The sequence below is a fragment of the Orcinus orca genome, chromosome 2, assembly GCF_937001465.1.
Source record: "Orcinus orca chromosome 2, mOrcOrc1.1, whole genome shotgun sequence".
NCBI lineage: Eukaryota > Metazoa > Chordata > Mammalia > Artiodactyla > Delphinidae > Orcinus > Orcinus orca.
Genome location: NC_064560.1, coordinates 125109866 through 125250606, shown reverse-complemented (window position 1 = coordinate 125250606; position 140741 = coordinate 125109866). Strand labels below are relative to the sequence as shown.

General features: G+C 43.9%; 6 protein-coding genes, 2 long non-coding RNA genes, 14 other non-coding genes and 1 pseudogene across 32 annotated transcripts in view; 12 read left to right on the top strand and 11 right to left on the bottom strand.

Moving 5' to 3' along the window:
• LOC125963406 (uncharacterized) overlaps nt 1–8884 on the top strand; it is a 14518-nt gene extending 5634 nt beyond the window's left edge. Inside the window, exon 3 of one of the 2 annotated variants that reach the window (XR_007475353.1) lies at nt 8829–8884. This is a non-coding gene — a long non-coding RNA (uncharacterized LOC125963406). Of the gene's footprint in view, nt 1–8800 lie in introns of both variants that reach the window. The other variant, XR_007475352.1, reaches the window with a different exon arrangement.
• RNASE1 (ribonuclease A family member 1, pancreatic) lies at nt 8873–11004 on the top strand. 3 transcript variants are annotated; one of them, XM_049705507.1, is made up of 2 exons: nt 8873–8978; nt 10249–11004. In XM_049705507.1, exon 2 carries the CDS (start codon nt 10279–10281, stop codon nt 10732–10734), a length of 456 nt encoding a protein of 151 aa, XP_049561464.1. In that variant the 5' UTR covers nt 8873–8978; nt 10249–10278; the 3' UTR covers nt 10735–11004. The 3 variants fall into 3 exon arrangements, with proteins under 3 accessions (XP_049561464.1, XP_033291801.1, XP_049561465.1); XM_033435910.2 differs by lacking the exon at nt 8873–8978 and adding an exon at nt 9376–9520; XM_049705508.1 differs by lacking the exon at nt 8873–8978 and adding an exon at nt 9947–9966.
• Nucleotides 11005–22527: 11523 nt separating this feature from the next.
• Nucleotides 22528–23933, bottom strand: RNASE6 (ribonuclease A family member k6). Its single transcript, XM_004274068.4, has 2 exons — nt 23694–23933; nt 22528–23308 (listed from the first exon to the last, which is right to left on the bottom strand). Exon 2 carries the CDS (start codon nt 23301–23303, stop codon nt 22842–22844), a length of 462 nt encoding a protein of 153 aa, XP_004274116.1. The 5' UTR covers nt 23304–23308; nt 23694–23933; the 3' UTR covers nt 22528–22841.
• Nucleotides 23934–32245: 8312 nt separating this feature from the next.
• EDDM3B (epididymal protein 3B) lies at nt 32246–35502 on the bottom strand. The gene has a single exon (XM_004274067.3). It carries the CDS (start codon nt 33021–33023, stop codon nt 32583–32585), a length of 441 nt encoding a protein of 146 aa, XP_004274115.1. The 5' UTR covers nt 33024–35502; the 3' UTR covers nt 32246–32582.
• A 2927-nt stretch (nt 35503–38429) lies between these two features.
• Nucleotides 38430–52977, bottom strand: RNASE4 (ribonuclease A family member 4). Of its 2 annotated transcripts, none has more exons than XM_004274066.4 (2): nt 52846–52977; nt 38430–39698 (listed from the first exon to the last, which is right to left on the bottom strand). In XM_004274066.4, exon 2 carries the CDS (start codon nt 39679–39681, stop codon nt 39238–39240), a length of 444 nt encoding a protein of 147 aa, XP_004274114.1. In that variant the 5' UTR covers nt 39682–39698; nt 52846–52977; the 3' UTR covers nt 38430–39237. The 2 variants fall into 2 exon arrangements, with proteins under 2 accessions (XP_004274114.1, XP_033291800.1); XM_033435909.2 differs by lacking the exon at nt 52846–52977 and adding an exon at nt 48645–48771.
• ANG (angiogenin) lies at nt 43196–52967 on the bottom strand. Of its 2 annotated transcripts, XM_004274127.4 has the most exons (4): nt 52846–52929; nt 48912–49035; nt 48645–48803; nt 43196–43818 (listed from the first exon to the last, which is right to left on the bottom strand). In XM_004274127.4, exons 3-4 carry the CDS (start codon nt 48777–48779, stop codon nt 43354–43356), a joined length of 600 nt encoding a protein of 199 aa, XP_004274175.3. In that variant the 5' UTR covers nt 48780–48803; nt 48912–49035; nt 52846–52929; the 3' UTR covers nt 43196–43353. The 2 variants fall into 2 exon arrangements, with proteins under 2 accessions (XP_004274175.3, XP_012389974.2); XM_012534520.3 differs by lacking the exons at nt 48645–48803; nt 48912–49035 and having other exon boundaries at nt 52846–52967.
• A 407-nt stretch (nt 52978–53384) lies between the features above and the next one.
• Nucleotides 53385–53456, bottom strand: TRNAP-UGG (transfer RNA proline (anticodon UGG)). The gene has a single exon. It is a non-coding gene; the product is annotated as a tRNA-Pro (tRNA).
• An 8-nt stretch (nt 53457–53464) lies between these two features.
• On the top strand, nt 53465–72395 carry LOC117202922 (uncharacterized). Of its 6 annotated transcripts, none has more exons than XR_007475341.1 (5): nt 53465–55841; nt 64425–64598; nt 65340–65894; nt 70675–70836; nt 72173–72395. It is a non-coding gene; the product is annotated as an uncharacterized LOC117202922 (long non-coding RNA). The 6 variants fall into 6 exon arrangements; XR_007475342.1 differs by lacking the exon at nt 72173–72395 and having other exon boundaries at nt 53465–54887; nt 55582–55841; nt 70675–72144; XR_007475344.1 differs by lacking the exon at nt 72173–72395 and having other exon boundaries at nt 65340–65441; nt 65809–65894; nt 70675–72144.
• TRNAY-GUA (transfer RNA tyrosine (anticodon GUA)) lies at nt 54621–54710 on the bottom strand. Its single transcript is given in 2 exon segments — nt 54621–54656; nt 54674–54710. It is a non-coding gene; the product is annotated as a tRNA-Tyr (tRNA).
• TRNAT-UGU (transfer RNA threonine (anticodon UGU)) lies at nt 55886–55958 on the bottom strand. Its single transcript has one exon. It is a non-coding gene; the product is annotated as a tRNA-Thr (tRNA).
• Nucleotides 70117–70198, top strand: TRNAL-UAG (transfer RNA leucine (anticodon UAG)). Its single transcript has one exon. It is a non-coding gene; the product is annotated as a tRNA-Leu (tRNA).
• Nucleotides 72396–74891: 2496 nt separating the features above from the next.
• LOC101270391 (apoptosis-enhancing nuclease-like) lies at nt 74892–78043 on the bottom strand (annotated as a pseudogene).
• Nucleotides 78044–85845: 7802 nt separating this feature from the next.
• Nucleotides 85846–85935, top strand: TRNAY-GUA (transfer RNA tyrosine (anticodon GUA)). The gene is given in 2 exon segments: nt 85846–85882; nt 85900–85935. It is a non-coding gene; the product is annotated as a tRNA-Tyr (tRNA).
• A 2716-nt stretch (nt 85936–88651) lies between these two features.
• TRNAY-GUA (transfer RNA tyrosine (anticodon GUA)) lies at nt 88652–88742 on the top strand. Its single transcript is given in 2 exon segments — nt 88652–88688; nt 88707–88742. It is a non-coding gene; the product is annotated as a tRNA-Tyr (tRNA).
• Nucleotides 88743–90496: 1754 nt separating this feature from the next.
• TRNAY-GUA (transfer RNA tyrosine (anticodon GUA)) lies at nt 90497–90586 on the top strand. The gene is given in 2 exon segments: nt 90497–90533; nt 90551–90586. It is a non-coding gene; the product is annotated as a tRNA-Tyr (tRNA).
• A 14860-nt stretch (nt 90587–105446) lies between these two features.
• TRNAP-UGG (transfer RNA proline (anticodon UGG)) lies at nt 105447–105518 on the bottom strand. The gene has a single exon. It is a non-coding gene; the product is annotated as a tRNA-Pro (tRNA).
• A 2418-nt stretch (nt 105519–107936) lies between these two features.
• On the top strand, nt 107937–108028 carry TRNAY-GUA (transfer RNA tyrosine (anticodon GUA)). Its single transcript is given in 2 exon segments — nt 107937–107973; nt 107993–108028. It is a non-coding gene; the product is annotated as a tRNA-Tyr (tRNA).
• A 2822-nt stretch (nt 108029–110850) lies between these two features.
• On the bottom strand, nt 110851–110932 carry TRNAL-UAG (transfer RNA leucine (anticodon UAG)). Its single transcript has one exon. It is a non-coding gene; the product is annotated as a tRNA-Leu (tRNA).
• A 1590-nt stretch (nt 110933–112522) lies between these two features.
• Nucleotides 112523–137547, top strand: RNASE12 (ribonuclease A family member 12 (inactive)). The gene is made up of 6 exons (XM_033435986.1): nt 112523–112532; nt 124158–124245; nt 125384–125528; nt 134582–134742; nt 136931–136944; nt 137072–137547. The coding sequence occupies exons 1-6, from the start codon at nt 112523–112525 to the stop codon at nt 137545–137547; spliced, it is 894 nt and encodes a 297-aa protein (XP_033291877.1).
• TRNAT-UGU (transfer RNA threonine (anticodon UGU)) lies at nt 120039–120111 on the top strand. The gene has a single exon. It is a non-coding gene; the product is annotated as a tRNA-Thr (tRNA).
• TRNAP-AGG (transfer RNA proline (anticodon AGG)) lies at nt 120440–120511 on the top strand. The gene has a single exon. It is a non-coding gene; the product is annotated as a tRNA-Pro (tRNA).
• On the bottom strand, nt 123924–124005 carry TRNAL-AAG (transfer RNA leucine (anticodon AAG)). Its single transcript has one exon. It is a non-coding gene; the product is annotated as a tRNA-Leu (tRNA).
• Nucleotides 124916–124987, top strand: TRNAP-AGG (transfer RNA proline (anticodon AGG)). The gene has a single exon. It is a non-coding gene; the product is annotated as a tRNA-Pro (tRNA).
• Nucleotides 137548–140741: the final 3194 nt, after the last annotated feature.

Sequence of the window (140741 nt, the reverse complement as noted above, 5' to 3'; positions counted from 1 at the left end):
GTATAGCACATGAGTCCCTCGCAGTATTTTGTCTTGTCTGTGTGTGGTCGGGACGAGTCTAGAATTGGAGGTGAAATTCCAAATGCACATGCCTTCCAGTTATCAATTCACAGGGGGATAACCTATGTATTCCTGAGAGAGTAGCCTGTAGAGCCATAGGATAGTGGGTGGGAGCAGCTGTGACAAGAGAGCTCAAGCATTTCCGAAAATATTGCTAATTTTTTTTTTTGGCTGCATCACACCACTTGCGGGATCTCAGTTCCCCAATCAGGGATTGAACAAGCTCCACCTCAGTGAAAGCGCTGAATCCTAACCCCTGGACGGCCAGGGAATTCCCAATATTGCTGATTTTATTTATTTATTTTTATTTATTTTTTTATTTTTTGCAGTACGCGGGCCTCTCACTGTTGTGGCCTCTCCTGTTGCGGAGCACAGGCTCCGGACGCGCAGACTCAGCGGCCATGGCTCACGGGCCCAGCCGCTCCGTGGCATGTGGGATCTTCCCGGACCGGGGCATGAACCCGTGTCCCCTGCATCGGCAGGCGGACCCCCAACCACTGCGCCACCAGGGAAGCCCCTTATTTATTTATTTAAAAAAAAATTTTATTGGAGTAGAGCTGATTTACAATGTTGTGTTAGTTTCAGGTGTACAGCAAAGTGAATCAGTTATACATATCCACTCTTTTTTAGATTCTTTTCCCATATAGGCCATTACAGAATATTGAGTAGGGTTCCCTGTGTTATACAGTAGGTCCTTATTAGTTACCTATTTTATATAGAGTAGTGTGTATATGTCATCCCAATCTTCCAATTTATCCGTCACCCACCTTACTCCCTGATAACCATGTTTGTTTTCTAAGTCTGTTACTGTTTTATAAATAAGTTTTTTTCTTTTTTTTTTTTTTGGCTGCATCGTGTCTTGTTGCGACATGGGGGATCTTTCGTTGCTCCGCGCGGGCTTCTCTCTAGTTGAGGCGCGCAGGCTGCAGAGAGCATGGGCTCTGTAGTTTGACGCACGCAGGCTCTCTAGTTGAGCCACGTGGGTGGCCCTAGGGCTTAGTTGCCCCGTGGCATGTGGGATCTTAGTTCCCTGACCATGGATCAAACCCGCGCTCCCTGCATTGGAAGGCGGATTCTTAACCACTGGACCACCAGGGAAGTCCCTGTACCCTTTTTTAGATTCCACATATAAGCGATATCATATGATATTTGTCTTTTGCTGTCTGACTTATTTTACTCAGTATGACAATCTCTAGGTCCATCCAACAATATTGCTAATTTTAATTTAAGGATGCTATTAGTCCTTTCAGCATTTCCAGAGGATTGTGAGTGGAAAGGACAGCTTTCCTTTGTTTTTCTGAGGGTTTGTTTGTTTTTGTTTTTCTGTTATTTGTTTGTTTGCTCTAATTGCCTGCAGTTTTTGAGTAAGAAGTAACGCTATAGGGAGTTCTTTTATAATGGCTACCAGAAAGCTTGTGCCTCAATCACTTGATATAAAAGTTGGGATGCCCCGGGTGGAAGACACTAAATCAGCAGCTTTTTAGTGACTGTAAAGGCTGTAGCTCTTTGGCAAAGAAATGCTACAACTCATCCTGAAAATTGATATACAATAACTGAAACATATTTAAATTCCATGAAGGGTGGAAGCTAGGTAAGTGTCTAAAGGTATCCAAGAGGCTCTTGAGGCTTTGGTTCATGGCCATGTCCCACCTTTACAATTTTTCCAGAATTGTGTCGTTGACTCATAATAGGTGACCCTGTTAGGGCTCAGGGCAGGCCGGTGCAAAATAGGCTGAAGTGGCATATTGATTATTTTGAATTAAATTTACTTAAGAAACAGCCAGTGCAAAAAGGACGCTCTGATCCTCCCCCTTTGTCTCCCTGAAAGCAGTAAATAAATCTCCCATGTGAAAGGTACCCTGTCTGTACTAGGAGGTAGAAAGAGACACCCTTATCACCAGAGATTGGGAAATCTGGGCCAGGAAGGTTGTATAGACTAACCTTGTTATTTCTTTACTAATTTACTACCCCAACCCCAAACTCTGTTTAGATTCTTCGCCGATTAAGCACGCAAGACTAAGTTTCTTTGCTCTGTCAATTCCTCAGCAATTTATTGTTTCTTTGTCTAAAAAGTATAAAAGCTACCTGCCCTGGATACTTCTTAGGTCCCACTTCTGTGAGACCTCTGTATATACGAATTAAATTTGTTTTTTCCCCCTCCTGTTAAGGATGTCCCCATCCCTGACATCCCTAACAGTTGGCATAGTTAGCATGATGCTGCCTGGACCCCTCTTTCCCCCAAGGCTGCTGCAGCTGAGAGATCCTGGGACATCTGATAGGCTAGCAGAAGGTGAGCTTTCTTACCACATCAGCCTCCTGGATATCTGCCGGCAGGATTCAGTGGAAGGGAAAGTTGTGAGAGTCCCTTTTCTCTCTTTCTAAATTTAAATTAGAAGGAAAAAGTATTTTCAGAATTAGTTTCCTGGACTTAGTGACTCTGGTATTGCTCCTTTTCCTCTCAGAGATGGTCACTGTGTTTCTTTGTCTTTGCCATTTGTCATAAGGAGGAAAACCCATGGGGCAGAACACAGGCGTAGACCCCATAAGCCTGCTGTTCAAGCTGGCCTCACAGACTGGTGAGTTAATGGTTCTCACCAGACTGGCATCTGTTTGGGCAAACTTTGCTGTGGGTACCCTATGTAAAGAAAAGATGAGGTTTTTCCTTTTGTCTTGTTCTATATCCTGATAGCTTGGCTTTGTAACCAACGAGAATATTCACTTTGGTCTCCGCTATCCAGAGGGTGCACTTACCCAGGTGCAACTTGGTGGCCAGTCTAATAACCAGCTAGCTCTCAGGGGAATTTGTCAGAAGGAGTCTCAGTTCCTAAGGGGCCTTTGTCATCTCAATTTTTGTTGCTTTTTCAGTGTTCAAAAAATTCCATTCCGGGCTTCCCTGGTGGCACAATGGTTGAGCGTCCGCTTGCCGATGCAGGGGACGCGGATTCGTGCCCCGGTCTGGGAAGATCCCACGTGCCGCGGAGTGGCTGGGCCCATGAGCCATGGCCGCTGCGCCTGCGCGTCCGGAGCCTGTGCTCCACAACGGAAGAGGCCACAACAGTGAGAGGCCCGCGTACCGCAAAAAAAAAATTCCATTCCAGTAGCACCTACCTGGTGTCACAGATCAGCGAGTCTGTAACTGGAGGCATCCCACGTTCTCCTGGGAAACTGGAGACACCATTTTCACCGCGTATAGCAATGAAGGCTTTAACTTTCTTAGACCAATGCTAGGTGTGAACTTTCTGGATCTGCATACTCTTTTTTGAGATGACTCATGTCTTTGGTAAGCCATGGAAAGGCTTATTGGTTTGAGTCGCTATTTGAGATGAATATAAGATCCTACTCACTGATGGCCAGATGATGGATGCTTTGAACTGACTATATTTAAGAGAAAAAATGTTTAGCAAACTCTTATTCTAAAACCAAATTTTAAAAGTAGATGAAGCAAACAAAGAAAAAATGTACACAGGCATATCTTGAAGATATTATGGCTTTGGTTCCAGATTACTGCAATAAAGTGAACATCGCAATAAACCCAGTCCTATGAATTTTTTCTGTTTCCCAGTGCACGTAAGAGTTATGTTTACACTATACTGTAGTCTACTAAGTGTGTGAAGCATTATTTCTAAAAAAAGTATATACATTAATAAAAATACTTCATTGCTAAAAGATGCTAACCATCATTTGAGCCTTTAGCAAGTCATAATCTTCTTGCTGGTGGAGGGTCTTGCCTTGATGTTGATAGCTGATTAGGGTGGTGGTTGCCGAACACTGGGATGGCTGTGGCAGTTCGTTAAAATAAGACAACAGTGAAGTTTGCTGCATCAGTTAACTTGTCATTTAAAAACAATTTCTCTAGCATGCAATGCTGTTTGATAGCACTTTACCCACAGTAGAACTTCTTTCAAAATTGGAGTCAATCCTCTCAAACTGCTACTTTATCAACTAAGTTGATGTCATAGTCTGAATCCTTTGTTGTCATTTCAATAATCTTCACAGTACCCTCACCAGGAGTAGATTCCATCTCAAGAAACCACTTCCTTTGCTCACCCATCAGAAGTAACTCCTCATTTGTTAAAATTTTCTCATGAGACTGCAACAATTAAGTTACATCTTCAGGCTCTGCTTCTAATTCTGGTTCTGCTCTCAGGTGGCCTCAGCCCGGCAGCAGCTTGAAGCAAGATCTCAGTTCCCTCACCAGAGATGGAAGCCAGGCCACAGCAGTGAGAGCACTGAATCCTAACCATTAGACGACGAGGGTCAGTGGCTAGTGACAAGGCCCTGGCTTGTCTGCTTTGGAGAAATGAATTTCAACAAAGAGACAGAAAGTAGTGAAACAAGTGAAGTGTTTATTAGAAGGGGAAAAAGAAATTACTTGTGAATAGACACACAGGGGCGGGCTGAGAGAGAGAGTCGCGCCCCAGTGGTAGCTTGAATCACTTATATGGGGCATTTCTTCCAGGTTCCCTCTGGCCAATCATCTTGCTTTGCCTGGCTCTGAGTCTGTATTTGTTATAACTCAGAGTCTCCCTTGTGTGTGCACGCATCTCTTAGCCAAGGTGGATTCCAGCGAAGAGGACTGTGGGAAGGTTGACACCACCTATTATGGGGTGGTGCCCCCTTCCTTTTTGGCCCCTGAGGAGCCTTTCTGCACATGTGTAGTTGGGAAGGTCTCCTGGACCTCAAGAATGAGAAATATGTGGTCTCTTCATCTCTTATCTGGGCAGGACTCAGCTCCTCCTTGTTCCTGCCATTATCTTTATCTTGGAGTATCTGTCCACAGGGGACATATTTCAGCTGCTTAGCCGGGGCCCATCTATCTCCTGCCTCAGTTCTTTTGCTATTTCCATCACATCTGCAGTGACTTCCTCCACTGAAGTCTTGATTCCCTTAAAGTCATCCATGAAGATTGGAATCAACTTCCAAACTCCTATTAATTTGATATTTTGACCTCTTTCCATGAATTATAAATGTTCTTAATGGCACCTAGAATGGTGGCTCATTTCCAGAAGGTTTTCAATTTACTTTGCCCAGATCCATCAGAGGAATCACTATCTATGGCAGTTATAGCCTTACAAAATGTAATTCTTGAATAATGAGACTTGAAATTAAAAATTACTCCTTGATCCATAGGCTGCAGAATGGATGTTGTGTTAGCAGGCATGAAATCAACATGAGTCTCATTGTACATCTCCATCAGAGCTCTTGGGTGACCAGGTACATTGTCAAAGACCAGTAATATTTTGAAAGGAATCTTCTTTTCTGAGAAATTGATCTCAACAGTGGACTTAAAATATTTAGTAAACCATGTTGTAAGCCGATGTGCTTACAACACGGTTTGTTGCTCCATTTATAGAGCAGAGGCAGGATTTGTTGCTCCATTTATAGAGCACAGGCAGAGTAGATTTAGCATAATTCTTAAGGGCCCTAGGATTTTCAGAATGGGAATGAGCACTGGCTTCATCTTAAAGTCACCAGCTGCATTAACCTCTTAACAAGAGTCAGCCTGTCCTTTGAAGCTTTGAAGCCAGGTATTGACTTCTCCTTTCTAGCTATGAAAGTCACCAAGCAGCTGTCTTGAGAGCATCAGGGATTATTTAAGTGAAGAGTACAACCAGAATTTTTTCATTCTTCTTTTTCAAAAATCAGGGGCTAAATTTTCATATTTTATAAGGACCTTGTTGAATCCTTCCAGAGATTTATTCTTTGAGGGCTTAGATAAAATCATAATCTTGGTTAAAGCAGCTTCTTTGGCATAATGATCTGCTAGAGCAATCCTTTACCTTCCATATCATCTCTTTTAATGTGGGCCTCAATCTTTAGAATAACCACTCTCTAAGAAGTAGGAATGCATCTAAAATTTCCTTGACTTGTTGTCCATTTTGATGCTTGTTTCTAAAGCATTCCCAAATCACATACTACTCCAAAAGCATACCTGCTGTCTGTATGTTTACTCGCTGGTCTTTGGCTAGTTGACAAGCTCTATTTTGAAGAGTTTAGTTAGTGATACTATATCCTACTTGATAACCTCCAGTTTCAGTTTTGAGGTATGATTCATCAACAAATAAAATTAGGTCAGTGAGAGCACTGAATAGGAGTGTCAACTGGAGTCTATAATAAATCTGAGTGAGATACAGAAAGTTCCCTGCCAACGTAAGATGATCATGAGGCTCCCCTTCTTCTGGTAGCAGCAGGAGAATGGAAGGATTCAGGGTGCTTCTGTGGTGAACAGTATGTGAGATGGAGAGAGTAATAGAACCTTACAAGGAGTTAGTGGACTGGCTGGAAAGTGTTGTGTGTTCTGTCAGTGGTAATGTCTCACTGCATGAGGAGCCATGAATCACAGGGAGCCTGGAACTAGTTTAGCAGAAGCATCAACTTTTGCAACTGTAGCTCTTGCCCTAAGGCAAGAAGGCCAAGGGTAAGGCTATAGCAAGGATGGGTTTTTGATTGTTTCCATGAAGTTGAATTAAAACCTCAAGGCTGGGAATTCCCTGGCAGTTCAGTGGTTAGGACTTGACGCTTTCACTGCAGGGGGAGCGTGGGAGGAGGGGCCCAGGTGTGAGCTTGGGGAACTGGGATCCCCCAAGCCACACGGCACAGCCCAAAGAAAGAAACAAACAAAAACAACCCCAAGGGTTTGTCCAGATTGCCATGCACAAACAGGCAAAATGACTTCTTATAAGGCTTCCCTGGTGGCGCAGTGGTTGAGAGTCCACCTGCCGATGCAGGTGCTCCGGTCCGGGAAGATCCTACATGCCGCGGAGCGGCTGGGCCCGTAAGCCATGGCCGCTGAGCCTGCGCATCCGGAGCCTGTGCTCCACAACGGGAGAGGCCACAACAGTGAGACGCCCGCGTATTGCAAATAAAAATGACTTCTTATAGTTTGGGATGCTCTGGGGTAGGCTATTGAAGAAACTTATTTGGGTTACAGAAAACTTATTCATATTTGAACTGTGACTCTGAAATTTTCTTGTTGAACCAACTCCCTGAAATTCTTCTGGCATGGGAAAGGTGCCAAATGAATGACTGTTTTCGTGCAGCCATGCCCAACACCTTGGTGGGACTCACCTGATGAATACAAACTATCCTATCAGGTACCTTTAGGGCAGACCCTGCAACTTATTTCTGTATTCCCACTGTTGAATGAATAAATGAACAAATTCTAAATTTGTTACTGTGGGTACCGTCTCAGATCTGCAGAGTTAATATGAAGGTTGTTTTAAACTGAAGATATTTGAAACCCAGCAGATGCAGAAAGAAGCTTTTTTGGAGCTTCCCTCATCTGAATAAAGGCAGAGTCTTCAGAGAGTAAAGCTGCTATAAATCCCCTTAGGGGAGTTTTGCAGCCAGGACGAAGACACACTACTCACACTTGCAAAGACAAACATCACAAATTATTTTACGTCCCATTTATTCCCCCAAAAGCTCATTTATCTTTCTTTTAAAAAAAAAAACCCATTTATTTCCTTAAGAGTCCCTATTTGCTCCCCTCCCCGCCCCCATTAAGTTGATGTATAAACCTTTATCCCTAGCTGTTCAGGGAACTACTTCTTTTGTGTTCCTCCATATGCAGATGAATAAACTTGGTCAATTCTTCTGTTAATCTGTCTTTTGTCAGTTAATTCACAGGCCTCCATAGCAGAACATAAATAGGTAGAGGAAAAGTTTTCCTTCCAACACCACTCAAGATGGTATGAGTATGATCCAAAGACTAAGAAGCAAAGAAACCCTGGGTGGTAGGTAAACTACAAAAACATGAGACTAAAAGCTCATGCCCCACCACGTCCTCCTTGACCCCACTTCCACTTCCAAATTTATACACACTAGAAAATAATGCTGACTTTACCAAAAATTTCTTGGATTTCATGTGGCGAAACAATTTAAAAATCTCCCCTTAAAGAATTCTGTTCTTCCCTCAAGTTTCCTCTCCTCTCTCTCCCCCCTTCCCTTTTACTCCCCAGGGCTTTGAAACTGCCTGCTATTTTCAGCTCTGGATTTTAGCAAAACAAAAGTTTTGCCAGGCAGTTACTTGACTCCACCTCCTGTGGAAAGCAAATCGGAGATCACCCAGTATTGTTTAAACAGACTCCTTGTGGGAGGTCTTAACCTCCTCCCAACATGAACCATCATTGGCTTCCTAAGCACTGTTCTAAACCCTCTGCATCTTACCTTATTTTGTCTTAATAGCAAATCTAAAAGGAACATGTTATTATCATCCCCATTTTAGAGATGAGGAAACTTGCCCAGGGCTTAAGGTGCTAAACCAGAATTTGGACTAAGGTAGTGTAAACCTAGAGCATGGAGAGATATTTTGATAATTCTCACTCCAAAGGGATTAAAATTGTCCTCCGTTTTATCTGGCTGAATCAATTTGCTGTACACCTAAAACTAACACAATACTGCAAATCAACTATACTTTAAAAATAAATAAAGGGCTTCCCTGGTGGCGCAGTGGTTGAGAGTCCGCCTGCCGATGCAGGGGACGCGACTTCGTGCCCCGGTCTGGGAAGATCCCACATGCCGCGGAGCGGCTGGGCCCATGAGCCATGGCTGCTGAGCCTGCGCGTCCGGAGCCTGTGCTCCACAACGGGAGAAGCCACAACAGTGAGAGGTCCGCATACCGCAAAAAAAATAATAATAAATAAATAAAAATAAAATTGTCTTCCAGCAAATGCACGTCTCTTTCTAGGATGAAATTTTACTGCTAAGAAATATGATGTTCTCTATTTCTTCTCTAAAGGGGATTTTGCATTTTGGCTCATCCCTAGTTCCTCTCCTCCACTCTGGCCTATGGGATGAGAGGTCACTATAGATAAGAATGGCCACACACCCTCCTTCAACAGCCCAGGAGTGTTGAAGTGGCCACAACTGGGTGAGGTCACACCGAACGAAGCTGCTTTCTACTCCTCCGTGTTCAGGTACTCTCCCCCTTCTTCTCCAGATCTGGGAAGCCTTCCAGCTGGGGCAGCTGGCCACTTCTCCCTGCTCCCCCAGCAGAGGAGCTGGTGGGAGATGTGGAATTCTGGCCAAAGCAGCTACAGGACTCCCAGGGCAAGAGAGGACCTCCCTTTCCCTCCCCTTCCCGTGATCACATGTTATGTGCATTTTGCTAACCTCCAAGGGCTATTTGGTGAAAACGGCTTGCAAAGAGACAAGAAGGACTTGGTTGGGGTTCGAGCAACAGTGCTATAGTGGCTTTCTCTGCTGCTTATAGAAAGAAAGGTTCTTATAGGCAAAGGCTCGCTCTCCCCAGCAGCCCTGAAAAAAGGGTGGCCTGGGCAATTCCCCACCCCTTCCTCATATGACCTTGTTTTCCTGGGGACTGTGACCAAGATGCTCCTCCCACCGGTCTTTTCCTGGAAGCCAAGCCTCCTTTTAATCTGTATAAAGTCGACACCCCAGGGATAGAGTGATTGCAGAAACTGCCTTTTCTCTCTCAGAGACCAAGCTAGAGACTCAGGTAAGCAGCCCAAGAGGCACACAGGAGCTGTTTCTGCTCGAGGGTTGGAGCGTGGGGAGCCAGGGTGGGTGAGGCTAGCCTGAGAATCGGGCCAGGCAGATGTGGGCAGGGGGCAGAGCTGGGGTCAGGAATGGATAACGTAGGCTGCAGAGAGCCCATGGGGCTGGAGAAGGAGCAGCCCCCAGGTTGGGGGAGGAGAGCATCTCTCTTTGGAACACAATGGCATCCCTTTATGGTGGCAGTGTAAAACACTGGGGCCGAGTTTCCCTTGTGTTGTAGGACAACAGGGCTCTGTCCACCGTGATCCTGGATGAATACTCGGTGATTATCTCAGGGATACAATTTGGCTTATTCAAAATTTGGATTATTTATTTAATGGTTTATTCAAAAGCATCTTCTAATGAGCCGTGTGAGCGCTGGGTACGGAGGTGTTTTATGTTTCAAAGGTATTTCGTATCAAAAATATTTCTGTATTCAAAGACAGGGCTGCTAGGATTTTAGGTCATTTCTAGGGTCACCACCCAGAGGGGAGGACGGCCTCTCTGTAGGGAGTGGGAATCAAATGTTTGTGGAGAAGAGTATATGTGATTGTCTTGTTACTTGGAAAAGCTCGCAGGGAGAGGGACATCTTTCTGGTTGACCTGGAGACCGTAAGCCAGGGAGGCTACAGGTGGGAGCTGGGGTTCTCTTTCTAAGGCGATGTTATTCCTCCTCTCCCCCTTTTCCAGAGGAGGCTCCTCCAGGGCAGTGAGACCACCATGGCTTGGAAGTCCCTGGTCCTGCTGCCATGGCTGGTCCTGGTGCTGCTGGTGCTGGGGTGGGTCCAGCCTTCCCTGGGCAAGGAATCGCCGGCCATGAAGTTCCAGCGGCAGCACATGGACTCCGGCAGCTCCCCAGGCAACAACTCCAACTACTGCAACCAAATGATGATGCGCCGAAAAATGACCCAGGGACGGTGCAAGCCGGTGAACACCTTTGTGCACGAGTCCCTGGAAGATGTCAAGGCCGTCTGCTTCCAGAAAAACATCCACTGCAAGAATGGGAAGACCAACTGCTATGAGAGCAACTCCACCATGTACATCACAGAGTGCCGCGAGACGGGCAGCTCCAAGTACCCCAACTGTGCCTACAAGACCAGCCAGAAGGAGAAACACATCATCGTGGCCTGTGAGGGGGACCCATACGTGCCAGTCCACTTTGACGGTTCTGTGTAGGTATCTACCTGAAGCCAGAGATGCCCCACCTCATCGCCTCTCCCCCTCTCGCTTCCTTGCCCTGCAGGCAAGAACTCAAGTTAGTTAGGGCTCTCATCTACCCCCGCGCGCACACACACACACACACACACACACACACACACACACACACACGTGCTCCCCTGGCCTGAGGCTGGCCCCTGCGTGGCTTGGGGGGTGAGGAGTGGGTTGTGAGATGGAGCCTATGTTGACCACTTCACTGCTTCTTGCAATAAAACACAGTTGCAACCACTTGAATTCCTGATGCTGTCCCCATCCAGGTGCTGTTTGTGTGCTCGCTCTCCTGACAGGGGAGGGAACCGTGAGTCTGGTTAGCTTTGGTGAGTGGCGAATGGAATCCTCAGATGCCACCTCTTCTGACTTTTGATTTTCACTGACCTGAGATGATTCCTCTCTTTGTAGGTTCCTTGATGCCCAATACAGTTTTAAAGTGTGGGCTATTTTAGATAAAAAGGAGCTACGGTCTGGGACAGTGTCATGCTGGGCGAGCTGACAGAGGGTGAAGCTCAGATACAAAAATCTCTGGCACAGAAGGAAGGACAGCGTGACCCTGGGAAGACCCTGCTCGGCCTCAGGCGGGGAGGAGAAGTGTATGAAATTATGACCCTAAATTTCCATCTTCCTTTTCTTGAGGGAGCTATTGCTAAATCAGAAAGCTGGCTCTCTCTTCCTTACAAAGTTGGAACCCTCCATTCAGGAACTAGGAAGGACTTCAGCGATCGTCAAGTGGGGGGAGGATGAGTAGATTTCAGCTTGTGGACCAACTCTAATTGGAAGTGCCTGCCTAGAATGCTGTAGAAAAATACCTAAACAGTGAAGTGATGGAACAGTGGCCTCTACCGAAGGCTCGAGAGAGGTGAGGGTGTGTGTGCCACCCACTGGCCATCCCTGACCTAATGTAACCCCCGCCTTTTACAGAGGGGCAACCTGAATCTCGGAAAGGTTAAGCGACCTGCTCACGGCTCGTTAGTGTCCGACTGAGACTAGACCTTGGGTCTCCTGGCTTCCCTGTCATTGCTCTCTCTGCTATTGGAGTTTCCTCAAGAAGGAAACTCCCCAGTCTCCCTCCTTCACCGAGTGCTGTGGAGTCACGGCTTTCTCAGCCTCTGCTTGCTGGGGGCTCTCACAGGTTCCCTGCTCACTTCTTGGCAACCCTTTCTTACATCCATTGAAAAGCCTAAACATGGCTTCTGTCATCACTTAATCATTTCATATGACCCCCTGTTTACACCTGCATCAAGCTCTAGACAAGGTCATAGAACTAGAGAAAGGTCCTACTGCCAATCGGTTTGGCCAGTTCTGTCATTGTCTTTGTGTACTACCTTTATAAATGTTGGAAGTGGTTGTGTGTTTTTTAGGTAAAGTGAGTGCTTAGCTCTGGGGCCTCTGTAAGAGGAAGAAGGCCTTTGGGTCAGAGGGGTGGCCAGCTATTTTGTTGGTAGTGGGGATCTCACTCCTTACAAACAGTGAGGATGGAGGAGGGAGAAAAGGGAAACTTTAAGTTTCTAGTTCTGTTTTCTTTAGATAGAATTTTTCTTAAGTTCATCTCACTCTTGTTTCCAAACCCAAAGCTCCTCATTTTCCCTCCTGCTAGTGCTAAGAGAATACTTTAGGAGATCTTTTTTGAACACTCACTTGGAGCTTTGCTGCATCTATTCTGCACAATCACCAGCTCTGGCTACTGGTTCCATGCACCTTCCTGGCCATGGGACCACCCGGGGAATAAAGTGATAGGTGCTAGCGGATGGTCCGGGTGCAGACCTGCACAGCCAGGGAAACGGGGGTGAGGTGGGGCGGAAAGCCCTGAATAGGAGGACTCTGGGCAGGGGAAGATCAAGTCTTGTCCTAGAGCCATCAGGCAGAGTCAAGGAGAGAAACACCAGTCGTCGGGAGACAAATCAGAGGTCTCTGTTCTGTGGGGCGACTATTGCTATCCCACAAATAAAGGAGTATTAACCTCTTCTAGGAGACTGACCCAGGCAGATTCATCTTAAAATTGAGGTGCTAACATGTGAAGATGGGTACCTGCTTAAAGACAGAAATGACCATATCCAGTGATTCTTCTAAGAAGGATAATGTTAATTTTCAGAAGAGTCTTCAAACAAAACAAGCTTCAGGAATTCTGCATTCTCGGTGGACAGGTAAATGCATCCTAGCGTCCACCTTACTCCTGCAATTTTACCTGTACCGACAAAATCAGAGTGTCTTCTGCCTCTTCTGACATGCTGATTTTCTCCTGTCTCTCTCTGGTAAATTCCCCTTCAATTCCAGCAGCCAATAGTCTTCCAGCCTGAAACAGATCGGTCACCCATACCTTCAATGAACGGAGTAAAGGGCGTCAGGTTCTTTCTTTCCAAGTGCTGCCTCATTTGCACTTTGTGCTTCCTGTCTAACTGGAAAATGAAAGGCTGCTCCCAATCGCCACTCTTGCCTCCTGAGACTGATTCAGCCCTCACAGAGTAAGTGGGAGCACTAAAGGGCTTTGAATCTACCTGCCCGTGGCAGAAGGCGCCTCAATATTGGTTTGGGAAATTGATCACGAATGTGGGGCGGCCCTCCATGTGCATGATTCATGATGCATGATGGAGGTCCTGCAGAGAAGTTTCAGAATGAAAGTGTTACCTCCTGAAGACTAAACCGCGGCATACCTGGAAGCGTCTCAAAACTGTCTCCCAGGAGCCACTTTCTAGGGGACTAATCTCAAACACCTCTGCAAATCATTCAGTAAATTCCCATATACTTTAGGTTTCTTTGTGGCTTGCAGCAAGTGTAGGTGGGATGGTTTCATCTCAGCTTCCTCCCTCCGGCGCTTATCTCCCTTCCCATTCCCTTATTGTCTTCTTACTTAACAATAGAGAAGGAGTTGTTCATCTGGATGGACAGAGTCTCAGTAGGCCTGTTTTACTAGCCAGTGTGGTGACTGTACTTTAAAGCTCATCACTACTGTATGTCATCCTCTGGTTTCTTCTCGCTACAAGCCTGAGCAGGGCCTGTATTCAGGGTCAGTTTCCTTCCTTTTCCACCTTCCCTCAGTCTGCAGCTGGATGGATAATTGGGCCAGGGCACCTAATGTAGTCCTTGCCCTACTATCAGCTCCCTGTGCTGTGCCCCTAAGGCACTCTGTAGCCCTCTCTGGACCACAGTTGTCTAATCTGTAAAACCCAGGGCTTGGGTTTGGTTATCTCAAAGTCCCCTTACGCTTAGGTCTTCTACTCCCTATCTTTTGTGTGTGTGTGTGTGTGTGTGTGTGTGTGTGTGTGTGTGTGTGTGTGTGAGTTAGTTCCCCGACCAGGGATTGAACCCGTGCCCCCTCCAGTGGAAGTGGGGAGTCTTAACCACTGGACCACCAGGGAGGCGCTTAGGACTTTCTAGCTGAACATCCATGTCTAGCAGTGAGTGCTGAGCCCTGGCATGCAGTTTCTGGCTCTTTGTGGGTAGGCATCTCTAGAAGAGTCACATCATTGAGATCTGGTTTGGTTCAGAGCTCTTCTCAGTGCAAAGCCATGTTCAGAGGTCTAGGTCATCCCAGTGGACTTCAAACATGCTTCTAGGGCAGAGTTTCCTCTCAGGCGACTTTAGGCAGCCTCTGAGAGTCAAGGCTGGCAGCTAGCCTCTGCTAGGCGTTGTTAGGCTTCCTGGGACCTGAGAGCCCATGGAGGTTTTTAGCTTGGCTCAGATCCGCAGACGGGAGAGAGTAATGTGGCGGCGAGATCAAGGCAACAACAAGAGAATGCGGGAGTGGGACCAGGAATTTCCTGAGTTTCTTGGAAACATTCCTCATAGAGGCTGGGAGCTGGCCCTGCTTCAGGCCAACATGTTCGGCAGCTTCTCTTCGCCACCTCCCTCAAGCTCCCCCTTCCTCTCCCATAAATACTGCCAGACAATTATTTAAGGGAAAGGCTCTGGGATAAGGAGAGCTTGGGCTGTTGTAACATAGAGACAAAACCTGTTTGCATGGGACCATGAGTGTGTGTGCCCACGCCTAATATGAATGTGATCATGTTTGTAGATCTGTGGAATTAAGGAACATCAGGGCAGGGAAGGTCTTTTGTAATCTGGCTCTAAAACTTTCACCTTAAAAACAAAGAGGGACTTCCCTGGTGGTCCAGTGGGTAAGAGTCTATGCTTCCAATGCAGGGGACCGGGGTTTGATCCCTGGTCAGGGAACTAGATCCCACATGCCGCAACTAAAAGCCTGCATGCTGCAACTAAGACCTGGTGGAACCAAAATAAATAATAAAATAAATAAATAAATATTTTTTAAAAAAGAGAAACTGAGGCATGAAGCCAAGTATGGACTGATGAAAACCAGGTCTGCTGACTCCCAGAGTGTGTGCTTTTATGCCTTGCTTCCACATTTTCCTTCTTTTTCTGTTTTGATTTTTTTCTTTTTTAAAAAATATCATATGGGAAAATTGATCTTTTTGGTATACAAGTCTATGAATTTTTAACTTGTATAAATGAATTGCACACTACCAGGACACAGAACAGTTCCACCACCCCCCAAATCCCCTTGTGCTATCTCTTTATAGTCATACACTCCCCTCACCCCAACACCTGCCAACCACTGATCTATTCTCTGTCACTATAGTTTTGTCTTTTCAAAATATCATACAAATAGGATTGCACAGTATGTAACCTTCCAAGACTGGCTTCTTTTACTCACTATAATGCCTATGAAATTTATCCAAGTTGTATGGATCAGTGGTTCGTTCCTTTTTATTGTTGAGTAGCATTTTAGTGCGTGGATGTTTCATGGTTTATTTATCCATTCACCTGTTGAAGGACGTTTGCATTGTTTCCATTCCGGGTGATTATGAAGATAGCTGCTTTAAACATCTGTGTACATATTTTTGTGTGCATTGGTGGAAGAATAGACACATAGATCAACGGAGCTGCATAGAGAGCCCAGAGCATACCCACACAAATACTGTCAAATGATTTTTGACAAAAGTGCAAAGCAATTCTAGGAAGAAAGGATAAGCTTTTCAACAAATTGTGATTGAACATCCACATGCAACAACAAACAAAAACAAAAGCCCCCTAACTTCAAAACCTTAAACCTTCCTCCCTCTGCCCTCTCTTTTCCGCAGAGGAAGCTCTGTATTGGTGGAGAGACCTATGATATGCTTCTAAGTCCTGGAACCACCAACAGGATCTGTTCTCAGTCAGACCCTGGGTAGGTGGGAGCCTTGAGGTTGGGACAGAACAGGCAATGAAGAAGGCACAGGAGTATAGAAGTAAGACAGAGGGATTACAAATACGGTGTCAGGAAGTAAGTATGGATGAGACTTAGAGGTAGAAAGGGATGAGAAAACAAGATCAGAAGGGTTGGCATAGATGGTTCTGTTGACTACCTGGAAGGTTATAACTAATCAGGTCACTTAGGAGTAGGAGGAAAATCTGTTTTTCTTTTTGGTTTTTTTCTCACAGGAAATGTAGCTCTGCATTCCCAGCATTCCACCTTCTTCTCTTGGGCTTTTGGGAATGGTGTGGGCCCCCTCTATGGCAAGCCTTGCTATTTCACTTAAGCTCAGTAGTGTGACGCCCAGTACTTACTGCTTTTCCAGCCTCCATGTACTCTCGCAATTCCTTCAGTCAACCAGGACAATGGGAGATATAAAAAAACATCAGTTCTTTCCTCAGTACCTTTCCTTCCAAGCTGCTGTCTGTGAAATCCCCACAACCACTGGTAGGCCCCAAATAACCGTTGTCATAAGAGCAGGGAACAGCTCTTATTCTTATTGTATCCTCTCCTCGGAAATGTTGCCAAACTACAATTAAAGACCTAAATGTAGGGATGCCTCCCACCATCGCTTAGGGCCTTGGGGCTCTTATGAAACTTCTCTTTATAATCACTGTTATAAGCTGAATTGTGTTCTCCCAAAATTTATATGTTCAAACTTTAACTTCTCAGAAATGTAAGATGTAAGTCAGAATGTATTTGAAGCTAAGGCCTTTAAAGAAGTGATTAAGTTAAAATGAGGCCTTAGGTGGGCCCTAATGCAGTCTGACTGGTGTCCTTATAAGAAGAGGAAATTTGAACACAGAGAGACACCAGGGCTGCCATCACCGTCCCAGGGGGAAAGACAGGAAGTTGGGAGCTGGCTAGAAAGGGGGCTATCTGAGGATGTCTTTTTTAGAGAACTAAAAGTACTTTCCTTGAAGCTTGTAATCATCCAAAGGGGAGATGGAACTACTTGGATGAGGTACCAGGAATTTCATTAAGCCCCTTTTATATGTATGTTTAAATCTGTATTAGGTCATTCAGGTCTTGAAACCACCCTGAGAACGAACACTAGTCACTCTTCGTTAAACATTCCAGTTTTCTTGGTTGTTTTTCCCACTCAGCTGAAAGCTACCAGTGATCCGGTCTTTTTCATTTTTCTGTGGCTGGTGATTCGCAGGGTGCCCGACACAGTAGAGTTTGGTAGATTCTATAAATGAACGTGAGTAGGTAAAATATCTTCTTAGTAAATGAGGCAACTGATTATCTGCAAAGATAGGTAATTTGCACAAGTAGTAAATGACCATGCTGAATTTTTTTTTTTAATTTATTTATTTATTGTCTGTCTTGGGTCTTCGTTGCGGTGCGCGCATTTCTCACCGCGGTGGCCTCTCCCGCTGCGGAGTACGGGCTCCAGGCACGCGGGCTCAGCAGTTGTGGCTCGTGGGCTCTAGAGCGCAGGCTCAGCAGCCGTGGTGCACGGGCCCAGCTGCTCCGTGGCACGTGGGATCCTCCCGGACCGGGGCCCGAACCCGCATCCCCTGCATTGGCAGGCGGACTCCCAACCACTGCACCACCAAGGAAGCCCCTGAAAATATTTTTAAACTTTTCATTTTGAAATAATTTCAGATATACAGAACAGTTTCAAAAATGATACAAAGAATTCCTGTACATCATTTGTCTAGATTCTCTAAACATTAACATTTTTCCTATTTGCTTTATTAGTCACATATTTATGTACAGATACATAAATTTTTTTCTGAATGTGTGAGAGTAAGTTATGGACATGTTGCCCTTTTTCCTAAATACTTCACTATGCATTTCCTAAAAACAAGAACATTCTTTTTACAAGGGTTTAAAGTAAGTATACTTATCAAAATCAGGAAATTTGCATTGAAACTATTCAGTTATCTAATCCACAGACTGTATTCAACTTTCATCAACTGCCTCACTCTAGAGCCCGAGAGCCACAACTACTGAGCTCTTGTGCCACAACTACTGAAGCCCGTGTGCCCTAGAGCCCATGCTCTGCAACAAGAGAAGCCACCGCAATGAGAAGCCCATGCACCGCAACGAAGAGGAGTAGGGGCTCGCCCCAACTAGAGAAAGCTCACATGCAGCAACAAAGACCCAACGCAGCCATAAATAAATAAATAAATAAAAGATTAAAAAAAATAATAAAAAGAAACCCACGAGTGTCTGGGACTTCCCTGGTGATGCAATGGTTAAGAATCTGCCTGCCAATGCAGGGGAACTGTGTTCAAGCCCTGGTCTGGTAAGATCCCACATGCCACAGAGTAACTAAGCCCACAAGCCACAAGTACTGAGTCTGCGTGCCACAACTACTGAAGCCCGCACACCTAGAAGCCGTGCTCTGCAACAAAAGAAGCCACCACAATGAGAAACCCACCCACTGCTGCGAAGAGTAGCCCCCGCTCGCCACAAGAGAAAGCCTGCGCGCAGGAACGAAGACCCAACACAGCCATAAATAAATAAATAAAATAAAATGAAAAGAAACCCACTAGTGTCGGGCATTGTACTAGGAACCAAGGATCTAAAGATGCAAATAGCATCTTTTTTTTTGCCTACATGACAATGTTGTCCTATTTCATACTCATCAGGTTGCCAAAAATGCAGGAGCATGATACTCTCATGTTTTGCCAGAGACAGGACACTGAGATGCAAAAACTCACATACCATAGTTTCTGGCAATATTATACAATCAATGCTTCAGTTAGTCTATCTGTGTAACAAATTACCCCCAAACTTGGTGGCACAAAACAATAATTTATTATGCTCCCAGTGGGTCAAGAGTTCAGATAGGACACAGTGGGGACAGCTTGTTTCTGTTCCAATGTCTGAGGCTGCAGCTGGAAGACTCAGAGGTTGGGAGCTGGAATCATCTGAAGGCTCATTCACCCACATGTTGAATGGTTGATGTTGGCTGATACCTTAGCTGGGCCTGTTGGCTGGAATATCTATACAAGGCCTCTCCACGTGGCACCATCTTCCTCACAGCATGATGATTGGGTCCAAGTGTGGGTGTCCTACAAGAGAGAGGGAAAGCCAGGCAGAAGCTGTATCACCTTTTAGGACCTGGCTTTGGAAGTCATACAGTGTGACTTTCATCCCATTCTATGCATTAGAAGGGAGTTTCTAAGACTAACCCGTACTCAAGGAAAGGGAACATAGACCCTTCTGATAGAGAAGAGTCAATATCACACTATAAGAAGAGCATGTAGAATGGGATATGTTGATATGGACATCTCTGAAAAATACAATCTGCTACATTCAGTTTGTGAACAAAGAAGAACAAAGAACATCACTCATTACCCAGTTATACAAGGATTAAGTCGCCACCCACTGCAGTCCACCACTGACAGGGCACCCTGCAGGGAACTGAGAATGAAAAACAGGATGAGGTACTCTGTGCTTTGGAAAAACAGGTTCCTGGATAGTTAGACGTGTATCTCAAGAATAATTTCAAAGACCCCTGATTGTTGCACCTTCCCAAACATAAAAAGTTCTAGTCCTCAGTAAGACCATGGATACAACTGAAACTCGCAATTCTTATGCTGAGTGTCTTCCTGTAAGTTGACAATTTCTTTGTACAGAGAAATGTACAAAGATATCATTGCAATGCTGCTTGTTAGGGTGGAAATTTGGGAATATCCCAAATATTCAACCATAGATGACTGGTAAATAAATGATGGTTTATTAATACAAAGGAACAAACAATACACCAGTAAAAATAAAAGAACAACAAAGATACATTTTAACATCGATGAGTCTTAAAAACATTGTTGAGTGAACAAAAAAAGCAAGTTGCAGAATGATTTGTACTATATGATAGTATTTATATAAATTTCTTTTTAAATTGCACATGGAAACCCTATGTTTTGTTTATGAAGATATTATACATGAAATATAAGTATAAAAATAGGACTGGAAACACTTTAAATTTATAATTTCATCTGAGAAAAGTTAAGAGGAATGGGAATGGAGAGAGGAATAAAATGGACACCAATGTTTTTATGTATATATATATATATATATTTTAGATAGTAAGTAAACGAAAAACAATATTTATTTTGTGTGTTATATATTGGTTTGTATTTATCTACGTTGTTTAATTTTTTAAAAAATATTTATTTATTTGGTTGCACCAGGTCTTAGTTGTAGTAGGCGGACTCCTTAGTTGTGGTTCCAGGGCTCCTTAGTTACAGCTCCAGGGCTCCTTAGTTGCAGCACATGGGCTCCTTAGTTTCAGCAAGCTGGCTCCTTAGTTGTGGCATGCAAACTCTTAGTTGCGGCATGCACATGGGATCTAGTTCCCCGACCAGGGATCGAACCCGGGCCGCCTGCATTGGGAAAGCAAAGTCCTAGCCACTGCGCCACCAGGGAAGTATCTACATTGTTTAATTTTTGAAAAGTAATTCATCACGTTAAAAATGAAATTAGCCCATGAGAGAGGGCAAGAGAAGGACTTTATAAAATCCATCAAGTTACTTCCCTGGCAGTCCAGTGGTTAAGACTCTGTGTTTCCAATGCAGGGGGTAAGTGTTTGATCAGGGAACTAAGATCCCACATGCTGTGTGGTGCGGTCAAAATAAGTAAATAAATAAAATAAAATCCATCAAGAAGTGTGAAGAGGGACTTCCCTCGTGGTGCAGTGGTTAAGAATCCGGCTGCCAACGCAGGGACATGGGTTCGAGCCCTGGTCCGGGAAGATCCCACATACTGCAGAGCAACTAAGCCAGTGTGCCACAACTACTGAGCCTGGGCTATAGCCTGTGAGCCACAACTACTGAAGCCCACTCAACTAGAGCCCTTTCTCCACAACAAGAGAAGCCACTGAAATGAGAAGCCGGCACACTGCAACGAAGAAGAATTCCCCTCCTCATGAGCGTATGGTTCCCCCTTCCTGTGAGGCTGTTTGGCCTTGCTTTTGCCACCCCATATGTGGGTTTTCCTCTGTAGGCTTGCCTCATACGTGGACATCAGGTTTTCTGTTTCTATTAGCCCTGTCTAGATAGTATGGCATCTTCCAAAAAAACCAAAGAAGCCAAACAGAAAAACACAAACGGAAAAGAAAGATAAGAATAATAAAAGAGAGAAAAAGGAAAAAAAAAAAAAAAGAAAAACACAAACCGTTATAAATTAAAAAGGTGACTTAAAGAATATTCACAGTATTGAATTTATCAATGAAACAGTTTTCGATTGTATACTTTTTTACCCCAACGGAACTAGTTAAAGTATCCATCTAAGGCAGTAAGTAAAGCAGTAAGAGGGGCATAATATTTTACTGGCTCCACATCCTCTAGTCAATATAAATTTTTTCAAAAGTACAGTGTCGGGCTTCCCTGGTGGCGCAGCGGCTGAGAGTCCGCCTGCCGATGCAGGGGACACGGGTTCGTGCCCCGGTCCGGGAAGATCCCACATGCCGCAGAGCGGCTGGGCCCGTGAGCCATGGCCACTGAGCCTGCGCGTCCGGAGCCTGTGTTCCGCAACGGGAGAGGCCACAGCAGTGAGAGGCCCGCATACAGCAAAAAAAAAAAAAAAAGTACAGTGTCCTCTGACCTGATACTCAAATTCTATTTCCACACCCTGTGAGTAAGAGATATGTATTGAATTGTCTACTTAGCTCATTTTCCCTGGGAACTTTGGCATCTCTAAGCCAGAGCTAATCCTCCTGGCACCAGGCTTGGCCCCAGGATGCCATTATAAACATGGACCCTGAAGCTCCTCAGGGCTTCCTGTGTCTTTTGAGTCTCATATCTTTGTAGCGCTCCCATATGTACATATGTAACTAAAATTGTTTTTTTCCTGTTGATCTATCTTTTTATTACAGGGGGTATCTCAACCAAAAACCTAGAAGGGTTTATGAAAAATTATTTTTCCTCCCCTACACATAGGACCTAAATTCTTAATCCCAGTCCTTCGATCTCTAAATCAGATACCTGTTCCAAAGCCCCAATGTTTCTGTGATATTTCACTATTTGAGTAGGGCAAGAATGTTTTTAGTGTCCCAGTGCTTTTTTTTTACCCCCCTTGATCTATGCTTTCTCTTTGTCCATTCCAATAGACAACAGGAGAATTGACTCTAAGGCTACAGTGGATTATTATCCCTACTACTATTTATATTTAAAACATTATCTGATTAATTATAGAGGCAAATAGTTAAGATCTAGGATGCCTCAGTTACCAGCGTTAGAATCTGTGAAAATACCATCAACATTGAGTATCAGTGCCACCTCCAAACAACCATAGACAATGGTTTCAAGGGAAATATGTAAAGCCATGAGCAGAGTTTGAAGGGATGGAGAACTTTCTTGCTCCAAAGTCCCAGAGACACAGGGGTGAGGGAGTGGCAGAGGCCCCAGGTTGCCAAATAACTTCAAAGGTTGCCTAGGGCCAAAATCGTTCTCCTTGGAATGCTGGTAAATGCAGGCCTAGATAGCTCCAGGCTGGCAATGATGTGAAAGGGAACACGCTTCCAAACACACTTATACACACACTCATTAGAATGCAGCAGAACATGGTTTTATTTCTGTGAACACAATACAACAAAAGTTGGCCGAAGTTCTAAGGCTGAAAATATGGAGACCTGGACCCTTCTTTGCCCTCTTCTCTACTATCTTCCTTCAAAACCTAGAGCTCCAAAGCAGAAAAGAATCCTACATATTTTTTGTCCCAACTCTGGTCTATCCTCATCACTCTAATTTTTCCAATACCCTCCTTTTTCCTTCTATGGGAACCAGGAAAATCAACAAAAGAAAAGAAAAATCAGAAGAGATCGTAAGAGAATTTGTGCCAAGTGAGAGGGAAAATGATGGAAACTTTAAACAATCTTGTCTAAGTGTACAGGAACCAAATGATAAGGAGGGTCGCTCTTCTGAGGGGGGTCACAGGCAACAATGAAGAGCTTGTATTGGGTGTCATCTCGGTAGCGGCAGTCAGGATACTTCCCCGCAGTGAGACTGCACTGAGTCAGGTTAACAGGCTTTGGACTCTGGTGGCAGTTGTGCCGCCCATTCTTACAGACGATGTGGGGCAAATCACAGACAGCAGCCACGTCCTGGAAGGAGTTGTGCAGAAAGGTGTTTTGAGGCTTACAGTGCTGAGTATAATTATTGACACTGCTCATTGCCTTGTTGCACTGGAGAAGCCTTGGCTGTATATGCTGAATTTCAAACCAGCGAGCCTTGGTGAGATGCTTAGGCAAAGCACAAAGTGGACACACTGACCACCATAGTCCCAGCAGCAATAGGAGAGGAAAGCATCCCAGAAGACCTGGCCCCATCTTTTCTGTGTAAGGAGAGAGAAAATAATGGTAGTAGCAAAAACAATAAGAGCAAAATTATCACTCATAACCATTTAGATTTTTATTCTGCCTTTTAAGATTTCATAGCTCTTTTTTGTTTGTTTGTTTTTAACCATCTCCTTTCTCACTTGAGTCTCACAATTCTAAAGAAACTAAAGCCCAGTGAGGAGGAATTTGAGGTAAGACGATCTTTTCTCTGACTGGTAGATCTCGTTCTTCTCTTTGTCCTGCACTCATGCGTTTGATGGTCCCCATGTCAGAAACCTTGTCTCTTCCCTCCTGAAATATTTACCCGCCATCTATCTGACCTGGATCTCCCAGCCATCTTCACTGGCCACTCTCCCCAGCCCTGGGGGCTTCTGCTCTTACCAAGTCTCCGCGCTGGGGCTCCCGCTGAGAACAGCAGCAGTAGTTAGTCCCAGGCTCAGAGCTTTCGTCTGTTGTTCTTCTCCCAGGTGTGCAAGGCTGCCTGCGTGTGGCAGGGGAAGGGTCCTGAGCCCTAGGAAAGAGAAGACTGGGGCTTGGAAGATGAACTTGTTGACAGTGTGGATGAGACTCTTAGACTTTCAAACTTGCTGTTTAATGAGTGTCAATAACACTGTAACTGCAGGGAGAGAAAGCTTACTTAAAGAAACAGTGAGACTCAAAACACAGTTTTGAGGAACTGATCACTTCCTGATATGAGTTGGTGCTTCCTCCCTGACTTGAAGCTTCAGTTTTTTGAAGTTTTATGGTTTCATTTCCTTAGGAGAAAATACACATGAAAATCTGATATAATAACTGCCATGTACTTGGTATGTGAGCTTCAAACATAGACTTGAATGAATTATTCCTTTATGTGTATGTTTATTGGGCCAGATACTGGGCTACTCTGATTCGGGAGCTTGTGATCTAATGAAAGAGACAGTCAGGTAAATGGACCAATGTACAATATATTAACAAATATAAATAGCACTTACAGCTGTGATCAAGGAAACTACAGGTAACTGTGTGGATACAGTAGAGAGGAGGTATTTTTGGAGGGCACAACACCGGCACTGAGTTTTGAAGATTAATTAGAAATTAGGTGAAGAAGATGGTAAGGGCAGCCCAAAGAGGAAACTGTGTGAAGAGACCCATACATATGAAGAAGGGCACATTTAGGGTATTTGCCTCTTAAATCTGTTCTTGCCTTTCCATTGGTGCTGCAATATCCTTATTCAGAACCTTATTGTCTCATAGAGGACTCACATAAAAGTTTCCTACATGGACTCCCTGCCTCTAGTCTCTTTTCCTTCCAATCCATTCTACATATTAATACTTCCAGATTAGTATTTCTTGAGCATAAATATAACAGTGAAACACTCTTGCCCAGTACTTTTAATGGCTCCAATAATCTTTAGGATAAAAAGTATTTCTTTTTATAGCAAAGTTGCAAGATACAAGGTTAATATACGAAAATTGCTTTCTTATATACCAGCAATGAACAACTGGAATTTGAAATTAAAAAAAAAAAAGAAACTAACATTTATATTAGCACCAAATAAAAATGAAATACTTAGGTATAAATCTCATAAAATATGTACAAGATCAATATGAGGAAAACTATAAAACTCTGATGAAATAAATCAAAAGAAGATCTAAATAAATGGAGAGATATTCCATGTTCATGCTGAAGGAAATCAGAATATGTAACCCCCCAAAAATGGCTCTTTGACATAAAAATTATTTTGCACTGAAGGCAATTAAGAATCATGAAGTGCAGAAAAAGCTCCCCGCTTTTTGTCCAAAGCCAGAAAATAAATTCTCTTTTTACTGGAGATAGACCCTCAACCTCCCAGAGAGGGCACCAGAGGAATCTGCGAAAGAATCTTGAAACTAACCCTTATCTTTCTAGTTACTTCTTCACCATTTACTAACCATACACCAAACCCCTTTGTCTTGTCTTGTCTCCAATTCTTTACAAATATCTTGTTTCTTGGGCTAAAAGGTACAAAAGCTTCCTGCTCTTCTCACGTATTTGGATTTTTCATTCTCTTGTGAATGCTCCCATGTACATGTAAATATTTAATAAAATTTGTATGCTTTTCTCCTATTGATCTGTCTTTGTCAGTTGAATTTTCAGACCCAGCCAGAGACCCTAAGAGTGTTGAGGAAAACGTTCTTCCCATACAATGACATTATGCACTTGTCAAAACGTGTACAACATGAAGAACGAATCCTAGTGTAAATTGTGGACTTTATTAATACTGGTTCATCAAATATAACAAAAGTACCACAGTAAAATAAGATATTAATAATAAGAAAATTGTGAACAGTGTGGTTAGGAGAGGAGGGAGGGAAGAGAGGCATATGGGAGCTCTTTGTACTTTCTACTCAATTTTTCTGTAAATCTAAAATTGCTCTGAACAAATAAGTCCATCACTTAAAGAAAAAAAAATTTTTAAGATGTCTGTTCACAATATTGTAAAGCAACAATACTCCAATAAAAATTAATAAAAAAGGAGTAAAAAAATAAGTCTTTTTGCCTAGTGCTCATATATCTTATTCTACATCCTATGTATTAGAACAGTCCTCCTTCTCTCTGCAGTTCCACAACTTGATTGTACACCAAACCCACTACAGAGGAAAACAATACCGAGTTACCCACGTCCTTAAGTAGGGGTCTCCTAACCCTGGCCTCACATCAGAATTGCCTATGAAAAGTTTTAAAATGCCAAGATCCTAGGCCTACTGAATCAGGATCTTGGGGATGGATGTCTTTGCATATCTATATTTGATTAACTCCACAGTGATTCTGTTACCCATTCTTTGTAGAGAACCATTTTTCTTGACTGACATTGATTTTCACCCAATGTCCAAGTTCTTAAGACTGGTCTTAAGCTTGATTCTGAGATAAAGTCCTCCTGAGTGCTACTTCCTCCTCAAGGGATATACATAACAACGTATCTTTGAATTCTTCTACAGGAACTAAGGCTCCCACCCAGGTGGAGGATGGTAGCTTCAAGCTGAGCACAAGTTCTGGAGCACCACCCTGTTGCCTCACCACCAACCAATCAGAAGAAAGTCCCACACCCTGCAGCCCTCACCCCAAATTTTGCCTTTAAAAATTCCTCCCTGAAAACCATCAGAGATTTCCGGTCTTTTGAGCATGAGCCACCCCTTTCTCCTTGCTTGGCCCTGCAATAAACCTTTCTCTGCTCCAAACTTTGATGTTTCAGGTTGTTTGACATCACGGTGTATCAGGCACAACAACTTGGGTTTGACAACACGCTGGGCTAAAGAAAGTGAGTATTTCCTGTAGGATAGGCACTAGTATGCATGGCAGAAGGCATGATGAGGATCACAAAGGTTGCAGATAGAGTTTATCCTTTAGGTTTATTTTGTTTGCAAGCAACACAAATTTGAGCTAATTTGAGAGGGAAATTTTTAAGTGATAGTGAAACTGCACAACCCAGGTTGGGACTTGAACCCACTGCCTTTTTTAAAAAAAAAAAATTTATTTATTTATTTTGGCTGCCCTGGGTCTTAGTTGTGGCATGTAGGATCTTTGTCATGGCATGCAGACTCTTAGTTGCAGCATGCATGGAGGATCTAGGTCCTCGACCAGGGATTGAACCCGGGCCCCCTGCATTGGGAACACAGATGAAGTCTTCCCCACTGGACCACGAGGGAAGTCCCATGAACCCACTGTCTTTTAGTTGAGATCACACACTTGGTCTCAGGACTTAATGAAGCTCAGTTTCTTTATGACTCAAGGCAGAAAGAATTCAGTGAGAAAAAAAAGAGATGGGTAAGAAGTGGATCTATTTAGAGAGATACACATTCCAGAGACACAACGTGGTCTGTCTCAAAAGGCGAGAACAGCCTTGGGAGAAACACACTCCACAGACAGAGTGTGGGCCATCTCAGAAGAGGGCAAGAGGCCCCCAGATATGGGGTGGTTAGTTTTTATGGGCTGGGAAATTTCACAGGCTAATGAGTGGGAGGATTATGCCAACCATTTTGGGGAAGAGGTGGAGATTTCTAGGAACTGGGCCACCACCCACTTTTTGACATTTTATGGTTAGCCTTGGAACTGTCATGGCACCTGTAGGTGTGTCATTTAGATGCTAATGTATTACAGTGAGTGTATAATGAGGCTCAAGGTCCACTGGAAGTCAAATCTTCCACTCTCTTGGATCTAGTTGGTTCTAACCAGTTTATGTCATATCCTCAAGGGCTATGTCATTCTTTTAGAGGTTGTGCCCTGTCTGCTTCCCTCCTGTTTCAGTGGTAGTGGGAATAGGGTGGGGATTTATTGGAAAAATCTGGGAGAGATTACAATATGAAAAAATATAGCAGAAGGATCAGTCTTTGGAAATAGCTGGAACCCAAGAAGCTTGGGTGAGCTGCAGAGCTGTGCCAAATGGGCATGAATCCACTTCAAATTTTTTAAAAATCCTTGCATCACTACTTGAGATTTAGACTCTGAGGACAGTGTAGAGAATGAAAAAAAAATCATCTTTTCCTTTTTTCCTTCTCAGTTCTCAGCTAGGGCCTCTATAACAAAAGACAGATTAACAAGAGAAAAACAAACAGAAGTTTATTAGCATGAATATACCACATATACATGGGAGAAGCTCAGGGATGAGTAACTCAAGGAGGTGGCTAGAACTTGGGTTTACTTTCCATCTTCAGCTAAAACAAAGAAGGAAGAGTGTGGAGGAGGCAAATTATGGGAAGGTGACCAGGAAAAGTACAGTAAACAAGGATAGGGTTTGTTATGCAGATTTAAGTCTGTGGCTTCTCCATTGATGAGGGTTTCTTGTGATTTAGAGTCATCTTTTTCTTCCTGTACAGAGAGGGAAACATGCTTACAAATAGAGATTTCCTTGGTAATTGTAAATTTCCCTTACATAAGGGTAATTTATACTCTGTTTTCAAAGTTTCTCCTTTATCTACTGTTTCTCAAAATAATCCTATGTCGAAGAGGTACATTCTGGTCTCCTATAAGAGACAGTTCAGTTAGCCTACCTTGGGTCTCATTACTATTGTTTGGCTCAGTAGAGGAGATTAGGAAACTTAAAGGACAGCCCCACCAATGTGCACACAAAAAGGGGAAAGATAGTTCCTTAAGGGAAATGAATATGCCTCTTTCCAAACAGGGGAAGTGAATGTGAGAAAGTCTAAGCAACAACACAAGGCTATTATCCTATGTAGACCTGAAACAAATAGACTGCCAGCTATTTCTCCAGCAAAGACAGGTTTATTCAGGATCAGCAAAAAATTGTAATTTGGGGTCTGCAACCATGGCAAGCCATGTGCAAGTCCCTGCACAGCAAGGGAAAGAGACTGCTTTAACAGAGAGGAGAAGAAAATTGGGAGGGCTATAGTAAACAAAGAGTGCATAGCTTTTCATTGGCTGAGTCCTTGCCAGGAAAGAAGACAACTCTTTCTTCTTCCAGTTTGCTTCAGCTATGGTCACAGGGTGTGAGAGCTCCTCCTTCTGGTCTTCCAACTCTAGTTAATTAAGGTTTCTGTTTATTAATTTTTTATAACGAATTGTGCTTAAATTCATTTTCCTCCTATACTGTTTTGAACCATCATCTTATAACCTTTTAATAAAAGCAATTTTTTAAATTTAAATTTATTTATGTTTGGTTGCATTGGGTCTTCGTTGCTGCGTGCAGCTTTCTCTAGTTGCAGCAAGCGGGGCTACTCTTTGTTGTGGTGCACGGGCTTCTCATTGCGGTGGCTTCTCTTGTTGCGGAGCACGGGCTCTAGGTGCGCGGGCTTCAGTAGTTGTGGCACGTGGGCTCAGTAGTTGTGGCTCGCGGGCTCTAGAGGGCAGGCTCAGTAGTTGTGGCATATGGACTTAGTTGCTCCGCGGCGTGTGGGATCTTCCCGGAGCAGGGCTTGAACCTGTGTCCCCTGCATTGGCAGATGGATTCTTAACCACTGCGCCACCAGGGAAGTCCCTAAAAGCAAATTTTAAAGAGTTTTTTAAAATGAGGTATTTGTGAAAACTTATTGTAGGACAGCGGAAGAGACAACCCTAAAATATGACTCTAGGAGACCAGAATATGCCAGTACATTTTGAAGCAGCATTTATCAAGTGAGAAAAACAACCAGTATTTCCCCACATGTCAAATGATCGTTGATGAAGAACTATTACCCAAAAACTGAGTTTGTCTCTTGGTGGATGTCGAGCCAAAAGATACAACCAAGCCAAAGAGCAGGAGAAGGAAGGATTTATGATTACTTGCAGCAGGTAAGGAGAACACGGGGAATCTTTCCCAAAACAGTCTCCCTGGAACAGCAAAACTGGGGAAGTTTTAAGCTAAGGGTATATGCATATTCATGAAGGGGCTTGAGCAGAGGAGAATTCAGCATAGAACTGGGGAAAGGTTGACAGAGTCCAAGCTTTAGCTGACTGAAGTCAGGAACGTCAACAGCATCATTCTGTCCTCCACCTGGGTGGGGGCCTCAGTTCCTAGAGAACGCAAAGACTTTATCAGATTGTAATGTATGTCCCTTGAGGAGGAACTGAGATTCTGTTTTATTGCTGAACTATTGTTTCTTGACTGCTTTTCCTTTGTTCCTGCATTCCCTTACTTCCCTTAAGATCCTGTGGCCAGGCTTAGACCGCAAAATGGCTTAGGCTAAAATGGCTTCTCTTATGTCAAGAAAACCCTTCCTGGTTCTCTTTCTCCAGGGACCCCCTACCCTATCTGCTTACAGAACTGCTGTTTAACACTAATCTCTTGTGAATTTGGTGGGTAGAGGTCATCATCTCCCAGGTATTTGCTCATTCCCAAGTACACTGAAAAAATGGCAAAGCTGAGGAGCTATGCTTGGAGCACGATGACCAATCTAGATTCACTGGCTACTCGTTGAGGCCCGAGTTCCAGGAAGGTGTTGTTGGGGAGGATTTTTTTTCCTTTTTTCCCTTCTAGGATATTTGGCTCATCTCATAATTCAATGATATAAGACAAACTGACAGGAGAAAACAAACAAAAGTTTAATAACACGTGTAATACATGGCGGAGACCCAGGTAAACTGAGTAACTTGCCAAAATGGCTGGGGCCATCACCTTAAATATCACCTTCGGCTAAAGACAAAAGGAGATGTTGGGGAGGGAAATCTATGGGAGATGACCAGGAAAACACAGGAAACAAGGATAATGTTGTTGTGGTACGCGGGCCTCTCCCGTTGTGCAGCACAGGCTCCAGACGCCCAGGCCCAGCGACCATGGCTCACGGGCTCAGCTACTTCGCGGCATGTGGGATCTTCTCGGACCGGGGCACGAACCCACGTCCCCTGCATCAGCAGGCGAACCCACGTCCCCTGCATCAGCAGGCGAACCCTCAACCACTGCACCACCAGGGAAGCCCAAAGATAATGTTGTTTTGCAGACTTATCATTGTCTTGTCCACCACTAAGAGTTTCTAGAGAATGAGTCCCGTCCCCCACCCCCCCACCGCTTCCTGGTACAGCAGGAAGACACCCTTACAAATGGAGATTTCTCTTTTACCTGTAAATGTCTCTTACAAAAGAGTGACTTCTATTTGGTTTTCAGAGCTCCTCTCATATCTGCTGATTCTTAAAAAATAATCAGGCTAAAATAATCCTTATACCAAAGAGACATATTTTAGGGTGGAAAATTCTGTTCCCTTATAGTGTGCAGCTTAATTTAAAGTGTCATCTAATTTAAAATGTTTATACCCTGGTCTTTGTTCTAATTGTTTCAAGGCTTGAGTCATTCAGTGATGCAGGAGGCTGAAGAACACAGGGTCCTTTAATGTTCAGTATCTCTCCTTCGCATACCTGCCCAGGCAAAATTATACGAAGCGAACATTTCTCTTACTCTGTATCTCTATCTCTCATTTAGCAAACAGAATTTCTGTGGACCTTACTTACTTGTGTTTCAACATTTCCTTCTCCAATCTACTTCCTCTTTCCTCCAACAAAATGCAAGTCTTAAGCCCCACTCTTTTTTTTTTTATTTTAATTTTTGGCTGCGTTGGGTCTTCGTTGCTGTGCGCAGGCTTTCTCTAGTTGTGGTGGCGAGCGGAGGCTACCTTTCACTGCGCTGCGCGGGCTTCTCATTGCGGTCGCTTCTCTTGTTGCAGAGCACGGGCTCTAGGCGCGTGGGCTTCAGTAGTTGCAGCTCGCGGGCTCAGTAGTTGTGGCATGCAGGCCCTAGAGGGCACGGGCTTCAGTAGTTGTGGCTCATGGGCTTAGTGGCTCCGCAGCATGTGGGATCTTCCCGGACCAGGAATCGAACCCGTGTGTCCTGCATTGGCAGGCAGATTCTTAACCACTGTGCCCAGGGAAGTCCCTAAGCCCCACTCTTGATGAGAGTTTCATTTTAAAGTCCTCTAGCCCTACCCTATATCTCTGCCAAGTGAAAACGGTTTTTATCAGATAAACTCATTTGTGTTCATATCTTCTACTTAATGTATTATTCATCAGGAAACATACATACTACCGTAACTCATCTAAAATGCAATAGCCTCCTTACAGACATTCTTAAAGAAATCCAGGGAGAGGAGACAATTGATGGGCACTCGTCATGTTTGTTTTGTCAAAGTCAAAATTAAAATACCAAGTCAAAGGATAGAAAGGAAGAAAATCAGTGCTGACTGAGCACCTGCTACGTGCCAGGAACATGCTACATATTTTGTACCTAATCAGCTCTGGCCACACCCATCAATCTGGGTGGGTATGGGAACTCAGCATATCCCCACAATCAATGCCTAGGTCACAACTTTTCCCCAGCTTAGCACATAAACAGTTATACTTTCATCATACACACAAGTCTATTACACATATTAGACACACACATATAATACACTTTAAACCTACATACAGCACAAATCACATTCAAGCGTAAGCTATATAACTCACAGTTATAACACCCGTGCTAATCACACGACACATAAATAAATTTCACACATTGGAATGATAAAATTTATTTAGGGATGGGAAGATCATTCCACTTGCAAAGTTATAAGGAGAGTCAATATCAGGAAAATTCCTGGGTTAGTCAAAAAGAGATTCCATATGAGCTGAATCTTTTCAAAAATGTAGAAGTAAATCAGGTAAATAAGGACAGAAGGGTGTTCCAGGCAGAGAAACAACATAGGCAAAGTTACGATAGTAAGAAACCACGTGAAACATAACTCTCAGTAGTTGCAAAACATTGGCAAATAAATGCAAGGGCTCTTGGTGCAGGGAGGGACCACCACTTGGGAAGCACTGAACGCTAAAACCTGTGGGTGTGGGTCAACTTTCTAGTTGCTGATATCCTCTAACAACTGCATGTCCTCTATGTCATCAACAAACCCATTCATACCACAATGGAATTCAATGTAGCTGTAGCTCTTGTAATCTTTGTAGTTGTTTTTGCTATTCTTCCGGTAGCACTTGAGTGTTTTGAAGGGATATGGGGCCCATATATATACATTTCTGTAGTGATCTCTCCAGTTCCTGATGCATATATGCTCAATCTTGTGCCATACGGTATAGACGAAGATGTGATAGTTCTCGTCTTTTGAAACACCTCTTTCCCTCATCAGATCACTGCACTTGTACTTGCTGAATTCCCAGTTTGTGCTAGGGTGGTGCTGTTTCACGAATTCCCTCCAGGAAACGTTCTGGCTGTGTACAAGGAGCCCACATAGAGGGAACAGCAGGGCCAAGAGAGGGCCTAGGACCTTTAGAGAGGATGCCATCTCAGTCACCAGGGCCACCTGTCGGGGTACAGGGAAGAGAGAGGAAGAACTGCTGAGCTCTACCTTAAAATTCCTCTCTGCCAACGTAGGCCCTTCAACCAAATTTTATCATTTGGTTCCCAGGCTAGAAGGTGATAACTCTCATTAGATAATAAAGTTTATAAGAACTGAAAATATGTTACAGCCTGAGTGAGATAAGCACAAAGTTGTAAAAAACTGATGAAGTTCATTTTGAGAATTCCAAGTACCTCCTGTCTGCCATCTCTTCCACCTGAACTGAGGAACCAATCACCCTCTAGCTAGCTGTTTTGCAGTCCAGATCGATTCTTTTTTTTTTTTTCAATATTTATTTATTTATTTTGGCTGCACCGGGTCTTAGTCGCTGCATGCGGGATCTTTTAGTTGCAGCATGTGGACTTCTTAGTTGCAGCATGCGGACTTCTTAGTTGCAGCATGCATGTGGGTTATAGTTCCCCGACCAGGAGTCAAACCTGAGCCCCCTGCATTGGGAGCTCGGAGTCCTACCCACTGGACCACAAGGGAGTCCCCAGATCAATTCTCAAAAGAGCATGTGTCCTAAAGAAAATGGTATTTTAAGCTCTATGTCTGTGAGGTGGAAAGTGTTGTTGCCTCTTAAGGGGATACAGAAGATGAATAGAGACTTGGGAGATATTTTTGAAGCAGGAAGGCTTTGGTTCCTTGAAATCTGAGGCTGCAGCTACGCTTACTCTGCAAGATGGTGCTTACCAGGATCTTGACTTCCTTAAGACAGTTCCCCAAAGCCTGTGTGAAACATGTTATCACTTGTGACTACCCACATCCCTTCTCAGAGGCCACTTCCCTAATTATCATCATTATAAACGATCTTGATCTATTGTTAAGAAGGTCATCATAAAGGAACTCCAGTTTTGAAATATTGTTCTAATCAATCAAGTACCAAAATTGAAACTGCCCTCACAACAGCTACTCTGGTCAAAATTAGAGCAGAGAGTTGCTTGAAAAAGTCTTCCCTTTAAACTAGCTCTCTGTCGTCATTTACCATGAGGAGTATACCCGGCCCTGTGGAATTTCTAACCCGATTCTCAACTCTCTGAGTGTGATGTCCTCAGATGGGCTTAATAATAACTCCCTCACAAACCTGTAAGAGGCTAATGAGATACGTGTACTGAGAGCGTATCTGAGAATGTCAAGTACTCCATCAAACAGAGCGCAAGGGGTAGGCACGTTCTCATTTGTGGCACCCTACCCCTGGCTCAAAAGGCCTAAATAGGATGAAGAGAAGACCAGGATTCAAGCTGCTTCAATGTACAGTTGGCCCTCTGTATCTATTTGTTCTGCACCCAGGAATTCAACCAACCACACCATGGATTAAAAATAGTCCCCCCTCAAAAAAAAAATCCAGAAAGTTCTAAAAAGTAAAACTTGAATTTGCTGTGTGCTGCCAACTATTTACATAGCACTTACATTGTATTTACAGTTATTTACATTGTATTAGGTATTATAAGTAATGTAGAGATGATCAAAGCATATAGGAGCATGCGCGTATGTTAGATGCAAATACTACGTACACCATTTTATATAAGGGACTTGAGCAAGCTTGGATTTTGGTATCCTGGGCATGGGGGGGGTCCTGGACCAATGCCCCCCATGGATACTAAGGGACAATGGTATTATGCTCAGGAAGATTGGAGAAGAAGTGGGGAGGGATGGAAGAGTGGAGAGAGGCTCCAAGAACTGTTTCAGTGAGATTAACGCTGAGTTGAGTCCAGGTCTTTGGTTCTTACAAGTTGAGTCACTGTCTATTCTTTTTTTTTTTTTTTTTTTTTTTTTATGGTACGCGGGCCTCTCCCGTTGCGGAGCACAGGCTCCGGATGCGCAGGCTCAGCGGCCATGGCTCACGTGCCCAGCCGCTCCGCGGCATGTGGGATCCTCCCAGACCAGCGCACGAACCCGTGTCCCCTGCATCGGCAGGCGGACTCTCAACCACTGCGCCACCAGGGAAGCCCGGGTCACTATTCTTAATTCCACCATCTAGAAGTCCAATCAAGCCCCTTACAGTGTTCCTGGGCCTTTCCCTCTAAGCATCCTCAGCACCAACCCTTCTAAACGTAACTCACCCTATTTAGATCCAACACTCCTGTCACTGGCTGTAGTAGGGATCAGTTTATGGATCTAAAGAGCAGAGAGTCTGCGTCTTTCCCCTTTTCTTAGAGCCAAGAAGTCTGCAGTAGTGAAGGAAGGAAGGAATAGCAGTGGGAGGTACAGTGTTCCAACTGATTGGCAGTGGGGTGGGGGTGAGGGACAGCCTCACTAAGAGAACCAGTTCCTATAGCTTCTCATCTAGAATCCTTGGGTTCACTGTGAGAATAGCCTGGAGCAAAGGTGTCAAACCCCGAAGACTGACTTGTGGGCATAAAGGAATTGCAAGGCCTTGGGTAACACCAGAGAGGGGTTATCTAGAGTTATCAGGAGACAACCAGAGATCTGGCTCCTAAACTCATTTCCCAACCAACTTCTAGGGGAAATTCCCTGGATGGCTATGTTCCATGGGAACTGCAGTGAGGAAAACCACATCTGGAGTTTTAAACTGTGGGACTTCCATTGAGAGGTGAAAAGTATCTAGTCAAAGGCACAGTTTGTGGATAAAGTGAGATCCTTGAATGTGTTTCCTATAAACATATTTCTTCAAGGGCTGTTCCTAGCTAAGCCTCCTTGGTTGAATTTCTCACTGGGCCACCTTGTTATCAGAATGCCATAAAGGGTAGCGGAATATGCCACCCCAAAATATGCCTCTGAGGGGAGCAACATTTGCCTCCCCAAAATGTGTCACTTCGGCATGTGGATTATTTTGAGCTGAAAACAATCATGGCATACAAGACTCAGGAAGAACCATTGACCTCCCCTCTAACTACCTAAAAGAATTATGAACAAAGAATACCATCTGCCATTTCAGTAAACAAAGGATATTGAAACCATCAAGCCAGCAACCACTGCAGCCACCCGCAACGGTGCCCCCTGAGGGGAATTCAGGATGGAGATAAACAGGATACTGGCCCTAGATAGTCAAGGTGCATCTCAAAGGAAAGATTTCAATGAGCCCAGACTCTTGCATCTTCTTATACATAGAAAAGTGCTAAATTCATTAAACTTAAGATGCCTGGTTTTTCTTTAATTAACAGTAATCTTTTGATGTTCCAACTACCTGTTGGGTTTTTTTTTTTGAAAAACTCCTATATATCCTGGCTCCTCCCTAACCTCTTCAAAACAGCCCCTCAAGGCTATCTGAGAGGCTGTCTCCCAAGCTTAGGTCCTCAGTAAGTCCACCAAATAAAACATAATTCTCATCTTTTAGGTTGTGCATTTTTTTCAGTCGACAGAATGTAGGTAGGGGACTTGTTCCAGGAAGATAGTTACACCATGGATAATTATAGTATAATATGAACTAGGTGTGTAGACAGGGAGGAACCTAGCAAAGTCTGTTTGTTAAAATTTCTCTCTGTCTCACTGTCTCTACAAGGCTCAACAAATATTTGTTTACCACCATTTGCTCCTTTCAACTTTGGTGAATTTCCTTCCTTCCCGTATGTAATACTATCCCCAACATCCTCTTTTGTCTTTAGCTGAAAATGGTATTTGATGTATCAGCTTGGGCCACTGGGGGGAGTTTTAGTCAGCTTTCTTGGGTATCTCCCAAGCATACAGGAAATATACATTTTGTTAAGCTTCTGTTTGTTTTTTGTAAAAATAATAATAATAATAATAAATAGAAATCTCAATTAAATAGAGTCAGGAGACCAGAAGGGGGAGCTCTCATGCTCTATGAGGATAGCAGAGCCAACAGGAAGAAGAGAGATTTCCTCTTCTTTCCTGGCTCAGAAATTAAGAGACTGTCACAACTCAGCCAACAAAAAGCCATGCTCTGTTTACTATAGCCCTCCCAACTTCCTTTTCCCCTCTATAAAATTCTCCTCTCCATTTTTGCTGGAGACTTGCGTGTGGCTCACCATGGTTGTAGACCTCAAATTGCAATTCTTTGCTGATCCCAAATAAACCTATTTTTTGCTGGAGAAATAACTGGCAGTCTGTTTGTTTTAGGTCAACATTTTCTCTTGTTAATCTATCTCTTATTACAGGGGGATCTCATCTAGGTCTCAGAACCTAGAAGGATAGAGGGAAAATTCTTTTTCCTGTCCTATAGTCAGAATGCTTAGTTTATATCCAGAACTTGTCTTCAAAGCATGTTCGTAGCAATGCCATCCTGTTTCTTCTCTTGGAATGGGAAATATGTCATCAGGATTAGATGCGGACATGTTGGTATTTACAGAAACTCTGGTGCACTGTAAACCCTAGCTCATGTCAAGTATTCCTTGAATAACGGGGAATCATGTGCTGATAGTCTAGACGGGGATCGTCTCAGAGGACGCTGTAAATCCAACTACTCTAGTTCTTTGGGTGAAGAGCGGGGGTAAAAAGGCAAGAATTCTGGGCACCTGGGTATGGAGGATTTGAGAGGTGACTCTAAGAAAAGATAAGATGGCCATCATGTGCCCATACATCTTGAGCCCTTCCCAGCAACTTAGTGTTATCTACTGAAGACCTAAATCAAGTAGTGACTCAAGGAATATAGAGGCAGGAGGGAGACACTCCTAGGACTCATGTGTGAAGTGGCAAGCTAAGAAAGCGATCCATTTTATGTCTGCTAATAACTCTTTTTCTGGGAAAAATCCCCAGTTTAAATTCTTCTAGGAACTTAAGTGAGGGGCAGTAGTTTCTCTTGAGTTAACAGGGTCTCCACTGCCATTAGCTCAAAATAATCCACATGCCAAAGTAGCACATCTTGGGGAGGCCTCTTTTGAACCCCTAAGTTTTTTAACAGGTGGCAATACAGTACTGTATACTTAAAATGTGCTAACAGGGTAAATCCTACGGATTCTCATCATACACACACACGTAAGGGTCACCATGTGAAATGATAGATATGTTTGGTAGCTTGATTATAGTGATTATCTCAAAATGTATATGTATACCAAATGAAGTTGTACATCTTAAGTATAAATAATATATGTCTGCTACAATTCAAATGCTTTCAGCTCAGTCCTTTCTCACATACACACACACGCACACACACACTTTCTTTCTTTAGCAGTTAATGTCTTTATACATCTCTGTCCCCCAATTTGCTCCTAAATATTTAAAGGGAGAAGGAAGGGGTATGAGAATTGTCTTGAGAGGAATCATTCTCTCTGGAGCAAATGAGACAAAGTTTTTTGTGTCATGGTCATTGATCTGATGAGCTTTAGTCTTGAGCCAGAGTCTATGAGGATATTAAAGTGTGTGCATGTTTATAAACTAGAGGAGAATTAAAAGAGGATAGGAGGGAAAAAAATCTCACGCACAAGACCATAGTCTTCTCAAATACTTGGAATTGAAGGTACCTTATTTCCTTTATTATTAGGAAGACTTGAAAAATCTTTCAGTCAGGAAGAGTCTTAATGATCTAGTACATTTTAATACTCTGACTTACTAGGGTGACTCAAAAGTTTGGGAAGAGGAAAAGAAAATCCCTTGTATAATTTCTTGATCTTATTAGATCCAAACACAGTAAGGTTGCCGCATTATACAGACAGAGCTCTCATGTTGCCAGTGTCTATTTCCAAATTTTTAATGCTTCCCCCAACAGCTGACATTTGGGAAGAACAGAAACGAGATATTTTCAAAACATTCCTTGTGATGAAGCGGAAAAGGCCCTGGATTAGTAACCGTGTAAACTAGACTTTTGTCTCAGCTTTTCTACTAACCTTTTGGTCTTAGCAAATCTCTTAACTTTGCACTTTTGTATATTGCAACACTAGCAGCAGCATCCCAAGGGTGCTATGGTATTAGAATGAGATAACTTAGATGAAAACACCTTGAAATTCTTGAAGTGCTAAGTAATGACTAAATTCCAGAGGATGAGATTAGAGAGAGCAAAGCTGACCAGTATTATAGAAGGAAGCTTATTACAGAAAAGCTCAGATTCATTACAAGTTTATGTCTCATCTTTCATGCAATGTATTTAACAGAATTGGTTATATAATGAACCAAAAAAAAAAAAAAAAAGGAAAGAAAGAAGCAGTGGAGATGGAGCCTGGGACAGCTCAAATGCATTACTCATTGTTATTTAAGGAGTAAATTAAAGGCCATCAGCTGGGCCATAACCCCTGCTGGGTAGCATCTATTTATCAAAGTGCACAGGCACCTCTGGGTTACCTTCACAGGCAATGACAACACGTCTGGTGCTGGCCTTGGCCCGGTATCTGCAGTTGGGAGCCCTGGAACTTCCTGTCTCCCTGCAATCTGTGACCCTCACTACACCCTCATGGCAGTTCATCCGGCCATTCTTGCACTGAATATTGGCGGTTCTGCAGATACTATGAATGTTCCCAAGGTCTTCATGAATGAAAGTGTTGAAGCGCTTGCACTGATGTGAAGTCATCTTCCGTCTTTGCATCATCAAGTTGCAGTAGCCAACATCGCCTCCTGTCACATCAGGGTCCACGTGTTGCCGCAGGAATCGTTGGTACATGCGATCCTGGCCATAGGAGGGCTGTACCAGCCCCAGCCCCAGCAGGGTCAGCAGCAAGAGCAGGAGTAATGCATGGGTCGTCTGGAGAGCCATCACTACCTTGGAGATGCCTAGAGAGAAACCAAGGGGCAGGCAAAATCATCCCTGATTCAACAGGAAGTGAGCAACCCAAAGCAGAAAGGACAATTTTTGGAGCGTCAGACAGATCCATTTTCTACACATGCAGTCCAAGGGTTAGCCCCAGCTGAACTCCTAGTTTGATATATATGGTTACTACTGTCCTTTGTTTCAAAGAGGCTGCTTCATGATGGTGGATCACCCCGTGTGAGTGATTAAACGGCTGACGAGGGACCTGCACTTTATTCCACCTACAGCCTATCCTTAACGATAATGATTAGGATCAAACATAACTATCATTCTTTTAAATGCCAGCTTCTCAGTTCACAACCACCTTTTGCCTGTGCACAGAAAGATACGAAGCTCTATGTCATATTCCTGTGTCTGATGCCGCAGATATGCGATATGGAGTTGGGAAGTGAGGGAAGTGAAGGAGTTGTGGGAAGCAGGATGGCGGGAAGAAATGATGTTTGATTTACCCCTCAACCCCAGGACCACTGGTTACAACTTCTGAAGATACACTTGGCACTTGGGTAAGAGCTTCATCACAACAATGTACTTTGGGTTGCTTTTCCCAAATCCAATTTTGCACAGTTCTCTCTACTTTCTCTCATCCTGCTTCTTTGTGACCAACAACATGGTTTAGCAAGATGACTAGCTACAGAGTAGATTAAACTATTCATCCAAGAGCAAACCCATGACCTCAGCCACAGTAACCAACTGAGTTAACAAGACATGGAAAAACATTATGAACAGAAGTCCCATGTAGACATCAATGGGTGCATCTCAAGATTCTACCTACAACAGAAAATGAAATGGTCCCTAAATCCTCCCAACACGTACTTTTGTTTAGAGCTTGCCCCAAAGGCTTTCTCCACTGCACACGTCAAATCTCAGTAAGAACTTCTTTTGATACTGTGATCCCAAAGACCTAGTTCTGCCACACTAACTGTGTGACCTTGGGGAAATGACTTAACCTCTCTCAGTATATTTCCTCACAAGTAGAATAAGCATAATAATAATACCTACTTCTTAGGAATGTTGTGAAGCATAAATGATAAAATCAATGTAAAGTGCTTATCACAATGCCTAGCCTACGGTTAAGTGTTCAGTATATGTCAGCAGTGGCCATTTTTACAATTTCCATTTTTCTTGGTTTCCTTTGTTCCCTCAATCTGATATACTAACAACTAAACTGAATTGCACATATTATTGACACCCTCCCTCTTATTTTGTAGAGAATCTGTATTCCCAAGAGATGAAGGCTCTTTTTAAGCCAAAATATCTCAGCTACTAGAATTTATGCTATGTCCCTGGACAAATGTTTCCTCTCCAAAGTGCATGGAATTTTCTTTCTTTCATGTCACCATTCTTCAAAGGACTTGACATTTGGGGGTGCTTCTTCTCTTTTCCTTGCAAAGTCAACAAAACATAGTGGATTAGGATTTCAATTCTTCAAATGATTGACCTGGGATAAAATGACTTGCCTGTGACTCAACATTTCATTCTAAACAAACTTTGATTGTGAGAGAAAAAGAGATCAAGAGCAAAAACTACTAGAGTTGGCTACTCAGCTGCTAGCTCCATCAGCAGGTCAGGAAGAACCCTATCCCAATGCCACATGACTTCCTGGGAAAGTGTCATTTGTCCTAACACCAGGGCAGGGTATGCAATAATAATGCTCTAAGTAGATGTTTGGAGATGTGAGTTTTCACAACTGTGATGTGATCTATGTAATAATGGTCCATGCCTTTAACTTTCCCCATCAACTCTTGAGTTGGCAAGAGTCTGTTTGGAAGCCCCTTTGCCTAATATTAGGGAGACAGTCCTGGTTGGAGAACCAGAAAAAAAAAATCCAAATAGTCTACCAAACTCTGGAAATTTCTCGCTTCCTAAGAGTTTTTTGATTTTATAGTAAGATAAAGTTTCTTTCTTTCTTTTTTTTTTAACACTATACATTTCCAGAACTTTTTTTTTTTTTTCTGTGTTGAGTCTTTGTTGCTGCACGCGGGCTTTCTCTAGTTGTGGGGAGTGGGGGGCTACTCTTTGTTGCGGTGTGTGGGCTTCTCATTGCGGTGGCTTCTCTTGTTACAGAGCACGGGCTCTAGGTGGTGCACAGGCTTCAGTAGTTGCAGCACTCAGGCTCAGTAGTTGCACCTCGTGGGCTCTAGAGCTCAGGCTCAGTAGTTGTGGCACACGGGCTTCGTTGTTCCGAGGAATGCGGGATCTTCCCAGACCAGGGATTGAATCCGTGTTCCCTGAATTGGCAGGCGCAGTCTTAACCACTGCGCCACCAGGGAAGTCCCAAGACAAATTTTCTAATAAAGGAGGTTTGGAAAACCCTTCTCCCTACTTCAGAAAGAAATGACAATGTTTTCAATTTTGAAATAGATGAATTCAAGGCAGATATATTCATGTGTTGAGTATGTACCCATAACCTTTCATCCTTTCCTCCATAAATTGAGTACTTTTTCATCCTTTCCTCCATAAATTGAGTACTTTTTCATCCTTTTCTCCATAAATTGAGTACTTTCAGTGAGGGTGGGCTCTCTGTGGCACCAGGACACTGGCCTATAACCCAGGTATTGAGGAGCCAGGGCTTTTGGTCCATTTGAGGGCATGTAGGCAGCAGGGGAGGCCACCATGGGGAATACTGTGACCACTATAGTCATTCATAAGATGGCAAAACTAGTGATGCATAACTGTAATTTATTAACTACTTTCTAAATAAAATATCCAGGTATCTGTTGATGAGATTAGGTAACAGGAAGTTAACCACTGAACCCATGGATTAATTAGCATATTTTACAGAGATTGTTAACCTAAGTTTGTATTTACTTAAAAACATCAAGTTGAAGAAGAATAAAGGATAAGCTTGGAATCTTTCTATGACCTCCCCAAGACCTCAGAGTTGCCAGACGTCAGTTGATAAAGTAAAAGATTAAAGAGAAAATAATTATAGTAATCAATTTTTTGATCTTTATATAAAATAACCATGAGAATATCCTGTCAGTGTTCCATTCAAAGCAATATCAAATTACTCCCTGCTTAAGGTAAGAGTGGCTACCCTGAATGGATTTTGGTATTCATGCAGGATTACAAATGTGTGTGTGTGTGTGTGTGTGTGTGTGTGTGTGTGTGTGAAAGAGAGAGAGAGTGTAATTAATCTGTTGGTATTTAGTCCTAAACTCTTCTTCCTAGGGCTTAACATTTGTAAAAGTAATACTGGCTTATTAACGGTGACAGCAAAACAATCTGCTTCTCCTAAAAATTCTGCTTAGTGGCCTTGAGCCCTGGAATTTTCCCAGCAATCTCGGTAAGATGAATTTAACATCCTTACCTTCACGGAAAGGTAAAGTCCACCTCCTTCATGCCTGATAAGGAACTGACTGATAAGGAAAAGGCATTTCTATCCCATCCAACCGTCTCAGGGGACAGCTGAATAGAGAAAATGGGGAAAGATCAATAGACCAAGAATCAGTGAGAAGACTTTGATTTTTACTGATTTCAGAGACGTTTTTATTTATTAAGCATATTGTAAAACAGAAAACAAAAAGATCAGCAGCTCATTTTCTGGATTCCTAGCAATGAATGTTGCTACAGTAAGAGGGGGAAATGCAAGGAAAAAAGAGCAGAGCCAGCTCTAGGCTACTGCGCTGGAGTGATAAAGGACTCATCAAAGTGGGTGGGCCAGTCATTTTCACAGCCAATAACAATGACTCTGTACCCGCTTGTGGCTCTGTACTTGCATGGAGGCCGGGGGGACCCTCCTTTATGCTTGCAAGTGGTGATCTGGAAGCGAGACCTGCTTATTCTGAGATTGCCTTTGTAAGGTTCTCCATTCGAATCTTTACAGATGCCCTTGATGTCATTCTTGCTGCCATGAATAAAGGTGTTGACGTCTTTGCAGGGATTGGTCAGGTCTCGCCTCGTCATTGTGCTTTCACAGTATCTGTCATCCCGGCCCTTTGGTTGGGCATCATAGTGCTGGGACAGGAAGTGTCTGTATCTGTCGTCTTCCTGAGCCAGGGTCAGTGGGGTCAGACCCAGACCCAGCATGAAGACGAAAAACAGGGGGCTCAGGAACATCACCATCTCTTTCAACAAAAGCTCCTACCAAGAGAAAAAGGAGATGCAGTAGGGGCACAGAATAGCATTGCCAAATTAGGCTAAAAGGACAGGGAGCTTTCCCTCTGACCGGGCGTCATAAATCAGGTATCGTCCGTCACCTAAGCATATCTTTTTCTTTTCCTTTCCTCATTAGTCTCATATGTCTTGTCTATCGATTCCTTTGGAAAGTCTATTTAAAAGTTTCCTGAACACACCTTCCAGCCCCAACCCCTCTTTCCTATCCCTGAAAATTTACATTTCTACCAGTTGTAGCATTACAAAATCCATTCACACTCTTTCATTCATATTAACTAATTTAATAACAAACACTACATAAGCCCCTACTGGGTACCAGTCACCATGCTAGGTCCTGGAACACAAAGACCATTAAGACACACCAAGTCTTGGACTCCCCAGGTGGCACAGTGGTTAAGAATCCACCTGCCAACACAGGGAACATGGGTTAGATCCCACATGCCACGGAGCAACTAAGCCCGTGCGCCACAACTACTGAAGCCCACGTGCCCACAGCCCATGCTCCACAACAAGAGAAGCCACCGCCATGAGAAGCCCGTGTACCACAACGAAGAGTAGCCTCCACTCACCTCAACTAGAGAAAAGCCTGTGCGCAGCAACAAAGACCCAACGCAGCCAAAAATAAATAAATAAATTTATTTATTTAAAAAAGAATAAATGGTATAGTGTCATGGATATTAAATTAATTATTAATTTTTATATTGTGCTTTTCTTGTGTGTAAGTCAATAAACATATTTTCGTATTAAATATTTTCGTAGCCCTTAAAGAGGCCACAGGTTGTAGCACTGAGCCTGTAGTGATGCTAAGCAGCCCTGGGAGTACAACTGTGGCTCTAGAAAGACAAGAGGATTCGGGGTTCTGCTGGTTACATGTGAAGGCATGTGACAGGGTGAGCGAAATGACCTCTCTTTCTTCCTTTTTTTTTTTTTTTTTTTTTAAGTGAAGCAAGTAAAGTGTTTATTAGGAGGAAAAAGAGTACAGTACATGTGGATAGACACACAGAAGGGCTCAGAGAGAGAGACAGTCATGCCCTCGTGGTAGTTTGAATCACTTTGATGGGGCATTTCACTACCTTGTCTGTTTTATCATAACTGTAGACAAATTGGGTATACTGCCAAAGAATTACCAAATTATACACTAAGAAATGACCAAATTATACACTAAGTCATTCCTCAATTATGAAATAAAGAAATAGTCACTGAAAAGGTTTCCATGAAGCACATAAGAGTATGATCTGTAATAGCAGCAGCAAAAGTGTGTTCTTGGGAGGTTAGCAAGAAAGTGGTACGTGATTGGAAGAGTCCCACCTAAAAGAATAACAAGTAGTCCTACATGGCGGCTGCTCCACCACAGCTGCTGGGCTGCCATGCTCCCCACGCGCCAAGCTCTTTACATTAACATTGTGCTTTTCAGTCTCCTGGGTGTGTTTTCTCTTTCTAGTTTTTTGGAAGACAAAGTTTTCTTGAATTGTAATCAGTTAAGTCTCTTGCTCTGCTATGGGCAAATATTGCCTTCTAATGTCACAGGCAATCGTAGAATGGCAGGCTGTCAAGGTTGGAAGGGTCCTTAAAGGTCACACAGGGAGCAGAGGCCAGAATCCCAGAGTCCAAAAATCTGGAAGTAGAACCTGAGCTGGTAGTACCCAAAAGAGTCATTAGGTGGCAGTGGTGGATAGGAATGCTGTCTCCCACGCTGTAGAGAAAACAGTGGGTCCTTGTAGGAGGTGCCAGTATTGTACAGGGGATACTGCTGTTCACCGAAGGGGGTGTGAGCTGGCAGGCCTGTCTACAGTTTCTGTCCAAACACTCTATGCTTTAGATATTAAGCCCAAGGACAGGTCACCAGTGTCAAAGCAAAAGTCACAACGCTCAGTATATGCCCACAAGGATATCACAAAATAAAGATTTACCTCTTGTCAGGTTTCATGGGTGCCATTCCAAAACCATTATTCATGGGATCTGAGCGAACAATTACCTGTTTACTTCTCAGTGTTTCCTACCGGTGCATAATCTACAGGAGGGCAGGGCTCATATCATTCACCTTGTATTATACTACCTGCCTCACAGTAGACCCTCAATAATAATTTTTTTTAATGACTGACTTCATTTTCTTCTCCAGGCCTAAATTTGTTCATCTATAAAATGAGAGTTGCTAACTCTAAAAGTCTGAAATTCCCTGGTTCTCATAAAGCATAGAGAGCCTTTCTAGTTTCACTAGCAAAAGTCCAGTGACCATGGAATTGTAAAGATAAGTTTGTATAAGTTTAGTTGGTAGCACAAGGCACCAGCTGGAAGAAAGAGATGATAGGATGGTCTGCAGCCCAATCTCACTGGTATGCAACATCCCTGAAGGCTCGGTGTGTAAGTCCAGCCCATACCACTTCTAGTTAAGGCACTGGACTGACCCTACCTCAGGGCTTGTCACCCTAAAAAGCCACTTGTTTGTTGGGAGGTTGAAGGTCCTCATGTGCCAATCTGCGGAGGTAAAGGAATATCTTTGTTTCTGACTTACAAAATTTGCACATTCGTTCTATAACAACTCAGCTAAAGTTTGCTCAGGCTTATTGTAATCTTGACTCCCTGAGACATCCAGAAACCAAATCCCAGCAAATACACACCACTGGTGAGAGTGGTCACCACTATCTAACATCTGCTCCCCCCACTCATACCTTCCACAAGCATATATGCAATTCTCAATTTCCCAAAAAGAGAGGTAAAAGGGAATTGGAAGAAAACAAATGAGAGATTATTTGTGGTCCAGAAGTGAATCTGCCTAGGCCAAGGGCACAGAGCCTCACACTTGGTCAAGGGTGGTCAGACCCATTTACACATATCCTTCTAGACCCAAGCACATAAGTGTCAGTGGAATTTGTTCCAAATGTTCTTTAGACTAACTTTATCCTCTGTCTCAAACCAATCCCTTGGTCTTTATAAAAATTAACATTCTCTTCCTCTCCCCCCAGGCAATATTTTGTATTCAAGGGATCCACCAAACTTTATGCACCAGGGAATTACCTTGACCTTTAATGATGAGTAACTATGGTCAGTGTACCTTCTTTTGATCTTGGGATGTGTCCCACTTTGCTTTCAAAGAGCACCCAAAACTTCCTTTCTTTTTTTTGGCCGCACTGCACGGCCTGTGGGATCTTAGCTCCCTGACTAGGGATTCAACCCACGCCCTCTGCAGTGAAAGCGCAGAGTCCTAACCACTGGACCACTAGGGAATTCCCCCAAAACTTTCTTAAGGAAAGAAATTATCAGCGAAGGTTATAAGAAAACAGAGCTGGGACTTCACTGGTGGTCCAGGGGCTGACTCTGCGCTCCCAGAGCAGGGGACCTAGGTTCCATCCCTGGTCAGGGAACTAGATTAGATCCCACTTGCCAACTAAGTTTGAAGGCCGCAACTGAAAGATCCTACATGCTGCAACGAAGATCTCAGATCTCATGTGCTGTAGCTAAGACCCGGCGCAGCCAAATAAATAAATATCGAAAAAGGAAAGAAAACAGAGCTAAAAATATATTTTCTGTTTTCTTTTCTTGTTAAGCCACATACAATGCCTATATGGCGGGGGGGGGGGGGGGGGGGGGGAGGGTGTTCCGGATGCCCTTCAGCAAACAGCTTTCCCAAATCTTTGGGGATTTTATCACAATTTAGGAGTCTCTCCTAAACCTCCACTTGCTCCTAATCGCACTAATTTCCCTTTATCTACATATAGGACAGTGGTCCCCAACCTTTTTGGCACCAGGGACCGGTTTTGAGGAAGACAATTTTTCCACGGACGTGGGTGGGGCGATGGTTCAGGCGGTAAGGCGAGCGGTGGGGAGTGGCGGATGGAGCTTTGCGCGCCCCGTCGCTCACCTGCTGCTCTGCGGCCCAGTTCCTAACAGGCCGCGGACTGCTACCCGTCCACAGCCCAGGGGTTGCGGACCCCTGATATAGAATATTCCCCAAAGAAATCTGTTTTCATTTTAAACTTTGGAATCTAATTCATTTTCTTCTTAATTCATGAGCTTGGGCCCAGAGGCTTTAAAAGGGGGGAAATAGTTTCACTGAAATGGATGGACAGCTAACAATAGTATATAAACAAACAAGTAAATAAATAAAACAACTGATTACCCAGGTGGAAGAATCTTACAAAAACCTGGAAGTTTCCCTCCAACTGAAGAGAGGTTCCAGCTGTTTGTTCCTGGAGATGGGTTCCAGCTGTGTGAACCTGGAGGCCTCTCTTGGTTCTCATTATATAGTGATCAGATGAACAGGGTGGGGAGACTAGATCTAAAAATCCCCAATTCTGCAGAGACAGGCAAACCAAGGACACTGCTCTTGGACAAACAATGAGAGGCATTCACCTCTTCCCTGGGCATGACCCGGCCAACTATCAATCCACCTGAATCGATTAGAGATTTGTTCCAGAGGCAAAGTTTGATAAACATGGCCTCTTGTCCCAAAGTTGCTTTTCCTGACATCGTGGTTCTTACTTTTGCCCAGGACAGGACCGAGGTTTCATTGCTGCCATGCAATGATCTGGATCCAGAAGATGTCGTTTCTTGGGCCAGCTCTAAGAACTGCCTCAGAAGAAGCCTGCAGAGTGAGATGGGGTCTCTCAGCAGGACGCTGCTCCACTGTGCTTTCTGTTTACCCACATTATTTGGTTTCATGAAAGGGTGCTAAGTAGGTTTCACAGAACCAGGAAAGCACTTCCAGAGAAGGTTATGTGACAGCTGTTAGCACCCTGCCTTTGACCTCAACCTCCCAGCTACTAACCCTTACTAACCCTCGGAAATATCCTTACCATATGTCCTGGGCTTCTCTTTCCTTTCTTCTTTACCTGTCCACAAATGACTAACTGCGCACTCAATCTTCTGTTCCTTGTAACACAGTTGTAAACTTGATTATCTCCACCATCAGTGCAACACTGACATTGCATCCACTCACAAAGTGGATTCGTTGCCTGCATAGAAAGTGGACTGAAGGTCACCAGGATCACTTCTAGATCCTATGGTTTCAAATATCAGGTAGCAGTAGGAGGCCAACTATTTCACAAACCCTCAGCACCCACCTTCACTGATGTTGGATCTAGGACACTGTTATCTTCTTAAAAATCCTCAGCCTTCTATTGTCATCCACCCACCTCCAAGTTTTCAGTCTCCCTGTATTTTAGGTGTCAACTGAAGACAGGCTGCCTACCAGTAAAACAAATGCACTTGAAATCATCATAATAATTATAATAATCAGTGTTACCTTTCACTCTATGAAGCGCTCATATACATGACTACATTTAACCATCACCGAGACTGCGTGAGGTGGGTATTATGTAAGCCAGTTTTTCTCATGAGGAAACTCTGAAATCAAACAGCAGGGGCCCTTGACTGAAACAACCCTTTCTTTTTCTTTTGCTAATAACTTTCTTGCCTCATCCAGCTTCTGACTATAAAAGCCTTCCATTGAAGAGCTCCTCGGAGCACCTCTTATCTACTAGATGAGATGCTGCCCCATTCGTGAATCGTTCAACAAAGTCAATGAGGTCTTCAAATTTACTCCGTTGAATTTTGGTTTTTAACAGAGCGAAGAGCAGTAGCGGGATGTGGGGCTCTACTGCCTCTAACGACGTGCCCAAACACTCACTTTCCTTTTATGGGCAAACACACCGTTTGAGAGGGGCACCGACCGTAAATTAATCACACATCACTTTTTAAACACAAACTGAAGAATTGAGTTTTAAAAAGTTATCAGCCATTATAAACCACACAGCTGGGTTTTGCTTTGTGATTCAATCTGATGATCTTTTTCTTTTAGTAGTGAGTTCAGATTTATTAATACAAGTAACATGATTAAAAAAAAAGTTATCAGGACTTCCCTGGCAGTCCAGTGGTTAAGACTCCTCTTTCCAATGCAGGGGGCAAGGGTTCCATCCCTGGTTGGGAAATAAGATCTTACGTGATGCTTCATGCGGCCAAAAAAAAAAAAAAAAAGACTTATCAAACCAGTCACTTGTTGCGGAGAAGGCTGCCAGACCCATTGCTGACACCCTGATTGCCTCAGCAGTCCTGGACCGGGAAGCAGCCAACTCCCACAGTCTGTGGGGATCAAGATGACTTGATCAACACAACCCCACCCTAGTCTGATAAATCGCCTGAAAGCAGAGATTAGATACTCCACACCAAAATCGAGCACATACAGTTCCATGGCCTGAAACACCAGCGCAAGCACCAACTCACACAAACAGATCAGCCTCTGATTTTAGAGTTATGCAGTAGTGCTGGGGGGCAGCCTTCAGCCTCTGAACACAGCCGAGTCCTTTCTCTTCCTCTGGGGTTTCACTCGACAACCTTTTCACAACCTGTCCATAGAGCTGACAATGCCAAAAGCCAGCTGGTGAATGGTGAATGATCGCTTTCATTCTAATTGTTTTTCTTTTCACCTTGGCCCAATGAGGTTATGATGAAACAGAATATAAGATTTTGGAAAAAATTAAAAAAGAAAGTTTTACTATTTCATTAAAATGCATCTAAGTGTTTACTCAAAATACTTATAATGAGGAACTACAGTCAATGCTCCACATCCACAGGTTCCCCATCCTCGGATTCAACCAACTATGGATCGAAAATATTTGAAAATAAATTCTAGAAACTTCCAAAAAGCAAAATTTTTAAGTTGCTGTGCCCCAGCAACTAGTTACATAGCACTTACATTGTATTAGGTATTATAAGTAATCTAAAGCATGAAACTTATTTAGTAACAGAAGTAATGGTTAAAAGAGGATGAAGTCCACATGGAAATAAGGGTCATACCTCTACCTCCAGGAATTAGGGGACACTATTGATTGAGGGAGGATGGGGACAAAGTCCAGCTGACCCACCTCTATTTCCAAACAAAGACAAACATTAAACATTCCATTTTCAACAAACCCTTGTTCTGTGCCCATTCGTTCTTTCCCAGGTATTTCAATGTGTTTGGAGAATAGCTGTTTACAGAGATTGTTCTTTGTGCAAATAAAGATTAAATAAAAACTAAAGAGAGATTTCACTGGCCTGCTGTGGTCCACTTTCTTGGCCAACTACTTTAATTTATGAATCACACTGGCAAATGCTTACAACAGTAACTCGGCAAACCCCTTAGTTTTGACTGCTTATAAGCTCACATCTGCTCTTTCAACAAAGCCAGAGCCATTCCTCTTTTCCTAGAATGATTTTCCCCAGCCTCTCTGCCAAACTATAGTTTTTCTCCATATTACTGGAGTACCTTCTTTCCTATAAGAGTCATGTTACCAACATCCTACAGTCGGAATTAGAAGAGGGACCTCAGAGACTATCTATCAACCCCTCATTTTACAGATGAGGGACGAGGAACGAAAAAAGAACATGTATCGCCCAGTGAATATTTGCAGTTCCAGGGACTAGAAGCTTCCCACTGCACCACACAGCATTCACAGTCCACACTAGTAATTTCTAGGAAATCAAAGATCATTTTAAAGGTGCCAATGAAAAGTTGCTGTTTAAGAGAAAACTACTTTGGATATTTCCATATATTCCCAAAATATTTTAACACCCCCATTATCTGTTAAAAAGTTGCTTGAAATATAAAATGTCTTATCCTTCTGCACTAACTAGTTAGTAGCTGTGTAGTTCAGTGGCTCTTTGAATACCTCTGGCTGCTTCTGGGAAGTTAGCCATGTGCTATTCAGATAATTATGTCACTTGGGTTTCTAGTGATTACATTTATGACTTGATTGTGAGGTTCCCAATGACACAGGAAAGGTCTTGGCTCTGTTGGGGAAGAGGACATTTTCTTCCACCCCTCCAGGTTCTTCTGGCTGGTTTAAGAATCAAATTGACATGAGACAGATTGACAGGAGAAAATCAAACAGATGTTTAAAATCATGGACACATTAGAGAGACCCAGGAAAACTGAGTAACTCGCCAAAATGGCAGAAGCCTCTCTTTAAATACCATCCTCCCATCAAGGCAAAAAAGGATGTTGAGGGTGGGGAGAGTCAGTTATGTTAGGGTACCAGGAAAAGCGCAGTAAAAAGTAGGGTTGTGATGCAAACTTAAGTCTTTGCCTTCTCCAGCAGGCAAGAGTTTGTAGATATTTGGTCGTCCTCTTCCAGGTACAGCGAGGGAGACACTCTTACAAATGGAGATTTCCCTTATAAATGTAAATGTTTCTTACTACAAAAAGTTAACTCCTACTAGGCTTTCTGGATTTTCCCCTTGTCTGCTGTTTCTTAGGAAATAACCAGGTTAAAATAATATGCTACAGAGATAGTTTGGGGTGGCAAATTCTGCTCCCCTACAGCTCACTTGAGATTTCCCCAGGCCCCAGAATGCTGCTGAAACTGTTTTTACCATCCTGCCTAAATAAGCCCTGTGCTGTTACCATTTGATGTGCTGTCACAGAGCAAGAAAGCTGAGGATCCCAAGGTTCCACTAAGAAAGCTTAGAGAAGAGGTTGGTGGCAATGTCTTAAAGAACGTCTCAACACTGGCTGAAGGTGGGTTAAGGGTGAGGAGATAGAGGAGTAAACAGAAAACGAAAACACGAGCTCCCACGTGTCAGTTGCGGTCGCAAAAACGGGACAAGACCTGTTTCATAAATCTGGCGATCATCCTGGGTACCAAGAAAAAGAATCCTTAGTTTTGAGGAAGTGTAGGCCTCCCCGGATTTCCTTCGGTTCACCAATTCTGGGGTCTCACTTAGAGCCTACGTTCGAGGCAACAGGCATTTCACGCTGGCATCTCCACTCAGCTGCGGAAAATAAGCATCGGAGTCGGAATGGGGAATCTCTGACTCTACAAGAACTGGACTTTTACCTTCCTTCCTATTCCTCAGCTCCTCCAGTCCGGTGCCGCAAACGCCTCCCCACCGAGCCCCACACTGCCTCTGCTAAGAGGCGACTCCCCCGACTCAAACGCCCCTGATGAAACTACTAAAAAGGAGGCGGGGGGGGGAGATGGAGGAAAAGGAGCTGGAGGAGGAGAAGTGTGAACCCACCTCGGCCTCAGAACAAGTCTGCAGAAACAGGCAAAACGGTGGAAAGAGACGTGTTTGCTTCTCACCCGCTTCTTGAGGACGATGGGGAGCCGGTAGCAAAGAGGAGAGGAGCGTCGGGGTGCGAGCCTTTTTGTAGTTGAGGCCCCGCCCGGTTTCTCCGAGAAGGCGCCTTCCTCCAGGACCCGCCTCCGACGCAGGCATCAGAGCAGCCCCCGCCCCAGGCGGAGGGGGTGGGTCCCCACCTGGGCTGGGAGCGAGCCTGGAGATCCGAGGCCGACGCTCAGGGGCCGTGAGGACACGGCCTGTGGGGTCTGCAGACGGCGGGACCCTGGCCCCTGCTCCCTGCTCGCGGGAGCGAGGTTACCCCTCCCAGGCGTCCGCTGGCGAGAGTCCAGGAAGCCAGGCAGTTTGGCCCCGCACAGATAATCTTTTTGTAGAACAGTTCTCTTTTGTAGAACAGTTCAGAACGCTGGAAAGTTTGTATAGAACTGAGATTTTTTTCAGCGGTTGGAAGGTGGAAGGAAAAGTTTCAATCACTGGGGCTCGTCTGGGATTTGAACCCGGGACCTCTCGCACCCAAAGCGAGAATCATACCCCTAGACCAACGAGCCACGCTGACGAAGGTTTCTGTACTTTTCCTCTGAACCTTACTTCTCCGTCAGCAATTGGCTGCCAGGCTGCTCTGGAGTTTTACCTTATGTTGTGACATTTACCTTTCGCTTTGCTTAGCTCTTCCGTCTTGAAGAAGTCTCACGTCTGACTCCAGCCTCGCTAATTCTCCTCGATCCTTGTCCTGGACGCCTCCAGACGCCGGATGGGGTGAGAAGAGGCAGCTTTTCAGACGTCAGGCCACTTGTCGGTGCTCCCGCAAGCCCCGCCGGGAGGAGTCTAGCCTTGAGCTCCAGCGTGGGGGGAGCCTGGAGGGAGCCTGGAGAGAACCGAGTTGGAGCCTGAGGGCCCGAGCTGGGGTCGATTGCAACATTGTAGGGTCCTGAGCCCCAGGACAGACGCACAGGATGTGTATCTGCCGGGCTGCTACTGCTTCGCGCGAGTATAAAATCCTAGGGGCAGGACTGATGGGCATCAACATACGGGGAGCCAGTATTTTGATCTGTTGGAGGTGAACCAGTCTGGGGCGTGTTCGTAAAGTCCAGACCCCTGCAGTTTCCCAGAATGAGAATCAAATGTTCCATCTCTCTACCTCTGCTTAAATTGTTTCCTCAGTCTGGAATTCTCTCTCCCAGTCTCATCCCAATTCACGTCAAATCCTGTTCCTCCTTCCGGCTCCAGCTCAAAATGATTTTTGTGGAACTATAAAAATCTATAAACAGCTGAATAAATTAAAAGGGCCTCCCCCTGAATGAACGTATGTGTATAGAGTGAATAAAGGTCTCAGGGGTTTGTCCCGCAAATTAAGAGTCCCAAAATTAAGAGTCCCAAGGGCCGCCGGATATATATTCTGTACCAGCGAGTGGTCTTGGATCTCCAAACTTTGGACCTCAGGCAGCAACCTAAGTTCAGCTAGAACATCCAACCCAGAACTTCCTTAGTTGGTTGGAAGAGTTAGTGCACACTCCCTTTTTAACTGAGAACCGTGCCCAACAAGTCCAACTTTTCAAGAGGTGATTCTCGAAGTTCATACAACCATGCTGAGTTTATCTTTGGAACGGGGTAAGGTCTGGAGAAAATGACCCCAGAAAAGGGAAAACGACGTAAGAAACAGGAGAGCAACGTCTCGCTCGATGGGTGGTTGCAACCCCCAAAACATCAACTCTTCCTTCGAGCCGGAGTTGAACCAGCGACCTAAGGATAACCATATTGTTTTACACTACAGTCCTCCGCTCTACCAGCTGAGCTATCGAAGGAAATATGAAAACTGCGTTCCTACTATTCTATATTGAGGACATTGATAAGCAGAGGTTCGTGCATAATGGCCCACTAGTTGCCGGTGCATGGACACCACTTAGCAGCCAGCTTAGGAGAAAGTCCTACATCCGCGGTTCTGCAGACAACCCCTCTAGAACTGGATTCTCTTGCTTCAGGTACGGGCTTCCAAGCAGGACCAGAGAGTGGGCTCTTCACCGGCACACCTAGAGCCTGTGCACCCCGAGGCCGCCCCGGACCGTGGCGATCTGCTCGCCCCCGGGCTGTTCTCTTCACGTAGTGCGCTGCCCGGGGCCTCCCTGGCATGATGTGTGTCTAAAGTGGGAGAGGACACCCGGGCATCGGAGAACTAAGGGCTGAGGTGGTGGAACATACAATTCTGATCGCGCAACTGCGAGCCAGAGAGAAAGGCGGGCCTCGGAGCTCTGGCCTGGGCCTTTCTTTTCCACACTTCTGCGCTCGCCTCCAAATCCAGGAGCGTTTGCACATGCGAGCTGCTTCTCTCTTCCGCTTACACGTCCACAGAGTAGGGGAGGGAGGGGTATATAATACATATGGCTAAACCCAATGCTGCTATGAGAATTGACTTGGAGAAACTATTTTAAGGTTTTTCAAAGAGGAAGCCACAGTTTCTTTGAGTCAATAACAAATTTAGTGACCCAAGTCCCGACGCTAATTTTCCCGCTGAGATACTTAAATGTTCGAAAATCCACTGAAACATGAAAACTTGTCGGACCCCCAAATCAGGACAGCTAACGCCGGCTCTTCCCCTGTGGGGAGGGGACCTTGCTCTGGGCTCTAAATCTGCCCAGAGCGGGTGCTGAGGGCTCGATCCCAACTCTTTCCCCACAGCCCTTAGGCCCCGCTCCGGCTCCGGCCGCCCTCAGGGCTCTTGCTGCAGGTCCGCACAGCCAGGTCGTCCGCGGAGGCTGGCAGCGCTCCCCGCAGTTTGTAATGGACTCCGCCACAATCTAGGCAGCGAAGCAGCACTTGCGCATTAGCACTGGAAACTGAGAGGAAGCGGTTCCGCTCGGGTGTTTATTTGGCACATCTGAACACTGGCGAGAAGATATGAGCTGAATTTTCGCAGGGGTTAAAGTAACGAGAGAGAGGTGAGTGGCTGGTGAGGAAGATTTGAAAATAATAAATACACACGAGGCCCCAGCGAGATTTGAACTCGCGACCCCTGGTTTACAAGACCAGTGCTCTAACCCCTGAGCTATAGGGCCATCACATATAACGCTTATTTCTCTTTCCCAACTGGGCCTTTATTAGAGTGTCTGTAGGTAGCGGGCGACCAAAACCTGAACGTCGTTTCGATCTATTTCCCAACTACTGGAACTCAAATTGTAGACTCTTACTGGGGACAGAGCAATATGGGGGGCGGTGACAGGACCTACCACTATTTTAAATTGCAGAAATCTGCCCAACCCAACACAGTCTGATGCAGTGAAAGCTTTCCCCCTCTCTGCCCTCTGCAGATTGTGAAAATCAAGATATCTCACATGAAACCCAGACATCCGCACTTGGTTTTCTCCTTGATTTGGACATCCACCGATCGGCCTGCCTCAAGTTCATTAGACTAGGGACCTCTTTACAGCTCGAGTAGCAGCGCCAGAGCAGGCATTCGTTAATTCTTCCCTTCATTCAATAAACACTGAGCTCCAATTCTGTGTTAGGCTCTGCACTTAGGAACGAGGCATCCAGATATGGTCTTTACTTTGAAGTCACTGGCATAGTCTTGTGGTATAAAAGAAAGTTAGTTTTCATGAAAGAGAACAACAAAAAGTAGCTGTGCCCGGTGTGAGGGGCGGTGGACAGTGTCAAGGTTCACAAAACTACAGAGTGAGCCATCACAGAGGCAGGCCTGCAGGAGGGGATGGGACTCGAGCTGCGCTTTGAAGAAAGGTTAAGACATACAAGTTTGGGGGCGGTGTGATCCCTGGTAGAGAAAAATTTATGAGCAAAGTTGGAGAGAAAGACCTAGGCATTTAAAGGGCCAAGGCAGACACTGGGGCAGATGCCGGCCCTGGTGGAAGTGAGGGAATGTAAGACAAGTTAGCAGGAGACTGAAATTTCTGGAATGAAGTTACACCATTTTAAAAATTGAACATGGAAACTCACAAGGCTTGGAGATGCAGAATGAATTGAAGGGAAGAGAAACCAGAGTCAAGGGGACACCAGAGATTGGCCATGGTGCAGATCCTCAAACATAAAATGCAGGAGAATAATAGTTACAGGACTGGAAAGGAAGGAAGGAATGAGAGAGACACAGGCAAGGGAGATTCTGCTGAAGTTAGATATGAATGAAGAAGAAATGCGACAACAAAGAGGAAAGAGTCAGGGAGGATTCTCAAATATCATACCTTGAAGAAACAAGATGATACTGAAAAAAAATCTAAGGGAGAGATGTGTATCTCGAGAAGGCAGAGGGGAGAGAAGTGCTCAGATTCAGGTAGGCTGAATCTGAGGTGTGGTTGGAGGATATAGGAGTTTATGATAGCCAGAATACTCTTCTATCTAGAGTTCTGTAGATTGATAGGTCAAGGTTAGATCAAATTACCAAAGTCATTTATTGAGTCAGAGCCTCTAAGAGTTATGTGCTCTTGAAAGAAGAGAGTACAAAGAGAAAACAGCAGACACCTGAACCTGAGCTTTCTGAATAGCCCTGTTGCAGGCGTTTGTCATACTAGTGAGTGTCCAACACTTTTTAAACATTTTCCTTACTTTTTGTAATTTGACATATTATAAGTAAGTCTGTCCTAGAAAAGTTGCTTTCCCATCTGGCAGCTGAGAGTGAGCATGTTACCTAGGTCTACCAATCCGATGCATCCAGGGAAGATTTCAGTTTAGAAGTGTAAACCAGGAGTAAATAATCCCACAGGGAAATCGCATACTTTTCGAATGGTGAAGGTGTCAGATTCTTGGGTAGACAGACACATACTAACACTATAGATTTCTTAAATCTATAGATTGCTGTCTTTCTTCTGTTCTGGAAAATTCTTAGCCATTATCTTTTTTTTTTTTTTTAACTTTCTGATTACTTTTATTTGTATCATTCATTTTTTTTAACATCTTTATTGGGGTATAATTGCTTTACAATGGTGTGTTAGTTTCTGCTTTATAACAAAGTGAATCAGTCATACATAAACATATGTTCCCATATGTCTTCCCTCTTGCGTCTCCCTCCCTCCCACCCTCCCTATCCCACCCCTCCAGGCTGTCACAAAGCACCGAGCCAATATCCCTGTGCCATGCAGCTGCTTCCCACTAGCTATCTACCTTACTACATTTGTTAGTGTGTATATGCCCATGACTCTCTCTCGCCCTGTCACAGCTTACCCTTCCCCCTCCCCATAACCTCAAGTCCGTTCTCTAGGAGGTCTGCGTCTTTATTCCTGCCTTACCCCTAGGTTCTTCATGACATTTTTTTTTTCTTAAATTCCATATATATGTGTTAGCATACGGTGTTTGTCTGTTTCTTTCTGACTTACTTCACTGTGTATGACAGACTCTAGGTCTATCCACCTCATTACAAATAGCTCAATTTCATTTCTTTTTATGGCTGAGTAATATTCCATTGTATATATGTGCCACATCTTCTTTATCCATTCATCTGATGATGGGCACTTAGGTTGTTTCCATCTCCGGGCTATTGTAAATAGAGCTGCAATGAACATTTTGGTACATGACTCTTTTTGAATTTTGGTTTTCTCAGGGTATATGCCCAGTAGTGGGATTGCTGGGTCATATGGTAGTTTTATTTGTAGTTTTTTAAGGAACCTCCATACTGTTCTCCATAGTGGCTGAACCAATTCACATTCCCACCAGCAGTGCAAGAGTGTTCCCTTTTCTCCACACCCTCTCCAGCATTTATTGTTTCTAGATTTTTTGATGATGGCCATTCTGACTGGTGTGAGATGATATCTCATTGTAGTTTTGATTTGCATTTCTCTAATGATTAATGATGTTGGGCATTCTTTCATGTGTTTGTTGGCAGTCTGTATATCTTCTTTGGAGAAATGTCTATTTAGGTCTTCTGCCCATTTTTGGATTGGGTTGTTTGTTTTTTTGTTATTGAGCTGCATGAGCTGTTTGTAAATTTTGGAGATTAATCCTTTGTCGGTTGCTTCATGCCATTATCTTTTTAAATGTTGTTTTTCTCTGTTTTTTCTTTCTCCATTCATGAAACTGGAATTAAACATATATTAGACCTTCACACCCTGTCCTCCATTTCTTTTAACCTCTCTTCTGTATTTTCTGTCTTTCTTTCTCTCCAAGTTGCATTGTGGATTACATGTTCTTACTCATAATCCACTAATTTTCTCTACAGCTGTGTTTAATCAGCTGTTAAAGCTACCCACTGAGTAAACTGTAATTATAAATTGTAATTTTCAATTCTAGAAGTTCTATTTGCTTCTTTTTCAAAACTACTAAGCCAAATTTTGTGATTTCCCATTCCTCACAGATATCTGCCACTTTAAAAAAATCTCTTTAAACATAGTAATTATAATTTTTAATATCTATAACTGATAATCCTATATTATGCTATCTGTTGCTTTAGTTGATTCGTACTCATGTCACATTGTTTCCATGTGTAACTGGTCATCTTTGAATGTGTACTGCTCAATATCTTTGCAAAACTATACGCAGTGAATTTTTGAGGTCAAGTTGAAGCTGTCTTCCTGGAAAAATATATATATATGGCTTTTGTTTCTCACATGTACCTGGACCATTATCAGCCCAAGAGGACCCTGAAAAAAGTTCATGGCCAGGCATTCCCTGGGCCTCCAAGATGATGTAAGCCCAAGCTGCAAATCAGACCTGTGGTCACCAGGAAAAGACGAGGAAAAGCTGACAGCTCATCCTTTCTGTTTTCTCTTGCTAAGCTTAGATGATTTCTGCTGAGCTCCACAACAATTAAGTGGAAGGTTAACTTCTTGTTCATCCTTATCTTGTGAGAATATCTCTTTGGGGTCCCAACTTAATATTTGGCAGAGTGCCTTACTAGAATTTCCACTTTTGGTGGGAGCTGGATCTTGACATCTGTCCCTCTTTTTTCTCCCACCCAAAGATGCTGCCAAAACTATAGCCCAATTTTGCAGTAATTAGCAAATGTCTTAAGAGCTACAAAGGTTAATGCTCTCAGATTCCATCTTTCCTTTAGATTCTGACCTATTAGTTGCTTGTTATCATATCAGTACTTTGATGCTTTTACGAAGATTTGGTAAAATCTTATCCAATATTTTTATCATTTTTCCTCAAGGAGGTTGGTACAAATTAATTAGCCCACAATTACTAGAAAGGAAATTAGAGTGGTAGGAGTTATAAAATCAATCATATTCTACCACATGGGCTGAGAAGCAGAGAAAGCGTTACTATAGAAAGAGCATAAGGGAGAGAATGCCAAAGAACAAAAAAGAGAGTGGTGACAGTGAGAAAGGAAGCCTGGATACCTTCTAAGTCCCTAGCTATGGCCCACTTCAGAGGCCTCACTGTATTCCCACTTGGAATCTATGAGACTTCCCTGAATTCTTAAAGAAATCCTCCCTTTTTGTTTTAGCAAAAATTATCTTCAACTTAAAAGACTCCTAACTAACACTGAAGGTGTTAGTATGTGTCTCTCTACCTCACTGCTTTTATCTTCCAATATTTGGATCAACATTTATCAAATGGCCGTTATATATTGGCAACAGGTTGCCCTGTACAGATCTTTGCTCCAGTCAACTTTGTCCGCTTATAATTCCCCAGATATAACTCACACCTTTTCCAGTTGTGATCATTTGCTTATTATTTCTTCAACTAGAATGATTTCCCATTTCTCCATACTTAGCAAACACTACTTATCCTGGAAAAACCATCTCAATGTTCTAATTCACAATGCCTTTGCTTTTTACCAAATAGATTTCTTCTCTTTTCCCCTCTGAAACCCATGAACCATTTTTTGTCCTTGCTATTCTTTCCTCTACACTCCCTCTCTCAAGATTTTGAATAGGACACATGTAATGGAAGTGTCCCCCAGCACCCAGAAGTAAGCATCCAGACTGACATTACCCATTCAACTACACTCAGTCAATCATGAAATTATTGTCTTCCATCCCATATTTCTTCATCTTATATGAAATATTGTCAAAAGGATGCACATTTTAATTTTTTTAATCTTCCAGAATTACTTCTGAGTTGTGGTTTTCTGTCTATTTCTATGTCCATCTTTTGGAAAATGCTACAAAAGATACAAAGAAAGAACTGAATGAGATGGAAAAGAAAAAGGGAAGGAGACTGTACTGCACTTGGCTTTAGATGGCTTTGTTTTGCTTTTAGAATTGTGTGTATTAGTACATCATCTGCAGTTTATATATTATACAGCTCCTTTAGGGGAAGGTTGTATGGATTATACTTCTGGGTCTCCAAAATACCCAGCAAAGTGACCACCAGCACATATCAGGGCATTAATAAATACTAGAAATGGAGAGCAAACAAATACACAGATATGTGCAAAGAGTGAAGGAAATTATTACCCTCAGAAATCTAGAATACAACAGACTCTTATAGTTTCCTCTTCCTGAAATTCTTGGTAAAACAAGCACTGAAAATCTCTAAGGGACTTCTAGCTGTCACCCAATTTCAGCATAAATTCCAGGAAACTAGTCTGAATTCAGGTGCCAGTTCTCATATTTATGTGGTCACTGAATGGTGTACCTGACACCAGCACAGAGATGAATGTCTCACCCACCCAACACACACAGAGTATCCTTACAGAAAAAGGAGAAGTTACCTAAGAATAAACATATGGTTACCTACTGAGACTGAGAATCTCTAAGATAATGTTCATAAAAAAACACTGGGTAGAAACAGTTTAACATGGCATGTGCGTTTAGCCCTGCTGGGGCAGATTTCCTCTGAAAAATCTCTGACCTCCTTTTTCAGGCCAATTCATGATTTCAGACCCTCAAGCAGACACACTTTCTAGTGAGAGAAGCCCCACTTAAGAAACTTATCTTATGCAACAGGAAAACCTTTGTTTTCTAAACATCTGTTCAGTGGAAAGTGTTTTGTGTTCATGGATTGGAAGAATTAATAGCGTTAAAATATCCAAACTACACAAAGTGATCTACAGATTCAGTGCAATCTTTATCAAAATCCCAACTGCATTCTCTATAAAAATAGAAAACAATCCTAAAATTCATATGGGACCACAAAAGTCACTGATTAGCCAAAGCAATTTTTTCTTTTTTTAGTAAATATCAGTGTTTATTTACAGCTCTTACAAGGACTGGATTTATTCTCTTTGATCTCTTTGTCTTCTTTGAACACTTGACTAGCCAAAGCAATCTTAAGCAAGAAGAACAAAGTTGGAGACATCATACTTTCTGATTTCAAAATGTATTACAAAGCTACAGTAATTAAAATAGTAACATACTACCATAAAATAGACATAGATCAAAGGAACATAATATAGAGCCCAGAAATAAGTTTTCATATATATATTCAACTGATCTTTGACAAGGGTGCCAAGAACACACAATAGGGAAAGGATAGCCTCTTTAAGAAATGGTGTTGGGAAAATTGGATATCCACATGCAAAAGAATAAAATTGGACCATTATCTCATATCTTATATAGAAATCAACTCAAAATGAATTAGAGACTTAAGTGTTAGACCTAAAACTATAAAACTACTAGAAGAAAACATAGGGGAAAAACTTCTCAACCTTGGTTTAAGCAATGATTTTCTGATAATGACACCAAAACCACAGGCAACAAAAGCAAAAATAGACAAGTGGGATTATGTCAGACTAAAAAGTTTCTGTTCATCAAATGAAACAATCAATAGAGTGAATATTTTCTACCAAATAGGGGAAAACATTAGCAAACCATGTATCTGATAAGGGATTAATACCTAAAATATATTTTTAAAAAAATCATATAACTCAATAGCAAAAAAACAAATGACCAATTAAAAAATGGGTAAAGGACCTGAGTAGACCTTTCTTAAAACAAGGCATACAAATGTCCAACAGATATAGGAAAAGGTACTAACATTACTAATCATCAAGGTAATGCAAATCAAAACCACAATGAGATATCACCTCACACCTGCTATAATGGATTTTATCAAAAAGACAAAAGATAGCAACTGTTGGTGAGGATGTGGACAAAAGAAAACCATTGTGCGCTTTGGTTGGAATGTTAATTGGTAGAGCTATTATGGAAAGCGTATGGAGGATACTAAAAAAAATTAAAAATATAACTACCTTATGATCCTGTAATTCCACTTCTGGGTTTATATCCCAAGGAAATGAGATCAGTATCTCAAACAGACATCTGAACTCCTATGCTTATTGCAGAATTATTCACAGTAGCCAAGATATGGAAACAATCTAAATGTTGATGGATGAATGGATAGAGAAAATATGGTATACATATATACAATGAAGTAATATTCAACCTTTAAAAAGAAGGAAATTCTGCCATCTGCAATACGTTTCTTGCATTGTAAGTTTTCTGCATTGTCTGGGATATGATTAAAATGTTAATTTCAGGTAGACTAATAAAAATGATGCATTTAGTAAATTTAAGGTTAAGAACTTAAAGAATGATAACTAAAAGTAAAACAAAATGGAGGAGATAAATGGAATGATAAAAGTGCTTGTTTAATACAAAGAAAGTCAGAAAAGGACGATGATGATATATTTCAGATTATTTAAAAAATCAAAATGGAGTAACTATGTTTCAGGCATCCAAAATGGAGCCAGGTACCCATTGTGGATGTGGTTTCAGAAACGTTCCCAAATCACTGAGAACTTGAATTTTCTGAACTTCAAGGACATTACCAGTCATTTTCAAAACAACATCTGGTACGATATTTGTTTTTCTCTTTCTGACTTACTTCACTCTGTATGACAGACTCTAGGTTCATCCACATCTCTACAAATGACCCAGTTTTGTTCCTTGTTATGGCTGAGTAATATTCCATTATATGTATATGTATATATTTATATATACCACATCTTCTTTATCCATTCATCTGTCGATTTAACTCATAAATGTGGAATCTAGAAAAATGGTACAGATGAACCTATTTGCAGGGCAAGAATAGAGATGCAGACCTAGAGAATGGATGTGTGAACACGAGGGGGAAGGGGAGAGTGGGATGAATTGGGAGATTAGGTTTGACATAAATCCACTACCATGTGTAAAGTAGATAGCTAGTGGGAACCTGCTGTATAGCACAAGGAGCTCAGCTCGGTGCTCTGTGATGACCTAGATGGGTGGGAAGAGGGGGGAGGTCCAAGCGGCAGGGGTTATATGTATACATATAGCTGATTCACTTAATTGTACAGCAGAAACTAACACAATATTGTAAAGCAATTATACTCCAATAAAATATATATATATATATATATATATATCTGCTAGCAGCTGCTAGCTACAACCTTGTAGTTTCAAAATGTCCCCCACCCATGTCACAACTATGTTATCATTTCAAATCCCAATCAATCCTTGCTTAATAAGCATGCTTACTTCTAATTCTTGACAAATAATTTATGTAACTGCACAGTTTTTTGCTGTTGTAAGCTTCCCTCATTTTGTAATGCAATGGAACACAATTCAAGTGCTTCCTTGAATTTATGCTTCCTGGGCTGCAGTCCTAACAAACCCCAAATAAAAGCATTTATTTTCTGTCTCAACCAGGTCTCTGTTCCTGGATTTCTCGGTTAACAAGGAATAAAGAAACAAAGAACAGATAAGAGGGATCTTACTGTGATGACACAAATGTTTTAAACCTTGATTATTGTGATGGTGGTACAACTTGGTAAATTTACCAAAATAATCATTGAATTATACACTTACAAAGATGAATTTAAGGTATGTAAATCATACCTCAATAGAGTTATTTTTTTAAGTGTTGATGGGAATAATAGAAAGCAAATAGCAATTGGTAGACTCAATCTCCTCTGTATCAGAAATTACATTTAATGTAAATGTTACAAATATTGTAGTTAAAAGCAAAAATTGTTAGATTGAGTAGAAATGAGACCTAACTCTATGCTGTTTATAGAAAACACATTTTAAATGTAAAGACAAGTGTTGACAGAAATAATCAATAAACAATGAACAATAGAAAGAGAAAAGAGTTTTATTTGTTCCAAACCAAGGACTGTACCCTAGGAGACACAGATTCAAGAAGCAATTGAACTGTGTTCCACCAACCTATAAAATGGAGGCTTACATAGGCAAAAAGTGCAAAGTTATGTAAGTTGCTTGTCAAGATTTAGGTGTGGAGCTGGCAAGAAGTAAGGGTGTTTGTTAAGCAAGGATTGGCTGGGGTCCAAAATGTTTGCATAGTTACAAGAGGAGACCTAAACCACAGTCATTCCATTTTGATTTTACAATACATTATTTTCTTTAATGGCTAAAGCAGATGTACAATGCATGTTTGACAGGTCATAAGACAAGCTGTTCTAGTTAGTGTAAAGTTCAAGCCAAATTGTGTATAAGCCAGAATGACTTGTGATGATGCAAATGTTTTAAACATTTATATATGGAAATTTATGAAAAGTTTGAGTTTATGAATTCAAATATATGAAACTTTCTTCCATCATACAGATAGGCTGGAAGGAAAAAAATGGAAAAGACATACCATTGAAAACTCTTTAAAGGAAAAAGAATGATGTAGTTATATCAATATCAGACAACAGATTCTTTAAGGTGAGAAGTACTATATGAGATATTGAGGAATATTTTATTATAAAAGTGTCAATTATATACAATATTCCTTGTGGTACATCCATACAATGGACTATTATTCAGCACTGAGACCTATAGCATGAGCTAACAAGCCATGAAAAGAAATGTAAGGACTGTTATGGACTGAATAACTATGTTTCCGCCAGATTCATATGTTGAAGCCCTAACCCCCAATGTGATGGTATTTGGAGATGGTCTTTTGGGGGTAAGTAGGGTTAGATGGGGCCATCAGGATGGGGCCCTCAAGCTGGGAGCAGTGTCCTTATAAGAAGAGATATCAGAGGGCTTGCTTTCTCTTTCTCTCTCCTTCTCTGCCATGTGAGGACAGAGTGCTTGCCTGCAAGCCAGACGATAGCTTACATCAGAATTCGACAATCCTAGCACCCTGATCCTGGACTTCCAGCCTCCAGAACTGTAAGTAAATATATTTCTGTTGTTCAAGTCACCCAGTCTATGGTATTTTGTATGGTAGCCTGAGCTGACTAAGACAAAAAACTGAAATGCATATTACTAAATGAAAGAAGCCCTTCTGAAATGTTACATATTGTATGATTCCAACTATTTGATGCTCTGAAAAAGGCAAAACTATGAACGAAACAAAAAGATCACTGGTTGCCAGGGGTTGGGGTAAGGGAGGGGTGAATAGGCAGAGCACAGAGGATTTTTAGGGCAGTGAAACTCTTCTATTTGATACAGTAGATACATGTCATACATTTGTTAGAATCCATAGAATTTGTAACACCAAGGGTGATCCCTATTGTAAACTGTGGTTTGGGGGTGATAATGATGTATCAGCGTGATTCACTGATTGTAACATATGTACCATTCTGTACCACTCTAGTGTGGGATGCTGAAGATGGAGGAGTCTGTGCATGTGTGAGGGCAGGAGGTATATGGGAACTCTATGCACTTTCTACTCAATTTTTCTGTGAACTTAAAACTGCCCTGAAAAGAAATTCTATTTAAACTCTCCACAATATCCTTGAATTTTTATGTATCTAATAACATGTCTTCAAAGGTAAGAAACAAAAGTTGACATAACTGAGAGAAGAAATAGAAAAATACACAATCATCATTGGATATTTGAACAATCCTCTCTCAGTAAGTATTAAACAAGTAGACAAAATATTCAGTGAGGACTTCGAAGGTTTTATGAACACAGTAACCAATATCTGGTACTGGGAGGTAACTGGATAGATTCCTAACAAAAAGGAACTTTGAATAACGTTTACTATGCATAGGCCAACTACAAACTGGCATTTGCCATCTGCCTCTGCAAGGATTAAGTCACTAGCCACTGCAGTCCCTGACCTTCAACACACCCTGAAAGGGGTTCAGGGTGGAGATCAGGAATGAGGCAATGTGTGCTCTGGGAAAAACTGGCAAAACAGACCTTTCAGATAGTTAGATATTTTCAGGAGAAGATTTTATGAGCCCAAATTCTTGCATCTTCTTACATCTAGAAAAGCACTAAAATCATTAACAGAGACATCTGCTCCTTGCCAAAATGTGTGCTTGACTGCATGTACCCCCTTCACTAAAATCACATACAATACTGAGTTCCTTCCTACCTCTTCAGAGCTGTTCCTCAGAGCTGTCTGAGATGCTGTCTCCCAGGCTATAGTCCTCATTTTGCCCCCAATAAAACTCACTCACAACTCTCACATTATACATGTTTTTTCAGTCGACACATACTTCAATCACTCAGTTGATAGGATGAAGGACTGTAGGATGCATATCCTGGTAGACATCCTTAGGTCTCTAAGGTTCAAAGGAGAATGCAAGTATTTTGCACACTACTGACAAGGATGTGAACTCTACCTTGTCTAAGTCTGTAAAATGGACATGATAAAACATACACTGGGACATAGAAGATCAAGGGTAGATGAGATTCCATTTTCTTAGGCCTAGATCTTGCAGGTGCATTGTTCATGGACCTCAGACTTCCTAGGCTTCAAGTCTAAAGTTCTTTCACAGATGAGAAAGACCTGTGGTATCAAGTTTCCAGGGTGACCTCAGTTGATTAATTTGGATATGTGCAAAGTTTTCCATGTGGCCTAGGAGAGGGTAAGGGTGCAAACATTTCTCCTAGTTTCTCCTGCATGCTCATCTGTCTTTATGCCATGCCCAGTAAGACAAATACACGTGGCCAGAGACTTCAGAAGATAGCACCATTTGATTCCATTTTTGCGTAGTTCATCTGAGACCTCTAGCATTTCTAGTCCTGGGCATCCTTGGATCCACATTCTATTCATGCCTCTTTTTTTTGCGGTACACGGGCCTCTCACTGTTGTGGCCTCTCCCGTTGCGGAGCACAGGCTCCGGACGCACAGGCTCAGCGGCCATGGCTCACGGGCCCAGCCGCTCCGCGGCATGTGGGATCTTCCCGGACCGGGGCACCAACCCGCGTCCCCTGCATCGGCAGGCGGACTCTCAACCACTGCACCACCAGGGAAGCCCAATCTGTCTTTTTAATAAGCCCTCCAGGTGATTGTGATGCATGCTAACATTTGAGGGCCACTGCTCTACCACTGGTGAGATGCCCCTCTCCAGTGATCTCTTTCCACACCAGCAGGGAGCTCCAGCCCCAATATGTCTACCTCTGTTACCCTTGAAACTACGTTGAGGTTCTTTTACAGAGATCCCACAGAGAATCTGAGTTAGCAGTCTTCCTGCAATCCCTGTTCCCTTCACTTTTATGTTGAAATTTATGGGATTTCAGGAAGAGATCTCTATCTCTATGCCCAGATTTCCCCCTTTTTATAAAGACACCAGTCGTATTGGATTAGAGCCCACACTAATGACCTCATTTTAATTTGATTACTTCTGTAAATACCTTATTTCCAAATAAGGTCACATATTGGGGCACTGGGAATTAGGACTTCTATATATCCTTCTGGAGGGACACAATTCCACCCAAAACAAAGACCATAGAATTTTACTGGAGGCTCTGGGAAAATCCCCTTTATGTGTCCTGGGAACCTTCAACACCACCAAGGGAAGGGATTAATTTTCCCTTCTCTTGGGGGAATTAAGAAACAATGACAATTGTCTATTCTTAAGGAAGTAAGCCAGGTCTGGGTGCTTCTTCTCTGACATAGACTGCATATTTGCAAGAGAGAGGGAAGCACAGAGCATATACAACCTCCCCGTTTAAAGCTCTTGGTGGAATTTGCCCCCCAAATAGCTTTAATTTTATCAAATGAAGGATGTGATCGGATATCACCAGGGAACCACAATTTCTACCCTTAGAAGGCAGAAAATTGGCCCAAGCATCCGCCAATCCCATTGCCCAGCCTTTTGCTCAGTCACCTGTTAGAATTCCAAAATACAAAACCGATCTCTGCTGCAATGGTTTTTATTGCCCGCCCCCCCACCCCCAAGTCTAGGCAGTAGTTGTGAAATAATTCTCAGCTACTGCCACAAAGTAGCAAAAGAGACATAGCATCGTGGCCTTCTGTAACTTCCACTTCGTTGTAATTAAAAGCAGCAAGAATTCCTTTTCACATAGGGAACATGGAAACTCAAGTTTGGTGGACCCTAGACAGATGCTCAAACATTTGGAGAACTGATGTGTGGCTCCTCTTCTCCGTGTCAAGAGGCGTGACAGTGTAATTCTCTCGCCTATTCTGGCCCCGTTCCCAGGCTCCCCTCCGGAGGCCGGCAGCCTTGGGCTTCTAGGTAGGATGAGGAGCGGGAGCGTGAGAGTTCTCAGGACTCCTGGGCACCTTGAGTACCAGTCTGGGCTCAGAATCCGGCCTCAGTCCCTATGGAAGGACGTCTCAGTCCGTCTCCTTCCGCAGTCGCCAGTAGTAATAGCCTCCACAGGGCTACAACTGCGCAGGGGAAACAGGACCTCTCTGGGAGACGCAGAAATGGGAGACACAGAGATACAAAAGGGACTGGAAGCTCCCGGGAAGCAGGAACCGATCCGACCTAAAAAACAGCCTCCCTTCCCGCAGGCTGAACTGGGGAGGAAGACTGCAGACTCTGCTTGGGCTGGCACTAGGGAGCGGGCATTGATCGGCGTCGGCTATTTGCGCTTTCGGCCAGGAGAAGAAAAAGGGAACTAGGAAACAAGCTTTTTTTTTTCCCCAGTCGTTTAACGCACGCACTGTGCATGACTTCTGGAGACTTCTCTCCCGGCTTCAGAACCGAAAAGTATCAAAGTCAAAATTTAGCAAAGAATTGAAGTCGCGGCGCGCGGGGTGGTGACAGGGAAAGACAGTTTGCTCTTTCTTATTCCACCACCGCGATCCCCAAGTGATCTGGAGTCTATCTAAATCAAGGAGTTCATTCGTCCTTTCAACAGTTTTTGAGCGCTTACTGGACGCCAGGCGGAAGCTGACGTGACCCGCCTTCGCAAAGATGTTACATTCTAGATCCCAAGTGCTGTGCTTTGGGGGGGGATACTTGGTTTTGAAGGTCTTTCTCTTTTAGCTCCTGGAGTGAGAAGAGCTGTTTGGGTTGGGTGAATGCAGGTTCGAGTCCTAGTAGAGCTGAGAAGAACTTTCTTAGTGTCCCTTGGTGATACCTAGAATCATGGTTTCGGGTCAGGGAGTTGAGAACAACGCGGGAAAAAAAAAGGGCAGAAATGTATAACTAGTAAGTGTACAGAATTACGCGGTATACGCTTGGTAGCGTGGCCGAGCGGTCTAAGGCGCTGGATTTAGGCTCCAGTCTCTCTGGAGGCGTGGGTTCGAATCCCACCGCTGCCAAGGTTTTCTTTCTTAATCACAAGCGATCACTGCCCGTGTCCTCACTACAGGAGCGGATAAGGACTTGCCAAAGGTGTTGCATTTAAGCTGGGGCGTTCAAGTTGAGGAGAGGTGGAGAGCCTTGAAACCGGCGGGGTGGAGTGGGGTTAGGCTCCCGGAAGCAGGAACCGATCCAATCTAAACGACAGCCGCCCTCCCTGCAGGCTGAATTGGAGAGTAAGACTCTGCAGACTCCGGGGTGGGGCACGGAGGGGAGCGGGGAGCGAAGTGAGACTTTGTCTCATCATTTTCTCTTAAGTGTTAACACGGCAAAATTCGGGCAGATGCAAAGTGTCCCTGTGCAGTTTCTGCTGCTGACTGCCTCTGGAACCCCTACAGTTTCCTACGGGATGTTCTCTATTTTTCCACTGGTCTCCCCGCTACAACAGCACCCCCACCCACCCACCCACCCTTTCTCTTTCCGTCTCTCCCTCCAGGTAAAGGTGGTAAAGTCAAGCCAGTAAAGGACGATGGGTTAAGCAGAAAGCGAATCATCGAGGGAGGCAACTGCTCACCAGCTCAGGGAAGTGATTCAATTCCCAGGCTTGAGCCAGCCAAGGAAGAGTACCCTGACCGCCCCCCCACCCCCAGCCCGCAAGGTATCCTAGGATGGGTTCAAAGTCAGAATTTGAGCTCTTTAGAGAAAATTCTCACTTTCTGACCTTTGGACAATGACTTTCTTGCCCCATGTGCACGGCCTTTGGTACCCAAAGGGTGCACTGGGCACGGTTTGGCACTCATTGCCCCCAGGTCTGAATCCAGGCATTGTCCCTTCCTCAAGCCTTTGAGGAGTCATCGGTTCATTTCAGTAGGTGGTGATAGTCCTGACTGGCCCACGCCCTAAAGGAGGCAAGAGATAAATTTGTCCTTGTGACTTATTACTTTAGTCAGCCTCTACCATAGTGACATTTCGGATAATTCTTTGTAGTGGGGGCCTGTCATATGTATTATAGAATGTCTAGCAGCATCCCTGGCCTTTACCCACTAGACACCAGTAGTACTGTCCCAGTTTTGACAAACGAAAATGTCTCCAGACATTGTCAACTGTCCCCTACGAGGCAAAATCCTCCCTAAAGACCTGAGGGTGCAACTACAGTATTAGCTCCCAGTGTTTGGTTTGTCTTCTCGATCTCTTCACAGTGTCTTTTGAAGGGCAGGGGTTCTTAATTTTAGGAAGTACCATTAATCACTGTACTTAATTTTTCTTTGATGGGTCATGCTTTTAATGTTGCATCTAAGAAATCTTCCCCCAACACACGTTGACAAAGATTTTATTCTAAATATTGTATAGTTTTGATTTTTCATGCATTTTGAGTTAAGTTTTCATTCAGTGTGAAGTAGGGATCAAAATTGTGGGTTTTTTTAAAGCATCATTTGTTGAAAAGACTACTTTTCTCTACTGACTTGCCTTTGAAATTTTGTCAAAAATTAGTTGATAATACACGTGTGGTTCTACCTCTGCACTCCTGTTCCATAGATCTACTTTTGTATCTTAATGCCAATACTACAGTCTTGATTATAGCAGATTTCTAAGTCTTGAGGCCAGGCGCAGTGAGTCCTCCAACTTTGTTCTTCTTTTGTTGTCTGGAGCATGCTATGTCTTTGGATTTTCATATGAATTTTGGAATCAGCTGGTCATTTTCTGGGGAAAAAACCTGTTGTTATTTTGATTTGGATTACATTGAACCCATAAATCAATTTAGGGATAATTGATATCATAACAGTATTGTCTTCTCATTCACAAACACAAAGTGTTTCTCCTTGTATTTAGGTTTTCTTTCATTTCTCTCAGCATTTTTTTTTTCTGTGTACAAGTGTACATGTTTTAATGGTAAGTATTTCATATTTAATGATACTATAGTAAATTGGATTGCTTTTTTTTTTTTTTTTTTGTGGTACGCGGGCCTCTTACTGCTGTGGCCTCTCCCGTTGCAGACCACAGGCTCCGGACGCGCAGGCTCAGTGCCCATGGCTCACAGGCCCAGCCGCTCCATGGCATGTGGGACCTTCCCGGACCGGGGCACGAACCCGTGTCCCCTGCATTGGCAGGCGGACTCTCAACCACTGCGCCACCAGGGAAGCCCCTGGATTGCTTTTTAAAATAATCCAAAATCAATTTCTTTTTTTAAAAAATAAATTTATTTATTTTATTTATTTATTTTTGGCTGTGTTGGGTCTTTGTTGCTGCGTGTGGGCTTTCTCTAGTTGTGGCGAGTAGGGGCTACTCTTCTTTGCAGTGTGCGGACGTCTCATTGTGGTGGCTTCTCTTGTTGTGGAGCATGGGCTCTAGACACACGGATTTCAGTAGTTGTGGCACGCAGGCTCAGTAGTAGTGGCTTGTGGGCTCTAGACCGCAGGCTCAGTAGTTGTGGCACACGGGCTTAGTTTTCCACAGCATGTGGGATCTTCATGGATCAGGATTTGGACCCGTGTCCCCTGCATTGGCAGGTGGATTACGTAACCATTGCGCCACCAGGGAAGCCCCAAAATTGATTTCTGATTGTTCATTGTTAGATACTATATATATATGTGTGTGTGTATATATATATATATACACACACACATATATATGGTATACACTCTCTATATATGTATATATAGTATTAACAGTAATATATACAATTAATTTCAATATTAATCTTGTATTCTACAGCTTTTCTAGATTCAATTAGTAGTTATAGCTTTCTGTAGATCCCATAGGATTTTTACATAGGCTTTCATGTCTTTTTTTCACTTTTCCGATTGAATTTTATTCCAGAACATTTTAAACCCAGTACATTTCCCCACTGCTAACAGCTCCATCCTCCATCAACCCGTAGACGAAAGAACTGAAGCTACTGCTCAGCTGTGAGTGTGCTGTCAGCTACAGATTTTCAAGGAATATAGAACAAAGTCCTGGAGCCAGGCCAGCAGCGGTCAGTGACTCAGCCAGCTCCCAGAACTGTGGTCCTGAGTTCGCAGGTGTGCGCCTTCAGTAGTGTCTCTCCCTTCCTGGCCCTGCCGCTTTGCTCAGACTGACTGGAAATCCATGCAGCACAGGAACAGTGAGAGCCCAGAACCCCACACATTGTCCTCAGAGGTCCGTGCCCCACATGCTAGAAGAGTTCTGTCTAGGCCAAAGCCACGCAACCCGAGGGCAAGTTCAGGTGTTATCCAGAAGAGTCCAACACTAATCCTTAAAGAAAAAACAGCTGCTCTCACTGACCTTGCTACCGAAAGCTCGGCCTCTGTACACCGGTGCCGAATCAAATCTTGGAGACAGAGTTTTGGGTGAAGTAGAGAAGGATAGCTTTATCACTTTGCCAGGCAAAGGGGGACACAGTGGGCTCCTGTCCTTGAAAACTATGTGTCCCAACCCGGGAGGATTGGAGGAGAAGTTTTACAGCAACGGTTCAAGAGCGGGGTCTTTGACAAGGTCAGGGGTGAGCAAGGCCTGCGTTCCCTTCATCTTGTCTCAGGTGGTCAGTCCCCTAATCTGGATGAGCTCTTCTGGTCCTTTAATCTGGCTTCAGGTGATTTCTTGGCAACAGTTTATTAGCAACTGTTCGAATCTGCCCTTTGGAACTCAGGGAAGGTCCTGGAGGCTGGAGTCTTGCCTACAAGAAACAGGGGACGAAAAAGGCCTCCGTGCCCGGGAGCCCCACAGGGCCTCACTCGGTTTCACCCTCGGCTCACTATGTACCAGGCACTGTGCCAAGCACTTAGTACTTCATCTTCGAAACAGCCTCGTGAGGTAGTTGTGTCATTATCCCCACTTTACAGATGAGGGAAGAGACTCAAGAATGAAGTCACATACTTGCCTACGTCTCAGAGCTCTTAAGATGGGGCTCAGGTTCTGTGTGACCTGAGCTCTTCGTTACCTCATACCCCAAAACTGCCCCTTAGGAAAGAGGGGTAGGGGATGAATTCTGACAGAGAACACTTTTAGAAATTTGGAGAAAACCCAGCCACTGCAGTGATTGGGGGCACCCACCTGAGTGCAGGCAAAACTGCACAGCTGTTAATGCCTGGCCCAGCCCCAGTAGACGGGCACTCTGCTCCCCTACAGACCTGTGGCCTTGCTTTCAATAAGCAAAGGTCATCGTGGGCAATTCTGCACAGGGGTCCCAGAATTCAAATTGCTGTCTTGTTTCTCAGGCGTTTGCTTAAGAGAGCCTAGTGCTGGGTGCGCAGGAGGAATGCCTGATTCAGGTCAAAATAAATATGCCAGTCTCCACCCAAAGCTTAGCTGCTCTCACTTCTCCCAGAATAGGGCCTGGTGACTTCTGGTGGCACCATGGGAGGACCCAGCTTCCCATGAGCCTGTAGGCTCTGCTATTCCATTGTAGCCTAGCAGTTCCTACAATGGCTACAGCCAGAGTTCCAGTTCTGAGAGAAAGGGATAAAATGACCCTTGAGTGGCCTTAACTCTATAGCTTCAGAGCATATTTATTCTCTGGAAAATGACTCTGAAGGAAGAGGCAGACGGGGACAACAGGATGAGAACTTTACCCCAGGTCACTGAGTGGAGATAAGAAGACTCTTAGATATTGCCACCCCTACCCACCTCCCCAGGGAGGGAGACATTTAGAGTGACAGCCTGGGACCATCTGTTGGTACATTCCCTACTCCTGCTGGGCTCTAGCAGCTAGCCCACGGGACATTTTCATCATATCTATAAAGTGCCGTTAGCAAAGCCACAGGATTTGGGGAGAAAGGGCTGTCAACAGCCCTGGAGCGCAGAGGGCTGTGCTGTGGGCAGAGGGAGCTCAGAGTACAGATAGATGGTCCCAACTCTTTAGACCCTGGGGGCAGCTGGCAGCATCCTGCCCCAGCCACTCTCCTGGTCTCCTCTCCCCAAGGGAGCCTCTCCTTCCTCACTCCCTTCTGCCTTGCGCCTCCTCCGTTCCTCTGCTGGTGCCCTGGGCCAGGTCCTCAGGCCAGTACTGGTCCTCCATACACTGTTCCATGTCCGTGCTGCTCTCAGGCTCTTTGTCCTCAGGGTGGGTCCGGAAGCTGCTGGCCTCCTGCTGTTCCCACTGCACCTCCACCAGCTGGTAGAGCTGTTAGCCCAAGTTCCTGTGCCCAACGATGAACAGTGAGACCAAACAAACCGAAACGTCGCAGTTTGGAGCAGAGAAAGGTTTTTTTATCTTAATTTAAAAAAAAATTTTTTTTTACATCTTTATTGGAGTATAATTGCTTTACAATAGTGTGTTAGTTTCTGCTTTATAACAAAGTGAATCAGTTACACATATACATATGTTCCCATATCTCTTCCCTCTTGCATCTCCCTCCCTCCCTCCCTATCCCACCCCTCTAGGTGGTCACAAAGCACCGAGCTGATCTCCCTGTGCTATGCGGTTGCTTCCCACTAGCTATCTATTTTACGTTTGGTAGTGTATATATGTCCATGCCACTCTCTCACTTTGTCACAGCTTACCCTTCCCCCTCCCCATATCCTCAAGTCCATTCTCTAGCACGTCTTACTCCTAGGTTCTTCATGACATCTTTTTTTTTTCTTAAATTCCATATATGTGTGTTACCATAAGGTATTTGTCTTTCTCTTTCTGACTTACTTCACTCTGTATGATAGACTCTAGGTCCATCCACCTCATTACAAATAGCTCAATTTTGTTTCTTTTTATGGCTGAGTAACATTCCATTGTATATATGTGCCACATCTTCTTTATCCATTCATCCAATGATGGACACTTAGGTTGTTTCCATCTGCGGGCTATTGTAAATAGAGCTGCAATGAACATTTTAGTACATGACTCTTTTTGAATTATGGTCTTCTCAGGGTATATGCCCAGTAGTGAGATTGCTGGGTCATATGGTAGTTCTATTTGTAGTTTTTTACGGAACCTCCATACTGTTCTCCATAGTGGCTGTACCAATTCACATTCCCACCAGCAGTGCAAGAGTGTTCCCTTTTCTCCACACCCTCTCCAGCATTTATTGTTTCTAGATTTTTTGATGATGGCCATTCTGACTGGTGTGAGATGATATCTCATTGTAGTTTTGATTTGCATTTCTCTAATGATTAGTGATGTTGAGCATCCTTTCATGTGTTTGTTGGCAGTCTGTATATCTTCTTTGGAGAAATGTCTATTTAGGTCTTCTGCCCATTTTTGGATTGGGTTGTTTGTTTTTTTGTTATTGAGGTGCATGAGCTGGTTGTAAATTTTGGAGATTAATCCTTTGTCAGTTGCTTCATTTGCAAATATTTTCTCCCATTCTGAGGGTTGTCTTTTGGTCCTGTTTATGGTTTCCTTTGCTGTGCAAAAGCTTTTAAGTTTCATTAGGTCCCATTTGTTTATTTTTGTTTTTATTTCCATTTCCCTAGGAGGTGGGTCAAAAAGGATCTTGCTGTGATTTATGTCATAGAGTGTTCTGCCTATGTTTTCCTCTAAGAGTTTGATAGTTTCTGGCCTTACATTTAGGTCTTTAATCCATTTTGAGCTTATTTTTGTGTATGGTGTTAGGGAGTGATCTAATCTCATACTTTTACATGTACCTGTCCAGTTTTCCCAGCACCACTTATTGAAGAGGCTGTCTTTTCTCCATTGTACATTCCTGCCTCCTTTATCAAAGATAAGGTGACCATATGTGCATGGGTTTATTGCAGGGCCACGCAAGGAGACAGGTGGTTCAGGCCCCCAAACCCCGAGCTCCCCGAAGGGTTTCGGCAAAGCATTTTTAAAGGCCAGGTGAGGGAGGGGGTGTCCGCAGGGTATGTGATCAGCTCATGCACAGTTCTCTGATTGGCTGATGGTGAGGTAACAGGGTGGTGTCACAGGGGTTAACACTATCAGTCCTTAGGCTCCAGGAGGCCTGGGGCTGTGTGCTCATGGTCATCAAGTAGTTAACATCTTCCATTTGGTGGGGGGGTTTCACTTCTGTAAAACAACTCTGGAAATGTGCATCAAATACTGTTATCTAGGTACTTCAGAGAGGAGCTAAAGCAGAGGATGAGGGGAAGGGCCTGTCCCGGGAAGGCCCCATAGGGTCCTGCTCAGTCACAGAGCTCCACGGCTGTCCTGGCATCTTCCACTGAGGAGTGCCCCTGCTGGCCCACCTGGATTTTCTTGTGCAGTAGTTGCAGGGTCAGGTCCTTAAGAGAGACCTGGGTCTGGGTGTTGAGGCTGGACTAGCTGAGGAGGTTGGAGACAGAAGTGGTATCCGGAGTTTGGTCCCGAGGGTAGACGTACTTGAGGAAAGACCTGGAAGTCATTGTGCAGCACGTGCCTCCCAGCACCTTGCCCTTCAGGAGCTTCAGGATCTCTTTCTGGGCCACCTGGAAAGAGAGAGCCTTGCACATGTGCTGCCCAGTGATGGCGCTCCAGAGACTGCTGTAGTCCATGATGGGCGTCTCAGTCCAGACGTACTTGCTGAAGAGGACCTCACCGTGGTAACTCACCACAGAGCAGCGGGCCAGCTCACTCACCCACGTTCGGGGTTCTGTGCCCACCATCTCACAGTCGATAGCCACATACTTGCTGGGCAAGGGCCCAGCAGATTCCCTGGGTGTGGGCTTTCTGTTGCATGGGGCACCTCCAGATTCAGCCCTTGGACACACTCCCTCATACTGCTGGTGGCTTCCTTGCCTGGTGGTGCCTCCAACAGCGTGGGTGGTGGGGAGGACCCCGGCTCTGGGGATGTGCTCAGCAGCCCCTGCTCCTGCAGCAAGGCCTTCTGGGCCATGAACCGCTGGTGCTGTCTGCTCTTCCTCTTGTGTTTCCGCCAAAGCACAATCTTGCCATTTGGGCTGGCCAGGGAAGGGCACAGACACTGGGCAGACTCAGGAGATTCCCGGCATACCATCCCAATCAGCTCACCATTGAGGGAAAGGGAGGCCTGGGAGGTAACCTACCATCAGGGCAGCACCCTGAAACTCCGCGAATCCCCTCACGCTCCTACGTGCTGTCCAGGCAGCCAGGCAGCTCCCACATGCCCCAGGCTTTCATGTTTTCTTGGAAAAGAATTTCAGCTTTACTTCTTTGTTTAAACACAGATGCTGGATGCCTTATATTTCAATTTTTTTTTAAATTTATTTATTGGGCAAAAATCTCTAGTACAATGTTGAATACAAGTGATGAAAACAGGTGTCCTTGTTTGCCCCTTATCTACAGGGGAAACATTCAGTCTTTTATCATTAAGTTGATGTTGGTTGGAAGTTTTTCATAGATGTCCTTTATCATATTGAAGAAGTTCCCTTCTTTTCCTTATTTGCTGAGGGTTTGTGTCAAGAATGAATGTATACTTTGTCAAATGCTTTGCATCTTTTGGTAAGATCCTCTGATTTTTCTTTTTTTAATCTGTTACTATGATGACTTACATTAACTGACTTTGAATATTAAACCAACTTTGCTTTTCAGGGATAAAACTCACGTTACTTTTTTTTTTTTTTTTTTTTTGGCCTCTCCCGTTGCGGAGCACAGGCTCTGGATGCGCAGGGTCAGCGGCCATGGCTCACAGGCCTAGCTGCTCCGCGACATGTGGGATCTTCCGGGACCGGGGCACGAACCTCTGTGCCCTGCATCGGCAGGCGGACTCTCAGCCACTGTGCCACTAGGGAAGCCCCCACTTTACGTTAATCTTGATGTATTATTATTTTATATACCATTGATTCAACTTGCTAAAGTATTGCTAAGTTCCTTTGCTTCTATGTTCTTGAGACATATTGGTCTGTAGTTTTCTTTTTTATGTAGTGTCTTTGGTTTTGATGCCAAAAACATGCTGGCCTCATAGAAAGAGTTGGGAATTATTACCTCCCCTTTAATTTTTCTGGAAGAAGTTGTGTATAAATGGCATTATTTCTCCCTGAAATGTTTGTTAAAATTCACCAGTGAAGTTTTCTTGGTCTGGTAAATACATCGGAGAGTATAAAAAGTGCAACAGCTAGGGCCCCATGGGGACTTCACATCTTAGCTCCTGCCTGGTGCACTAACCTTTGAGTTACAGCGTCTCCTTATTGTATTCTTCTAAGAGAGACACATTTTGTTGATCGACAGCCAACAAAACTGGCAGAAGGAAGAAGTAGGAGATACTTGTCCCTAGGTTCAGGTAATTGCAACTTGCTCTCCGGGGGCTATCACACCAGAAGACAAGTCCCCGGACGAAGCAGGAACACAGTCTGTGTGAATGCCGCCTGCGCAGCTAAGTCTGGACAAAGCCCCCGGTACACCGCGCCGCCACCCCCTCACACGTGATTTGTCCTGTACAACAGGGGTCCCCAGCGCCCCGCTGTAGACGGGTCCGCGGCCTGTTAGGACCCGGGCCGCACAGCAGGAGGTGAGCCGCGGGCGATGAAGCTTCATCTGTGCGTCCCCATTATCGCCTGAAGCGTCCCCCAAACCCCCCGCCGTGGCAAAATTGTCTTTCCCGAAGCCGGTCCCTGGTGCCAGAAAGGTTGGGGACCGCTGAGGCACAGTACCCACTTCAACCTCTATGTCTCTCCTAACCTAGAAAATCTCCAGTGTTGGTGCAGATGGCTCTGAGACTGGTGCCAGACCCTCCGCCAAGGTTCCCCGCCCCCGAACATTCTCCCCAGTTCCTGGGCAGCAGCTTTGGGAAGAGCGCAATGGCTCCGGGAGCAACATCTCTGTCTCATCTCTTCTATACGCCGTGTCAAAGGTCAAAGAGAAGCCAGTACTTTTAGACTATGTTGATTAGGACAGCCTCTGACGATTAAATGAACGATTTAGGATCCGCGCAACCCTGAACCGGAAAACCTATTCTCAGGTGTCATTTCGGGGATATATTTGCTCCTGGTACTAAGGCTTTAAGTCCAGAGCTCACTTCAAGTGTGTGAGTGGGAATAAGGGAGTTAGAAGCCCTAGATCATCCTGAGACGTGTCAAAGAATGGGACTGGAAGACAGGAATTTAGAGGGAGTGGGGAAGAGCCCTTCTTATATGTGGTTCCTCGTTGTAATCTATAACAACCTTACCTTGTTTTTATTGAGAGTCTAGTAACTGGTAAGATGTAGAGGACACTATCTTTTCCATAATCTGACAACAGTAGCCAGGGGGCATTTGGCGGCTGCCATCCAAGCATTGAACCCAGCAATGACATTTCTTGGCTGTGTCCCAGGAGGTGTCCAGAGAAAGAGCTGCGGGCCAAGCAGGTTTTGACTTGACGGGCAGGACAAGTGAGATTTCCTTAAAAGGAATAGAACAGTCTTGTTGGAATATCCTCCTGCACTGCATGTTTTTTGTTTTTTTTTAATGTTGGCTGCACTTGGGAAACTTTACAAAACGCTGATGCTTGGATACCACCCACAGAGATCCTGATGTAATTGGTCTAGGGTGTGGCCTCCACGTTGGAATGTTTTTAAGTTCCTGTACAGCCAGGGTTGAGGACTACTGCTTTAGGAATTTAATTATTTTGGATGTGATGTGCCAGGTTAAAAACCTGAAGGACCCTGAATGATCTTCTGAAAAATGGCGTCAGCCATTAAATGAAGGTGATCTGTGCATGTGGACAGAATATTCAGTGATAGTAAAAACTGCCTGGTGGGAGGGGACAGCTGTCAGGATCGGAAGCCCCAGTCAGGCCTCTGTGGAGCTGCAGGACTTCTACCACCAAAACGTTTTTCTATAAAAGGGTTTCATCCTCAAGGAATTCATGGAAAAGACTCTGACAAGTTCAGGTTTCTGGTAACTGACTATACTGCTGAACTGAATGAATAAGCATTTTCAGAACTCTAATGGAAAACTGATGAATTCATAAAAGTGCTAACAAAAGATCAAGGTAAAAAACAATCAATTACATGGGACTGAGTGAGCTGATGAGGATGATTATAATTTTTGTGACTTTCCGTTTGAATAAAAAAAAAAATCCCACAAGGACTCAGAGGCAAAAAGTATACAAATCAGTTTCCACTGCAAAGTAAAGGAGTTGTTACAGTGGAGGATTACTGGACTGAATGTCAATATTATGACATAGTATGAGCGTGTTTCATGTTTGGTAATTGCAATCATTGTTGCTTTTGTCGTGGTCATCCATTTACAATGCTTGGTGTCAGTTTATTTATCTCTTGTAAAAATAAAATACAGTGTGTGTGTGTGTGTGTGAGTTGTGAAAAAACAAAACAAAACGTTTTTCTCGGAGAAATGAGCACGTTGTGTCCTTGGGCTAGGAGGGAGGCCTAGAGACGGAGATCCTTCGGGAGCCCCGGGCAGAGCTCTCCGCGGTGCGTTGACGGTTCCACCAGGGGAGCAGAGTTTGTCAACAGGGAACTTGAGCGCTGCTTTCTGCTCACAAAGACATTTCCCACCACCCCACCCCCGGCACAAGTTCCGGAGCAACAAGAGGGTGGATCTGTAACGCAGAGATGTCAACATGGCGACCTGGGCGACGCCTAAGGTCCTAAAACCGTCAAATTCCAAAGACGTGAGCAACTGCTATGAGAGCAGAAGACATCTCCAGGTGTCTTGGGAATAGAGTATAAAACCATGTGAGAGGCTGCTCCTTCTCTGAAGAAATAATTCAGCAGAGCCACATGTGTGCATTCTTTGATGCCTCAGCTGGTAAAATGGGGGAGGGGGGCGGCGCTGTAGAGCTCCGTTGGCATCTTTAGGTTGTTGGTTAGATTCCAGCTTTAAGTACGTGCTCAAGGATTTGCAAATGCTTTAAAACGCCATTTGATAAGTCATGCTCCTTCGAAGATAGGATTTTTGTGGCTTTAATTAGCGTCAGCCTTCGTCTGTTTTCCTAAGAAATTTGTGGCGAGACTGAGAGGAAGCCTAAAAGAATAAAACACAGTAACAGCTACAGAAGGCCCACGGCCTACTTGTGTGGCACAGACTCAATTCACTCATTGTTCATCCACTAAGTTCTTCCCATTTAAGCACTTGGGTGGAAGATGAAAACTTCAGAGCCGATGAGGAAAGTAAGTTTTTGTGATGAGCCTCCGCTGTTCCCTGAACCCTTCCTCCACTTGCTCTTGAGGTATCAAGTTAGGACTTCGAGAACACATTGTATAGAGCACAGCTGAAATGTAAAAGAAAGTAGGTAGTATGGGAAAGAATAGGCAATATCACATAACACCAAGTAGTGTGGCCCAGCGGTCTAAGGCACTGGCATGAGGCCTTAGTCTCTTTGGGTGGGGCGTTCGAATCCCACCACCGCTAAGCCACAGCTTTGCCAGTTGCACAACCGAGGTCTAAGATGGGAATAGTAATCTAGTCCTCGGTTTGGGGCTGAGATGAGTGACTGAGTGTACCAGAGTGAGGTTCAGGTCAGACTATTTAAGGCAAGTGGGTTCCTGTTTTCTGGCCAGATAGGGCTTGAGAAAATTTTGCCAGGTAGTAAGTTTTGATAATTTTGATAAGTCTTAAAGGATGAAGTTCATCCGCAGGATAGGGTTCGGTAAGAAAGAGAAGTTTTAAGTACAGGTGTAGCCCCAGAAGAGGAAGCTGTCACATGCAACAGGAGACGGATAAAAGGCTGGAGAAAACAGGGAGTGGTGTCTGTTTTATTTATTTTATTTACATTTTTTTCCTCATAATGGAGACTCACAGAAGCTTCGTGCGCAGTCTATAAGCGAACTTCAAGAGTTACTCCTTTGGCAAGAGCACCGGTGCAGACCCTTGGGTCTGTACTGTTGCTGGAGTACATCAGTGACCTTAGAATCAGCCCCTCGGGTCCTCAGCTCCCCAGTGGTATGTTTGCTCTGGGACGTTTCTGCCTCCTCACGCCCAAGCCCTATTTCTTTTTTTTTCTTTTTTTCTTTCTTTTTTTTTTTTTGCAGTACGCGGGCCTCTCACCGTTGTGGCCTCTCCCGTTGCGGAGCACAGGCTCCGGACGCGCAGGCTTAGCGGCCATGGCTCACGGGCCCAGCCGCTCCGCGGCATGTGGGACCTTCCCGGACCGGGGCACGAACCCGTGTCCCCTGCATCGGCAGGCGGACTCTCAACCACTGCGCCACCAGGGAAGCCCCCAACCCCTATTTCTGATCTCCCGATGGAGCTCCTACCCTTCCCTCTGCATCTTTCTCTGCCAGGAAGTCAGGACAGAGGGGGTCTGAGTGAGACTGTCCCGAGATGTTACTCAGCAAAAAGGCAATGCCCCGGGGATGATGGAGATGTTTCAATTCTTGCAGACTTGAATCGAGCATCTTTGACAACTAACTTGGAAAATTAGCTCACTGCCCCTACAGTTTGCTCTCAAAGATCCCGAGAATGTTTTAACCCATAATCTGAACTCCTATTAGATATTTTCATGGCTTGAACTGTAAGCACAGTGTACTTTGGATCTTTGCCCATATTTTAGGGGTCCCAGAGAGTGGATGGGTGGAATTTGATGTCCATTGCAACCCAGGTTGAATCAAAGTGTTACCCCTTTCTTAGTGTGCCTTTGGAGAGGTCACCTTTAGTAGGAGAGAGCACCTTTAGGCAAAGGAGAGAGCACCTTCAGGAGGTGGTGAAGGAGTGAAGATGGCCCATGTCCTTCAAACGAATCACCAAGAGAAGTTTCAAGTTCCTGGCTAAATTCTTGATCTAGGGGTCTGAATACGATCGTCCCTCTTTTGCTTAGAAAAACTCACTTAACAAAATAGCAATCTTTATTTAATGTAAGCATTCAATACGTGCCCTCACCTAGCTGAACTAGAATGAAGAGAAACCCAGTGATGCTGAAATGGTCTCAATTTAAATTCATGACAATAATCTCAAGTGCATATGCATAACAATTTTTCTCAATCCCTTCACTTCTACTCTTTCATCCCTTCTCTTGTGTCTTCAAAATAGCAATACCTCAGCATACATTCTCACTCTCAGCTTTCTATTTCACTAAGAAAACAGAAGCATTCACAGGAGAACATCTACAAGGTACCCATTTACAGGCATCTGAGTACTTTTCTTCCTCCTGTTACTGTGGATGACCTATCCAAGATCCTAGCTAAGACCATCCCCTCTAACTGTGCACTAGATGCTTACCCAAGAACATTCTTTCCAGTAGTTGTATACACATGAATGAATATACATGGACAAAATCAATTTATTAATTTTTCAGTTAATACTGTTTCTGTTTAGAGGCAGTTTTCTGTAAAAGAAAATTGAGTACAGTGTCAAGAATGTTCTCATATATATGTTCTCACTGCCCCTCTTCCACTATTTTCCCTTCCAATGACAAATTGTATTGGTATAATGCATTTTATTACAATCGGTGAGCCAATTGTAGTACTTTATTAATAATTAAATCCAGGGATACGTAAGTTTCATCCTAGCAAAATTTCTTTGATTGCCATTAAAGATTTCTTCAAAACTGGAGAGTAAAAGAAACTTGCAGCAAAAGCCCAAGAGAATCTGAGCGTACATAATTAAAAACACATCCAGGATAACTATTCTTAAACCTCTGGACCTCTCCCTTTATTTTCCCACTGGCTTCTCTCAGCCTGCACTTCAGATAATATCTATTGCCCTATACACTGCTCTCATTGCACCCAGAAAGTGTTAGTTCCACCTGAAAGAGCAACGACTGCCGAAACTAGGTGAATCAGGAACAAATACATTGCAAATTCTGACATAGAGATATAGAAGTAGAAATACAGATAGACAGAAAAAAAAAAGAGACAAAAAGCAAGAGAAAGAGACAGAGAGAAACAAAGAAGGAAACAGTGAAAAAAAGTTTCAGAGAAAAATCAGACCAAAAAATCAAAAAAGAGCCAGACACCCTGAGAGATAGAAAGTGAGAAACAGACACAGATGTACAAGAAGGGGAAAAGTTTGAGAGAAAAACACAGGCTTAGGGATCAGAAATACACCTGGTAGCAGGAAGGAGGTGGGGAAAACAAAGCAGGCTGAAGGAAGGGAACTAAAGGGTGCAGGGAGTGGAAGATGGATGCTGGAGAAACAGCTACTGAAAAAAATTCTGCTCTGTGGGCAGAAAAGGGGATCCAAGTTCGTAGGATGGCCACAGAGGGCCAGGCCGATGGGTACCTATGGGCGTGGTGTCATCGTCGACCCCCACCGCCTTCCCTCCACCCCTGGCCTGCCTGGCCCGACATCCCGACATCCCTTCTCCATCACATCCCAGGAAGTCTCACTGCACATAAAAGTAAGACTAGGTCTACGTGGGCACCTCGGCCCCGGTCTTGAGTAAGTGGCGAGGTGACGGGGGTACAGAACCGGGGCCGAGGGCTGGGGTGGGATGGGTGGGGTGGGGGGAGGCGCTTAGAGGCTGTGCTCCTCCTCAAGGGATCTTCTGTGACCCTGTGGGCTGCGTTCTTCTGCTCTCCATCCTCCGCAAGCCTGCCCCCAACCAACCCACGCATCCATTTGCCCGACGTCCCCTTTCCCCTCGCCCAACGTCCCCTTTCCCCTCACTCTCTTGCCGGCTTTCTGGCCTGGGATGGGCGTCATCCCCCCACTCCGTGTAGAAAGGGACAGGGCGGGGTGGGGGGGGGGTAGAGGAAATGAGTCAACAGGTGACTGTCCAGTCCCAGGCATTCTGAAAATTGCCGCCCCAGGATGCCTGACAACCACAGAGCCAGCATATGCACCGCTCCTTGCCTAGGGGCCTTCCAACCAACCAAAAGCATGTTGTACCTGGGACCATTCAATGCGTTGGCCTCTTGTCATTTCTGCAAAAAGGAAGGACTCAGCACTTACCAGTGTGGACCCTTCGATAGCTCAGCTGGTAGAGTGGAGGACTGTAGACCTGATATATGTGGATATCCTTAGGTTGCTGGTTCGATTCCGGCTTGAAGGATGTGCCCCTGATGCTTTTGCCCCATCATGAAGCCCACCACTGCCTAGTGCAGCCTTGCCTCTACCCTGCAAATTGGGCCTTCCCCTTGCACTACAAGAGCATCCTCATTCTCACAGGAGAAAGCCGACAAAGCCCTCCTGGAGCCACTTGTCCCTTTCCCAAAATCCAGAGACACATGCTTCTCAACCAAAGACACCCTTAGCAGCCTTAGCAGACTGCCCCCACCAACCAGCCCCTTCAACCTCCCAAGCCCTTCAACCTCTCCTCAGGGAGAGCAGCACTCCCTCTGCCACCACCACTTTGCTCAACGTGGACAGATCCGACAAACATGTGGCCATACAGGAGCTGCCCACCGCGAGCCCTGGAGGCCGACCAGCACACGGGCCATCACATGGGTCACGGACAACCAAGGCATTCTTCTTGAAAACCCTCCCACTCAATTTCCCTTTCCTACTCTGCCTAGTCCTACGATGGTCCATGGCCTCTCTCTTCTGTCTAGCCCAACCGCAGTCTCTGTGTATCTCTGTCCATCCCTCTCTCCAACTGTCTCTCTCTCTCTCCCTCATTCTCGAACTCGTTCTCTCTTTCTGTGTCTCTCTTGAATGATCATAAATATATAAACTTAGGGAGACAGAAACCCTTCACCATTTGCTTTATATACTGTGGGACAGGACTGCCACCCTGAGATTTGCCAAGCCATTGCCAATTGTGCGCCTGCGCCAAGAGCCTCTGGCATTGGCAGGAGCAAAAGACACCAGGGCTCTCAGGACAGGGGAGGAGGCTTGACGCCACGATGAAAACTTCAGAGGCCCCATTCAGGTCTCCTGTCAGTCAGAGAACAAGGCCGAGGCCACAGGAAAACTTCCAGTTCCTCGAAATTTCACACCTGTTCTTGCTGCCGTAGGAAGGTTTGAGTTCCTTCTGCAAGAGCAACGATTGCTCACACTCTGTACAATTGTGGGGAACACCCCTGTACCAATTCCCCTGCTACTTCTGATGGAGAGACAGAGAAATAGAGACTGAGATAAAGATAGAGAGAGACTGAGGGAGAGCGACTGCAAGGGAGAGGGGGAGATGGGGAGAGGAAGGGAGTTTGTGAGCAAAAGGAAAGGCTGAGACCTGAGAAAGAGACCTGAGAGTAGGAAAAGGCCGGGGGTGGGGGGCAGATAACGGTGGCTGAAGGCAGGGAGCAGAAAGGGCCCGGGAGTGGGGCTTGGTGGCCGGATGTGTGATCCTGGGGGGGCACAACAACTGTCCTCCTGACACAGGCCACTGGCCTGTGCCTTCTGACCAGCTGGCTGAATTAAGTGCTGGGCCGCTGAGGCTACAGCCTTCCACACCCTCCTCCCTCCACAGCCACTGAGCCGGGTTTCAGGGATGGTGCTGGTTGGGGGAGGGTTGTCAGGGCATGTGGGTGCAGAGAGGAAAGCCAAGGAGTGGCCCTTGCCCTTTTCTCTCCTGTGGGAGGGAAACTCCCAAAGGCTGGAGATACAGTTGGAAAGCACTGTCAGAGGAACGGTGATGGGAGCGTGGCTCTCTGCAGGCCCTGGGGCCCAGCCGCTGCCCTCCCCTGACCCTTGCGGCCACGAGCTCCTTTTTTGGTTCGGGTTCTGCCTCTGCATCCAGACTGCGTTTCCCGCATATCTTCATCTCCAGGTCTCCTCTGCAGCAGCAATCTTCCCTGCTGCCCCACTGCTGACCAAGAGGAGCTGAGCCTGGGGCTGTGGAGTTTCCAGGGTCCAGGGGGCAGTGCCACTGCTTTCCCACAGGAGCCCTTCAGGAGGAACCTACTGCTCTGTGGCCACTAAGATTCCCCAGCCTCGAATGTCACCATCTGCAGAGACCAGTGGACAGGGACCAAAGAGAGATTCTAAGGCTTCCATTGGATGTGCCCATGCCCTCCACCCGCCATGGAAATTGGAGGTTCCCAGGTTTGGGGGAGCTAGCTTTGGTGTTTGGGGGATATAACAGGGGTGGAGGATGTGCCTGTGGCTGGGAGGTGGACTCTGGAGACTTGGACACACCCCGGTGAGCCCCGGCACGGCCACCTCCTCCTGTCTGGGGCCTCACAGCGGGCAGTAGGGGACCTCCGCAGACATGGCCCTCATCCTCGCAGGTGCAGACCTGCTGGTCTCCCGATCAGGGGTGGCGACACAGGCATCGGAGGGCAGGTGACTTGGGTGTGGCTTGCCGTACTTCTGTGCAACCTGAGCTGGGTGGGTGAGCGAGTGGTGTCAGGTGGCGGGCACGCACCAGATGGGATCTGAAACGTTTGTCAAAGACGAGGAGTGAGGGCGAGAGGTCCGACCTGGACAACGGTGTGCTCTGCCTGTCCAGGAAGCCCACAGAATCTTGAGCTGCTTCAGGGAGCACCCGCCTCTGCCGGAGGAATCCGGGTCTGTGGGCAGAGAACGCGAGCCAAGTCCCCAGACAGGCCTAGCCCGACGTCCTTTCTCCATCACTTCCCAGGTGCCCTCACTGCGCGGAAAAGTAAAACTAGGTTTAGGTGGGCACCACGGCCCCTGTCTGGAGTGAGTGGCGAGCTGAGGGAGGTACAGAACTGGGAGCGGGATTTGGGGTGGATGGAGGGCATGGAGGGAGGCACTTGGAGGCGGTGCTCCTCTTTGAGGAACGGTGAGGCTCCAGTTCCTTGGTCTCCACCATTCCTGCAAAAAGAAAGGACCCAGTGCTTGTCAGTGGAAGCATGGGTGTGCACCCTTCGATAGCTCAGCTGGTAGAGCGGAGGACTGTAGATTTGATGACATGTGGACATCCTTAGGTCGCTGGTTCGATTCCGGCTCGAAGGAAGTGCTTTAATCGTTTTTGCCCCATCATGAGGGCCACGCCCTCTGCTTCTGCCCTGCAAATTGGCCCTTCCCCTTGCACTACAAGAGCATCCTCATTCTCACCGGACAAAGCCAACAAAGCCCTTCCAGAACCACTTACCCCTTCTTCCTGAAGTCCACAGACATATGCCCCTCAGTCCACAACATCCCCTTGCTCCTGCCTTAGCAGACTGCCCCCACCAGCCAGCCGGTCAGCCTCCCAAGCCCTTAACACTTTTATTCTCGCACCTCTCCCCAGGGAGAGCAGCGCTCCCTCTGCCACCACCACTTTGCTCAACGTGGACAGATCCGACAAACATGTGGCCATACAGGAGCTGCCCACCGCGAGCCCTGGAGCCCAACAAGCACACGGGCCATCACATGGGTCATGGACAACCAAGGCATTCTTCTTGAAAACCCTCCCACTCAATTTCCCTTTCCTACTTTGCCTAGTCCTACGATGGTCCATGGCCTCTCTCTTCTGTCTAGCCCAACAACTGCAGTCTCTGTGTATCTCCATCCATCTCTCTCTCCAACTTCGTCTCTCTCTCTCTCTCTCTCTCTCTCTCTCTCTCTCTCTCTCTCTCTCGCCCTCATCCTCGAGAGAGGGACAGAAGGTTCCCAGGTTTGGAGGAACTAGGTTTGGTGTTTGGGGGATGTAACAGGGGTGGAGGGTGTGTCCGTGGTTGGGAGGTGGACTCTGGTGACTTGGACACACCCCGGTGAGCCCCGGCACGGCCACTTCCTCCTGTCTGGGGCCTCACAGCGGGCAGTAGGGGACCTCCGCAGACATGGCCCTCATCCTCGCAGGTGCAGACCTGCTGGTCTCCCGATCAGGGGTGGCGACACAGGCATCGGAGGGCAGGTGACTTGGGTGTGGCTTGCCGTACTTCTGTGCCACCTGAGCTGGGTGGGTGAGCGAGTGGTGTCAGGTGGCGGGCACGCACCAGATGGGATCTGAAACGTTTGTCAAAGACGAGGAGCGAGGGCGAGACGTCCGACCTGGACAACGGTGTGCTCTGCCTGTCCAGGAAGCCCACAGAATCTTGAGCTGCTTCAGGGAGCACCCGCCTCTGCCAGAGGAATCCGTGTCTGTGGGCAGAGAACGCGAGCCAAGTCCCCAGACGGGTCGCAGCGGGCCAGACGGCTGGGTACCTATGGGGACATCCTTTCTCCCTCACTTCCAGGAAGTCTCACTGCACAGAAAAACGAGCCCAGGTCACGGTGGGCAACAGGGTCGGGTCGAGGTTAAATGCGGGGATGATGACGCCCCAGCACCAGGGGGCGTGTATATGATTGGGTGGGGCGGGGGGGGGGCTCAGAAACTCCTCGAGGGCCCTTCAGCGACCCTGCCTGCCTGGTGATGCATTCTCCTCTCCTGCTTCCCTCCGCAAGCCCGCCCCGACCCGACCCACTCATCCGTTTGGGTTTCACCAACGCCCCCCCTCCCTTCACCCTCTTACTGGCTTTCTGGCCACCGAGGGCTGTCGTCCTGGTGTCTCCCTGTAGAAAGAGCCCAGGGGAGAGAAAATGAGTCAACAGGTGGCGGCCCAGGCCCAGGCGTTCTGAAAATCTCCTCCCCGGGATGCCTGGCCACCACGGATCCCCGGCGTTGCACGGCTCCCTGCCAAGGGGCTTCCAACTAACCTAGGGCATATTGCACCCGGGGCCTTCCAGAGCCTTGGCCTCTGTCGTTTCCAGGAAAAACGAAGGACCCAGCACTTGCCACTGTGCACCCTTCGATAGCTCAGCTGGTAGAGCGGAGGACTGTAGACCTGACACACGTGGACATCCTTAGGTCGCTGGTTCGATTCCGGCTCGAAGGAAGTGCTCTGTTGCTTTTGCCCCGTCATGAAGGCCGCCACCACCCCCTGGCGCCCAGCCCTGCAAATTGGCCCTTGCAGCAGGTCAGCAGCTGAACTCAGCCAGGAAAACCCTTCCGGAGTCACCCTCACAGCCACCTGTGGGCTGTCGCCAAGGAACACACCTACTTCTTGAAATCTATTGACCCATGCCCTTCAACGCAAGACGGCCCAGCCCCCATTGCTCCTGCTTTAGTGGGTAGCCGCAATTAGCCAGCCCCGACCCCCCACCTCCAAAGCCCTTTATACTTTTATTCACCCACAGCTCTTGCTTTTGCTCCTTCTGCCCAGGACAGCACTGTCTCTATCTGATACCACAGCTTCTCTAATCATGGACAGATCCCTGTCAAACAGGTTGCCCCAGAGGAGCTGTTTACTGCAAGCCCTGTATGTCTGCAACCATACCGGCCACTAGGCGGGCCACGGATAACTCTGGCATGCATCTGTGAAACTTTTCATGTCGTTTTATGTATATGTCTGTTTTCCTCAATATTTTTTTCTTTTTCTGTTGGTATTTTTAATTTTATCTGAGAACTATAATTTTTAGAAACCCAGCTATGTAGTAAACTACTGTGGTTGCCTTCTTAGCATGGTATTTGTAGGGATTTACCTTTTGAGAATGTATTTGCTAATCTTCACTGCTTTTTAAATGACATTTAAGCCGAAATATGCAGCTGTTTGGTCCCTGTAGTTTAATGGGTAATTATTACTCCCAGTGTCTTATTTAGGTGGTCTGTCCATCTGATCTCTGGATTTTTTTCTGCTAAGAATCCTCAGGTTTATTTGTCTTGTTAATATTTCCCGGCGCTCATGTAGATTTTTCGCTATTTTATGAGCAATGATATCTCCTAGTCTGCTTATATTATTTAGCTCAGACAGGTGATCTATATGAAGACTCTACTGCTCTGTATCCACAAAGAGACCCCAGCCTTGAATGTCACCATATGCAGAAATTAACATAGTGAGACCAGTGATGGAATTGGGCCTTTCTTGGACATCCTGTAATTCTACCTCTTACACCATTATGTATTTACTAAGAATGTGTTCTTAGAATTATGAATGAAGGCATGTACGCATCAATAAGGGGACTAGTAAGTCCTGCATCCTCTTAGCTCATCAACCCAGGTCGTGTTGACTCAATAGAATTGCCACTCTTTAGGATTGGTATTCAGGTATGTTTTGTTCACAAACCATTTAATAAGCACCTAATACGTACCATGTATTGTGCTTGTGCCAGGGATGTAGAGGTTAAAATATAGGTCTTGCCCTAAAATATTTCTGACTGTAGGTTACCCAGAGATGGAAGCAGACAGTTATAATACAATGTGCTGAAAACTACAAATGAGGTAGATAGAATATTCCATGTAAATCTAAAACTAAAATCAATCTTAGGAAGTTTTAATTCAGGCTGGGGTGGAGGGCAAAATAGAAAATATGGAAGATCTCATGGGAGAGGCAATGCACTGTAGTCAGCTCAGTTTTAGAAGAGGAGTAGTAGATCTGTGATCAGGTGAGCGGAGCGGATCCAAAACAATTAGAAAAGAAACAGAAACCTGAAGAGTGTTGATTTTTTTGTGTAACTATATATGGTGTCACTAGAGCATACAGAGAAATCCAGGACTAGCAGGAAATGAAGATACAAATAATTGTGCATGGAATTTTAACTTATCTCATCATATCCCTGATTTCCAGTTGCTGCTCACCCCAGAAGCAAGGGAACGATTTCTCAACATCCCTTGTGAGTCTTTTTGGAGAAGACACCGTGGCTTTTTAACATGATATGTTTATTATTTTTCCAGAATGACCAGCAGAAGAAGCTTCATAATGTCCTTGTACTTCCACAATCACCTCCATTGCATCCATTCCCACACCTACTGTCATTTTCTCTACACATACATTTTGCAACTACCTGGCTTAGATCAGCTGACAGAGAAGGCAGAGACATCGCTGATGCCAGGAGAGAAAAATCTTACGTTGTATAAGGGTTTACCTCCTTTCCAGATTTGTCGGGAATGGGGAATTGGGAAATTTCCATTCAGGAGCTCCTGAAATTTTCTACTCTCTTTCTCAGACCTCAACATCACTTCTGTTTACCACCAAGGTAGCCTTTCTCAGAAAGTCTTGCCTCTATGATGCCTGGATCAATAAAACCCTCTATGCAGGCCGTACTCAGTAATAATTAAATAGTTATACATAGGCTATACATGAAAATGTTTACCTTTCAATAGTGAGATTAATTAGAAACCAAAATATTTTCACTCTCCTCCAACTCTACACTCATGCTAATACAAGTAATCAAGAAATATGTGGTCCAAGACGGGTAAAATGACATTTGCATGTAAAATCCATAAGCAAGAAACATAAAACCTGGCTTCAAATGGAACAGTTTTTCAATCAGTAGTGGGTAAGGGAATGTGGATAAATATCACAGTCTCTTCAAGATGGAGGATGAGAAGTGTAATCCTTTCAAGGATTTTGCCTGCCAGTCCCATATTGTACACAGACTGAAATGTCTTGGAGCATTTTGTGGCAAAGTCCCTTTATTTAAATATCAGAGTATGCTCAAGCCAAAATCATTAAGTACATTATAGATAAATAAAACTCTCTGAAAGAGGGGAGGGTGGGGTCCTTGAGGTTGGTAGCCACAGAATACAACAAGGTTACTCATCTTCCTCAGGATCAGAAGGCACCCCCTTTATTTTTACAAGGCAGAAGAACAGTGTCTGAGAAGCCACACCTGGGATGAAAGCCTAAAAAACAAGCAGTATCTTACTAGGCAAGCTCCTTGTTTTCCCATTGTTGCAACTTCACTGTCTCTCACTGTATGCCAGGTAATAGGGCAGGAATCCAAGTCACAAAGAGGGCAAATGAGTTCCTGCCTCTAGGCCCTGCAGCACAACCCATTCTCAACCGGAGGTCAACACTGCCCTAGAAGATGGGAAGTGCTGCTCTTTTTACTGGTGGCTTTTTCTTCCTATCATCTTAGTATTTTACTAAAAATATTGGAGCCTCAGAAAGGATCACATTTGAAGTAACCAGCTTAATCAGTTCAATGCCCCTCATTCCCACCTCCACCCAAACGCTTTGATTCAGTCAAAATGTGCCACGTTTCCTGGGTTTATGAACACTGGACGGTAACAAGATGCTCATTCTGCTTTGATCCCTCTGCCTCCCCTTTTATCAAATTCCTTCTCATTCTCTCTTACTCATTTCAGTATCATCTTTTATCATAATCTTTTCCTAGCTCCTCAAGTCTCAATTTTGTCCTCTTCCTCTTTGTCTCTTTGGTACTCCTTAATTACTTTCACCTTTCTGCCTATCATGCTATGCTGATATTATAATTTAATATCCTCTTTCGGAGTGAGCTCCTTGAAATCTGGGGAAATCTCATATTTATTTTGGTACCAACAGCACCTTGCTTTTCACAGTACCTTGCACAGGACAGACATCTAGCGCATGTTAAATTATTTACTAGCCTGAGGCATCAGCTCCAGAAAGATGAAGGCTCTGATAAATAAGGACATCCTGGAGTAATGACTAAAGACCTGATTTATTGGAAGATTTATTGGAAGATAAAAAAAGGTCCATAATTCCTTCTAAGGTAAGAACCAGAGGTGACAGATTCCATGTAAAGAGTCCAGGGTTTTCTGTGATGAAAAGCAAATGAAGAAGATTCTGGGAATCACATAGTAAGATATTCAAACTAACCCTTATCACTGAGGAAATCTGAAAGTTGAAACAATATATGAAAACATCTGTTTCGTGATACTGGAGAGAGAAAAAAGATGACAAGACTTACTCAGTCAAAATATAAGAGAGGTAAAATCCAGAGGGATAATAACTAGAAAATCCACACATATATGAAAATGACTCATTTTATGAAAAAATCAGTATGAATTTTATAACAAAAGCAGACAAGAATATTAAGAGAAAGATTTATTACAAGTCAATCTCATTCATGAACATGGCTATAAAAATTCTAAACAAAACATTAGTAAATCAAATAAACCATATGTAAAACTTATTACATCTGACAAAATTGGAGCTATTGCATGAAAGTAGCATTGATTTAACATTAGAAGAATCAGTGTACTTCACCATACTAACAGAACAAAGGAAAAAATAAGAAGACTATTTTAATAGATGAAGAAAATTCATTTAATAAAATTCAGTATCTCTCATGATAATGTTATTAATAAACCAGAAGGCAATTTGTTTGATAAAGCGCATTTACAAACAAAAGTCTCATTGTATGTTGCATCTAACAATGTGTTTAATGGTGAAATGGTGCTAGATTTCTCTCTGAGACTGAAACAAGACTAGAATGCCCTCGGTGAACGTGCAAGCCTCATGTTGAAGACCCTGGATCTCTAAGCCATTGCTGCAGCCCACGAGACTATAACATGAGTGAGAAATAAACATTCACTGTGTAAAGCCCCCCCACCCCCAAAAAAGAAAAAAGAAATCTACAGCTGTATTACTAGAGATAATAGGTTATTTTAATACACTTGCAGTATCAAAGGTCAATATTCAAAGATTACTTATATTTCTATATGCCATCATCAACTAGAATAGTTAGAATATTAAATTTTCAAAAGATTACCTTTATAATAGCATCAAACAATGAAATACCTAGAAACATATCTTTAAAAACATGCAAAATCTCAAGGCACAAAATACAAAATATTATTGGAGAATTAAAGAAAATTTACATAAATGGAAAGACAGTCCATTTATAGACTAAACAACTCAATATTGTAAAAATATCAAATCTCCTCAAAATAATCTATGATCTTAAACTTCTAATCAAAATTCCGTAATTGGGCAGGGAAACTTGATAAGACAATTCTAAAGCATATAAGGGCATGCAAACTGTCAAAACAGCTAATATACTCTTGGAAAGGACAAATAGAGAGGACTTAAATATACCAGGTACCAAGAAACTTTATAAAGACACAACAGTTTAGTTAGGATGATAATGATATAGGACAGGCAAATATACCAACCGAACAGTGCAGTCTAGAAATAGACCCAAACTTGGCCACTGATTTGTGACAAAGATTACACTGCAAGGGAGATAATTGTCTTTTCAATAAATAATAATGGATCATTTAGCTACTACAATGGAGGGAAAGGAATCTTGATTCAAATCACATATTGCATACAACACTGATGAATTATAAATCTAATTGTAAGTTGTAAATCTAATTGTGAAATGTAAAACAGTAAAACATCTTTAAAAAAACATAAGAGAATACCCTGATGACCTTGAGTTAGGCAAACATTTCTTAAACAAGACGCAAACAAATGTAGAGGGATAAAATTGATAAATTGGGCTACATTAAAATTAAGATCTTCTCATTTAAAAAATCCAATTAAAGGAGTAAAGAGGCCTGCCACAGAGTGGGAGAATGTACTTGTATATCCAGCAAAAGATTTACATCCCAAATATATAAAGAATGCCTACAAATTAATAAGAAAACCAACTGACAACCATCTCAAATGCTTTTTCTTTCATCAGTTTTTAAAGCAATGTCATTCCTGCTACTTCAACAATTTTTTTGTTTGTTTGTTTGTTTTGTTTTTGTTTTTTTTTGCGGTACGCGGGCCTCTCACTGTTGTGGCTTCTCCCGTTGCAGAGCACAGGCTGCGGACGCAGCATGCTCAGCGGCCACGGCTCACGGGCCCAGCCGCTTCGCGACATGTGGGATCTTCCCAGACCGGGGCACGAACCCGTGTCCTCTGCATCGGCAGGCAGACTCTCAACCACTGCACCACCAGGGAAGCCCTCAAATCTTTTTTTAATTAAAAAAATTAGTTGTTGGTTTTCTTATGAACAAGTTTTAAAAGTTCTTAATATAGTCTAAAGTCCTTTATTAAATATGTGATTTTAATATATTTATCCCAGGTGATGACTTGTTTTTGCATTGTCTTAACAGTATTTGAGAAAGAAAACTTGTAATTTTGATAAAGTTCAATTTATCAATTTTTATTTTATGGACTGTGCTTTTGATTTAGTTTCCATGAAATCTGCCTAAATCAAAGTCACAGAGATTATATCTTATTTTGTGCTTTTAGAAGTTTAAAATTTTTAGTTTTACACTTAAGTTTATGATTCATCTTGACAATTTTTATATATGGTCTAAGGTTTAAAGTCCATTTTATCATATGAATATCCAAATGTTCTTGTAATATTTGTTGAAAAGACTATACTTTTTCCACTGAATTTTCTTTTCCCCTTATTGAAAATCAAGTTGCCATAAATATGTGGGTCACTTTCTGCACACTCTATTCTGTTTCGTAGATATTTGTCTACCTTTTCACTTAACATTTCTCTCATATATTTTATCTCTCAGTTCTATGTTCTAGAATATAGGCTTCAGCCAATCCTGAAGTGACTGTTTCCTCTAAGGTCACTTGTCCTATTTTATCCTTCTCTTTCACATTCTGGTTATACTCAAGGCTAGGTGATATATGGGTGTGAGTTAACATGTATGAATTAAGGACTATGGAATAAATATTTCCTGTTCATATTTTAGATTTGCATTGCAGTTCTCTGTTCGTTTTAATTCAATTTTATGTGCTATTTTTTTTCTCCTGGAAGTTCCTTTTATATAAAATTTGGTAATGGCACTCTGTCTTGTTTTCCTATGTTGTTAGTTACTTACCCTTTTAAAAAATGAAAAGGGAAGAAAACAAGGGAGAGAAAAAGTAATCTTTATTTTAAGGAATTTTGTAATAATGAAAAAGATGGGCTTCTGTACTCAATATATTATTTTAATCCTATCTCTCCATTCTGAACTGTGATTCTGTGTGAATAGATGTGTTTCTATATTGCCCCCACTATTTTTGGATCAAAAAGCAAGTTGTTACTGAGAGGTTTGAATTCCACTTGGAGTTGAAGTTCATTATAGTTTTACATTTCCTGGCTCTGAGTAGCCCACATGGTATTTGACATTCCCCAGGGTTTGGCTGGCTAATTTTGTGGAAATGAAGTTGCCATCATTAGGGAAATATTTCTGACATTCATTAATTTCTAACTGCAGACATCTTGTATTTCTAAAAACTTTGAGTTTTTTAAAACTAGATACCTGATTGTCACTACATATTTCTGAAGCTTTTTCATTACGAAAAATTTCAAATACACTAAAAATAGAATGGTATAATGAATAATGGTGTAACCAACTCATAGTTCCATGAATTTCCAAATCATGGCCAGGCTAATTTTATCTATACATCCACTCATTTTATTTTGACGCAAATCCCAGGTATTGTATCATTTTGCTATAAATTATTTTTACTTACAAAATGATAATTAAATTTCTCATACAATGTCTACCACAATAGGAATTTTACTGATGAGGAACACTAAAGTCAAAGTGATATCAAACAATGATTAATGTAGAAGTATAATTCAAGAATGTTGCAATCCCATAATTCAACAGAGTTATCAAGCTAGCAGTCTCCTTAGTTAAAATATTTTCCTCTGTTCTCCAGGTAATGACAGGGAAATTTTTCCAAGGTATCTTAAAAGCAAGAAATAAGGTGCAGAACAGTGTAAGAAAGTCACAGGTAAATAACTAAGCATTTTGACATTTGCTTACATACACACAAAATGACACTGGAAGGATGTGCAATAAAATAACGAAAATGGTTAATTAGGGAAGGGATGTGGGGTGGAAGAGGAGGAGGAGGACTAGGACTCTAAAAATCTATATATTGTTGTATTTTTTTGAGTCATTTTAGTATGTTTTATATTTTTAAAGTAAATTTAATGCCTTCTAAAATGAACTATTTCATGCAAAAACTAAGATATTCCTATGATCAAGTCAGTTTGAAAGTATTATAAGCTGAATACAAAAACCATTGTCAATTGGACAGATGGCTATGCAATTTTTTTAAAAATTTAAAAATTTTTAAAAAAATACTTTATAGTTAAAGCCTTAAGCTTTATGGTTCAATTAAATTTTAAAAACGTGTATGTCTTAAAGTGTGCTTTACTAGCGCTCAGACTTCATGGGTCTCTCTTCACTTAGAACTCTCCTCCCTGTAGCTCAACAAACAAGAGCCTCATTTTCTAGTTTATTTTTGTTCAGCTTAGCTCAGCCAGGTGTACCTGTCTGTGCTCCCACTCCTTCCTCAGAATCTAAAGTGATGAAACTTCTCATGCCTCATTCATTCTTCCAGTTAGGTATTTTCTTTTCTCTAAAAAGGAGTATGTCCAGAAGAATGGAATTCAGTCAAACTGAGTCTTGGGGGACCTCTGTACAATCGACCCTCCATATTCATGGGTTCTGCATCCAGGGATTCAACCAAACGTGGATTTAAAATAGTCAGGAAAAAAATTCCAGAAAGTTCCAAAAAGCAGAACTTGAATTTGCTGCATCAACAACTATTTACATAGCATTTGCATTGTATTAGTTATCATAAGTAATCTAGAAATGACTTAAAGTACAATTGACCCTTGAACAACACAGGTCTGAACTGCACGGGTCCACTTACATGTGGATTTTTTTCAATAAATATAGTACTTGTATTTTCATTTTACATATCTTTAAATTAAGAAGGTATGGGTAAAAGTTTCTTTTCTCTTAGAGATCACAATATGTGGAATCAAAAGAAATCAGAAAGATTTGAGTCCTGATTCTAAACAAACTGTTTCAGCTTTCTGCCCTTGGGTAAGTGATTTATCAATTCCTTTGTTTTTGAGGCAGAAATAGCAGTGGGTTTTCAACTGCACAGAGGTTGGCACCCCTAACTCTCCCTCTCACATTGTTCAAGAGTCAACTCTATATGGGAGATGTGTGTAGGTTATATTCAAACACTTTGCCATCCTATACAAGGGACTTCAGCCTCCATAGACTTTTTGGGGTATCCCTGAGGGGTCCTGGAACCGTCCGATTCAGATACCAAGAGACAATACTACTCTTCTTCCTCTCAGCTCAAGACTTAACTGGTGTTCATCTCACAAGACCAGCTGCTCCTCAAGTCTGGGAGATCAGAGCAGTTTAGTTCACATGCCATTTATTGAGCACCTAATGTGTGCCAGGAACTGTGACTGGTGTTTGATATTATACCAAAATATAGTTCCTGCCCTAAGAGTTCCGAGTCTGGCATGAGACACACATGAGAAAGCAGAGTTCCAATTAGGTATTGAGACTGAGGTCAGCAGAACCCGCCATTGTTCAAGTTGGAGAGTGGGCAGCGGGTGGGGATGAGGGGAGTGGGTAGGGGAAGCCTCTCAGAAAAGAAGTTGATATGTGCCAGAGTAAACTGAGTTTTAGAATATGAATAGGAGTTAGTCAGGGGCATAATGTAGACACAAGTGGGAAAATGTGAACAATGGTACAGAATTCTGAATAGTGTTTTGGGTGTACCACATACACTATTACTAGAAGATAAGGTCCAAGGCTGGGAGAAGCTGCAGAAGCTAGAGCAGGGAAACTTCTCCTATCTTATCCCACCCTTGGGGCTACTATCGCTTCCCAAACCAGAAGTCAGGGGAGGGATTCCCAATATCAGTGTAAGTCTTCAGGGAGAAGAAACAATATCTATATTACTTGGGATATAAATGTTTCCCTTGAGTGACATACAGGAGGAAGATGGATCATGGCTATGGTCTTCCACAGCTGGTCTAACTCCATCCTTTCTCTCATTCCCACTGTATTGCCCAGTACTTTTGCAGCTGCTGGTCTGGGATGGGTGACAGATGAAGGCAGAAGGATTCCCACTCATTCCTTGTTGAATAGAGGGTCAGCTTCCTTTTCTGATTTATCTGGCATGGAATCTGGGAAATTTCTGTTGAATTGCAAATCTCCCTTGGGTCTTTGAGGAATTATTTTATCTCTTTCTTATGGTTTTATCTCCTCACCATTTGGGTCTCTTTTCTCCAGCAGGCACTGTGGCTAGCTGGGCTCCTAATGTCTGGTTCAGTAAATCATCATTTTGGGGCATCTCCAAGCAGATCAAAAAGAAAGTTCATGAATAATAGCATTTAATGTGGCTTTCTAATTTGCACTGTATTATAAAAGTGAATTAAAGACATAACCACTCATTTTGTCATTGAATTGTGTCTCTTTCATTTGTCCATCTTTCTACATTTTTATATCTCTTGTCTTCATTCATCTTTTTAGTAAAATTGGGATTGGAATGAGGACCTTTAATACCAAAAATTATGAATACCAACTATTGTTGTACCTACCAAGAACTAGACTTTGTGTTATGTTTTGTCTACCTCTTTGTATATTTTAAAGGGAACGGGGGTTTCCATTTGTGGTGACCCTGGAATCTTGGACAAATATTTATTTATTTATTTATTCAGTCATTCAACAAAGGTCTTTTAAGCATCTTTGTTGGATACTGTGATACACTAATATATGCTAAGATGAACAAGCAATGATTCCTAACCTCAAGCAACTTTGACCTTAGAGGGGAAGATTAAGAGACAAATAATAATTCAAAAGTACGGGATGATAAGGGGGTTTACAAAATAACGTTGGAGGTCATGTGCAAATTGATTTACCCTGTCTGGTATTTTCTTGCTAGAGAAGTTTTCGGAAGCTATCATTCACTAAACAGGAATTAATTCCATGTTAAAGTATGTTTGTATATATAGAGACAATATTAAAAAAAAAAAAGAAAGTATGGACAGCACCTCAAAAAAATGGTGCAAAATTGGAAAACTGAGCATTAACGTGCAACAACATGGCCATAAAGCTTCAGTGATCACTGGAAATTGTAATGCTTTTATCTGGTTCCATTAGTAATACACACAAACACATAATATTTCTATCCTGAAAAATTTCTGAGTGAGAACTAAAGGAATGGAAGGATCAGTCATTTGAGAGGGAAAACGAATTCTTCTCGAGTGATATAGAAGTGTTCCCCAGAGGGCAGATGAAGTATTACCTTAAAAGCTACCTAATTTCATGGAGCATAAAAACCTGAAGTGAATCCCAGACACTGGCCAAAGAGAGGAATTCATATAACAGTTTATAGCATTTCTGGAAGGAATCGTCGCCAAATTTTAGTAATAAAACATGTTAAACCATCTATTTTCAAAATTATTTTATTGTGGGAAATTACTTTGGACTCAATTTAATTCAGTAAAAATTTATTGAGTACCATGTTCTGGGAACTAAGTTGGTATGCAGAGATACAAATACATGATCCCCGCCATCAAGGAACTCACAGACTCTTTTGGGCGAGACAGAGAGGGTGGGGGAGAAAGGGATGTCTCTCACTCTCTCTCTCTCTCTCTCTGACTGTGGATCAAAAATGTAATAAGATTATTGTAAAATTTTAAAGTGGGTCTAACAAGATGGCATTTTACTAATAAAGCACAAGAGCAAATATTAGGTAAGTGAATGTGATTAGGAATAGAAATATCACAATAAAAATTGTACTAAGGAGCAATCTGTGAATGTATTTTTTTCAGTCTTATTTTATAAATTTCTGTGCCATAATTTTTTTTTTACTCTTCACTTTAATCTCAGCAGTACTTGGCACAGATAATCTTGGCTTCTTATTTAAATCAGTCTTATTCTTTGATTTTCCTGGGACCACGCTTGCCTGATTTTGTCTCTACGTTTCCAATTGCTCTTTTTTTGTGTGTGTGCTATGTTTTATTTTTGTTTTGTTTTGCAGGTGTATCTCTTTAATAAAGCCATTAAATATTAGCTAAGCTGTCAAGGAAAAAAAGGTTATTTCCAGAGATCACAAAATAAGAGGAAACTGAAAATAAGAATGTGTTCCAAACACATAGAACAGAGCCTGGTACTTAGAAGGCGCCCAAGAAAGTTGACTTTGCACTGTGTCAGTTTATCTAAGCTAGAACTACATTATCGAGAATTTTCTTTTCTGTATGGATCTAAATTTTCTATATGGATATGGTGAAATTTGTAGTGAGATTTGGAAGGTGAAAATGTCACACATAGCAGCTGTAGTGTTCTGAAGGTTGGCATAGGATGCCAGGCTCTGTTGCACCTTGCACTTTTTGATGCTGGTCTGCTTGTTCACTTGTTGGCATGGGGCTTCAGTTGGACCCACAACCCCTCTGGCACAAATGAGTCTCCTCCTGCAGCTCCTCCAACTCCTAGGCCAAGTGCATGGGTATCTCCATAATGAAGGGAGCAAGCTTCTCCTGCAGGTCTCCCACATCAACAAGGTAGGAGACAGTGAGAGACAGCTGTAGGTTCCAGTCTGCCCTTTTGATTTCAGTTTGTCTTCGTGGATTTCATGGTGTCAGTTTGCACTGATTCTCCTCACTTCATGCCCACTTGTCCTTCTCAACTGCTCATCCTGCTGAGTTACAGAGATTCAGGCCCAACTCTAGACATAGAGGCAAGGGCCTTACATAAACTTCTTCATCAATTCCCAGAATTATAATAAATCTCTTATTCTTCATCACTTAGAATGGTTCCTCTTTGATTGAACCCTAATTGATATAATTTCTTTTGCAATACTAATAAGCTGCAGCATTTCTCCTGTTTCCCATTATTTTGCAAACCCCTTGAAGACAGAGACTGGGTCATACCTGAGTTTGTTTCCTTGCCATCTAGAACAGTACCTGGAAATCTAGAACATAGCAAAGACTCATTACGTTTTTGTTTCTTGAAGGGACAAACGACATAAGGGATGAAAAAGTGTCAAACAGTCATGCTCTATAGTGATTTCCTGGGGACGCTTTTGTGTAATTCAAAGGGGGTCACGTTGACAATAGCATACTAAAGGCCCACATTGGCTGAGAAGTACCATAGTTATTGCTCAGGAGGTGAGGAAGACAGTTTAGCAGCTCGAGCTAAGATTGTACAGGCCCTGACTCTACTGGCTGAGCTCCTGAGTGGGCCTTGGAGCAGATAAGTTCAGTGGCTATACACAGTCAAGTCCCTCCTTAAAGATCCTTGTTCCAGGAAAACCATGATTATGCAAAACTTTGCATATGGATATCTCCCTTGGGTTCCCTTTTTTTTTTTTTTTAATGCATTGTAGATATAGGAAACATTTCAAGATCTGACAATACAGAAAGGATTTTGGCAGTAAGGACTTTGGCAGGTTTTCCCAGATCCAGACCTTCTCTGTGACCCCTGACATTCCCCAGTCAATGAGGATGAACTGGTAGTTCTCAGCCCCAACAAGCAAGTTCTCAGCTTCCAACAAGTTCCCCATGAGCTATTCTTTAATTTGTTTTTTTTTCAAGTGCTGCAGAATTCCCTCTGTCCTGATTGTAGCCAGTATTTCTGCCTCTTACCATGGTGACGGGAGGAGTAATGCTGCCATTTTCATCTGTGCTGGTGATAAAATCCCTTAAGAGTCAGAACATACCAAAGCCAAGGAGTGCACTCTTGGCAACCCAACACACCTTTGCTGAGGTTTCAGGGCAGGGAAAGAAAGGCCCCACAAAATAATTGTGGGGCTACCCTAAGACCTCCGAGCCAGACGTGTGAACTGGCTATGTCCTCCCCTTCACAGTCAAGATCCTAAAAAGAATGATTTACTTAATTTCCACACCTTCCCCTCATTCTTCAACCCATCCAGTGCTATCATCTTCCCTAAACTTTCTGCTTTAAATGCTGGTAAAGATTGTCAACAGCCCCTGAGTTAGCAAATCAGCCATCACATTTTTAAACACTAGTGATCACCAGGGCCTGTCTTTAAATCCTTCCTCTCTCTATTAATGCTCTTCCCTGGGTTCTTTCCAAAACCAGTGTTAACCACTGGTTAACCACTGCCCTGTGTTTTTTATTCCTAAAATTCATTTCTCTGGTTTGGATCTTTCTCTTGAATCTCAGGACTTTATATCCAACTTCCTTCTGTTCATCTCCACCAGTAATCATTCAGCAAATACATCAAAGCCCAGGCTAGATATAACACCTTTCTCAGGAGACAACCAACCTAGAAGTCAGGATGTCCTGGCAGATTCTACTCTCTCCCCTCCCTCCAATTACCGATCACAAACCCCTTTATTCTTGCCTGAGTACATACCTTTTCCAAGAGACGAACCTTGCAAAGGGCAAATATGATCAGGTCAGACAGAAATCCTGTCAAAGATTCCCTTGTACAAGCAGTTTAGGAAGACTAGCAAGTTTGAAGGCCTATCGTACCAGTCGTTTCTATGTTTGGGCAACTTCGACAAACCAGGATCAACCACACTCTGAGGTTACAGGTAGACACCTCACACCATAGTCTGCTGGTTTTCCAAGTGAGCTATCAAAGGGCACTAAGGAGCCGGGTGATTCTTGCCAGAAATGGCAAGACGACTGTCACTATGTTATATTGCGTTTTGGAAAGTAACGCCTGAAAATAATTCAACCGTACTCCTTTTGGACGGAATGAATATCTGCACCCTTTGAGCCCGAGGGTTCCCGGGGTCCCTATTTAGCATTAGGAAGACTAACACAGCACTTGCGACTCTGGGGTAGACAGACTAGGGCCTCAGGAAGAGGGTTCTGTATGGCGCTGCGACCCCAACACACCTCCAGGTACCACTCTTTTCCATGTGAAATGCCCTAGTGAGAAGTGCACTAGTTTTTTTCCGCTCCAAGTGCCGGCGTGAGACCTGCCTGAGCAAGATATTCCTGTCAAAAAAGCCTGTCATAGCGGGACGAGGGGCCCCTATCTATACAACGAAGCCCTTGGCCCACGGTAGCATCTTCGTTGTCCCTGAATTGGTCGACAGAAGTGGCCAACTTGCTCACAAGCTAATCTCGAATCAGGTCGAGGTTGAAAGGGACTTCGCCTAGGTGGATCTAGACTGGGCGGTGTTGGCTTCATTTAGCTCTAAAGAGGGAGGGGGAAAAAGAGAGACGAAAGAAGGGAAAAGGTAGGGCTCGTCCGGGATTTGAACCCGGGACCTCTCGCACCCAAAGCGAGAATCATACCACTAGACCAACGAGCCACTCGCGAAACCGCTGCCTTCTCTTTAGGAATATTCATACATTCTGTTAGTTGCATCACAACATTTGAGGACCGTTTTTGATTCCTCTCCTAAGTCCAGCGATTTTCTCCAGACCCCAAGAGCGTCACCGTGCAGATGCGGAGGAACCTGAGCCACAGCGTTCCAGAGGTAGGAACGTTCAGTATGGGACTCAGGCTGAGCTGCTAGTCCACCTGTGGACCCTCTGACGAGGGCCCGAGTACTTACAGGGTTAGGACCAACACCATTGCAGGTGGTCTGGGGATGGAGGACAAGTAAGGACAAAAAAAAAAAGAAACAAACCAAAACAACAAGAAAAACCCAAAACGTTGATTTCGTCAAAAGACCCTCCTCCCCAGGGTGCGGCAGCGGAGGAACTCGATACCACGCCCCTGCGGAGGTCAAATCCTAGAAACATTGTCTTAGCCTGCCCTGCTATCTCACACCCTGTAACATGCTCTTGCTGTTTCCTTTCAGCTTTACTTAATGAACTTTGTACTATAGGTCTAGATTTAAGGCACCCTTCAAGGGCGCACAGAACATGGCAACCGTCCGGGAGAGTTGCCCACTTCCAATATCCTCTTCTAGAGAAGCTTGCCCTCGCCCGCTTCTCTATCACCTAGAAGGCGGTGGTTGGAATGGGAAGGGAGAGCGTTGTCCTTACGCCGCAGTCCCTTCTGCTCGGGGAACGACGCTCTTGGGTTCTAGCCTGTTTCGCTTGGTCACACCTGTTCACCGTGCACCGAGCCCATTCTTGGCGTAGGGGGAAAACTCGATAAATAACAGTTGAATGAATGGCTAAATATCGGCGCCAGACTGCTGCGCGGGCTAAGACGGGAGAGAAAAGAAGGGGAGCGCTCCCTTCCCAGCCCTCCAATGTATCGCCACTTTCTGCTGATTCTGGACTTCAGGTTGGGCATTTAGAAGAGCCTGGAGGCCGAGAGAGAAGCAGCTACCGTTCAGACTCCGAGCTGTTAGCAAAGAGTGTTAAAGGACCGAGGGAAAGGTTACTCCTTTTCTAAAGCCAGTTTCTGCTTCAGGAAACCTGGAGGAATCTCAGGCCCAGACTGACTATGACCGAACCTGACTCCGCTGAAAGGTCGTGGGAGGGGGCGGCCTGGACGCCTGGATGCCTTCACATCCTCACTGCCTCGCCCCCGGCCCCCTCCATTCTGAGGGTCCAAGGGGTAAGTTCTGGGCTTCGAGAAGGCCGCCTCCTTTTAAAAGCAAACAAACAAACCCTAATCTCAGTCTGCGAGAGCTGGAGCAGTTACTTTAAGAATCCAAGCAGATGGGAGACAGTGACGTGATGCCACGTCTCGCATCCTTTTCTTCGGTAAGGCACCCTCACCTACCCCACTTTATCCCACGGCTCCGCTCGTGGCCCTGGTGTTGCCCAAGTTCAGTGACTTGTCAGGCCTGAGACTGAGGAGCATGCACTGTAGGTGCTACCAGGGCTCTTCCAGTGAATTACATTCCCGTTTGGGCCTAGTCAAGAACATGTTTCTTCCTCGTACATAAAGAAGCGCTTCCTTCAAAAGAAATTCCTTTTAATTTTTAAGTATTTATTAAATTTTGTTTAGATATGCCATTTGGCTGCAGCTTTTAAAACTTAGGGAATTCAATACAAGCCATAGGATCATGGCTAGGCTCCATAGCTTACGGGCTAGTGCACTGATCCTGTAAACCAGTGACTGTGCGTTCAATTCTCGCTGGGGCCTCTGCGTGCTTTTGTTGTAAAGAGGGTGGCTCTCTCCTTTTCTTGCGTCCACTGACTGTTGAAAGCAAGCAAGCACTGTGTGATGTTTCAGGGAAAATCAGATCCTGAGTATTTGGGACGAAAGATTATAGGATTGGAGGCACTATGATCCTGGGGGAAAGCCAGGTGTTTATACCATTCAGTAAGTAGTGGAGAAACTAGATTACTCAGGTCTCTGCGAGAACACTCCAGGGCTTGGCGGAGTCCACACACACCTGTGTTTATGGAAAAGAGCTAATTAGCCTCGGCCTATTGATGGCCATGATCCCCCGGCTGCTGCCACTGGAGCGTGGCGTCCTGCACATTTCGCCACTTGCAATATGCCTGGCGCCCCAGTTTTTCCTGTGCTCCTGGAGGGAGAACTGGTTTGCAGATTACTCTGGGACAGCCTAGTCCAGAAGCTACGCAGATACACCCAATCCGGATGGCTCCTGTTCTGTTCCTATCGCTTACTTCCTCGGATTCAGACTCCTCGTCCTTCGGCCCCCGGCTGCTCCCTGGATTTGGTTCACCAGAGATTCAACTCTCTGGAGACTTCCTGACCTCCAACTTGAGCCCGAACTTTAAATACAAAGAAGCTAGACCTCTCTCTGGCTGTTACTATATGCTCAATGATTGACACTAACTTTCAACAATTGTGTCCTTCGATAGCTCAGCTGGTAGAGCGGAGGACTGTAGAGGTAATTTACCTTCTGTTATCCTTAGGTCGCTGGTTCGATTCCGGCTCGAAGGAAGGATGTGAGATTTTGTTGCGTGCCAGGCTTTATCCTCCTATACCGACGACTGTAAAACATTTACTTTAGCTCTGTTTTCAGGCAACAAAAGAACAGCTTTTTGCCGACTATGAAACAATTTTGTGTGTCCTCTTTGTGATCATGCAGTATACGTGATTCGATTTACAGAGGAGATATGAATTAATAGTTCCCCTTTTACATTTGAATGTTATCTCCTAATCTTGAAGACCAGCTAGCCTTGACTGAACATTGGGTAACATCCCTCAACCCCACCCCATCCCTACACTTTTCCCTTACTGTGAATACTTTATACTGGGCAATTCAGGGTTTAAAGAGAAATACTGTAGAAATATCTGTTCTTCAAAGCAATGTAAACAAACAGTGTAGAGAATAAGCAATGCAAAAGACAAAATATGCATGTGGAAATGTTCCTTCAATAATAAGAAGAAATACTAATTAAAACTAGGGGATATTGCTGCACCACCAAATTAGAGAGTGTTTATTATTTAGTACTGGGCAGGATACAGTGACGAGGACTTTCTTGTAGAATGTCACTACTTTCTGGAGGATAGTTGGGCATTATAAATCAGGAACCTTAAAAAGAGGCTGTGTGATGGGGCTTCCCTGGTGGCGCAGCGGTTGCGAGTCCGCCTGCCGATGTAGGAGACATGGGTTCCTACTCTAGTCCGCGAAGATCCTGCATGCCGCGGAGCGGCTGTGCCCGTGAGCCATGGCTGCTGAGCCTGCGCGTCCCGAGCCTGTACTCCGCAGCGGGAGAGGCCACAACGATGAGAGGCCCACGTACCGAAAAAAAAAAGACATTGTGTTTGATCAGATATTCTCTTCCTGCTTCTAGAAATTTATCATTCATTTTTGGAGAAGAGGAAATATGGCAAAAGATGTTTATCTGTGGGTAAATTGTGTTCTTTTTACTTTAAGGTATTTTTTTCAAAATATGTCACATATATAAATTAAATTTTTTAAAAAACAGTGTTTTAACCTTACAAAATGAAGTTTAAAAATACACTGTGCCACTATGGAAGACATTCTGGCAGTTTTTTACAAAACTAAATATATTCTCACCATAAAATCCAGGAATCACATTCCTAGGTACTTACTCAAATGAGGTGAAAACTTATGTCCACACAGAAACCTGCCCATGAATGTTTATAGCAGCTTTATGTATGTATAACTTCCAAAACTGGGAAACAGTAAAAATATCCTTCAATAGGCAAATAGATAAATAAACTGTGGTACATCCATACAATGGAATATTATTCAGCACCAGGAAGAAATGAGATATCAAGCCATGAAATGATATGGAGGAACTTTAAATGTGTATTACTAAGTGAAAGATGCCAGTCTGAAAAGGCTACATATTGTATGATTCCAAATATATGACATTCTGGAAAAGGCAACATGGAGATGATAAAAGATCAGTGTTTGCCAGAGGTTAAAGGGGAGGGAGGGATGCACTGGTGAGGCACCGAGGATTTTTAGAGCAGTGAAACTATTCTGTATGATACTTTAATGGTAGATATATATATAATTATACATTTGTCAAAACCCATAGAATGTGCAACACCAAGAATAAACCCTAATGTAAACTATGGACTTTAGAGGTTTGTTTTGTTTATTGCTTTTGTAAAGACCTCAGGGGCCTAAGGTGGGTAAAAAATGAAAGGAACTGGTCTGGAGGAGTCATCAAAGTGAAATGGGAGTGGGTCTGGGAGGACACAGAAGAAGCTTTTGATTGAGGAGGGGGAAAGACATAAAAAGGAAGGCAGAATTAAAAAGTGTCATTAAAAAATCCCTAGACCATGGTTCCTGCACAGAGTCCTAGTCTACTGCTCTGTTCCTTTCATTCATTCCTCAAGGCACTGCAGGGAAATTCGTACCTCCTTGAGAGAGCTGTACAGCCAAATCTGTGAGTACTGCCGTGGGGTAACGGGCTGACTCGGCTGAGAAGTGCGGTGGGACAACCATTCTAATAGGGGACCACTAAATAGACCCTGAGTTTACCCGCTCCTCTTTCCCACACTGAGTTAGGTTCTGCACAGGTATTGCAGTTGGGTTGCTCAGAGACCTGGACAGTCTCCAAGATAAGTGAATTCACTTGTGGAAGGGGCAGAGCAGTGGCTAAGCCAACATTCACAGCACACCCCACTGGGCCAGACGCACGGAGTCAGCCAAGAATCCGCTTTGAAATGTTTTGGAATCACAAACCCACCTGCAAAGTCAAATTCAAAAGAACCGTTTACCTGCCCTACTCCACCCCCATGCCTGAGTGACATCTGGAAGCCTGGTAGGAAGTGGCTTTCTGCCTTCATTCATTCATCATATTCAATTACAAAAGTAATGTGATTAAAAGCAAAATCGGGTCTGTGCAGGTTACTTCGCGTTCACAGAGCTGCAGCTCCTAAACCAGTGTGGGCGTCGGGCTGATGGAGGCTGCGGGGCACTTTCTAGGAAGCCTTCCCTACTGGATGGTGCCTAAGCCAGGTCATGAGAATGATTCAATGTGAGCATGGGTTTTAGAAGAGGAGGACCGAAAGACTTCCCCATTGCGGGAACACAAAAACTCGGACACAATGAAAAGTCGAGTCGGGTGCATACCGCTAGTTTCGGCACGGGATGTCGGGAGGAATCCGAGGTAACCCGACTTGATATTTGGTAATAGGTATTTCTCGGGCAGCGGGGGGGCGGGGAGGGGGTACTGATCAAAGTTCCGGGGTAATTCTTGCTGGAAGAAAGAGGATCGCTTGGGATTTAATCGGAATTTCTGTATTACTTCGGATTTACAGCTAGACTAAAACACGGTTGGCAGTGATGGGATTCGAACCCACGCCCCCGAAGAGACTGGAGCCTAAATCCAGCGCCTTAGACCGCTCGGCCACACTACCACATGCAGTTACAACTTTTCATCCTTGAGCTGTTTACTACCGACCCCAGGCTCAACATTCTGAATTTTCTTCATGGTTAGTCGGGTCTCCTTCACTGTTTTCATTTACCCCTAGGGTTCTGAGCAAACTTGGAGAGAGTAGAAACCATCGCATTCTCACAGGCCTGGGAAGTGAGCTAGAAAGTGGTCAATGATATTAGCGTGAATATCCTTTGAAGACTTCCGCCTTTTCTTTAACCTAGGCAATTCCACGCCGAAAGGGAAAGGCAAAAAACAAAAAACAAAAACCCATCTCACTGGCGACTTATTGCAAGTGATTACAGAAGACTGAATAAGGAACTCCTCGCTGTTGGGTCGTTGGTCTGTGGCTGTGAAACTCACAGTGCGAATGGAGCCGGAGATCCAGTAAGAGGCCCCCTTCCGTTGACAGATCTGGTAAGCCTGTCACCGATAAAAAAGAAAATCCTTGATCGCATCCCCTGCAGGTTCAGTCAGAATGGAGAGATTGGGTCTAATTTTTTGGAAAGTAGCACTCTGGGGTAGACCCATGCCCATGTAGCCTCTGAACCATTTCCCTTATGTAGGGACCAGGGTGACTGCCAGAGGGAGGTTACATCCAAGAAACTTCCCACACCGGAAAGGAGTGGGTCCCGGGCTTCCCTGGGGTCCTGGATCCACTAGGCTCCATATCGTTTCTTTCGAATGGAGTAGAGGGAAGGCTAAGTAAAGTTGCAGAAGTGATCCCGGGGACCTCCAGCACCCAAGTGGGATCTCGTACCTGTCAATGACCTCTAGTAGGCGCTAAAAGTCCTGGGTTACACGTTACATATATTCTTCTTTGCTGTTTCTGATTGGCCATGTCTGGGTCTCCGGATGCAGAAATTCTCCTAGGAGTCTAATTAAAGTTTCCTAACTTCCTAACTCTTACTCTCCTCCTCGATCACTCCTAAAAAACACCCTGCTCTTGCCTCCCCTTGCCCAAGGGCTCTCCGAAGTCCTTCCGTGGTGGCTTGAGGGGTCGGGGTCAGGGGTGCTTAGAGAGAGGCAAAATTGTTCTTCACTGGATCTTCACGGGGCGAAGGTCCTGCTAGTTCCCGTCTTTGCTTCCAGGAAGGGAGTGGGGGCCGATGAACAGAAAAGAAGTACTAGAAAAGCTGCTTGGAAATAGGGCTCAGGGAGCACCGGATGAATTTAGGACCGAGGCCGGGAAGTGGGAGTGGCGAGTGGGAGAAGGTTGGGGCCAGTTTAGGAAGGGGCTCCCAGGGTCCGAGGCCGGAGGCGGGCTCTCCTCGGGCTCCCCATCAACCCTCCACCCCCTCCAGTCCCGGCTGCCCTCTGAACCAAGTCCCCTCCACCCCGCCCCCGTCTCACCCCCGCCCACACCGGGTTATGCCCGCCCTGGTCGCTCCGCTTCGTCCTCTCGTTCCCTCCCTCTGGTCCCAGTTGATAGGCAATCTGAGCTCCCGGGGCAGAGCTGGATGTCTACCCTTGGGCTCCAACTAAGTTCTCTTTCTCTCCAGAAGCTACCGGAGTCAGGAGCGAGGCGCACGCTCGGAGATGGTTAGCGGCGAAGGCCAGCTAGTCTAGCGGAATGGGCAAAGGTGTGGTTTCTATGTTCCACATCACTGGAGATGGAGGGGTTCAAGTAGCCATCGCCAGCCCCTTTGGCTGAAGGGTACGACTTCTGAGAAACTTCACCTTGTGTTTTCACACTTTTTGAGAATCCTCAGATAAAAGCGAATGTGAGCTTATTGCCTCCAGCAGTACACGCAAGTCTTTGCAACACGCCACAGCAATGGAAAGACTGATGCTAATCTCAAATTGGAGAGAACCTAGAAATCCTGTGCAACCACGCACGTTTTGTGCATAACACGAGGAAGCATCAATTTGAAAGACAGAAAAGGCCTGGGGCTCTTTATTCCTTGAAAGGAGGTAGGGAGTGGATGGGAGGAGAGAGAACAAGTATTGATATTTAAAACATCAATATTTATTGAACTATTTGTCTAGTACTGAACCAGGCAAGAGACTCAGGGTCTATGGGTGGGCCTTGGGAAGCCTCATACTGATGAGATGATGAAATGAGATTATATAGTCATATTTAAGTCTCTGTTAGTGCTAATTTGATAAACATGCACATTTAAGTAAACCACAGTTTCTGTAAATGTTTTGACTTCTTTTTAAAAATACGGATTCAAAAAACTACGAGATTCTCATAAGGTGGAAGTGACCTGAGCCCTTGATTTTTTTTTTTTTTTTTTTAGTGCTAGGTCAGGCAGTAAAAGGAACCAGCTAACAAAAAGAACCTGGTCATTATAGCAGAGCTCCTTTTGATCCCAGGGGGCTGCATGTTCAGGCTCCACAAACTGACAGACTTCAAAGCACTTTCTTATCAGGACAAGGTACCACACTCTCATATCCCAGGCTGAGTTTCCTTTACTAACCAGTGTGCCTGGCTTCCCCTATTCAATCACCTGATGTTGCTTGAGCACTCACTGCCTGTCTTGAACTTACTGGATCCTTCATTGGGGGAGGATCCTTGCTCCATTCCCCACAGAAGTGGACCACCCATCGGGTTACACAGAGACCTGAAAGCCAGAAGTCTCAGCTTTCCTAGAGGAGTACCAACCTTGCCAAATACTTAATTGTCCATTATCTGAAGACATTTGGAATGATGCCTGATAAAGATAAAATGTGCTGTGTTTGTCTGGCACATGCCTATTCCTTCAGTTTTCAGTGGGGGATACTAGTATTTTAGGCTCTAGCATTCTGCAATATTACTGGAGAATTTATCCTTAGATTTCCTGCTATCTATACCTTGGCAATAGTCCAGGTGATGAAAATGTATATAAAAGCAGGAAATTTACCTCAAAGTCTTGATGCTCAAAGTGTAGTCTAAGGACCAGCAGCATCAGCATCTCCTGGTAATTGATTAGAAATGCAGATTCTCAGGCCTATGAATTGGCATCTTAACAAATTCCTCAAAGGTTAGAGAATTTTTACAAGTACTCTATGTTTCAATCTATGTTTCAACTGTTCTATGCTCAAATAGGGCATTTGAAAATTTCCACCAGACTTGCACTACGTTGCAATACCTCAACAGGCATCTCCTAAAAATAAGAATTAAGAATAGAAGCACAGGGTTTCCCTGGTGGCGCAGTGGTTGAGAGTCTGCCTGCTGATGTAGAAGACACAGGTTCATGCCCCGGTCCGGGAAAATCCCACATGCCGTGGAGAGGCTGGGCCCGTGAGCCATGGCCGCTGGGCTTGCGCGTCCGGAGCCTGTGCTCTGCAACGGGACAGGCTGCAACAGTGAGAGGCCCATGTACCGCAAAAAAAAAAAAAAAAAAAGAATAGAAACATAACTTCAGTATCATATTACACCTAACAACATTTATAATAACTTTATGTAATCAAATTTCCCCAATTGGCTCCCTCCAATTTTTTTTAGTCTAGATTCAATGTTTCTTATTGCATTTAGTTTTAATGTTTCTTTAGTCTCTTTTAATCTAGAAAATTCCCCTCCTCTCAGCCTCTCTTTTTTTATGGCACTTGTCTTATAGGAGGTCTCTCTGTAAATCTCTCTCCCTAGCTCCAGTAGAGAGCCGTCCAGGTATTGGTCTGGCTCCTTTCTGCATGTACTATAAAAATCTTACTAAAAATTAAATACTGGTAAATAATATGTTCCTTTTGATGGATGTATCAGATAGTCTTTTCAGCATTTATTGAGCCCCTACTTAAATACTTAGCTTTTTTGTGGTCTCATATGTTTATCACATTGACCATTACACTAATGCAAAGTACTGAGATGTATTTATACTTATGAATTTTCTAAAATAACTGTTCAAAGAAAAAGGAGAAAAGGGGAAGGAAGTCCCTTCCCTTATTTTCAACAGGGAAAATTAAGCCTCTTACTTTAAATTTTTATTTGTCCTTACAGTGTTTACTGGAGTTTATGGAAGAGGTGGGACAAAAGGGAGCAATCTCACCAGATTGATTGCCTGTGCAACTTCAGGTGAAAAGAAATGCAACCCTGAACTAGGGCATGGTCAGCAGAATGGAAAGATGAAGTTTATGAGACATTCTTTATTCTTTGTTTCTGTTCATCCTGCTGGTAGCAATAACCTCCTTCCCCTGCCCTGACTCAGTCCCTGCAAAATATTATAATAGTCTGGCTGCTTTGGGTTTAAGAAGATCAAGTCTGATGTACACTTGATTTTCTTCTTGGATGTCTCTACTACCTTTCCCAGCTTCTGATTCCAATACAGCAGAGTACCAAGTGCTCAAATCTTGGTCAGCTTGGGCACACAAGAGTGATTATAATGGATTTAGGCACTTAGGATTAGGCTAGTGGGGAACATCTACCAAGAGGCATTTTGAAACTGAGAAATAGGATCTTCCTTTGGCCCTTCAAGGTAGCACACAACCCACAGATAAATCTGCACTCACCATTTCGTCAGGTTTGGGGAGGTGCAGAAAATAAACACGTTTACATCCCTGCTTGTAGGGAGCTTGCCATTGAATAAAAGAAGATATCTCCTTCTCCTTCTGTAATACATACAATATAAATCTAGAAGAATGAATATGCACGCACACACACACACACACACACACACACACACACACACCACACACAGTGGTTAGGTGGCAACACAAGTAGTGACTGAGGATTGCCAGAGTGAGCGCAGCCTCACTTTCCCAAGGGTGAGAGGTCTGCGGAAACTGAAGAAAATAAATTTAAGAAAGCACAAATTGAGGCAAGTACAACTTTTTTTTTTTTTTGGCTAAAGTTTCACAAAGCCATGTTCCTTGATATTTTAGATAAATAATCTATGTACCTTAGAAATCAGTCTGCCTATCCACAGATGTACTTGGATGTTGCTAACGTGAATAATTGACTGGGCTCTGGTAATTGTGCCTACTTTTCTATATTAATCCTTGACTTTTTAAGATACTTTATGGTCAATGAAGCTGAAAATTACAGAGTCGTCACCCAACGAGATCAAGGAGGTCTCTTCACAGATGTAGAGAACAACTGTATGGACATCAAGGGGGGAAAGTGGCAGGGAGGGGGTGGTGGTGGGATGAATTGGGAGATTGGGATTGACATATATATACTAGTATGTATAAAATGGATAACTAATAAGAACCTGCTGTATAAAAAAATAAATAAAATAAAATTCCCCCCCACCAAAAAAGAGGAGGTCTCTTTCATGAACAAAAGCTCCTTGAGTGCATTTTCATGCAAATAGATAAAATAATCTTATTAGACTTCATTCTTTCTGCTTGGGTAATTAAAATTTTAATTTTTCCTACAGCCTAGACATCTGTCCTGGAAAATTATTGGGTTCCTCAGAGTATTAAAAATCTGTGAGGTAGTATTTCTGACAAAAATATGTAAACTGAATCCAATCATGAAGAAATCATCAAAGTCAAATGTTAAATTGAATCTAATATAAGGAAATAATCAGACAAATCTAGAATGTGAGACCTCCTGTAAGACAACTGCCATGAAAAAAGAAAGGCTGAGAGAAGGGGAATTTTCTAGACTTAAAGAGACTTTAAAACTAAACACAATGAGAAATATGGTTTGAATATAGATTTTTTTTAAAAAAAATTAGAGGGAACCAATTGGGGAAATTTGAAAATAGGGACTGTTAGATTACATAGAGTTATTATAAATGTTGTTAGGTGTGATATGGTACTGAAGTTATGCTTCTATTCTTAATTCTTATTTTGGGAGATGCCTGTTGAGGTATTTAGGTATGAAGGATCACAGATATTAGGTACAAAACAAACAAGGTTATTATCCCTGTTTCTTGGGAGCTTGCACTTGAATAAAAGAAAATATCTTCTCCTTTTGTAATAATACAATATAAACTTAAAAGAATGAATATGCATACACACACACACTATGGCAACACAAGTAGTAAATGTGGCAAATGTTAATAATTAGTGATTCTAAATTAGGGGTATACAGGTATTACTGTACTGTTTTTTTCAACTTTCCTCTAGTGGCAGATTGAATATACAAATGGACAAAGGTCAGACCATGTATAACAATGGAACTCTGGCCCACAGCCTGCAGAAATCAGCTCAGGAAACCAATCCATTATCTACCAGCTCAGGAAGCCAGCCTACCATCCTTAAGTCAGACTTGTAGGAACTCTGACCACTATGTCTAGTAAGAGTCCGGGAAGCCAAACAATAACCCCTGTAACAGCTCCAAATGGCCAGGAATTGATTAGTAACAGCCTTCCTGATACTAGTCCCTGCTTCCAACTTAGGATCAACCAGACAAAGTCAAATATGCATCCCGAACCAATCACATAGGATACCTGGCTTCTAGTTAACCCGCCTGCAGCTTCCCTAGGCCAGCAGCCTCCAATCAGGGCACCTGAGTGTGGGAAGCAGTCAGCCTTGAGAGCAGGCTGCGGACACGCCAGGCACGCCGCCGCTGCTCGAAGGGACTGTCCCTACTTGTTCCCCTCCTTGTTCCATCCCATGGGAGATAAATCACCAGGGCCCAGAGATCAGAGAGAATGTAAAATGAGACAAGCAAAGCTGTCTGCTCCCTGCACGTGCAGGTAATTTTTGATGATTCTGGGTTTATGGGTTTTCTCCCAGGGAAGTTAACCTTGAGCCGAGACAGTCTTCAGATAATGTAAACCACCGTCCGGCAACCTTCCCTTTTCTAGTCTATATAATCTGCAACTGTAGCGCAATAAAATTTGCCTTGCAACCATCAGTTGTCTTGGTCCTTCTGACCCCAGTCGTCGGTGCTGTTTCAGTTCCTCACCCCTTCCCTTCTGGCTCTGGTCGGTTTGGTCATCTTCGTCCGGCTGGTCCGCGGCACCTGAGCCTTCCCTTTTTCCTCTATAACGCTTTTCCACTCCTGAGTCTACCTTTGAGTGTCTGCCAAAACGCAAGTGATGGTGGCTGACTCCCTCGCAACAGCAAGCTCTGAATAAGTAGCCTTTGCTTGTTCTCATTTAGTTGGTCTTCATTTATTTCCACTCTAGGGTTAAAATTTTGCAAAAAAAAAAAAAAAGTTGAGGGGAAATGGAAGAAATACAAACAAAAAAGTAATGAAAAATATTCCTGAGATCTCTACTAGAGTCAAGTTGTTTCAGAGATGAGCTTCTGATGTCCAGAGCACACTGGGACATGCCCATATTTGATATTGCTCTCTGGGTCTAATAAACTAGTGGGAAGGACTCTTGGAACCTTCTAGAATCAGACAGGCCAACCAAAGTGAGCGGTGGGCAGTGGCTGGGAGAATGAGGGAGATTGACCTAAGGTCGTGGACAACCTTCAGGGATAGGAGATAGGTGGAATAGAAGTGAGCTTGCTGAATTGTGACAGGTGAGGATGAGGAAACAGATTCTAGGAAAAGGTCCAAGGAGCCAAGACTACAACCAGAGAATAACAAGTAAAGAGAGGAGGAGAAACAGCATGGGGGAGGGGATGAGAGAGCTGCGGTGGACAGAGTTTTGACTCTAGCAATTTTGCAGAAGGCCTGTCTCTTCAAAAATAGTAACGATAATAAAGATGATGGATAATAATGAACCCTTGTTTACAAAACTAGGTCACTGTGACTCTGCAAGGCTGAAAAACTGCCCCAGGTGTTCTCTGACCACTACCCTACATACTCAGTGGAACACTCACCAACATAACACATCGCCCATGATTCAGAGTGTTGATTTGATATTCCTGCTGTTTCCTTAAGAATTATGATGTCTGTCTTCAGGTTCAAAGAGATTATCATGCTGAGCACCTTGGAGGTTTCCTCCAGTAAAATGCCTTGTGTAGGCAAATGGGGTACAGCAACCTGATCCTTGATTCTCACAGGCACAGCAGTCAGTTAAAACAAAGCCTCGTAGTTTTATTGGGTGGAGGGTTGGGGGAGTGGAGGATATTGCCTGGTGTAGAAAGACTGAAGGTTGAACACCAAGGGAGTGTTGGGAGGAGCAGTTCTTGTCAAGCCAGAGAAGATCTATTACATTCTTGGCCCTGGGCAGTTGTACACCTTCATCTCACCTTAGGACAACAGTGTGATGCTTCCCCACGACTCATCCCTGAACCTAGACTATCTGCCATAAAGGCCTTACTTTATCTGTCTAAATAGGGAATGTCTCTTCCTTATAAATTTGTAAGGTCAGGGTCACCATGTTTTACATTTATGCAACGAAAATGAAAGGAGACAATGAACCATGAGCTTTCAGATTTCTTACAGACTTCATGATCTTTGACAAACGACATTAAAAAATAGTGAGTACACTAGCAGGCCTGTGGTCAGAGAATCTAAACCTTACTAAACAGAAGTGGTTCACTTCTTGGGCTTGTGTGAATCAGTGCCTTTTCCCCAGTGTTCTAGTCTATGACTATATTTGCAGTAAGAAATAGGTACAAGATTTTTCGTACCTATTTAAATAAATAAAATTTTAGTTCCTGTTTACTAGCTTACAAAAACAGGGTCTCTAAAAAGTGAAAACACAATCCTTTAAAAAAAATTGTATTATTTTCAAACCAAAGATATATGTAAATCCATATGTCTTTAAGGAAGGATTAAAATCTTCCTCCCCAGCACGTCTTTTCCCTGCTTGCTCCTAACCCTGGACCTTTGTTTGAGAGAGAGGTATTAATTCCAATACACAAACAAGGGTCTGGGGCTCTGTTCAGAAAGGACAAAACCACGTGGTAAACCTCTTCTCACCTTCTCCGCAGATTTTACCGCTATATTAAGGGAAGAGAGTGCACCATAACCTCCCTGCCCATCAGATAACCTCTATATGCGCCTCTTAATTCTCAGGTGGGTTTCCCGTGTGCCCAGGTATCTAGAGTTCTTGTATTATGCATCCTTTCTGGGCACCAGAGGCGCAGACGTCGATGTCTCAGCAGAGTATCAAGATAAGGGACTAGAAGACAGTCTAGTAGTGGCTCTGCTCCAAGTGGAGCCTTTTCGAGAGGTTGACAGGACACGGAAAATTTTCAGTTTTGTAGAATGTCTTGGATTTTTGCCTGGGTCAAAATTCTATTTCATTTGACAGATGCCAGGCGTACAGAATACATCTATAATATGGAAGATAGAGAGTAACACCCCGGGCGAAGGCTCCATAGCTCAGGGGTTAGAGCACTGGTCTTGTAAACCAGGGGTCGCGAGTTCAAATCTCGCTGGGGCCTTCTGGATCATTTTTCCCTCCGAGGCCTCAAAGCGGCAGGGGCCGAAAAACGGTGCCAATGCGGCGGTGCTCGGCAGATACCACCTCTCCTCGGCAGCGCCTCAGAGGATGTTCAGGCAAAATGGACGCATAATAATTCCCTTGCTGCTCACCCGGTCTGGATCCACCATAGCTGCTGATAAATGCCTCTCGGCGGTGCGAGGCTTGTGCAAGCTGGCTTAACAAACACGCATTCCTGCCAGTAGAAGGCTCTCAGATTCACATTTCTTTGAAAAACGCCTAGTGACGTGAGTGAGCCTTGGGGCCGAATGAAAAATCAGTAAAACCGTGGCTCGTTGGTCTAGGGGTATGATTCTCGCTTAGGGTGCGAGAGGTCCCGGGTTCAAATCCCGGACGAGCCCCGTTTTCCTGCTTCTAATAAATAACGTATTTCATTTCTAATAAACAACTTATTTAATATACGTCTGTTACAGCATTTTGTTTACTCTGCTTTGAAAAGTTGAGCAAAGGCCCCCGAGGATGTGAAATAGCAAAGTTAGGGACAGCTCCAAGTTATCTATTGAATTCTGTCTGACGAAGCGGTTCCCCACTCTCCCTGGCGGGTAGGCGGACGTGGCAGTTCCGAGAGCGGGTAAGTCTCTTGACCTCTCAGTGCATCGGCTGTGAAATGGAAATGGTAACACGTTCCCTTTCCCTGCCTACCTCCAGGGACCCCGTTCAGTAAAATAAAATAGTGTTTGGGAGACTGCTTGGCAACGTCAAATAGTGCTAAATACGGGGGTCTGTTCCCCATCCCCCCCGCCCCTCCTCCCCAAGGGAACTGGAATCTCAAACATACTAACATAATCACCATTTTATGAGTGTGATAATTATCGTTTAAAGGAGTTTTTATGTATTATCATATAGTGTCGTGTCTTTTCTTTCTCCTCCCCCCCCCACCTCCGCCTCTTTTAAAAGAAAAAAACACTCCTGTGGAGTAGGGAACGAATTCTGTTAACTCTAGCAGAGCAGCAGAGAAAGGAGGGAATGTAAATCCCCGAAGGCAAATTTTAAAGGCTAAAGTTTTTAAAAAATGTTTTGTGGATCCTTATCAACTTTCTTTATTAAGTGAATAACTATTACAGAAAAGAATCACTCCTTTAGAAGTGAACTATATCCCCTTCCTGCAGCCAGTTCACCGACATCCACACTCATATTCTCTGTCTTCCCTCCTGTTTCAAGGCTCATCTTTCTCATCTCCTATTTAAGGCAACTCCTTCACTTTGTCATCAGATGAATCCCCTTTGCTCTCCCTTACTCAAGGGCTTGATTTCTGCAATCAACACTCCCTGCTACAGCCCCTAACAACAACTATTTCTCCCAGTGTACAAGATCATTCCCATCAGCATACAAACATAGCAACTCCAAGTCCTTAAAGATCATAATCAGACTTTTATCTCCACCACTCCACGGACATCACTCTTGTCAAGGTCACTAATGACTTTGTTTCCAAATCTAAAGGTTAGTTCTCAATCGTCATCATACTTGACTTCCCAGCAGCATAGGGATACTATACTCCTCATTTCAGGAGGCTACTTTTTAGTCTCTTTTGCTGGCCCCTGCTTTCCTGAACTGTCAATTTACAGATGTCTTCTTGTCCTCCTTTTTGGATCAGTCTACAAATACTCATCCAATCATTTGGCTTTAAATATCGTCTCTATACTGATGATCCTTAAATTTGTATCGTAAGACTTGACCTAGGTTTGTACATATAGTCACCTGCTTGCCCCACATGAAGGAGTTATAGGTATCTGAAATTTACCATGTCTCAAACACTACTCCTGATCTCCTGCCACTCCTCTTCCAACTGCCCTTCCACCACCATCCATGTCTCAGAAAATAGATCCATCATTCATCCAGTTCCCCTATACATTACATCCAATCTACCAACAAAGCCTATTGGGTGTACCTTCATCCATTTCCCAACGCATTCACTGCTAGTATCCTAGTCCAAACTCTCCTCATCTTTTGACTGTACTCCCACAATAGCCTTCTAACTCATCTTCCTACGTCCTCTCTACTCCCTACTCTAGAGAGCAGCCAGAATTATCCTATTAAAATACAAGCCAAAAAAAAAAATCTCTTCAGTTCAAAAACGTCCAGTAACTTCTCACACATAGAATATAATCCATGATCTTGCCCTTGCATGTTCTGGCCCTGACTATCCCTCTGAGCCCGGCTCCAATCCCCTCCTCCTCCTTCTCACTCGTTCTTCTGGCTACACTGGTCTTCTTACTATTCCTCAAATACATGGACCTTGTTTCCTATTATGGATCTTTCACTTGCTGTTTCCTCTTTCTGGAATATTATTCCTTCAGATATTCCTTCTGTGCTCAAACGCCACCTCTTTAGAGACATCTTCCTTGACCACTCTTTCCAAAATGGCCCCCAATCATCACTAGCCCCTGTACAAATCTATTTTTCTTCACAGCATTTATCACTACTTGACACATTTATATACATTTAATTATTTCTTTTTTTCTTCTCTTTCCTCCCCTCTTAGGATGTAAGCTCCACAAGAGAAAAGATTTTGTTATGCTCGCTGCAGTACCCTCAGCACTTAGCCCTGTGTACACGTATAGTAGGTGATTAATAATGAATGAATGAATGAATATTACCATATTCCTGGGTGCACCTGCTGGCTTCCAGAAGCCACAATTAAACAGCATTTATTTTTGGCTTTTGTAGACTCAGATTGGAATCTTCCCAAAGAACAGGAACCATGGTTTTGGTTTACAATACAAATGGAGAGCCTAAATCAGTCTTCGTCTCTCCACTTTGGCCCAAGTACCCAATTCAGGCTTCTCCTCAATAAAAAACTACTAAACTGCTTATCTGCGGGTAGCAGAATGACACATATCTATATTGATAATTACAGGACTTTCACATTTCTACATTTTTACTGTAGCTTTCTGTGGACAATTTGATCTTTTATTATCTAATCTTTAGTGGAATTTCAACCCAGATGGGAGAAAAGAAAGAGATAGCCCTGTGGTCTGAAATGTGGCAAAAGGTGTGTTTAAGCAATGAAAACACTTAACATTTTTTGATTGCCAAACTGTTCTAAGCACCTTACATGTGCAAACTAAGTTTTATAACATTTCCATGAGGAATCTCCATATTTACACATGAAGAAACTGAGGCACGCAGAAGATAAGCAATTTGCCTGAGGCCACACAGCTAGTAGTGTGAGAATAGGACTCTGGTGGTCTAACAGCAGCAGCGGAGCCCGGCGTTTCCACACCCACACCACATCACTACACTGCCTTCCTTTACACTGCCTTTGTTTTGTGCGTGATGATGTCTTACAATGTTCCGAGACCGTTTTCAAATAGTATGGCTTACTTTTCCAATGTGCTTTGTGAGCTTCCCTTGCGGGCAGGCATCGTGTTTTATTCATTTTTTCTGTAACCCCCCAACAGTAGAGCAGTGCCAATAACAATAAAAGTGCTCATAATATGCGCTTTGGCTGAGTGAAGAAAGGCAAAGCAAAGCTTACAGGTTTATATTAAAGTCCTAGCACCTTACCAATGGGAAACCATGGATTCAAAGGCATTATTATGACCTTACGATGGTATTAATGTCTATCATTAAAGAACTTTGACTTATGAAAGACTCAGAAACATGACAAGTCGCAAAACAGTGCAAACCCAGATTCTCTATCAAGTATAGACAAGCGGTTGGACAAGAGAGGAAAGTAAATAAACTCTGTCTTTAAGTGGCAGGACCAGCGCATTCATGGCTGTGACACCCAAGAGTGTTACAAAAACCACTTGGCAGCGGTGGGATTCGAACCCACGCCCCCGAAGAGACTGGAGCCTTAATCCAGCGCCTTAGACCGCTCGGCCACGCTACCCTACACCGAACACTCTGGAAGCATTTCCTGTAGCCTCCACTCTCCTCCCCTTCACGCCACATGGTTCATATATTTATCTTTTTAGGAGGCTCTTCGCATCTCTTTTTTCCCCCTTTCTTCCCGATTTGTTGTGCTTTCTTTCCTCTTTGTAGCCACAGTGCTTGAGATTGATGGAAAGAGTCGTATTACACAAGCGCAGGGAGTCTCGAGAGACCCAACAACCTTTGTTAGCTCTAACGGGTACGGAGCGCCTACCTAGGCTGGTCACCCGGGAGAGTCGGGGTCCTCTCGGGCCTCGGGCGGGCTCTCCACGGAGGGCGCCACACGGCGAGAGCTTTCGCTACTTGAGATGCTGAGTCTGGGGTCCTGCGGAGAGAAGGCGCCTGGATCTTCCCGGAGGAAACGCGGAAGCTCACCGGGCGGTGAGTTCCATAGCATGTAAGGCAGGGCCAGAGACGTCCCAGCCCGGCCGAGCCCAGGAACAGGTCAGTAATGTGCCGAAGCCAGAAGTCTCCGGAATTGGGCCCAGCTCTCCGGCCGACAGCGGGCAGAGAGGTCGGTACAGTTCAGGGAGACGCCCTGCTGGGAACGCGGGTCCTCTCCCCTCCCCAGTGCCACGGGATCACCCCTCAGCCTGTGACTGTCCCTGATGAGATTGCCTGCCATCATTCCCGCAGCATCTCTGGCCCACTCGGAAGCGAAAATATGCAGCGCAATTAATGTTGATCCTGAACCTTTTTTCCTAAAAAAGGTGTGGCACTGCATTCGGAAATTTGGACGAGAGCGTGCAGTGATTTGTTCCTCCACTAGGTGTCATCCATGCCGACAGTTGGTAAAAGAAGAGTTTACAACCATGGACGTGGCGAAAAGTTTCCATACTAAAGTTTAGAAATGGAAAGGTGGTTTGTGTGGCTCGTTGGTCTAGGGGTATGATTCTCGCTTAGGGTGCGAGAGGTCCCGGGTTCAAATCCCGGACGAGCCCTACTTTTCCTAGCCAGCGGTCTTGGTCTTGGTCTTGGTCTTTACCTTATCTCCCATAAAGCCTCTGATTTATTGATGTTAAACACCATCACATTAAGCAAGCACCCTATGTAGCTACTATTACAGTATGAACACCAGTTTATAATCCACTATTGCAGATTTATATGTATCTTTAGACCAATGCTCCTTGTATTATTAATTCACGAGGATAAATGACAGATGTTATTAGGTATATTTCATACAGTATTTCTTCTACGAAATCATTATTTCTAAAATCAACCATCATTTCTCTTTTGTAGTTTTTTTGTTATTAGCCAGGAATTGTTTCTTCAGGACTTAGGGAGGTGTATTTTATATTAACAGCTTCGCATAACCCTCAATTTTCCTCCACTGTAAGCCTGGGGGCCCACTGGGTGCTGGGACCTCCGCAGGTCAGCAAGTGCGACGACGTGTCTCGTCAAAGAAAGCCTGGACTCCCTCCCTCAGTCAAGCCTAACATTCCAGGGCCCTTGGGTGTGTGCGTCAGGGTACGGGAGTCGCTGGTAACGCAGCACCCAGGGAGTGAACTTCTCAACAGGGACGCTCAAGCCTGCCTGCAGATGAGGCTTAACCTGTAACCATTCACTACAGTGTCCAACACCGAACCAATTAAATTGGGGTCTTTGAGGATGGGGTCCCCACATGGTTATGCCCTTCACCCCTACTCGCTCCCTACCTGCTGGGTATGCAGTGTTCACATCCTCTTATTTCAGTCTGATGTGCCCTGACTCACCTGATGAACAAGACCCAGAAACCACAGGTATTTTTCACCTCACTCTTAATTATTCTCCTGAGTATTTAACTTCTAGTACCTCTTCAGACATATGGAAGAACTGTGAAACAAATAATCTTGGAATCATCTTTTAGTGCTTCCTCTTATAACCTACGGTCAGTCCTGTAACAAATGATGTTGGCTGTACTTTTAGAATATTTCCAGAGTCCAAACACCTCTCACCACCTCCTCCACCACCTTTGTAATCCAAGGCACAACGACCTCTCCCCTGCACTAGTGCAGTAGCCCCTTAGCAAGCCTCCCTGGTTGGCTCTGGTGTCTATTCTCAACATAGCATAGATGTAACCAAGTAGGACCCTATGGGACCTTCCCGGGACAGGCCTTCCCCCATATCCTCTGCTTTAGCTCCTCTCTGAAGTACCTAGATAACAGTATTTGATGCACATTTCCAGAGTTGTTTCCAGAGTTGTTTTACAGATGTGAAACCGCCCCCCCCAAATGGAAGATGTTAACTACTTGATGACCATGAGCACACAGCCCCAGGCCTCCTGGAGCCTAAGGACTGATAGTGTTAACCCCTGTGACACCGCTCTGTTTCGTCACCATCAGCCAATCAGAGAACTGTGCATGAGCTGATCACATACCCTGCGACCACCCTCCCTCACCTGGCTTTCAAAAATCCTTTGCCGAAACCCTTCAGAGAGCTCGGATTTTTTAGAGCAAGAGCCAGCCAGCTCCTTGCGTGGCCCTGCAATAAACCTTTCTCTTGCTCCAAACTCCGACATTTCAGTTTGTCTGGCCTCACTGTGCATTGGGCACATGAACTTGTGCTAACATTGGGCACATGAACTTGTCCTATTAAAGCCTAGGACAGAGCTGATCATTGCTCTGCTTAAAATCCTTTGATGCATCTCCATTTCATTTCATATAATATTAAAACTCCTTGCCATGGCTTTAAATGGCTTTAATGACTTCGCCATTTCTTGGACTCCCCTCACTTTTTTGACCTCATCTCCTACTGTCAGCTGTCTTCCCACTACATTAGCCTCTAGTACTCCTCAGAGATTTCCACCCTTTGTCAGCTGTCTTCCCACTACATTAGCCTCTAGTACTCCTCAGAGATTCCCACCTCAGTAACTTTGCACATGCTCTTCTCTCCGCTTTGAATCTTATCCGCTTCATATCTGCATGGCTCTGACCACTGTGCATGAAATAGCACCCCTTTGCTCTCTACTCCCCCTTCTCTACTTTAATTTTCTTCTTTGCACGTACCACCACCTGACTTCTGCTGCTGCTCCCGCTTTGTTGAATTCTCCCTCCCCAACCACTAGAATGGAAGCTCCGCAAGAACAGGACATCGTTGTTGTTGTTGTTGTTTTTACTGCCAAAGCCTCCTGTTCAGAGGCTGGAACAGTTCTTAACACCTAATAAATACTCAATAAATATTTGTTTAATGAATTGTGTGAATTGTTTTATTTTACTTATTTATTTATTTATTGCCACAGAGCAGAGTCCTAACCACTGGAAGTCAGGGAATTCTCTGTGTGAACTGTTTTAGATCAAAAAGGAATCCCGGATCCTGGACACAGAGGGGAATAAGGAGCATGGAGGTACTGGGGACGTGAACAGAGGGCTCTTGCAGTGTGGGTTATCCACTGTGTGTGCCACCCTCTGGGAAAGGCTGAGGGAGGGCCATGCCTGAAATATATCCTCTAGCAGCTCTCCTTCTCGGCCACAGTATGGACCTGTGAATGCTTTACAGAAGGGTTGAAAAGGTCTCCCAACTGGACGTAAAGAAAGGCACAAAGTAGGCTCTCGCCGCTGTAAATCGCGCATCAGCACCGTTGACTTCTGTTGCAAACTTCCTCCAGGCAGAGATGCTGAAGTACAGGGCTGCTTCAGGCTTCCATGGCTTTGGGCAAATTCTGAACCAGATAGTGTTTTGAGGTCACTCTGTAGGGTTGCATTTAGCCATTCTGTAAGAGTGTGTAAAACAAGTGACTTAACAAGATGAGGAACAAAAGTCCTTGAAAGGGAGACTGCGGAGGAGAGGAAAAAGGTTAGGGAAGGAGGTGTATAACCCAGCAGGACTTCATCAACTTCACTTGACCAGGTTTTGTGATGAGGGGTCACTCTGAGTATGAGTCCCAAGGAGACATTGCTCACATGTGGGGAGAATGCCGGCAGGAGTATATGAAATGGGGTGAAAAGCTGTTGATGGTCACAAAGTACACGTGAATAGGCAAAGTGTCTCTGCTGCTCTCAGGAGCTATGAGTGCAAGTTGAAATCTGCCCCCTTGTGGACAAACCAAATATTACCACGGGTCTTCCCTTTAAGGTCTTGCAGATTAAAAATTCATTCCTAGGGACCTCATTACTTTTTGCTGATCCTTCCATGTGCATTATAGGCAGGTGGAACTTATAGCGGAGAGAGCTGTGTTATTGTCCAGGGAGATGGTGTTCATGGGATTAAGCTGAACTACTTATTAAAGTAGATGGCGTCCCATGGCTATAGAGGGAAAGCAGAAAACAGCTAGCATCCACTAGCAAAACTCTTGAGTTGCTTTCAACAGCTAAAGGTGAGAGTTAAGAGTGACAATCACAGATTTAAAGTCTTCAAGTAGAAGTGAATCAACATTTTTCTTTCCTTTTATTGGTCGTTCTGATCTTATGTCCATATGGTGCTACAGGGTCCCACCAAAAGTATCAAAAAGGATTGTTAAGTTTTGCAAAGGATAGCTTTTTGATACTATTGTTAAAGAACAAAATCTAGTTCTTTTAGGACATTTACTCATGGATTCTTCCATTCAATCAGTATATAAAGAGTATTTTTTGAGCAAACATTTGTTGAACATTTGTTGTATTCCAGGCACTATGCTTGGAGCAGAGATTACTTCAGGGAACCAGACAGATGTGGTTTCTGCCCTCATGAAACAATCAAATAGTTTTTCAAAAACCAAGAAATACAGTTAATTTATTATGCTAGTGATAAGGGCCACAAAGGAAAAGTACAGAGTGTGACGCAAGCAAAACAGAGGCTGTTCACTTCCCCTGGGGTTTCTGGGAAGGCTTGTCTAAGGAAAGGAGGCACACACAGGATTTAAGCAGGTAGAATGGGGAGGGGTGAATGGAGTAAGGAACATAATGAGGAAACTAGGTGTTAAAACCTTGAGTTGGGAGGAAGCCTGATGAGTTCAGGGGACTGAAAAGGGGAGTGTAAGGAGATAGACAGAGAGAGGAAGGGTGGTTTGGGTGAGGCTCCCTTGCAAGGCCTGGTAGGCAGCGGTAGGGACTGTGGTCATTATTTTAAGACTTATGGAAAAAAAAAGATTTATGAAAAGCTATTGACACCGTTTAGGTGGGTGTGTGGGTGGAGAGCACAGGCACAGAACTAGATTTGTGTTTTACAAAGATTACTGTGATATAGTAGGGTTTGCACAAAAAGCCATGGGGACCCCCATTTCAGCTTTCTAATAAGCAAGCACAGAACCCTGCATCAGGGAAGGTTACAACCGAATGTGTGTTATCCACTCTAAAATTGTTCTCTGTTTTTATCTTGTGCATTCCACCGACTCTGCCAGCTCCCAGAGCCACTTCAAAGGAGGTCAGTGAGGCCCGTGGAATGCAGGTCAGGGTCACAGAGCTAGTTAGTGGCAAAGTCGGTATGAAGATAGGAACCTCGCTTTCATGACTCCCAGACCACTGCTCATTTTGTTCTAGCTGGAGACTTCTGAAAAGGAAGGGTGTTTTTTTGTTGGTGGTGGGTTTTATTTTTGGTTTTGATTGTTTGCTTTTTTTTTTTTTTTTTTTGCAGTACGCGGGCCTCTCACTGCTGTGGCCTCTCCCGTTGCGGAGCACAGGCTCCGGACGCGCAGGCTCAGCGGCCATGGCTCACGGGCCCAGCCGCTCCGCGGCATGTGGGATCTTCCTGGACTGGGGCACGAACCCGTGTCCCCTGCATCGGCAGGCGGACTCTCAACCACTGCGCCACCAGGGAAGCCCTGTTTGCTTATTTTTTATTGCATCTGGGTTCTTTAGGGCCTTGGTGATTATTTGCTGATTAGCCATTATTCATTCATCTGCTTTCAAGGAATCTTATCTGATTTTCAGGGAAGCTGGAACTGGCCCCCAAGAGGAGAGCAGAGCTGGGAATGGCAGGACAGCTGTGAATGTGCTTGGAGGTGCTGTAGGGGAAAGCTGGGTTAATGCTCCTTACTCGATGAGGATTCAAAGGAAACTGTTGAGGGCTCAGCCTGGGGACACACATAAGAAGCTAGGTATGCTATGATCAAAGCATTCTCAGAAGTGGGAAACTGAAGGGCCTACCAAGCAGCTGTTTGATATGGTTACGTCAACCTCCCTTCAACCTGACCTCCCCTGGCCTATCACCTGGTGGCTGTCATTTGTGGAATACAAGTAAAATCACACACACACACACACACACACACACACACACACACACAGAGAAAAGGCTTGGTTTGCCCCCAAGGGAGTACAGGACCTCCCTCCTCCTGTGTGAATAGCCTGGGGCTGTACCTGCAAGGCTGAGGTTGATGACAGCCTCTGATTCAGAACATGTCCTGCCCAAATCAGGAGCAGCTCGTTCTTGGATATATGCAAGCTCCAGTCTGTCTACCTCACCTGGACAGAGACAGGGAGGTAGTGGGAGGGCAGCTGGAAGAGCGCCCAGAGCGCCTTGTGAAGGTATTGCATGACTCTTGCTATTAACATCTTGTCTAGCAAACAGCTCTGCAGGTGCCAAGGGTAGCCAATCAACTCCCCCAGAACAGGGGTGCTTCATGTCTTTTTTTTTTTTTTTTTGCAATAGTTAGTGTTTTTGATTTAGGGAGGTGTCTCTTTGATTTAGGGAGGTGGGGGGAAATAGAAGTGGTAGCCAGAGAATCGTCATCTTAAGAGGATAGTCACTGAGGTCATTTAAATGTAGTTCAAAGCCTTCATTTGTGACAGCAGAAAGGTAGATAGTCAAATTCTTCCTTCATTCTTTTCTACCTCCTCCATTTTAGAGATAAAGGAACTGGGACTCTGAGAAGTGACATGGCTTTCCCAAGATCACACAGCTAGTTAGTGGCAAAAGAAAAAGATCTAAAATCCTTTACCCTTTTTTGATCTCCTGTGAGTACCAGGCAGTGTGCTAGTGCAAGCAAGTACATCGTTCTGGCTCTCCAGTGACACACTGGCACAGGGGACAGGAGGCCAAATACACCCTTTGCCATTACCACACAGTGATCACTAATGCTAAGTTGTGTACAGGAAGCTTGAAGGAAGGCTTCATATGGAGACTCAAGGAGAAGATGGAGGTTGTTAATTCAAAGAAGGATTCCTGGAGGAACGGATGAAGTCCCATGCCCTTTGCACAGCAGTCAGAGATATTTCTTGATACATGGGCTTACATCGAATGCCTGAGAGTTTGTGGGAACCAGCATGAATTTCCTCATGGGCAAGCTCCACTTCCAAGGTTAGAAAGAAGCTTGAGCTATCTATCTTCTGACTGTTGTCCACACCAGGGTAGTAGATGAAGATAGTTTGGGGGGCTTCTTATTGAAACTGAACAGGGAGGAAGGAGAGCAGATCTCAACCCAGAGGTACTTCCAAACTTCTGTCTTAAGAGTGGTGCTGAGGGTTTCCCTGGTGGCGCAGTGGTTGAGAGCCCGCCTGCCGATGCAGGGGACACGGGTTCGTGCCCTGGTCCGGGAAGATCCCACATGTCGCGGAGCGGCTGGGCCCGTGTGCCCTGGCCGCTGAGCCTGCGCGTCCAGAGCCTGTGCTCCGCGATGTGAGAGGCCACAACAGTGAGAGGCCCGCGTACCGCCAAAAAAAAATAATAATAAATTCCAGTAAGATTCCAAATCTGAAGATTCTTTTCATCTATAACAGTTTCTCCCTCTTTGTTTCCGTGCCACTTACCAATTGAAAAACTTGGGTATCTTGCAGAATGTCTCACCATCTGGGTTTGTTTTATTGCTTCCTTGAGGTATTATTTAACATGTGCCTCATTTCCCTTTATTTCCTATACACTGGAAGTTAAATCTAGGGCTTAATTAATTTAGATTCAATTGTTTGGCAAGGATACTTCCTGAACAATGCTGTGTACTTCCTATGGCATCATATTAAAAGGCACATAATAACTAGCTCTTCACTTCTCTGAATACCTAGGGGGCGGCATCCAGCTCTTCCATTGCAAAGTTTCCCATAAGCCTCTCTCCTAATGGTTTTACGACCTACCAAATAAATTTTGCCTGACTTAATAATTTCATAAATGATTATAAAATGGCGACTTTTAAAAATTTTATCATTCTTTTCATATCTATTAGTTATTATTCTTCTCTAAAGAAGAACTTTCCCTTACCACATGAAAGCTCTTTGGTTACCCTGAAATATAGTTCCTATGGGCTAGGCAGAATAAATGTGCAATTCTTATATTTTAATTATCAACTTTCATATTCAGGGATTGATTTAGAGTCAGTTGGGGGATAGGGATCTTTGTCTTTTCACTGATGTGTCCCAAGTGTCTAGAATAGTGTCTGGCATAGGTAGGTGTTCAATAAATATGCATTGAATGGAATAACATGTGAATGATAAAAGTTCCTTACAGTAGGTGACAAAAATCCCATAGAGTCAGTACTGAGGAAATCAAGTCTTAGTACAACCATGAATCAAGATCCTGAATCTGAACCCTGTACTCGAGGAGTTTTTATAAGGGAAGCTAATTAGAATGTTTGTCCCCCAGTTAGTGCTGTTGCCTAATACAGGTTCCATAGTGGGAAGGAGCAAGGACAGTATCCTTCCAGATCCCCCTGGGTCCCTGGGGAGGAAAGGGAAACTGTAATAACGACCAAGTTGAACTTCTCCCCAGATTCGTAGGGCAAAAGACCTAGAATTAGTTTTAATTTGATATAGAAGCAATAAGGTGAAGCCAATATTCTTGCCCGAGTTTGTAGAATAAGATCTATACCAGCTGGGTAGCAAAATATTTGTTACTTACAATACTCCACTCAGTTTTTAAGTGACTCGATGCTCAGGAAGGGTCTTTCTTTGGTCACAGGGTGATTGATGGGAAGGTAGGGGGCACAGAGGGGCAGGTGGAATCCAGCAGACACAGAGGAGCTGGCACCACAGAGAAGGGAGGCTCTCAGGGCAGAGATGGAGAAAGATGAGGGAGTTAAAAAGAAACTTGGGGGGTTTTATCGCAGATGGAGATTTTAAAAACTAGTTTTGTCTTGTTTGCGAGACAACCTGTACTCTATAACCAAGAAAACGTCAGTGGTATCTATTATTTGCTAAAACGCGGTGGAATTGGATTTGCTTGGGGACATGTGTCAGAGTGGTGAGCCCTCTAGTCTGGTTGTCTATGGCTGCTTTACAGATGACCCCCAAATGGTGGCCGAAAACGATAACAACACTCATTTGCTCCTGAATCTGGAGGTTGAGCTCAGCTGGGCAGTTCTTGCTCGAGGCCTTGCGTGTGGTTTTATTCACAGGGAGCTGAAACAGGTGGAGCATTCTGGGCATCTCTCTCTCTCTCTGTGGCTTCTCCCTGTGTGGCCTCGACACAGTCAGACTTCTTTCTACGCGACCCCCAGAGACAACATCCTAGGAGAACCACAGCCCAGTGGAAGCTGTGTGACCACAGCTCAGAGGTCATGCCATGCTGTGTAAGTGGGAGCAAACAGAGGCCCACCCAGGTTCTCAGGAAAGGACAGGGACTCTACCTCTTGCTAAGGGAGTGGTAAGGCTCTGGAAGAGACTGTGGGATAGAAAATATTTTGCAGCCATTTTGGGGAAACTACAATCTGCTGCGTGACTTTAAGGTGAGCGTGGCATGGGGCAACCGTAGAAGTCTTGCAAGGGTAGCCAACCACCTCTGCAGGACAGAATAACCTCCACAGTTTTCTGAAGGCACTGAAGCAGCCGGAGCTCTTTGAGAATTTCTCTCCCTCCATGTGTTCTCTCCACTGGTGGCCTCAGCATGGTCGAACATCATACGTGGCAGCTGAAGGCATCCAGAGTGAGTGTTCGCTTCCTGTGCGGTCCCTTTGAGGCCGTTGCCTAGTCTCAGACAATACTGGAGCTGGGTGGGTTTCTAGCAGTCCTGGAGGAGAGCTTATTAATTTGACAAAATGAGTGGTGAGGGGAATTACTAATGTTGTTTTACATCCTGGCACGAATATTTGTCTCCAGCCGCTACCTGCCTCCTGCAGTCTCCTGAGGGTGACTTGAGGCTTAGCAAAGGGAGGGTGGTGGGAACTTTAGGTCAAATGCAGTCATCTGATAATAGGCCCAGTTTCTTCCTCCCCTTCTCCACCTCTTCCTCCTCTTTCCCCTCCATCCCCTTCCTTCCTTCTTTCCCTCTTTTCTTCTTTCCTCCCTTCCCTCTTCAGGTGTGCAGAATTGAGTTGATCATATTCTGTTTATGGCCCATGCTAGGCCTCTCTTTTGTTTTATTCAATTTTATTATTTTTCCCTTTTTATTCCTTATCCTTGCTTCTATTTCTCTCATCCTCATGGGCATCTGTCTTAGAGTATTTAATCCACGTTCTTCCATCCTACTTAAATATTGTATGTCCTTGGAAAATTTTTTGTATTATTTTGGAGCATGCGTGTTTTCAATTTAAATCAACTGGAAATGATTTTCATTGTTTCTTTTTTTCACACCACACCAAATAGCCTGTTGCTATTTGTAAAGCTAGTGCATTATTTGAAGCTGTTTTATACTATTTTATTTTATGTATGTAACACATGTTTACCTGTCCATCCCCTTCATGAGGGACATTTCAGTTACCTTTAGCTCTTTTCTGCCACCAGTTATGCCATGATGAACATCCCTGCACGTACTCCATCTGGAAGAACTATGTTGAAGTCTATGCCCGGGACAGGCTTACAAAGTCTCAGATTATACCCATTTATAATTTTGCCAAATACTTCCAGATTAGTTTCCAATATCACTACACCAATTCTCCTGCCCAGTAACATATTTTCCAGCACTTGATATTAGATTTGCTAATTGTTGATAATCCAATGGTTATAAATCGATATCTTTTGGTTATGTTAATTTCCATTTATCTGATTACTGACGAAGTTAAGCATTGTTCGTCATCCATTTTCGCTTCCTCTTCTGAAATTGACTTTTTATAACTTTTGACAATCTTTTCTCCTCTGGAGTTTTTGTGTCTTTTTATTGTTGATATGGAGGAAACCCTTATCTCTAGATGTTAATCCTTAGTTGGTTTTAGGCATTACAAATGTTTTCTCCGAGGCTGCCAGCACTATTAAACATTTGAAACCAGTCTCAACTCTATTTCAGGAGGGTAAAACTCTGAAATGTAGAGGTAGGTTGAGTTGCCTCAGTTGAGGATAAATTTTGTAACAAGGGTTGATTCCTTGCCTGTAAACTTAGTATAACATCTGTAATTTGGTTGCTTGGAAGTCCTGGAAGGAAATATTGAACATGTTACAATATGTAGAAAGAGTTCTTTTTATACAATGGAAATGTGTTTGCAAGATGGTGTGCAAATCAAAATCTGTTAATTGAAAAATTTGTCAACAGTTAGTAACTATGCACTTATAACGTTGTGGCATTTTTGCAACACATATCCATAACAGAGCAGTTTGAATTGTGAAAGGACAACCAGAATGAAAGTTTCTGGAAAGTAAATAATCACCTCCTGCTTGTTCATTTTCATGGTCTTGAATTATGCTTTTGTTTTTGTTGCATACAAAGAGACACATTCTTTGAAGTCTTTTCTAGGATTCTCTGTCTTTCCCAGACAAGTTTTAACCCCCAAATAGCTTTCTAGTTGACAATTAGAAAGACACAGATACATACAAAGGAGGCTATGTAGCTGTCTTTCCAAAAAAGAAATCATTTCAGAGCAAGAAATAGTACAATTAAGTCCATTTTTTCCATGCCTATATCAAAGACTGGGAGATGTTGGCAACAAAAAGAATTCTATTGTTTCAATACCTTGAGCCACTCACTATCTTTTACCAAGCCCTCATCTACTAATTTTCCATGTAGGTCTCCCAAGTATACTATAATTCAGTGGTTCTCAAATTTTGCTGCATATTAGAGTCACTGGGAAAGCTTTTAATAATCTCAACTCCCAGGTTTTACCCAACACTAATTAAAGCAGAATGCCTCAAGGTGGCATTAAAAAATGGCTTGGAGATTCCAATGTTCAGCAGAGATTGGAAACCATTGCCATACTTGCCAGGAGTCCGGGGCTTTATCAAGACTAATGTTAATGTCAGGGAATTGTTTCTGCCCTGTCCTGGACACCACGTGGGAATGAAACTTGCTGAAACTGGAGTTCAAGGGTTAAGCATTGAGAAAGTGAGATTTTTATTACTCTTGCCATCTCACATCTCTACCTGAAACTTTCTGCAACTCATTTCTTCATTAATGAAATGGAGATAACAGCTACTTCACAGGTTTGTAGTAAGGACCGATGAAAATTTGGAAAATAAACAGTACTGCATCTGGCACACTTCAGGACTATAATAAATGTTTTAAAATGTCAACGCTTGTTTAGTGAGGACACATTCAGGACCTGCCTTACCCAACTGTCCCTCTGAAAGTAACTTCTCTTCCCGCTGGCAGCCAAGCACACTCCCCTCCTACAGGCTCCTCCCTTTCTGCTTTTTCCCCTTGGCCTCCCCACACACAGCTGGCACCCTACCAGTTATTGTCTGGGAACAGTGAGACACAAAGGACTTTCTTGGATCCATGATCACAAGGATATGTTACCTGTGAGAGTTACAGCAAAAAGGAAAGGTGAGAGGATCGAGCACAGAACCAAGTAGGACTGACAGAGGGAGAGATTAGGAAGGAACTGGGAAGAACAGATTAATAGAAAGCGCTAAAAGCGTATTGAATTTGGTGGGATCAAGGTTAAAACAATCATGGGAAAGAAAGTCATTCAGCAATACGAATAAAACAATCAGACAAGGGTACTTTTAATAACTTCTGTATGTTCTGCTCCATGTTAAACATTCTGAGGGATTCAGGAGAAATAGGAGATGAGATACTGACTGTCAAGGAGCTGTGGAGGCCAACAAACACAATACAACAGGAAAAATTAGAGAACAGTTCAGTGCCAAACTCTGAGAGCTGAAATGGTCAGAAACGGCTTTCTTGGGGAGCTGGACCTCCAGCTGGACCTTGCAGGGTTAGCATGATTTTCACCAACAGAGAGAAGGAAATAAAATATCAAAGGCTAGGGGAGCAAAGTCAGGGGATGGTGCTGGAGGAATCTGATTACCCTCTGATATTTTCTGTCTCCTCTTACTCTATAGGAGTTAGAGCAAAAGATGTGAAGGACCTCATACCCCTGGTAATACTAATGGTGATACTTTTCCTGCTGCTTCTATTCTGGGAAAATGAGCTGGATGAGGAAGTAATGGCGGCAACCTTAGAGCAGTTGCACGTGGACTACCCTCAGAGTGACGTTCCTGTAAGGTACTGCAACCACATGATCATACAAAGACTCATCAAGGAAGCCAACAACACCTGCAAAAAGGAGCACGTCTTCGTCCATGAGAGGCCTCGAAATATCAACAGTGTTTGCAATTCTCTCAGGAAGGTGGCTTGCCAAAACCATTCCACCCTTCTCTGCTTCCAGAGTGAGACCAAGTTCAAAATGACAGTCTGCAAGCTCATTGAAGGCACCAGATATCCTGCCTGCAGCTACCACATTTCCCCCACAGAGGGGTTTATTGTCGTCACTTGTGATGACATGGGGGCAGTTAATATCCAGAGATATGATGAATAACCTGAGCATCTGAGCTGGCCGCCCTCTCGTCTCCTCTCGCAGAGGCACTGATGCTGGTTCTCCCTGAGGCGCACCTGAATTGTGGACATGGGGTCATGCCTTGAGTGAAATGCATTTATCCTTTCAGTATTGGTGAGCTGGGATCTTTTTATTCTGCTTTAATAAAAAAAATCTACCGAATTAAACCATAAACTCTGCATGTGTTTTAATTCCTTGTCCTTTTTCATTTGATGAGAGCCAAGAGTGAATCCTACACAGGACTGGGATTAGGTAAGGTGAGGGACTCACTTCACACGCAAAATTGAAGGAGCACCAAAACCCCCTGAGCAATATAGAGAAATAACTTTTTTAAAAATCAAAATTAATGCAAAAATCCCTGATGAACAAAATATCTGAATTTTAAATCAAGACCCATTCTGACAGGGTTAGATTTAGGATGAGGTGGGGTACACGAGTTGTACCAATGCAGGGTCAGATTCTGTTATTTAAAAAAAAATTTTATTTTTTGCGGTTAAAATTTTGATAATCGTTCATCAGGGATTATTTTTCATTAAATTTATTTATTTATTTATTTATTTATTTATTTATTTGGAAGTATAGTTGATTTACAATGTTGTGTTAATTTCTGCTGTACAGCAAAGTGATTCAATTATACATATACATATATTTTTTTTATATTCTCTTCCATTGTGGTTTATCACAGGCTATTGAATATAGTTCCCTGTGCTATACAATAGGGCCTTGTTGTTTATCCATTCTATATATAATAGTTTGCAGTTGCTAACCCCAAACTCCCAGTCATCCCTCCCTCATCCCCTTCCCACTTGGCAACCACAAGTCTGTTCTCTATGTCTGTGAGTCTGTTTCTGTTTCATAGATAGGTTCATTTGTGTCATATACATTCAATTTATTTTTAAATATTGCAATAAAATATTATTTATCTTGATTATTGGGCCTTTAACATTTTGTACATGCAGCGAGTACCTCATTTATCTCACACTAATCCCAGACTTTATCCTAGGTGTAGAGGCGGTTGGGGTCATCTCTTAAGGTCCTCTTTAAGGACGATGTGTATAACTTAAGCTGTACCTGCTCCTATTCAGCAGATGCCTCTGTGCCCTGCTGAAAGGGAAAAGGAGATCAGAAGATGCCTGACTGGTCAGAAACCATTTCCCTTAAAGACTAGAAAGAAATGGATAAGGATTTCCGAGGGAGGGATCAAGACCCTCGGGGTTCAATCTATTTCCTCAGAAGGAACAGAGAGGACTTTGACTCACACTAATCATTCCTTTCCCCTATTAGTTCTTACAGCTGGACTGTTTTTTTGGTTCCTCCTCATTCAGCTATGGGCAGAGGATCTTTAGAGTAAGAGGGCAAAGGAAGAGAAGGAAGTGAAAGAGAGGTTCCTAAGTCTGGGGATTTGATTAAGTCTGTTCCTATCACTTTCCTTATCTGTAAAGTGAGGAGCTTGAACTAGATAATCTTTGAGATTCTTTCCTTGTCTATTACTCCACAATTCTATTTCTTAGGGAGTCTAGAAACTGGCCTTGTTGGAGTTGCCGGGGATGGGGAGATTAGTACTGGGGGGTAGTTAAAAAAAAAAAAAGGAGTAATTGGCAAGTAAGGGCCAGATTATGAGATCACTAATTCTGAGCTATGACATTTTAATCCTGTAAGTGATAGCCAGAAACTCATACAGTGAGCTGGAGCAGACACGGGCAATGCACAAGATTTAGAGGACCCTTTCTGTTCTTATATTTTCAGTTGAGAGACGTCAACTTTTGCATTATTTATTTGTACTTAATTTAAGGTCAGATCAACCTATGCTAGTTGTTAACTCTGTCATTGGTAAACATCAAGTTCTAACAGATTGATTAGATTTATGGAGGGAAAAGGATGGCCATCATGTGTAAAGGACACTTTGCAACATTGTAAGTAAAGGCTTACCTCTCTGGGTGGCCCTTCTGCAGCTGAGTTCTATTACTCATTTTTCTGTGGAAATCCCATTGTCATTGTTGTCTTCGTGAAAGTGTGAATGTCATCAAGGAAGCAGAGCCCCCAGCATCTAAATAGATGCTGAGCAGAAAACAGCTGGTCCCTATCATATGACGCATTGGGTCCTGGTAGCAGCATCATTTCCTGGGCAAAAGTAGCTGAAATGTGTTCTTTAGGCCCGTGTTTCTATGTTCTGAATTCTGATTCCATTTCCTATCCCTCTCCCTAGGCTTAATTGTCCTTTCTTTCCTTCTCAGTGCTTTTTCTTCCCTTCTTCCCCTAACCTCCCTTTCTAATTAAAAAAAAAAATCTTGCAGATAAATGCATTCCTATTAAAGTGTAAGTAACTGAGGATATCAGATGAAATCTATCCTCAGAGTATTTTCATTCAATAAGGATAAAATTGCAATTCAAATAAATTGTGACATTTTAGGGCTTCCCTGGTGGCGCAGTGGTTGAGAGTCCGCCTGCCGATGTAGGGGACACAGGTTCGTGCCCCGGTCCGGGAAGATCCGACATGCTGCAGAGCGGCTGGGCCCGTGAGCCATGGCTGCGGAGCCTATGCTCCACAACGGGAGAGGCCACAACAGTGAGAGGCCCGCGTACCGCAAAAAAAAAAAAAAAAAAAAAAAAAAACCAATGTGATATAATTTTTTTTTAACCTGCCCAATCTGCAGAAATAAGATTTTTTAAAATAACATAGTGCTGGCATAGGGGCAGGAAAGGGGACATTCTCATGCACTCTTCCTGGGAAGATAAATTGGGGTGTTTGGTGTCTTTCTGGAGAACTATTTGAACTCAGCCCCATTCTAGCTTTCAGACCCTCTGCATGTTTTGTTTCTTTACTCCACTGCTGACACTCCTCCCTCCTCTTATACATCCTTTAGGTAAGAGGCTCAGCTCAGTCCATTCTGGCTCTGATGACTTTGAGTTTGGGTCCTCGTGGGAGGGCTTGAGGAGGCCCTGGGGCTTGTCTCGTGTAATGTCAGAGAGCAGGGCCAGGTGAGCTAACAGAGCCCTGGGCATGTGACAGCTGCAGGCTATGCTGCTGACGTGTGCTCTCCTTGTCTCTCCAGCTCAGGCTGTTCCAAGAATCCCATGTCCTCCATGAGATCTCTGTCCTGTCACTTTCAATACCCCTTCTGAGAGCTCTCCTGGGCACGGAAGGCAGGGCCTGTTAGAGGAGGAATTGGGGAAGC

Excerpts from the sequence above, each read along its gene's own strand:
- RNASE1 (XM_049705507.1), top strand. The coding sequence starts at position 10,279 with ATGGCTTGGAAGTCCCTGGTCCTGCTGCCATGGCTGGTCCTGGTGCTG.
- RNASE6 (XM_004274068.4), bottom strand. The coding sequence starts at position 23,303 with ATGGGGCCAGGTCTTCTGGGATGCTTTCCTCTCCTATTGCTGCTGGGA.
- EDDM3B (XM_004274067.3), bottom strand. The coding sequence starts at position 33,023 with ATGGCATCCTCTCTAAAGGTCCTAGGCCCTCTCTTGGCCCTGCTGTTC.
- RNASE4 (XM_004274066.4), bottom strand. The coding sequence starts at position 39,681 with ATGGCTCTCCAGACGACCCATGCATTACTCCTGCTCTTGCTGCTGACC.
- ANG (XM_004274127.4), bottom strand. The coding sequence starts at position 48,779 with ATGCAATGTCAGTGTTGCACTGATGGTGGAGATAATCAAGTTTACAAC. Across the intron at positions 43,819-48,644 it reads AGAGAAGCCCAGGACATATG|GAGCTTTTGTTGAAAGAGAT; the intron begins GTAAGGATATTT and ends TTCTCTTGGTAG.
- RNASE12 (XM_033435986.1), top strand. Across the intron at positions 124,246-125,383 it reads ACCTTTGTTAGCTCTAACGG|CCTGGGGGCCCACTGGGTGC; the intron begins GTACGGAGCGCC and ends CTCCACTGTAAG. Across the intron at positions 125,529-134,581 it reads TCAGGGTACGGGAGTCGCTG|TTATGCCATGATGAACATCC; the intron begins GTAACGCAGCAC and ends TTCTGCCACCAG.